Here is a 141,150-nt window from a genome sequence, read left to right as displayed (position 1 = left end):
TTCAATCTTTTTTAATTCATCATTGGGTAAAGTTAATTAAGTTAATTAACTAATATCATAATTCACTTCTACTTACTAAATAACACATTTTTACTTTTATCTTAGCACTCAGCTCACACTGCTCCAATTATCTTCATCAGCGGTCCTGCTGCTTGAAGATCAAGATGAAATTCTTAATTAAAAAAAAAAAATTAAAGTAAAGCTAGAATCAGGATTATATTAAAGCTATTTTTTAAACCTTTTTTCCTTTATTAGATAGGTCATCTGAAGAGAGACAGGAGGGGTGGAGAGAAGGATGGAGGAGTGGTGGATGTCTTTCATCAAAGGGCAGAGGTCGGATTCAAACCCACAGCCGCTGCAATGAGGACAATAGCCTCTGTTCGTGGGGACATAACTGCTAGGCTATCCGCCGCAACTGCAATAATGATTTTAAGTTTCCTCTCATGTTTGCTATCACAAACTTAATCCTTCTACAGTTCACCTCAGTCTTTCTCCAGAGCACAGCCAGCAGTAATCCCCTAGTTTGCACATATTTATCCTCTGTTGCTGGTTTTTTTTTTTTTTTTTTTATGCTGCTTTTGCTTTTTATTGTCCTGTATGTCATCCTGAATCTCACTAGCACTCAGAGAAAGTGACAAAATTGCATGTATGAGGTATGGAACTGTGCATCTGTGAATATCAGGACATTGCTGTGAATAATCATGCATGTGTGAGCAAGAAAATGTTCAGGAGCCTTAGAGCCAATTAAGGTTCTCAAATAGGAATGTAAATATTTGTTTGTTTTGTTTCGAGTGCATCCAAATTCTTTTTCAACAACAAACCACAGAAGACTTTGTATTGTCCTCAAAGCAGTCAGGCTAAAAGCAAGTCATTCTCAGTGACATAATGAAATGAAAGCGAGTAAAATCAGCAGACAAATTATATTTAAGCCAAACAAAATATTTCTAGGAATCATAATCATATGAGCCGTTTAAAATGTAATCGAATGTGAACATTCATCCTTATCAACCACATGCAAAAAGAGGTCACATTTTGGTGATTTCTCAGCAGTAGTGAGTGACCTGTATAATTGGATGAGGTCACTATGAAACTGGAACTGACCACTGTGTGATACTTCAGTTTGTTTCCCTGAAACTACTTCTGTTTTCTGTTTCGCTCAACGTTTCTCCTCACTGAGAGGAGACATATATGGCTTATCGGACCATGTTTCAGGGGGAGGACCTCTGGCCAAACTGACCGTGAGAGCAAGGTGCATTTTTTGACTGTTGAGAAAGTGCACAGGATAAAAACTTCTGAAACCCTTCTTAATGAACGATGAATGATAATTAAAGGAAAATGTTTAAAGGTCGACCTGGTCCTTCTCAAGTCAGTACTGGTCAAGTTTGAAATACCACCTCATGTGACTAGATATCCATAATGACCAAAACTAAGAAAATATCCCGATGATGTCATATTGATGTCATTGGGGTTGTTGCAGTATTGGCTGGTTCCTGTTTGTAACACAACGAGCCACAAGCTGCTCAATTATTGCAAAAATCCTAATCAAGATTATTTTGATTGATATTGAGGTCACGAAAATTATTATTAGTGATTTATGATTATTCATGGCTTTCAAAACATCTGCATCACAAGAATTTATCAAACTTAAACACTCGTAACACTTGAACATCCTGAACACAAGCAATAAGTGAAAATAAAGAAGTAAAATGTACATGTAAAAATAATGATATCTATTATTGATTTTTTTAAACAAACTGTGTTTTTGAGGTATAGCAGTGATATAGCAACTCTTCTGGCCCCACAATGAAAACAAACACTTTAAAACATTTACCACAAGACAAAACCAATGGACAACACAAGAGCAACATGCGGCACAGTCAATCATTTAATCTGAATGATCTTGTTTTCATGATCGTGGGAAGCGAGTATCATAATTGAAATGTTTTAATTGCCCAGTCACATGGATTTTTAATGAAGAGAGATTTTATGGAAGCAGGGAATATTTAGAATGATGCTATTAAATTGCTTTATAGGATATGTGGAAGCCAGCACTTCCCTATAGCTTGACCTCTACACGGGACTAAAAGTCTGCATATTATCTCAAGCTGTTCATTAATACACCTCATTTTTGGAAGACTTGATGAATGCCGCTTTAAAACCCAAATGACAGACTATCACGTGGTCATCTTTTTACAGCTCTAAATCAAAATCACCGAGAACATCTCCCTAAGGAATCTTCCACGTTTGGAGAGGCTTAAATTGTTACAGCTGATAATGAACTTTAATGTGGGCTAAACCAGTCCTTTAATGTTGTCTTTAAAGTGGTATTTAGAATAACATTACCCTCCAGTCAAATTACTACACTTGACGGATAGGGTGCTACTATAATAAGATTAAAACACACACACACACACACACACACGCACGTGACCTGAGGATAGGTACAAGCAGAAGGTTTGAGAGACAAACTCAACAACATGAATGTGCGTGGGCATATGGCCTCTGGGGAGTGATTCAGAGGTCATTACCATACAGAGAAGACAAAGACGTCTTTCTATCAAACAGGTGTTGAGCTCAGTGGGGATGTGTCTTTACTCTGACATACCTCCAAGATTCAGTCATGTGTTTACACTCCAACCATTTCTATCAGAACACGAGTTCAGTGCAACACTGAGCAGCACTGAGCTTGTTTGCTGAGTAAGATCTCCTTCCAATGCCAGATATTACAAAGTATATTAAACTCAAGTACTAATTAAAGGTTCTTTACTTTGTTTGGGGTATTTTCATCTGAAGATTGTAGGTTTAACTTTTTTCTCTGCTACATTTACCTCTCACACTTCTGGTTTATTTCTGGAGATGCAGATTCATTTACAATATGTTACATGTTCTAATGACCAAGTAGCCTATTAAAAAACAAGGTATTCTGGATAAAGCAACTACAATCCCACTTACTTTTGATGGTTATTAAATTGAGCATGCCACATAACAGCTTTTACTTTTAGTATTTTAAATGTGTTTTATAGCAAAAGGCCTACTTTTATATCCATGTTGTTGCTATTCAAACTTCTATTACCATTGCCCTTTTGTGTTGCCTGTTTTTGCCTGTTCACTTGATTGTGTGTGTGTGTGTGTGTGTGTACTTTGTTTTTCAACTAAAAACTGATTCTACCAATTAACAAAGTATGATGATGATATGTGCCTTATCCTCGTATTTAAATGTGTAGGATTCTATCTTTTATGTAGGTATAACCCTTCCAGATGTTGTTTTGTAAATCCCTGTGCATTAAATAATACAGGCCTATTACTGAAGTTTTCTTTTTGTTTCTATCACGTGACGCTGCTATTTTGGTTCAGGTAAAAATATCTAAGCCCACTCCCTCCACCAGTAAATGAATAATGGGCTTTATCTGAGTTTTATCTGAATAAATACTTCAGTTCTCTTTTAATTTGATGCATGTAGCACTATCTGACACCTTATCTTTTGTTTTCGCAAGACACCCATCATGCTTCATGCATTTCTGAAGACAACGCCTCTCCCTGCCTGCGGGGTGAAGGAGCGCAGTGCTGCGTCTCCTCCGCCTCCCACATCCAGGAGAGCTGGAAGTGCGCCAGGATGGGATTGACTTCCCGCTCCTGTCAGGGAGGAACTGGTTTGCCAGGATACCCAAATATGGACCGACCGATATCAAATAGGACCGCATGACTCAGCACCAGACTAGCCTATATATCCTTACGGATGGGACTGTGGCGAAAATGAAAGACAAAGTGGATATTGAAGTTTTAGGTGTCCTGTTCAGGTCTGAAGAGGCTCATTTCGCTTTTGGTGGAGCTGCGAGACACATCCAGACGGATCTGTTCGCCTCCTACTTCACCATAATGAGTGAGAATCTGCCCCGGAGGTATTTTATGTACTTACCTGGGTTACGTTTTCCCTGGGCCGAATAGGCTGTGTCTTGTTTACAGTCGTAGTTCCTGGCAAAAACGTCATCAACTGTCTGACAACTCGGAAGCGGGGACCACACAGACAACCAATCAGAAGGCGGGCAGGAGCGCTCATACACTCCGAACATTTAAATACAGCGCAGAATTCCGGCCGCCTGTCACTTTACAGGAAACGAGAGAGGAACCCATTTCAAAGCAAAAAGAAACACGGGTGAAATGAAAACATCTGAATTAGTCACTGGACTCCGCTTTGAATCCAACTAAAGGTACAAATCGACGACTTGGTACAGTACAGTTCCACTATTTTGGAAGTTTTGCTCTGTTTTTGATAGACTAGATCTTCAGTATAATAATAGACTACAGCGGGACTTTGTGCCGGAGCTTGAATCATTTGGGACGCTGACGCCTCGGTGTCCAAGCAGCATCTTTACAGCGCACTTTTAACATTTGACTGTGTGATTTGAAATATGTCCACAATAATGGAACAGCCTTTTTATGACGACTCGTTTCTCTCTGCTTATGGCCATCCAGGCGCAGCACTGCCAGACTACAAGCTGCTAAAGCAGAATATGAACTTGAACTTCCCTGATTCATATCGGAACTCAAACTTCAAGTCGCAGCACCTGCGCGCCGAAAGTGACTTCTATTCAACGGGGACTGCGGACGTCGGCTCCCTGAAGCTCGCATCTCCTGAACTGGAGCGCCTCATCATCCAAAACAGCAACGGGGTCATCACTACAACACCGACACCTGCCCATTACCTCTTCAACCGCGGGATCACAGAGGAGCAGGAGGGCTTTGCTGACGGTTTTGTGAAGGCTCTGGACGATCTGCACAAAATGAACCAGATGGCACCTCCAAACGTGGCCATTGGTACCGCTGGCGTTTCCTGCTCAGGTCCAGTCTCGGTGTTCGGCTCTTCCATGCAACCAGAACCTCTAGAATACACCAACCTAAGCAGTTGCGCAACGAACCCCAGCCTGTCCTCTGGAGCAAGCTATCCCTCTACAACTATCAGCTACCTGCCTCACCATCAGTACCACCAGCACCCCCAGGCCGTAGCGCACGGATCTCACCATTTCCAGCACGCCCTGGCAGGTGCAGGCATCCACTCACAGCGGTTCGGCGGGTTGAAAGAGGAGCCCCAGACAGTCCCTGACATGCACAGCAGCGACAGTGGGTCTCCGCCGATGTCTCCCATTAACATGGAGAACCAGGAGCGGATCAAAGCGGAGCGCAAGCGTCTGAGAAATCGACTCGCTGCCTCCAAATGTCGGAAGCGCAAGCTGGAGCGCATCGCCCGCTTGGAGGACAAGGTTAAGGGTTTGAAAACGGACAACGCCGGGCTGTCGAGCACAGCTTCTGTACTGAGAGACCAGGTGGCGCAACTCAAACAGAAAGTCATGACACATGTGAGCAGCGGCTGCCAGCTTATGTTAGCGCCCAAAGTAAAGTCTTATTGAAGAAACAGCACTTTTAAAACACTGGACATGAACTGCACTGACACAACGAACAATGTCTTTTGAAAGAACTGGATCATTATGGTTTCTTTGTTTAAAGGAACTGAAGCCTACACGGAAATCACAAAAGACTTTAACACTTTGGGCATTTTTGAATACGTTTTAAAAAGGTCCTTTAGGCTTTGCCTGTTTACATTTTACTTTAATTGATATTTGTGATGTATTCTTGTGTAAGTTATTTGCGTTTGTCAGGTTGAGCCTGTATTTTTTTTTACCTGTACAGTATATATTTAAGTAAATGAAATTATGAAACAAAGCTATACCTTGTTGCTTCTTATTGAGGTTTGTGTCTATTTAAAAATGTCATCTCTTAGGGATTTTTTTTTTACAGCATTTACGGTTAACATAACCACACTGTTGTCAACAGCTAAGTTTATAGTGGTAACATAGTTTGACGTTGGTGACGTCCCAGCGTGGGATTGTTTCATTATTGACGTACATACGTCTGTCCTTATATGGTCAATTTTGCTGGTAAACGTCACATCACGAGAAGGTTTCCGGGAACTCCCTCCTACACTGCCCGTACAAAATGCTGCGCTCTCCCCTTCACACCGCACTGAGTGTGTGCGTGTGTGTGTGTGATTTGTCAATGAGTGGTTTATCCGAATCAGGGGAGTTTCCCCGTTCAGCTTTCAATTTCCCAAAACAAGTCGTGAGAACACTTGCTCAGAAGAAAAGGGGTGAGAAACGGAAGTTCCAGATAACACTCAGAATAGACTCGAGATGGGCGAGAGGCAGCTTGAAATAACAATGGGGGTCAACAGCTAAAGGAGACAAATGTTAGATAAGCTGACACATTATATCGAAGAAACACACAAAAAAAACGAAATCACTGATTTATAGACACAGAATGAGGATTATGACTCAAGACTGCATTGCTCGTCTTATTTTGTGAGTAAAATAAGACGAGCACTCTTAACTTTTCTCCAAAACAGAGATAAGTATCTCTAGCTGGAAGGTAATAGGCTACAGGTCTGTGGGGGAAAAAATCCAACAATCCAATATTTCCCAATAAGCGTCACCACCATTTGGCAATGCCAGGTTGTTATGCTGAGTCAACCACCGCAATAAATCCAACATTAACTAAGACTTCAGAGCCATGTCATGCATTCAGATCTGCATTTTGGCACACAGCCCAGGACTGATACACAACGTTTTAAAAACTGTGTCTGTTGGCCTAATACTTCAGAGTTGTAAAGTCACTGAACTGGTAGGCAACCAAAACGGTTTCAAGTGGTTTCATGGCACCACCATGAGGTCAGATATGGAATTACTTTCTAAATGTTTATCAGTCCAGATACCTTTGTCAAACAAACCCACAGTCACCATTTTCCCGATGTTTTAATAAAGTTGGTAGCAAATGATTGACAGCAAAGGGAAAAACAATCAATACTTTTATGAAAAAAGAAACAAAACGTTCAGTGCTTGAGACTATGAGGTGGCCTCACCAATTGTACATTGGACGTACAAAGACAAGATCCCCAATTGAAGGATTTATCGAACAACTTGTGAATTTCTTGAGTTTAACACATTGGACGCCATGATACTGCTTCACAGGGACTACCCTTATCTGAAGGCAAGTGCTATGGTTAGGGAGACCACTAGAAGATCTTCCCGTTTACTGCTTGGAGAAGAAGTCTTTGCTCTTCTCAACGTCAGGGATAATGGTGTCGCTCCCTGGTTTCCATCCAGCAGGGCAGACTGTGCAAAGAGAGGAAAAGGTACAAAGTTTGTTAAGTGAAAGACTTTGAACTTTACATACTCTAAGGACAAAGTACAAGTACATGTGTCAATACCCAGGAGGCTAAACTAATAATGCATCATCTGCCCCGAACTAAGTATGTTTTCCAAAAAAGGTTCAAGCTACAAATAAGCTATTTTTGTTTGTTTTTTAATTAGAATACAGTACATTAACCCAATACCTGAGGCACATGAGCTTTCAAAACACCATTTTCACAGCTCTAGGTGTCCATCACTCATCAAAAGGACGAGCAAAACTCCATATTTACTAACTGTTCAAACTGATCATATATGAAACAGGATATAAATGACAACCGTCAAGGGAAAAAAATAAAAAACACACACAACTGCAAAATAGGTAAACAACAGCTAGTGATGACATTTCTAGCAGGTGCTGAAGGCTACATGATTAATGCATTAAGTTTAATATTCATCATTTTGAGATTCTGGTCAATATAGCTTTAAAGCAGATAGAAAAGCTTTAATAAAGGGGATAGAGATTTCCACTGAGTATTTTCATATGATACTGGAGAGGGAAACTTTGGGTATTAATAAGAGATGTCACTCACCCTCTCCGTATTTATCAGTGTGCTGGAAGGCCTGGACCAGGCGAAGAGTCTCATCCACAGAGCGACCCACAGGCAAGTCATTGATGGTGATCTGTCTCAAGATGCCCTTGTCGTCTATTACAAACAGACCCCTGCGGAAACATTCATTCAGATTAGAGGAGGTCATTGTCTCCATTGTGTTTGATACGATTGTTTTATACTACTCATACAACTATTGTTTCAAAAGAAAGCTTGCTTTAGAATAACACACGTCTGCCTGACCTGTATGCAATGCCATCATCCTCCTTCAGCACGCCGTAGTCTGCAGAAATTGTCTTGGTTAGGTCAGCCACTAGGGGGATTTTCATATTACCCAGACCTCCCTGCTTCCTTGGTGTGTTGATCCTGCAGAATATAAATAACAATGTAGATAGAGAATCAGATATCAATTGTGTTCTAATAAATTGGGTTGTGGCCTGCTTTCTGTTGGACAGGCAGGTGCCATACACCGGCCATGAGCTTGTGCTAGCTTACTAAATTATCGGCTTTTCCATTACAACAAATGCAAAATTCTCAGGTAGCTTGCAGAGTAGGTTGAACCATTAAACGTACACCCCTGCAGTGGGCATTTGAATGTTGTGTTTACAAGCTGCAACGGACCCTACTAGTGACTCTTCATTTAAGGTCTTAATAAAAACAGGAAATTTATCAAATTAAAAAGCTCCTCAGGGCTGGGCGGTAAATTGACTAACAATAAACTTTACTTGTAGAAAATCTTGATTTTAAAGAATGAAAATCTAGATTTTCTTTTTAACTTGCTGCGCCGCTTCCCTTGTAGTCCTTCCTCCCGTAGTTCACATCCTCCCCCTTCGTTCACCTCCGACAGAGTTCCTCAAACACTGCTGAAGTGGCTCTCACTCATCTGTACCCTGAAACTACTAAGTGCTCTTTGAAAGACAAGTTTAAACTTGACCCCTAAACTTCAACCCCTAAAGAGAAATTCTGCTTACTTTATTAATCCTTGAAGGAAAATTCAGTTTGCTTTAGGTAAATTTTATTGATAAAATAAAAGCAAAGATTTTAGAAGAAAAATAAATTGAATGTACTGTGAAAAATGTATATTTAATTTATACATACATATATACATATATATATGTATATCCACAACTTCCCAGTTTGGGATCAATAAAGTAATTCTATTCTAAAGGCCATATCGCCTAGCCCTAATGCACCGTATTACCAACAAGACATGAGAATGAGGTCCAGCTCATCTAACACTAATATGTCTCAAATGTAATACTGTCTTCAAAACCTTGAATAAAGAAATAGCGCTCAGTATATTTGGACTTATCAATACTTTGCAGAAGCGCTGGACATGAGATAAACTGATAGAGCAGGGTGTGTTTCCTCTCACCAACTGTACTTAATAACTGCCAACAAAGACCGTTCTGATCCGAGTCTCTCGTAATCCACCTGCCAAGTGAATACTAACCTCAAAAGTAACCTGTAACAATATGTTCTTTAGAAAAAGAAAAGTTGTTGGGAGTTATGCTTACTCCATGTCAGCATGATGGATTTTATTCCCTCAGTTTTTAAAGGGGACATATTATGAAAAATGCACTTTTAGTGTTTTTGAACAGACCTAAATGGTAACCCGAGTGAAATAAATCCATCCAGTCCTTCGTTTGTGGTCTGCATACACCACAGAGAAAAATGCTCTGTTTCAAATGTGCTCTCCTTGTGATGTCACAGTGGGATTCTGGTAAAAAAAAAAAATCCCCTCCACTCCCCTGGTATCTCCACCCATGGACTCCACCCCCAGACTAGAACAAAACTTTTGTGCAGGTCCTCCATTTGTATTGTCACTACAGAGGAGTGATGTGTACTGAGAAAACTCGGGGGGGGGGTCATTGCATTTAAAGAGACACACACACCAAAACGGAGCGTTCTGAGAGAGCTGGTTTATACAGGGTCACAAACCTCCTCTGGTGCTTGATTCATGTTATATTCTGACCAAAACACAGCACAGATGTTTCATTTAGACCACAGGGGGACTGTTTGAAAAGGTGGAAAAGGGGGATAATATGTCCTCTTTAAGTTTTCAATGCATACAATCACAACATTCAGGGTACAACTCAAGTCAGGATGGGGGAAGGAATTCTCACCATGCCAAGTGACTGAAGTGGGAGTCCACAGAGCAGCCGATCACCTCACAGCCAATACTGCGGAACTCCTCTGCCCTGTCGCTGTAAGCCACAATCTCAGTTGGACACACGAATGTGAAGTCCAGGGGGTAGAAGAAGAAGACCACATATTTCCCTAAAGGGGAACAGGGGGAGGCTAATGAACCAATACTAGTCTACATAGAATGTAAATACAAAGGTAAAATCAGGAAACCTTACAATGGAAAAATTAACTATGAAAAATAAAATCTTCATAATGTTCGGTGCTCTGGACTGGAAAACTAGTTTATTACAAAGCCCATGATTCATTAGACTGTGTTACCTTTGTAGCTTGACAGCTTGATGTCCTTGAACTGTCCATCCACTACAGCTGTGGCTGTGAAGTCTGGGGCAGGCTTGCCGATTTTAGCGTTTCCAGAGGACATGGTGGCGGTGACAAAGTACTGCGGGAGAGACAGGACATATAGGTACCAGAGGAAATTCCTGACGCTCACACGCCGTCATAGATAAGTTCAGATGGGTGGAGCCTATGGTTGCATCTAAGTACTCTGGAAACATGTGTCAAAGATTTAACATGCATGAAAAACTGAAAATGTGCTTTAGGATTTAAGCCTAGGTTTTTCATCGCTTTGGTAATTGGAGTATTGCTTCAAAGCTTGTTCAGTTAGGCAAACCACAGAGAGTCACATGCAAGTCATGTTGAGCCAGCAGAGAACAATAGCCTATTAGAAAGCTTACATAACCAGGATCATCTCATACTAATAAAAGGTGCTTGTTTGATATAAACCTGTTTTAAACAAGGGATGTACATGTGATTTATCCTATCGGAGTTGAATCTTAGGTTATAAGATTTACATAATTGTATTCATTTACACACTAAACCTAGTTTGATTCAACTAATCCTGCAGAGCAGCCGTGATCTGTTTCTACTTTGAATAATGACGGTGATGGCACGATAAGATGGTATATAGACAGTCTCAGTTACATATCTAAATCAGAGACTCGTCTTTCCGTCTTCTTTTATGTTAGAGAAGCAGCAGACATTGCTTGGTCAAAGTTCAGCTGTATTGCACAAGGCTTTACATTTAAAGTGGTTTGTAAAACGCAATGAAACGAGCAAAGGTTAAACAAAGTAGAAAGGGGGGGGGGGGGGGGGGGGGGCAGAGTCTTCTCTGCTGCAGCAAAGGGGACAAAGAAAGATCCACAGACAGGCCCAACTAGTAAGGAGGGGAGCCACTGACCCCCGCACTTGCTGGCTAGCTGGATGTTAGCTTATCGTTAATGCAAAAGCCGGATATTTAGATTTGTGTAAGTTAAATAGTTTCACCTGCTGTCCGAGCCATGCAAACATAATGTAACTTTGGAAGTGATTAGTCATTCTAAAATAAACGCATTACTCACCTGTCTTTACGTAAAGCCGAGGAGAACTTGGCAGGGATGAAGTCTGCTGCTGGCAGGAGAAGAGAGCACTCAAAGGAGGGACGGCTGTATGCAAGGAGGAGGCGGGGCCAGGAGTGACACCCGGAAGTGAAATAACTGCCTTCAAAGTAAACCTCATTCAAATTTACAGGTTTTCTCAGTCGCTTTGGTACCTTTCTCGAATCATCCTCGACATTTGCAAAACTGGAAGTGCATTTCTCAAAACAATTCGTACAAATAGCAAAACACCGTGGATTAACTGCAAAAGCCAGTCTCTTGCTCAAAATCCTTGGTTCATCTCTCAAAAGTAAATATCTGTGTCAATGAACATGTCAGTGCCATCAGAATGACAAGTCCTTGTGTCATTGTGTACGGATAAGACAGTCAAATTGCTTAGTCATGTTGTCAATATAACAGTGTACTCTGGAGGGGTGTTCTGATATAAACTATGGTTAAAGTCCTGATGACAATTATTGTAAATTGTAGGTTACACCTTAGTGTATGTGGGAGATTGATTGCAAGAGACTGGACAAGATTCACATTTACGCTTTTACTGTTTGTACTGTAATTTGTTGACAGACCATGTCATTGCGATACAGAAAGGAAAAGACAGCACTGCATAGCACAAAGAAAAAAACAAAAGTAGAAATGTGAACGTAGGACAATCTCCTTAGGGAAAACTGTACATGCAGTGCTGTAGGAATTACAGTGCAGTCTTCCTACACCTCCTGACGTTCCTGTCTGTTGGGCCACAAATTCTCATCCACATCACAACAGATATGTTCTCTTGTGATGCAGCGTGGAAAGAATCTTTTAGAGTGTCTTATCCAGCCTCTGCAGGCATCTGCTGTGATGTCATCACACGCTGCATCCATGGCAGCCAGAAGGGTCATCTGTGTATGTGGCTGGCGATCATATACTTTCCATCTCCATGCTGAGAAATATTCCTCAATGGGGTTAAGGAATGGGGAGTAGGGGGAGAGGAAGTCCATCAGCATCCTGTTGTGGGTCGCAAACCATTGCCTGATAATGTTGGAGCGATGGAGATTCACCTTGGAGCAATTTACCAATTCAGGACAGATTTAGAAAAAAAGTCTAATGGAAATGTATAGAAATATGTTTGACATTTTATGACAACTTGTTCAACCATTTTGCATGTAAAGACTTATGCGATGAACTAATGCCTCAATGTTGGGTTGGGTGAGACTATTCAACAGAGACCCATTATAATACATTTTGATCAACATGACATAAGCAATTGATAATGTAGGAAACAGCAGAGAATTGTACATAATCACTTGCATGGATGTACCAAAGCATTTGCAACTTGTTCAAAGAAATCAGAAACTGCTTTTTTGATGTGCACAAGTGACACAATGATGTGAAGATTGAACAAGTAGTTTTGAGAATTTCAATTCTGATCTGAGAAATGTCCCAAAGCGACTGAGAAAAACTGTACGAAAAATTAACTGCTCTCAACGATATAAAAACAATATGGCATTGCAATCTTTCAGAAGATATATATGAAAAACTAACAGGTGCAACTCAAAACAGTAAGGACAAATACAAGACATTGTATAATATTAATAATAAAATATAATAAAGAACTTAAAGAACTAAGCCTTTTCTTATATTGTGTGTTCTTCTACAATACTGAAAAGTTTCTTAGCAACTTAATTTTAGGTGCAAGGGTGAGATACAGCAGCCAATAATTTGGGATGAGCTCCCGTCACTTCTGCGGAAACAGAAACTTTTTGTAATGAAGGTTAGGTTAGGTTCAACCCACACCCAAGGCCAGGTTGAAAACTACAGAACAGTTTCACTTCTGAACTTCTTCTTCTAGAGTGTCCGAAGTGCAATGTATCCACAGGGGTGCCTCAAGAGTCGGTGCTCGGTCCCCTTCTCTTCTCCAGACACACCACCTCATTTGGTGCCACTCATGGAAACTTTTTTAGGCACAATACTTTTATTTTCTTTCTTTCTTTCTTTCTTTCTTTCTTTCTTTCTTTCTTTCTTTCTTTCTTTCTTTCTTTCATTCAGCTCTGGATCTTTCTTTCTTTCTTTCTTTCTTTCTTTCAACTCTGGATCTTTGTTTGTTTCTTTCTTTCTTTCTTTCTTTCTTTCTTTCTTTCAGCTCTGGATGTTACCACTAGGCTTTTATTTTGGTGAAAAACAAACCGGTAGCGTGCAGAGAATTACTTCCGCTGCTCTCGTCAGTGTGGGAGAAACAGCTGTAAAGAGACTGTTCGTTCTGTTTATTTGAGTGAATTTACTTTTATTTAGACCCCAAAGTCGTTGTTGGGTCTCTGATCCGGAAACTGGGGTTTGTAGTGTGACATTTCTTTGGCTAAAATGTAATTCAATTTGATATAGCATGTAGCTAACGTTAGCTCCCAAACAAAGGGTGGATCATTCCGGTAGCTTTTACAGCCTCAATGTTTAAGATGTTTTATCCACTTAAACTCTTAAAGTGCCGCTATGTGTATTATCATGTAATGCTCCAAGGTGCACATTGTTAAACAATACGTAACAAACATTTAGACTTGTCTTGGGCTCTTCCTGTTTTATGACATAACATAATAAATAAGTTATTTTCTACAGCACTTCAGATGATTAAAGTGCAGTTATTTATTCACAGTTTACAATCAAGATGTTTCACTTTATAGGTTTGCTGTCTGTTTTGACAACTTGTTTGTATTATTAGTGCCTGACTGTTCTTTATTTCTGTCATATTTGCATCACGGACAATGATATATGATCTCTAACACTGGCTGTTTAAGGATTAATATATTTGATTTATTTCATAGTCTTGAGAAGATCGACTGGATCTGCAAGAAGTCAAACTTCTAATTGCTCAGGAACAACCCACATTTCCAGCCATGGATTCTCAAGGTAAGAGACAACATGTTGATTACAGGATTAATGGAAGGACTTTAACACTGACTGTCATGTGTGGAATCAAACAGCAAGATCTGAGTCAGAATATCTATTTCATTTGTTAGCTTAATAGATAACAGACACACCAAGTGGACCCCTTTATATTGCAATGAAATCTCCCATTTCTACTTCCCAGCAGCAAACCCTCAGCCAGTCATGTGTGAGGTCTGCGGGACGTACTTTGAGACACGACGAGGGCTCTCCAGTCATGCCCGTCTCCATCTCAGACAACTTGGTGTTACAATGTCCGAAAGCAGTGGGGCTCCAATTGATCTCCTCTACCAGCTCGTCCAGGACAGAGATGGCTCCCTACCCGATTTCAAGTCGGAGGCCTCTGTATCCGAGCCAACCCCTCCCAAAAAAACGTCACATCAGGAATCCAGGGCACCGTCAGTGCCAGAGGACAGGAGTGCCTCCGTCAAAGCAGGAAGTAGAGTCATAACAGCGTCACAAAAGATGACTCATCAGGGATCTTCAGCCAGACTGAAAGAGTCATCTACCTCTCTCCCCCCCGCATCCCCCTCTGGTCTTGGACTGTTTGAGTCTGAAAGACATGAAGGCAGCAGCTCATCCTCCTTAGACCACCAAACCAAAACAAAGCCCATGTGGGCGCCACTGGAAACTGATGCTCCAATCACCTTGGGTATGTATGAACGGAGCTTTGACCCTAACAAACCTTATTTTATGATATGAACTCTCATGTCAGGTAGTTAGTAATGGATTTTTTGTATTTTTTTGTCCTAATAAGTGACTCCTTTTTCTCAGACACCAACGATGAGGTCCATGTTTGCCAGCTCTGTGGTTGTTGGTATGAGACCCGCAAAGGGCTGTCCAGTCATGCTCGGGCACATCTGCGCCAAATTGGAATCCCTGACAGCGAGATCAAGGGCAGCCCAATTGATCTTCTATACCAGATCATGGAGGAGGAGGACCTTAAGCCCATCAATATCAAGCAACATAAGGAGCATCCCCAAAACAGCCCTCCTAGATCCTCCAATAAACGTCCCTCTAATCTGTCCTCCCCAGCTGCGTCTCCCCCCAGCAAACGGCCTAAAGTGTCAGAGGATTGCACCTGTATTCTGTGTGGAGAGGCGTTTGAGAACCGTAAAGGCCTGGCCTGCCATGCTCGCTCTCACCTGAAGCAGATCGGAGTGGTTGACCTGTTGGGGAAAAGCTCCGCCATTGAGACTGTGCAGGAACTGGTCAGCAGCGGCATGCTGGAAGCCTTAAAACCACCCAAAACAAACTCTACTACTAGCTCGGCTTCAGTTCCAGCACTGTCTCCAGCGGCAGGCGGATCACAGACCTCGTTTCCCTCCTCTTCCGCCACTCCAAACCCTGCCAAGAACAGTTCTCATTCTCTTGTTCACAGGGCCCCAAAAGCTAAGAAAGGCTTTCGACTAGCAGTGGACCCCCTTCATAGGAAGCCCAAACCTGAGCCTGTGGAGATCGAGGTTTCCCTTCAAGCGCAAGGATCCAGCAATGGCAGCAACTCTCCCATGCAGGAATCACCTGCTGCTGTTGACTCTTCAAAGCCTCTCAATGCAGGTAAAGCAGAGAAAACTATTCAATTTAATTCATTGTTGTTGAATGCTAGTGGTTAGGGTCAATTTTTTGATTCCTACCATTTGGGAAAAACATTTTTTGCATGTAGTCTTTCTGTGTTTTTGTATTTGAGCCATTGATTATGTGTCTTCTTTATTTCACCTGAACCGTTCACAGTGGCCTCTACAGACGAACAGTCCCCTCCTACAGTCCTCTGTGATTACTGTGGCCAGCTGTTTGAGACTCGCAAAGCCCTGTCATGCCACGCCCGCGCCCACCTGCGCCAGCTCGGCCTCAGCTGGTCGATCAAAACCTCCCCAATCGATCTTCTCAAAGAGTTTATGATACATGGTGAAGAAGGCAGGAAAGTGTCTACGTCAGGCAGGTCATCAGGCAAAGCCACGTGGACCCCTCAGGGCTCCAAAAGGTCCCTGGACAGCCTCCAGTCAGGGGAAGCAGCCACCAAGCCCTGCATCGCACCGCTTGATTTTTCCATGAAAGACAAATCTCCATCCTCCAAGAGTGGCTCCTCACACAGTGGTGAGACATTAAATGGCTATTAATAGTAGTATAAATCTAGTGCTTTTTTAAAGCTGTGTTTACACCTGTGTTGCCATTAAGAAAAGTTTTATTCTGATTTGTAGAAATTATTAAATGATTAATAATTCCTTCCCAAACTGTCACTGGTGATATAGAAACTTATGGTTTAAAAATCTTTCACTCCTCTTTTTGTGTCAGACACTTCCTGTGAGCTCTGTGGGTTCGATTTTGAAAACCGCAAGGCCCTGGCCAGTCATGCAAGAGCCCACCTGCGACAGTTGGGAATCGTAGAATGGAAGACAGATGGAGCAAGTTCGCCAATCGAGCTGCTCAATGAGTTGATCCGAAGGGACCCAGCCAAGGTAGCAGCAATAACCCAGCGCTATAGAAGAAGAGACCTTCACAACAGGAAGGTAAGCTGTCCTCTAAAATATTCAACTAATAATTCCCATTTAGAATCAGATAACTGAGCAATATATTCTGCATTAAATTCTAACTTGCTGTTCAACTATTTCTTGAAGTCTGGGAGAGCTGTTGCCTCACCCTCGCTGTCGACAGACTCTGACTCAGTGCCGGGCAGCAGTCCGAAGGCAACGGCGCACCACCATCAGCACAGGAAGGGAAGAGAATACTCAGGCTTATCAAGACCCTCACAAGGCCACACACGGACTTTTGGAGCCCACAGTGACCCGAATGTGCGCCCTAGAAGCGGTAAGATATAGAAGTACCTGGATACAGACTAGGCCCGGGATGTTAAGAAAAATAACTACAAATTTGAGAACCTACACAGATAACCAAAAAAGTCATGCACCTTTGTTCCTGCTCGATACAGGTCCTCAATAATTTCCATGATGCATTCGTGGAAATGTTTAATTTCCCCCATGTATATTAAGGCTGTTTCTGAACATTGTTAAAAATGGTAGATTATTTGAATAATACAACTGCAACACACAAGGCCAGTTGTTCATTTTGAGCCAATAGTTTTTTATATGGCAGTACATTAACATGGGATTTAAGTATTTACCTTTAATATGCATCTGTAATACATATGTACAGTAATTGATTCTGCATGTTATTCTAATACCTTTTTGTGTGGTTTCAGGGGTCCATCCACTTAAACACACGGTACCTGCACAGGGAGAAAATCAGGACACCAATTCCCAGCAGCCTTCACGGTCAGGTAGCATCCCTGCTATGCTGCCAAAGCCCCCTCTAACACAGCTGGTCAAACTTGTGGGTAAAATGTACTCCCTCAAGTGCAGGTCAGTCTAGAATGTTGAAAATATGAAGAATTACATTTCCAGTGTCCATTCTGTGAATAACAGGGTTTTCAGCAGAGAAATAGACCAGTAGGGTGATATTAAAGAAAAAATGATCAGATTAAATAAATGTTGAATCTTTGTCTATAGCTCAGACAGTCACACGATGCCTCCTGCTGATTCATAACATTCTGAATGTTATTAATTGTTGTTCCCAATTTAAAGAAGTTAAGATAACACTCTGCTCTTCTTGCTGCCGTGCAGGTTCTGTGAAAAAGTGTTCCATGGACCTCTGTCCGTTCAAGAGCAGTGGATCACACACCTGCAGGAGCACATCCTGTCTCTGGGCTACAAAGGCAAAGCATCTCCTCCTGCACCAGTGGCAGCTCCAGCACTCGTCCATCCAGTCGCTGTCTAACAATGGAACCTGTCTGTCATTCAGATGAAGAAGAACTATTTTCTTTGTGTCAATGTTAGTGTTTATATGGTCAGAAAAGTGAAAACTAGATGTTCCCCCTTTTGTCCTGGAGAGGGCATACATGAGCCGTACAATAAAAGCAGCAGGTTGTAATCCACTCAGGTCAAATCTACCAGCAACAATAGATCACAATACTGGTCACTTGTATTTTGAAATGGTTCATCCCTCAATTTGATGCCCAGTGTTTCCTCCTCCTGCTCATAAATTGTTATGTTTGTAAAGATGTGAATTGTGTTTGACTGGATTTAATGTTGCACTCTAAGAGAAAAGTACTGATTGATGATTTTCTCTTTTGATTTTGTCCTACAGAGCAAGACGGGTATGTTCACCATATCACACACTTAATCTCCTTTACCTTAAATGCCTTTCAATGGAGTTTTATGAGTTTATTTTTTCAAGTGTTTGACAATTAGTCAGGAAACATCAAGATGCAGAATTAGTCTCCAACTGTGGACAACTTGGTATAATGAAGTGAATATCAGAAATGTATTCATGATTTCAGTTCTTGCTCTTATCTTCAGGCATACCTGCTGATAATGTGATATTTTCTTGTGCACATTTTACATTTCTATTTTTAACGCTTATTTAAAAAAAAATCTGTCTTGTATCTAGTCTATGAAATGTTTTTTGTTATTGTTTTTTTTAAACCAATGGCATTTAAATACAAATCAGTGGATGTAACAATGTACAACTTGCAATTTGCCGAGGGGCCCTGAGCTCACTATAATGCATAATAAAGTTAGTCCACATTTCCAACAGATGTGATTTTTTTTCTTGGAACAACACATTGTACAGTTTTCTATTTAACTTGTGAAATCAGATGCATCAAGACTGGGCTTTTCCTTTACTAGAGGCTACTCTATCGAATGTTTAGGGCCAGAGACCTGTTAAAAAAGATCAAATGTTTTAAACTAGTTGATCAAAAACATCTTGAACTTTTAAGAATCAGATATGTAATCTGTTCTTATCAGAAAATACTTAAGCCAAACTTGTATTTTCAATACCAATCCTTCAAGTTCTCGTCTTGTGTCAATAGTGTGGCTTTAAATTAGATTTCCTTCACTTTCCAGGGCTAAAGCCATCACTGTGTCAACAAAGGGTCATTAATCTCTCTGCCTGTATCGACACAGCAGAAGGTCCTCTATTCCGCTCCATGAGACACAGTGTGAATCGTTTAGCCAAATGGTAAATATTTCAAATGGTTTCCTCTGGACACACTGTTGAAGAACAATCTGCATCTTGTGTGTAAAACAAGACACCATTTTTGGGAAGTATATGTAGAAAATATTATTCAAATATCTAATGAATTTGGCTGCTCAAGTGTCACTCCTACTTCCATCTCTTTACGGGTGGAAATAAAAAAAAAGAGGTTAAAGAAAGAGGAAAATCTTTGTGCATTTGTGACTGGTGTGTAATGAACTGGTACTGAATGCACCATCTATAATGCAGTGAACTAGTGAAAACACCTTACAGGAGAGGCTGAGAGAGGATGATATATTATAGCTTTCCATGCAGCATAACCATCAATCATCTCTGTTCTACTCTGTCTCCACAGTGCAGTCCACGGTCTCCACTTCCCTCTCTGTCTGCCATGTATAACTGATATGTCTCCTGCAGTCTCATTCTTTGTAATTCACTACCAAAGGGACATGGCAGTGATTCAAATTACTCTTGACCACAGATATAGAAATGTGTTTTCTGCTCCTCTGATTTGCCAACCTTAAGGCATCTTCAGAGGGAATACGTTAACATCATAGTTGTTAATGTCAATGTTAGACTGATCAGTCCATTAACATGCTTTGTAGTTCCTGCTAATAACACACATACCTTTTACCATTTTTACTGACATATGGTTTTGCAAATCTAATAAAGAGTTTGGTCTAGACCTACTTGTTCTGTGGGTCTGTAGTGTCTGGAGATAACATTTCTTATGAACTGTCACTGTAATAATAATGATAATAATAATAATAATAATAATAATAATAATAATAATAATAATAATAATAATACATTTTATTTAACGGCGCCTTTCAAAACTCTCAAGGTCACCTTACAGAGCAGAGATAAAAACAACAAAGTAACAACATAACGATAAAATTAACATTAAAAACACAAAAACCACAAATGTACAGGATGTAAAGGAGTAATGAGAGCAGATGGGGAATCAGACTGAATATGGCAGTTTAAAAAGATTTGTTTTGAGATGAGATTTGAAAATGGAGAATCCATATCACGGATTTGTGGTGGGAGGGAGTTCCAGAGGTGGGGGGCAGAGCGGCTGAAGGCCCTGGACCCCATGGTGGACAGGCGGGCGGGTGCTGCAGTGAGTTGAATAGAAGAAGAAGACCTGAGTGCGGGTAGGTGTGTTGATGTGCAGGAGTTCAGAGAGGTAAAGTGGAGCGAGGTTGTGGATGGCCTTGAAGGTGAGGAGCAGAATTTTTAAGGTGATGCGCTGTTTAACCAGGAGCCAATGAATGTGCTGTAGGACAGGGTTGATGTGATTAACAGAGGGCGTTCTGGTGATGATGCGAGCGGCAGAGTTTGTGGATGGACTTGAGAGGGAGACCAAAGAGAAGGGATTTGCAGTAGTCAATGCGGGATGTAACCAGGGTGTTGACGAGGATGGCAGTACTTCTGGGAGTGAGGGACGGGCGATTAATGTTACGTAGATGGAAATAAGCAGACCGGGTGACATTATTGATGTGAGCTTGGAATGATAGTGTGCTGTCTAGGATGACACCCAGACTCTTAACCTGAGGGGAGAGAGAAACTGAAGAGGGGTCAATAGCCAGAGAAAAACTGTCGAGTTTGCAGTAAGTTGGTTGATAGATTTCTTTATCGCTGAAATAATTCAGTTTACAGGCTGGAAAAAGTGGTTTGGTCTCTGTAGTTAATTGCCCATTTCATAACAACTGACCTTGGAATAATAATAATTTTTCTCTGATTATATATTCCTTTAGATTAATTATAAAGATGAAATTTGGAAAATGGACATTTGATAGTTATGTAGTAGGCTGGGAGATGCTCTTAGCCCAAACCATAATGTTTGGCTTAACTTTAAAGATAGTTTTGGTGCTTTAACCAAACAGTGTCTGTTTCACCAACTGTGACAAAATGATCACAGGCACCAGAACTCACAAGTTAATTTTTATACATTTTTACTGTTTTATCAGGAGAAGGGAATAATGGATTCAAAATGTAGTGTATTAGTAAGGAGACACTGCGCATGTTTTATTAATACTCATCTTTGTTATTGCATTAATTGCTGCAGCAGAAGACTTGATAATGTTTCACTTGTCAGATGTCATGACAACTCAAAACGTCCTCTGTTAGAAAGTTTTATAAAACGACCTTATTTTAGTCCAAATACCAGAGAGTTTAGGAACCTCTAATGTTTCTTTCCTTGAACAGGAGGTTATAGTTAACGAGTGTTTTGGGGATGGGGTGGGGATCAATAAGGAATAAAGCTTTCTTTCCCTCCTCAACTGTGTCTATGACTCAGTGTCTGGAAGTAAATTCTTCCAACATCGGCAGTGTGATTTATAGTATGTTTTCCAGGCTTGGCAGAAGATGCAGTTTTATCACACAACTTGTGGCTTCACATTCATGCCTTAGAGCAGTGGTGTCCAAACCTTTTTTTCTTGCGGGCCAAAATTGTCGTGTTAGAATCGCTCGCGGGCCACAGGTTTTGTTTTTTAAAATATAGTTGAAAAAAATAGTAAGGCTTTGTAGATCAGAATCAAAAGGCTCGCTAAAGAAACCCTTTAATAAAAGGAAATTAAATATTTTGATTTCTTCATTCTACTTCATTCGTTTTTTTTCTCAGAATCAAACCTGTAACGTGGTTAATTTTTTTGGAAAAGCTTTCTGCATTCAGCTCAGGTCATTAAATGGTTAAACAACAGTCCGCTTGTTTGCAAAAACTTTGCATACGTTTTTTTTCATAGTTTACAAAAAAATGTGGAAAATAGTAAAAACGGGACAGATTCAGTGCAGCTCTGGCTGAGTAATTGTTTCTCCTTTTTAGCTGCTTTTCCGTTTTCTAGTTTAATCTTGATTTAGTTTTGGATTACTTTTAATAACCTTCAAGTGGAGCCTATAAGTTCAAACACAGGTGACTTGTTGATGTTCGTGGAAACATCAATGCATGCAAAAGAAAGAAAGCCATCAGGGCCATCGATTACAGGGTGTGATTCAGCATTTTTTCTGTGCTGTACTTTTCAGTCAGTTATGATCAGGTCAGCAGACTCAACTTGGCTGCTGAGGTTGCCAGTTTTGCATTGTGTCGTTTGGCAGTGTACAGACTCCACTGACACTGGATATCAGAGGTAAAGCTGGTGGCTGTGCTGCTACTGGTCATATTATGCCAGTGTTCTTCAGACTGCTCCAATGACCCTGTATGACTCCTCTGTCGGGGTCACAACAGATCCTGGATCAGTCACACAGAATCCAAAAACCAATTTGCCACAAATATTTGTATGCCTCCCAACACTTTACACTGGACCAATCACTGCTATGTAGGCCTATTTTTTTTATTCCAGCCCAGACTCCTGTTTGCAGCTAAATAAGAAGTTAACAAGGAAAAGTTTGCAAAGGAAATTAACTAAACATAACACAAACACAGCCAATGATTTAACAGATGCAACTCCACCCCCAACCTTCACTGTGGAGTTGAACAATTTGAATGATAAAAACAATTTGTATTGCAAAACTGCCTCTGATTACATACCACAGAGCACCATTATCCTACATCACATATAAAACTATCAAACTGTTGAGTATTCATTTGTTCAAGCACAAGAAAACACAGAGAGAACCTCATAACCTCTCTGATTGTGCAGAGTACTGCAACCAAATGATATATGTAAGAACACACATGGACCCAATCAGTCAAACACACACACACACACACACACACACACACACACACACACACACACACACGCACAGATGCAGTTTACCACAAGAGAAAGGAGATTTTCTAACTCTTTTTACCGGACTCACTCACACTAGGCCTATATGACTCAATGTTGCAGAAGGGTAAGCCCATGATAACTACAACAATGACTGAGTTCAGATCTTGTTGAGTAAAACTGTCTGGATCTTGTCTGATTGGTACTCACACAGTGCAGCACGATGGCTGAGTATTGGTTTAAAGTGTTCATCACTCAGTGATCTCTCGGCACTCAGGTCCTGACCTAATAAACTGCCTCCAATGGATTGACTTGATACTGTTGTTCTAACTATAATGGGGCAGTCACAGGTGTTTTCAAACAAGGAGAGGAGTCTGTTTCCACAGGTTGGTGGCTATAACTCCTGTCGGATGCTAGTTTTCAGAACTTTTTCTCTAAAACGGCTGCAGGCCAAAATCATATTTGGAGAAAACCATGAGCGAACGACAACAATGAAGACTCTAGAAAACAAAAAATGAAGTACTTAATCACTCAGGATGACAAAACAACTGAGAGCATTAATAGTTCTCTGGGAGATTGTACATTGTTAATTTGAAAAAGTAGAGACTAAGTGCTAACGTATGAGGACAATCTCTTTGTAATTCGGTCAATATGGGACTAGGAGCCTCCCCTCAAAGTTTTACTGGAAACCATTTCAGTTAATCCCCTCTGAACTTTAGCCCTGATCAAAAATACACCGTGTCCTCAAAAGCAATGTGTCAGAAAAAACTCAGGAGGTGAGTATACACTGGAAATGTCAGGCCCATTTCATTTCCTGTAAATTATGAATGCATTGCCAAATGAGAACAAATCAAGTCGAAGTTGAAAAGATTGGATTATATTTAAACTATTGAGCAAAGAAAAAGAATGATAGAGGATCAATTAAATCGATGGAACCAATTGTTCAATAATATGTGAATAATTTAACAATAAAATAAAGCTTACTGTGTGAGATTAAAAAAAGAAGTATGTGTGTATTTTACAGATTTGAAGACATGAAGGAAGATAGGATATTATTCATTTTCTTGTAACATAATACTCCTCATAACACGACTAGATATTTCAAGAATTATTTGGCTTAGCCATATAAGGCTATTTTCATAACTGAGCCATTTTAATTGCATATTTCCCTTAGTGAGTGGTTTTCTTTCTCTGTAGGTTTGACTGTGGTCCATTCAGGAACAAAAATCATTCCATCTGTTTTCATTTAATAGTAAATCGTGTAACTTGCAAATAATTTCCCAAAGGGATAAAAAGAAAAAAAACACACCAGCAAGGTCCAGCAGGTGATAACACATAGTAACATGGTTACCAACCACATGTTTTACTGAGAGCCCCTGAGCTCTGCTTGGTTCCTCTGGATCGTTGGGGGACAGAATGCTATGTATATAGCAGGCTGTTGTAATAATACAAATGATAGTACATAAGAAAATGATTTACATAGCTGACATTGTTGTTTCTCAGAATCATGTTTAAGGTCTTGGTTGCTTTAAAAACATCTGCAATGGCTGCTCTACCGTGATAGCATGTGATTGTGCTTCTGCTTGAAGTATTGATCATGAACTTTGTAACAGCACATAAATATTCAAGTGATTTGTTTTACCTGCTGAACATTTCCTCTCTGCTCTCTGACAAAACTGATTGGGTTGATGTTGTCTTATTAATGCAAGCAAACACTCTGTGGCTGTGTAGACTACTGACACACACAGGGACTATCATAGCACCTTTTTTTTTTTAAAGAAATAGGTGCTCACATTATTTATAGCATGGAGCAGTCAAAGTATATATGTGGAGTTTATACATTTCATTCAGTGACTCCTCTACAGTTCTGTGATACTCTACAGGCAAACTCCAAATATGGAACAGGGTGGGGGGACCACAATTTTCTAAAAGCATGCTTCATGATTTTAACGTCTGTGGTGTTTATATTGATGCCTCATACGGTAGTGAGCACAGGCTAATGTAACTGCTTCTGAACAAATAGTTTGGCAATACTGAACAGTGGTTGACTCAAATTGTTTCATAACAGATTATTTTCCCTTCTCTATTCTTAGAAGGAGAGCTTGAAAAAAGCAATGTCGAAGTTTAAAAAAAAAAAAAAAACATGTTCGTGTGGAACTCTAAGTATACATCGTTGTTGGCGCCCCCTGTGGAAATAAACAGTGTTGTTGATCTTCATCAAGTTGTGTCTTCTAACCGAATGTCAAAGTGGTCAAAAATATGACTCTGTAATTACTGTAAATCCTTGCTGTGAAAAATGTAAACAAAAGCTGTAGCAGCATGTTGTCAATAACTTTTTGTGACATAAGCATTAAAAGCTGCTATGCAGAAATATTAATTTTGTTACCAATGGTCTGGTTTGCTTTAGTTGGTCATATAGAGATATCAGTATTCATTAGGTTTCATAACCAGCTAAATATTCCTCACAGTAGCTCTTGACAACCTTATGTTAGATCTATAAATATAAATGAATTTGACATTTGATCGATTTGTTAAATATAGCTTTATTTATCTTACTTACCAATGTACGAGCAAACAAAATAACCTGGGAACTATTGGTGATTATTTTTAAAGAAGAAACCAATACACATGGTCATGATTATTCATACCGAAGATAACTCACTGCCACCAACTTAAAGATAAATGGTTCTTTGTTTCCCCTGTGGTTGCAGAGAGACACTAATGACCTTTCCGTGATGAATCTGGTTCACACCCTGACGTCAGGTCTATATTGGCAGGCCTGTTGGTTGAGAGTAACAAACAACATACCTCAGTCGTGTCTGCTAAGAATTGCATCAATCTGATTGGATTCAAGACTTTGTATTATTCCTGTTAAAGTAAGAAGAAAACTGAGTGTATTTGTAAACAAACATGATGGCTAACTAGTCCATTAGTCTTATCTCCTGCCAGTGTCACCGCTGTCACACACACACTCCTCTGCCTCTATCTCTGCGTGATTCATCTTTAGTTGCTGCTTATCAAATCTCACTGTTTATAGACAGTGGTGGAAGTCAGCCAATAGATTCCTTTTGTGACTTGATGACACCAGTACAATAATCCGGTGTCCTCTCCACCCAGAGACACAGAGCTCAGTCAACACATCAGCGAAGAAAGGCTTTGATATCAAATCCTCAAGCTGGAAAGTTCAACCACCCTATTTCTGGCCTACAGGTACAATGTTATTGGTTTGTCCTGAACCTTTCTGGGAAGTTTCCCATAAATTTTACACAACAAACATTTTGGGACATTCTGCACCTCCCCATCTGCAGAGACTAGAAATATTGATGTGTAATGACTTGTGTAAAGACTGTCCCAGTCTTATTCCTACGAGAACCCACCAGAACGAGAGGTAAACATAATCTAAGGTTGCAAAACTGCAGATCTCATGAGGGTTATTTAGAAACAGAATAGCTGCCAATATGTTGGAAAGTGCCAAAATGAATGTTCAGTGCTGTTCTAATATCCCTGAAACATTGTGATCTTAAGAATCCAACCCAAAGGACCCATTGACCGTTAAGTTCATTGTTTCATCACCCCTATGCCTTTCCCCTTTCTTTTTCTCTGAACTCTGTTATTCATTGGTTGAAGATTTTTAGAAGCCAAGAGAGCCAATATCTACAGGTCAAAGTCCTCAGTATAACTGAGAAACATACTTAAGTGCTACCTCTGGGATAAAAAAAAACTGTTCTTTTGATGGTATTGATCTCAAATCCATCAGGACGACTGAACAAGGGGAGGAAAAAACTTGACACATCATCCCTGTTGGACCTGTGTGCGTATGTCCAGTTTTTTTAAGGGTTGTGCTTCTACATCTGCAAGACAAGAAAACAAGACTTCATTCATTTCCTACAATGCCTATAACTTCAGTAGGTCATAATACAGTATATACAGTATATTTGATAGGTAGATGTCATTGATTTTGACACACCATCAAACAGTACAAGGGAGGTCTGATTAAAAAAACATTTGTTCAGGCTATTATTTTTTATTGAATGACTGTTTAACCATGGAAATCACATCACGATCAACTCCAATATGAATGTTTGTAGTAGAAACATTACACTGAATCAGTTTCTAATCATTTGTGGAAGAGGTATTCGAGCTTCTCCCAATAAGACCTTGCTTAGAGTAGATACATTGAATTAAGGGATTAACACTGTATGGCTTTGAATCATATGACTAAACCCTGGAAACTCTTCAACTGCTGAGCTAATCCAAAGTAGTCCAAATATGTAATTTAACAAATCTTTCATATAGGTGCAGTTTCAAAATTCAGAATGTATTCATTATTTGGGAACAGATTTGGCAATGTTTCACTTTTATGGTGAAGATGGCTTGTGACAGGATCTTCACTTCTTGTTCTGTCTTGGAGAATGACAACACAAGTGCATGCATTGTGACACTTACAGTTTCAAACGCTGCAACATTTTCTGGGTTTTGCATGGCCCAGAAACCTTTTTATCCACTTTAAAGCCCATCAACTGCAATCTTGAATATTAGTTTCATAAAGATACCATGTTTATAATAAATCCAGCAAGGCACAAGAATATGGGCTACAAAATTGGGTAATATACATTTCCAAGGTGAACAAGAGAGTAACAAGACGGATTCATTCATAAGACAAAGAAGCGTGTCTGTCAGGGAAGTAAGTCACCTGAGACAAAAGTGTCTGCTAAATAAAATTGTAACATTGTAAGTACTGTTGTGGTGCACAGCTGCATAATACGTCTTAGCTTCATAGAGTGCAGTAGTCTACCAAAATTAAAGAAAATATTCTTCCATTTCAGTGAATGAAAATTATATTCTGAGTTTCTTGGGAACTATGTACTTAAAACTTGTGTTTTCTACCTTTATTTAAATGAAACTACTGGAAAATTACATTCAGTCTCCAACTGATTGTTCATCTAGCAGGAACTCAGACTGTTTTGTTTAACCTCTGTCAAAAGGAGTACAAGTCTGCTCTTGACCTACTGGCTTGAACATCAGAGAGAATTGCAGACTGAAAGCTGGAACACAGAACCCATTAATCACCAGGAACATTGGACTCTATGTCTTTTAAAAATAAAGTTACTGCAATTACTGAACTAGCTAGAAGTCATTGGAAGGACTCTAAGGGAGTAATTACAGTCATAGTTATAACATGCATTCAGTATTTTAAATATTCTGTTTGTCTCTGATTTCCCAGGCTGCTCCATGAATCAGAAGGGAATTTGACAAGGATGATGATGTTTACTGGTGTCGAATCAACAGTATCTAATTATTACAATCATATACAGTTTAACGTTACAGTTATCTCTTTAATCTCACTCTTTCTCATTATCATATTTTGGCAAAAAAAGAAGTGGCTCACTATCTGATAAAACATCTGGTACACATGTGGTCTTTATAATTCTTGTTGTTTTGGGCTTTCAAAACCAAATTATTTTAATGTTGGGGTGGTTATACTCCTTTATTTTAAATTATATACATAAATATGTGTTTATCATTTTCATATATCTTTGTATATATATATTTTTTTAAATATTTTCCATACAATGTTTTTCATGTGTTGGCTCTTGAACTGTTTTATAGCCACTTTTACAAAAATATTATTAATTATTATTATTTTTTCGTTTAGTAAACATTGCAGATTCAATCATATAAGGATAATTTATAATAATAATAATAATGCACAAGTCAAATGCAACTAGGAATTAATTTTGTATAGTTCAATATTCATATTCATATTCTATTGTAATATAATATATACATACAATGCCACTCTACTCTACTCTTCTCTAATGTACTCTGCTCTGCGTTTGCTCTACTTTACTTTACTATACTATAATCTACTAAACTATGGCATAAAGAGTGGTTATACTTCATCAGGATTGAAGTAGTTAAACTTTGATAGCAGTCTCAGTGAAGGGTTAATTTGTGCTGTATTGCTGTCTTTGCGTCTAGTTGTGAGCAAGGTCGTCTCAGACCGAGATTATATAAATACTGAGGCCAAGTGAAACACAAATTAAAGAACACAAGGTTAGGCTCATACAATTGTATATATGTTAAAGGGGGAAATGGAGGACCACATCTGCTGGATAAACACATTTACAGTGAAATGTAAGACTGTTCTCACTGTGTTTGACCTGTTACTTATAATAACTGGTATTTATACCTCACACCTGCTCACAGTATGTGTGAAATGGGAAGAATCTCAGATCTTGTGGTGTTCTTGTTGGAACATTAAATTATTATATTTCCCAGATGTTTTTTGGTCTTGAAACACACTCTTCGCTTTGAACAGCCTATACTTGAATTATACTCATTCAGACCACTTGCATTTTTGGTCATTTGTTGATAATAATAGGAGTATTGTGTTTTTTGTGTGTGTTTTTCTTGGGGGGGGGGGGGGGGGGGGGGGGGGGTCAGATTTGAACATTTGCCCGTTTGAAGGACCATAGCCTTCATACATGAGGCACACGCACTAACCACTGTGCCACAAGCGCCCCAATAGGAGTATTGTTTGAAACTGATTAGAATTAAGATGTTGTTATTTAAAAATGTTGTTATTCATAAATTAAGTCAAATTAAGATTCTGAGTGGAGAGATTAGTGTGTCTTATTGTCACATATAATGATTTAAAAGTAGATTTAATTTCTGTTCTATTTACCTTCCTCCAAGTACTCAGGACCCCCACTGGGCCCTGGACGTAGGCATTCATTGCCTGCACCTCCAAACATCAATGACTATTTGTTGTGGTGTCTTTGTGCGTCATTCTCTCATGTCAGCCCTGTAAAGTGAGTCCTATATTTCACGCCAGTCTGACACCTTTAGATGTTTCATAAAGAACACAAAACTACAAAATAGTTCTGTTGTTATGATGAAGAGATCTATTTATTGGTTAAATACTAATTCGGTATTATTCCTTGCATGGCATAATGTTCTGCATCAAACCTTTGACCAAACTGAATTAAAAAGATGACTCCCTACAGGAGTTGAACATGTGCTGTTTCTAGAGACACCTCATTTCAGCTGTGTTCCTCCAGTCACACTTCAAACCATGTATGTCTTTGATAGATTTACTCGACGTCCATATCCAGATGCCATCATGTCTGTTTGAGTCTGGACTGCAGATATGCTTTGGGAAAAAGGCTCAGAATTGAGCCTTTGATACTTTTATGTCTCATCATGTTCCTGAAATAAATGTAGCACACTGACTGATTCTGTTTCTGTCACCCAGTTGTCTTTGTTCCATGCTCGATGGGAGACTGAGGGCGCACTCACACTAGGCAATCCCTACTGTGCCCTAATCGTGCTTAAGCACGGTACAGGACAACTTTGCTAGTGTGAGTGCTCCCTGACTGAGAAAACAAACAGCATCCATAAGGCACAGGCAAACGTAAATAAGAATCACCATGATTATAATTAAAATCCCTTATAAGACTAAAAATTGGAATTAGACAAACTTTTTATTTTTAAGGATTTGTTCAAATATAAGTCATCTATTTGTCATTAAGCACAACATTTTTAATAAAGCTCATTAGGAAAGCAGTTACCTCGTAGAAACAGCATAGCCATTGTTCTGTGAGCAAAGAAAAGAAGGTCAGATTGGGGGGAGACACAATATCATATTTATCAGCAGTATTATTCAAATCAGTGAGCTGACATGTTTCATTCACTGTGTCACCAAAGTACAGTTTGTACTTATGGGAGAACTGTGCTGAGCTAGGTGACTGTCATAAACACAGCAGAAATGTTAATGTTATGAGTCCTACACTGTAGCGTCACTTCATCTGTCATGACTGTACACTCATCCCCGCATAAACGTTGAGGCTGAATTCAAGCACAGGGGGTGGAATAGTAGGCAAGTGTCCAGCTTCTTTTGCAAACCTTCTCCTTATCCGGTAAACTTCCGTGCCAATATTAATCTGTTCAGAAGCTAGATTAACAATTTAGGATAGATTCAACCTTTTGATGTCAGTCCTCAAGACACCATTATTACTAGATGGCTGTGAGACTATTGATTAAATGGTGGGAGGGAAATGGAGTATGAAGATGGATGGTTTCAGAATTCTATTTACAGCTGCTGCTATTGTTGTTTCTATTATACACTTCTAAGTATAAATTACGAGATAATAAAGTCATAATTATGAGATATCTCATAATTTTACCTTAAAATTTTTACTTTTTATGGGCAAAAAAAGAATGTCAACAAAGCCAAGTTGTCATTTTTATTTTTTTAACTGGCGGAAATGGGCTCCCATAATAGAAAGCATTTTAAAGTCAATAAAGATTTAAAAATGTTAACATTGATAAATCATTTTTGTCTTTGTTCCTTCAGTCTTCAAGGTTTATTTAAATTAAATCAATTCCCACCAGCCTATCTACGGAGAGGTCACTCTTTCTATCCATAAACCATTAGGTGACACTAAAATCAAACTAATCTGTGCCAAAGAGGTTAATTAAAGAGGATGCAGTGAATGCTTAATGGTCCGACCATGACCTGACCACAGCACTGCTTCTTAATTTATTGAGGGGGGGTTGAGATTAAATATCAAATTCTAATTAATACAGGAATCATGTAGGGTAAATCTCACTTGTTTCACTGAATGGTAAAGGAAGTTAAACTTATCGTACAAATGAGGACTAGGTTAATGGCATTGGGTTAGTTTAATGTGCGCGACTGAACAAACAAATCAACATCACCTTTCTAAGTATAAAGGGGGACCTATATTTTGCCAGAAAACTTGTTAAAAAAATGCAAAGAAAAAGTTTGTATTTTATGTGTACCTTCTGGGCCACTGTAAAAACAAACTAAATGGAGTCCCCCTTATACAAAACGACTCATTCTAACAAAAACATAAAACAACTATATAACATTTTCAGGTGAAAAACATTAACGAAAAAATTCTTACGACAATCATAATTTATATCTGCCTCGAACTCTGCCGCAGATCCCCAGTCTTACATATAGGACCTTTGAATCTCTCTCTGCCGCAGACCCACTTTAATTACCAATCCCCATCTTTTTTCACCCTGACAGGACTTCACATTAATCTCTTCACAGAGGCAGGCAGTTCAATTTTATGACCACATGCATCAGCAAAGCCCGTGACCCGTTGGTATGATGGTGGGCGCTTTCATGGATAACATCCCCATGCCTGGGGAGGGAGGCAGGGTTGGTTTGGAGCCCATTATAAAATTGTTGTCCCCCAAAAGCATTTCCTGGGCAGCTGCTGTACGGTTTTCTAACCATAAAATTGAATTGAAATAAATCTTTAGAAAATCACACATGAAGCAAGCCTTTAACAAATTTCTTCACAAATGTACATTGTCGTCCATGACTCTTCTTCCTTGCAGCATCAGGCAAATATACAGTAGCTGTTTTGAAAGAAATCTCTGTGTAGCTTGTTCCATCTGTTCCAAGTTACAGTCATGTGCCAACTGAGGATTTTCCATGACATGATACAGTACATATACAGTATATAGTATTGAGCTGTACTGTAATATATATATATCTATATCAATCAATCAAGTGTTATCTTGAGACACTTTACAAAAAGCAGGTAAAAGACTTTACACTTTGTTATTTAATTTTACAAAAGAGCAGATCAAAAGACTATACTTATTGTTATGTTACAAAAAGCAGGTAATAGATCTTACTCATTTCTATATAACATTGATCCAGTGTTAATCATGAGCATAGCACTTCACAACATTTTAGCAAAAGTTACAGGCAAGAAAAATCTTCCTTTAAAGAGGCAGAAATCTTGGGCAAATCCAGTAATATGATGTGAATGCACAGAGTTAGAGTGAGAGAGAGAGAGAGAGAGAGAGAGAGAGAGATAATAGCTCAAGGTGCCAGTTCCCCTGGTAGTCTAAGCCTAACTAGGAGCTGGTCTATACCTAACCACCCCTAACAATAAGATTTATCAAAAAAGGAATGTTTTAAATCTATTCTTAAAAGTACAGAGTGTGTCTCGCTCTCGGACCCTGACTGGTAGATGATTCCAGAGGAGAGGGGCCTGCTGAAGGCTCTAGCTCTCATAGTACTTTTAGAGACTGTAGGTGAATTTCTTACCATCTGCAAACTGTTATAATGCTGGATTACTCAATGACACTGATTTGAAGGTTAACTGCAAAAGTAAAATCATTTTCAGTTCACTGTGTTCTTTCTCTCATCCTGAAGAAAACAGTGCATGAACATTTCCCTAAATTATAATTCACAGAGCTCAGTTGTTCTCAGTAAGTCCCTCATAAAGTTATGTAAGGTCAAATGGATTTTTAAAGGATTGAAATTAAACATTTTATGACATCCAGAAACTTTGAAATCAAAGCTTGTGTCTTACAAATTACTATGGAGCTGCTGAAAAAAGATGATTACTAACCTTTTTGAAAATAGTAATGAAAAGTGAATGGCACAGTTTTTGCATTTGAAGAGACAAATATCTCACTCGTATGATATCACACTATTCAGTGCTCAAACATCATTAATATGTGTGCTTGGATTGTCATAGAGGCTCAAGAAAGTCATTCATACTTCAACGACTGACTAAATTCTTCAAGGATATGCAGCAGACCTAAAAATATAAGAGAGTTACGATAAAACAGACCATGTTCTGCAGGCCATTTCATTTGACCTTGCATGCCGCATTGAGAGCTGACTAATTGTGGCAGTCCAAAAATTAACACTAATTTTAGGAATTTGGCTATAAACGCCTGAAAAAAGTTCAACTGCGATCCAGACAATGTTGGCCTAGCTCAGTGCGATTGAAATGTCAATTCAACGGGCAAGGGCATAAGCCTGCTTGCATGATTAGACTAAACATTGTTTCCTAGTTATTGGCAGTATGTAATGAAGCTCTGTTCCTTTCCCATCATGTCAAATCAAAGGGTTTATCTGCTGCTGCTGTGATAATGGAAGCTGAATAGATGAAGATGCAATTGCCACTTGTTAGTAGTTCAAGCTTTTAAAAAAGCCTGCACTATTTACCCTTAAAAGTTGAGTTAAAAGTCTTTAAGGATTGCATCTCAGGGAACACTACACTGGTATGTTCTGCACCTTACTTTATTATCCAAGGAACATTCATTGACTTGAGTAGTTTTAAGTTTCCTCCCCACCTCTGAATCTGGCAAAGCAGCTGTGATAAAGCTTTAGTTTTGCATAGCCAAGAATGTTGGACAACAAGCATATTCTGACTCTGAGCACTCCCACACATCTGTGGAGAGTGGGAAACTTACAGTAGGCAAACAGTAACTTAATATTAAAAATGACCCTTGGATTTCAGCCAGGCAGTCAGTCAGCATTTTTTAAACAATTTGCACAGCAAGGAGTGTGTGTGTTTCATCAGATAAAAGCAGCTGAACTTGTGTCAGTCTTTGACAGCGTGTTTGTCTCCTTGGCTGAAATGTCTCAAACATTCCACTGTTTCGTTTTGAGCTGTTAGTTTCTGAGCGAGCAGAAGGATAGCGTGTGGCTTTCCACTCATGATAGCCATCATCTCCACAAAATGTCAATATGGAATGTACAAGCACTTGACCCCTTGTTATTGTTGATATACTGAGCACATTTACATTTTGCTACAGTGCCTGGCTGAAATTAACACATTGCAATTGTCAGAATTATCGTCACCAGTGAGAACATTTTTTTTTAAACAACATTCACTGGCAAATCCAACTCCTTCGTCTTCAAAGCTTCTCAGATGATAATAAATACTCCATCTCTCTGACAGACAGGCATGTGCTCTGTGAAATGTTTTGGCAAAATGGTGGATTAGAGAAACCGTTAAACATTTGTGGTGGTGGGGGGATTAGTCTTGTAGCCAAGTTAGAATATTTGAGTGCAAATAGAACAAGAAAAGTCATTCTTGTCTTAGATATTACTTTAAACTTATCATGGGAGCTGTATGCTTTAATTATTAATATTTTTGTATTGTTCTTGTATTTATCATACCTTAAATATTCATTGTTATTTATTTTACCTACTGCACAGCACTTTATTTGACTTAGCAATGCAATTTTCAGTGCTGTTTCAGCCTCTGGCTCAGTGTGGTTAGAGTAGCTTTGTTTTTCACTTGAGCTGTGGAATTTTTGTATCTGACGATGTCTTCTGTGTATCTGTTGTGTTTTGATGCCTGCTGTAGATCTTATTTCATTCACGATAACGAAGTCGGAATTGACGTTTAAATTGAAGTTTAAATCCTCCATTTCAGAGTACTTCAAAGATCATCGGACATGCAGTCAGTGTTTTTTTTCCCCCCTCTGTGGTCAGTGGAAGGGGAAAGGGTGTAGAAGGAGTCTCAAACCGATAAACCTCAGACTTAGTACTGGAAAGAGCCAGTGGGCTGTGGAGGCCAAATGGCACCATCCGTAGGAGCAATTGATGAGAAAATTGGGGCAGCAGGGTCTCTTTTCAGAGCTGGAGGGAAAATACACATGGAGCTGAATGCTTGACTGTGCATTTAGAATCTAGGCATCAGGACAGGAACATGGAGATCGATGGTTGGCTCCTATGTCACACTGAATGATGATACTTCAGATGTGTCGATGAGATACTCCTGTGAGCTTTGGAAAAAAAAAATCTGTTAAGCTTTTTCTTCTTTCGTTTACAGTTGCTGTATTTTGCCATTGTAAAATGTCCATAGAAAGACACAAGCAAAGTGTTTTTGGAAACTGGCTTCTTTGAGTTATTCCTTTGTTATAACAGCTTGGCTCTTGGTGATGATGAGTCAGTTGGTCAGTCAGTCATTTTTGCTATTTAGCATCTACTGCATGGATGAGCTGGAAATGTGCTGACATTCATGGTTCACAGAGAGAGTGAATCTCAATGACTTCTGTAATCCCTTGAGTTGTTTTTAGAGACGTAAATGAGTGAAGAAGACATGGGAAACCACAGCACAAAGAGTCTTGAGTAAAAACATTTTGACGACTGTCGGACAGAGAGCAATGGAATCTAATTCAAGCACACAGTGAAGGACATTTTTCTCCACTACCAATCCAATGAAAATTGCCTTGATATATTGTTACAAACATTCCTCTTCCTCAAGACGTTCTGCTATAACTTTGATGAATCGTTAACTGTTCATTCAGTACCATTCCAAGATATGCCATTCCCAGCTGACACTGCCATAGCTTTAACCATAGCCATAGCATAACACACATTCTGTTGTGTTTCACCCTTATCTGATACTCCCGTTTGTCTCTTTCTGTCTGTGTCTGTGTGAATTGTTCTCTCTGTGTGTGTGTGTGTGTGTGTGTGTGTGTGTGTGTGTGTGTGTGTGTGTGTGTGTGTGTGTTTGTGTGGTTGCGTGCGTGCTTATATGTATATGTGCATAGTGTGGGCGTGGCTTCCTGTTGGCGGTCTCCTGGCTGTCTCTTGCTGACAATAATCAACTCACCTGCTCTTGTCTGCACACCTGCCTTCCATCACTCATTGCATATCAATATATCTACTCAAGTGTTCCATCTTCTCTGTCCAGATTGTAGGTGGATGCAACAATTGAGGTAGACTAAGGCCTAGTCCACTCGGTTTCAAAAAAGAATCCTGTTCACACACGCTAAAGTCTTTAAAAAATCTTCCCTGAAAACATAAAACACACTATAACGGCTGTCTTGAGCAAGTCAAAAACGATGTCTTTGACATGCTAAAATGTTCTTGCCATTCCTCTGCAATGACCATTTCAGTTGACAAAGTAGTTCATTCAGGTGCCTCGTCAACATAGTGGGAGCGCTAGATTTGTTACATCTGCTATTGCACAAATCTCATGGCAGTAAAAGTGACATTACAAGCCCAAACTTAGTTTTCCCAGTCTACACATAAAGACCTTAAATGGAGTTTCTGAAAATCTTCAACCAGGAAGGGGTTTTCAGTGACCTGCGTTTTCAGTGACCTGCGTTTTCAGTGACCTGCGTTTTCAGTGACCTGCGTTTTCAGTGACCTGAAATGCAGTTTGTGTGTTTTACAAAAGGACATAACGCACAGAAAAACCTGTGTTTTCAAAAATACCCACCAACATGTGGACTAGGCCTTAATCTAAGAACTTGTAGGGTTCTGGCTTCTTGAACTTTGATTTCCTTCTATGATTTTCCTGCTCTTAATCCTTGTTCTCCAGTGCTTCTGGACATTTGGAAGAGTAGTTTCAAGGGAATATTTAACAGCACATTAACTTTCAGCAATGTCCACAGCTCGGCCCTATCAGGTCACAGCTAACCATTCACATCCATCCACGCACTGATGGCAGAGGCTGTTTTTTATAGTGTCTATCAGTAGTAACTAATCCCATTCATACAAACTCATATGCCGAGACCAAAGCAGCGGGAGTAACTTGGTATTAAGTCTCTTGCCCAAGGACACATCGGACATGTGGTCAGTGTCACAACTCAAACAAATGTGTTTGATTTAGCTGAGTGCTGCATGGTCGCAAGAGTAGAAAAAACACTAGCATGATAGCATTAGGTTGGCCAACTCTGCTAATATGACATCATCAGCACACCCTCGTTTGTATCATAAGCTGTGTCCATATTCAGAGGTGGTACCCTTCAAAGAACCAATTTGTTTGGCACATTTGAAGGAGACTTCTATGGAATTGCAATTGTTCACTTATGTTAAACAAGGATTAACATTGTAGCATAATATTTGCTAAGTATCACCAAAATAACATTTTCTCTGTGGTCTTGTGAGCAATTAGCTCAAAGCATTGTTGTAACTGTGAGCATGCATGAAACCTATTTAGTTGAAGTAAAGATCATAATAATTGTCCAAACAAGACTAAAAATGTGTTTAATTTATTTGTATGCTCAATTTCTGCAGCAGTCTAATGTTTTTGTATTTTTCAACCTCAATTACTTTCTATTCAACAGGCAATGTTGACCTAAAAGTTGTCTAAATGTTTTTGGGTTTTTTTTTACAAATTTTTGGCAGTCACGTTTTTTAATAAATACTAGAGAAAAAAAGAGAGACTCAAAGAGAAAAAGAGAAACTTTAATTCACAGGTTATTTACAACCAGAGGCACAATTCCTCCATACACCCTGTTTCCAAAACACTGAAGTGCATGAATGTCTCCAGCTGGTCTGCCACGACTTTGTAAAATCAGACATTACCACCTGTCCACAGAATGCAAATTTTGTTCCCCTAATGTTTCCCCTGACAGAGTGTTAATCAAGAAAATGGAATGTTTTTTTAATGCTAATGCAGAAACCATGTAGGACCAAGTACATCTGGATCTTTCATTATGGTGAATAATACTCACAATATAACTTCTTCTCATGTTTCTACATGCATCTTCTAAGCACTGAGGTCATTTATTCAGAGATCTGAAATAGAAAACCTCTGTAATGGGACACTGACAAACAGCAAATCCACCATGTACTGAATCTGATAACTGATAGCTCGGGGGTTATTTTCAGCTCTGAGTTGCGCACTAAACAGCCCCAAAAAAAACCACATGTAGACTATGAAACTAAATCTGTTCACATCGATCCAAGCTCTATAACACTTCAGTTCCAACCATCACCTTTCTGAGCAGTTTCATGACCGTGTCCGCGATTAAAAACTATTTGGTGAGAAGTAGGCTTGAGAAGAGGCAGCCTTATCGGTTGAACACTTTGTGCCGCCTCAAGATTGTAAAATACTATTTGAGATCATTTCTTGTAGGTGACACGCAGAACGTGAGTAAGACGTTAAAGTGTGCTTTTAGCTTTCATATAAACAGAGAAGCGACAGAAAGTGCAGCAAAGGGATGAGACTGGAGCTTGACTCAGAAGGCGCACCGCAGCAGCAGAGACGCCCACACAGGCTGAAGGAGTGACAGACAGCTATAAAACAGAGACTCGGTATTTGGGTGTCCTTTAAAACCTGTAAGCCACCATGAAACAACCAGATGGATTCATCCCTGGAAACTGCTCTATTAAGGAGATCAATGCCTTGGACTTAATCAAAGGAAAACGAGATTTTTGATTTTTTTCTTTTTCATCTGTCGATGGATGGAATTCTTTCCTGAACCCTGTCTGTGGAGAATCTCTGCATACCTGTTTGACAAGGAAAACTATCTTCTGGGTCTTTTTATGGACTGAAAGTTATATCTGAACTATATAAGGCCTATAGGTGAGTCATTTTAAGTTACAGAAACATTAAGTCGATTTATCCTCTTTATGATAGCTGATAAGACTGAATGGGTTGCATAATGTGAAAACATTTCATACAGTGATTTAAAATTCTGTAGACTTCTGCAAATTAATCCAATGACATTTCTATCACAATAAAACAGCTCAGGGACAAATTAAAGCAACCTATAACAGAAATGTTGAATAAATCAAGATAACTCATTCGATTTTTTCTTTTAACTCGATATGTAGCCTTACATCACATTTGTCTTTGAAACATTGTCAGCAGGTCTTTTATGATGATGCACTGAAGGGTCAGTTTAGACTTGTAAAGCAGGTATTTGGGTTATAAATAATAAATGTCTATAATTATGAAAACAACTTAACAATATAAAAAACATGTAATTCCTTTGTTGATCAATATTGTTTTATTCTTTTTCTTGACATCTTGAAACAGCAGCATATTATTTATTCATTCTAGCATATTATTGATCTATTTCATTCACTGGCTAATTTTGCTTTCTTTATGTACTTTTTAATTGATTCACGTTTAGCCTTTGTTCGTTGAATTAATTGGATTTTTTTTATTTTGTTTAACCTGTATGAACTTTTCTTTTTCTTTTGATGAAACATTAACTCAATTACTCCACAAAAACGTATAAAAGCTCTACTGTATACAAATAAATCTCTATACAATCTTCTCTTGCAGCCTGCTATAATTATGGACCTCATGACCTCCAGGGTTCAGTAATGTTAGCTTTGAGCCACTTCAACTGCTCAGGCTCCCCGCTCCTCCCTTATATCTCTAATGACAGTGGAGGGAAGGTGGAGGCCAAGGTGGCTGTTGAAGGGCTGTTACACCATGGAAACCTCACCCTGTTGCAACCCACCACCAGTGGTGTTATTGTTGTCATATTGTCCATGACACTGGGTATCATCTCCAACATTGTGGCTCTCTTCATCCTGGTAAATGCGTACTCCCTACAGCGCAGGCGCACCAAAGCCACATTCCTACTTTTTGCCACATCACTGGTGGTCACAGATTTTATCGGCCATCTGATCCCTGGTGCCCTGGTTCTCAGACTTTACCTCTCTGGAGGTGTGCACCCCGAGGACTTCAACTCTTCTGACAGGATGTGTCAGTTCCTGGGTGGCTGCATGGTGTTCTTTGGCCTGTGCCCGCTCTTCATGGGCTGTGCAATGGCTGCTGAGCGCTGCCTAGGGGTCACTAAGCCACTGCTGCACTCATCCCTGGTCACCAAAACCCGCACAAAGATCTGTCTGTCTGTCATCTGGCTGGCAGCTCTGTGTGTGGCCCTGCTCCCCTGCTTACAGCTGGGCTCTTATACCTATCAGGACCCAGGGACCTGGTGTTTCATTAAAGTGCTCAGTGACACTGCAGAGTTAGATGTGGCCTTTGTGGCTCTGTTCTCTGGACTAGGCTTGACCTCACTAACCGTGTCATTAGTGTGTAACACCATCAGTGGACTGACGCTGGTGCTCTATCGGCTTAGGAGGCAACCCGGCTCCCACCACACAGCGAAGTCCCACGACATAGAGATGGTGGTGCAGCTGGTTGGCATTATGGTCACTTCATGTATCTGCTGGAGCCCTCTGCTGGTGAGTATAATAAAGTACAATGAGAGGGACGCATTCTGTAAATTCATATCAAATAGCTGACCTTTATGTCACACCTGCACTCAGAGGGTACTTGTTTTCAGGCAAAAAATGATGTGTAAAGTATCCTATCACGGTCAGGGTTTTTTCATAAAGCCTCGATTTAAAAAAAAAAAATCTCACTCAGATAGGTGTTGTGACTTATTTTCTGTGGTTAGAACCCTAAACTGGACTACAGCTTCCTCGAAGTCTTGTTGCAGCTGTTAGGTCATGACTACCTACACCTGTCAAAATGCATTAGAATAAGTTTAGTGAATGTGTTGAGGGGAAGTCAGGCGTTTCGAAGGTGAAACAACAACTCCCCAGCTGCTACTCCAGCCTCTATATCATAGAGAGATAGAGATGTGTGCTGACTCAAACCAGTCACCAATTAAACTTAATCAATGGCGCCTTTGAATAGATCATGGTCTCTGAAGTTAGAGCCCTGAAAATTTCAAATCTCTTATTGGAAATATGTTTTAAATATATTGAAGCTCAACCTCAACCGTACTGAACTGCAGTAAAACAAAACAAAACAAAAAATCAGATTCTTAAGACCTTTATAACTAAACTTTTTGGGGTTATGCTTTTGATTAGCCAAAAAGTGACAAAAAGACCAAATGCAAGATGATGAGAACTTAAAGACAACACGGTGTGATGCAAAGCAGAAGGCATGCCCCTAAGTTAAATCATGCATTTGTTGAGAGTAACTAGAGATAGCACAAGTTTTATTGTACTTTTTGGACATCTGATAGTATAGGGAGCATAGCTTACTTTCTTTTTAATAGAGAAGGATGAAGGTCACAAAAATAGACATGGCTGCAGTTGGTAACAGAAGTGTTACAGTAGTAAGGTCACTTGTGATTAAACTTGGGCTTCCTGCTCCAAAACAGGTTATGTTTGAGTTGGACAAGTTGCAGATTTCTCTGAAATTTTATTAAGACCGGCCAAAACCACAAAAATTCATCACATCTTTATCAAATGTCCTCTGCAGACACAAAAAAAATCTGGCTCGAAAACATGACACGCACACCAACCACTCTGCTGATCTCAAGCACTTTTTATACCCTGCTACATGTTTTCTTGGGCCAATCAGAGAGGGGCTCTGTAATAAGTGCCACCCGAACTCAGATGTCAATCAAAAGTAAATGGTAAATGGACTTTATATTGCTTTTCTTGTCTTCTAACTACTACACAGCAGGTCACACCCATTCACACACTGATGGCAGAGGCTGCTATGTAAAGTCTCCACCAGTATTAATTCATCCTTTCATACGCCGCCACGGCAACTTGGGTTTAGGTGTCATGCCCAAGGACACATCGACATGTGGCTGCAGGAGCTGGGGATCGATCCCCTGACTTATAGTTGAGAGACAAATGACTCTTCCACTGAGACACCCTTCCTTTGGAATAAACATGACTTAAGAATGATTGAACAGGAAATTATTATTATTTAACAAAAAGCTTAAGTAAGTATTTAAAAATACATACTGTATTGTATTGTGTATGGGCATTCTTTTTTTCCCTTTAAACACAAAAATAAGTTTAGCTAATGTTAAAGTAATTTAACTGACCCTTAAAGAGCACATTGATTTGATTTCTTAGCAAGAGAAGAATGTGCACCTTGCTCTCAGCCTAAATATGAACATGTATCAAAGAAAATGTATTATTTGGCATGGGAGGCAGTAGCCTCCATGACACTGTAACAAAGTCTTCTCTTAAGTTCATTGAAGAAACCAATGTGAACCAAAGCTTAGAAAGACACTTCACTCAAATCCAGAGTTGATGTACATGACTAACACCTTGGGGATTTTTGAGTTTAGATAAAGATCTCAACCAACATCATGAAACACCAAATTAGGGAATTCCTTTTGGAAAAAAGATTATCATCTCTTAGTTCTACAGAGTTTCATTATAGGCGCCACATTAAAGCTTTTCTTGTTTCCCAACAGTTCAATAAGGCCTTGCTTTGTGTCTTTTTAATTTCCCTCCCATAGATAATAATTGAAGGCAATGACCTCATCAACCTATAAGTGATTGAAACATTAAATCCTCATACTTTACGTGTTTGTAAGATAGAAAATGAATCTTACTTACCACTTTGAATGATCTTTTAATATAAACTCTAGTTAATAAATTCTGCATCAGTCCATGTGACACTACCACGGTTGTGATAAAAGGTAATCGAAGGTAAATCATACAAAACAAAAAACATTAATTTAATGTAAAGAACAAATTATTCTTAAGTCAGATCCTTTCATTCCCCAATGGTCAGGATGTGATACATGAGCCTTAACTTAAACACTCACATTGTCAGCTATTTTTTTTTGCCAGCTGTCATTTCTGCTTTTTGGAACACAACAGTGTGCTTTTAGCGTATATCTGTTTAATTTCCTCATATTTATATTAACAGGGGACATTTAAATTAAAAGATGACTACGTTGCAAACACACACCCCTTTTGGATTGACCTGCTCATGGCTAAAGGGAAAATACAGTCTGATTTATTGAGCCAAATAAGGACAAGAGGACCTATAAATGTTGATCATCCTTTAGATTAGGTGTCTGGTCTGCTCACAAAGCAAGCCAGTGTGCACCAACACAGGCTCAGAGGTGCTGTTTGTCAACAGGCAATGCAGGCACCTTCAAACCACAGCAGTGGATTAAAATGTGCAATTTTTACAATGACAGTAGGAAATCTCCCTAAGGGGGCGCCATCTGACAGTATTCAATGTTGTTGCGCTGATAAGTGTTCCAATAATCCTGTGAAAACATCAGTTGGTCCCTTAAAGTTGCCTTCGGTGTCAGATTGTCTTAATGGCGATGAATGTTTGGAGTAGCCCCCCGTGAGTTTTGCTTGGGGCCCCAACAGACTCTGTAATCGCCCCTGCACAGGCTTAGTGTTATTCTTCATAGAATCCCACAGAGATTACAAAAAGTAATTGATGGCAGATTCTGCTGCATGTTTCTTTGAATGGAGATGGATGAAAACATACAATATGTTTTTTTGAAAATGAAATCTTGTGAACCCCTCATTTTAAAGCCAATGTAACAATGTAGTAAGGGTTATTTTAAGAAAGCAAAACATAAACAATTACCAACACCAAGTCTTTTTTCTGAAACACATTTCTAGGATAAGTGGGATCACTTTACTAAAACACTTGATCCATCGCACATTCGATCACCCTTTAGCTACATGCTGTATCTTGACCATAGTGTTTATGCTGATTATTAAAACCATACTTTTATAGTCAATAGTTTATAATCAACAGTTTTAATAATAACTGTTATTGATGAATCAAATGAAACATTATTTTCCTTTGAGCAAATTCCAAAAATCATATTTAATGTGATTATTTAAAAACAGTTTATTGTGTGTGTCCCAAAGATTGTCCTTAAAAGAAGCCAATCAAGAACATCCACTTGTTGTGTCCCCTGCCTGCAGATCTTCGGCCTGATGTGTGTGATCCGCTCCTACACAGGATCCATAGGTGAGGACCTTACAGGCTATAAGACTCTGATGGTGATGGGCGTGCGGCTGGCCACATGGAACCAGATCCTCGACCCCTGGGTCTACATTCTGCTGCGTCGCACCGTCCTCCGCAAGATCTACCTCATTACTAAGTGCCAGTCCGGCCTCAGAGCTAATATGATAAGCCGATGGGAGCCGTCTTTTCACAGCTCAGAGAAGAATGAAGTCAACCGAGTCTGAGCAGACAGAGAAACAGATGAAGACATTTGTTTATGTACTCCGTCACCAGGTCATTAAGAATACAGAGACCTTTTTGAAGGAGAGATTCACATGGTGACAAGTGGAAGGAACTAACTTTGTGGCAGTTATGGTGAATAAATGAACAAGTTTTACACATTTCTTGGTCCATTTAAGACTGGTCTAAAAATGGGAAGCTAGCAAATGCTATGTTTTGCACAAAATGTCATCATCTTTTTACAGGTAAAGTGAACATTCCTCGTTATTATTTTGTTCTTGGACACTTTTTGCCTCAGTTTATGAACGCAGTACTAGCTAGGCTCCGTCCAGACACAGATACGTTTCTATAAGTGATATTTAAATGGTAAATGGACTTGAGCTTGCATAGCGCTTTTCTAGTTTCCTGAGTCCTCAAAGCGCTTTTGCACTGCATGTTAACCTTCCCATTCACATCCATTGACACACATTCACACACTGCTGGCAGAGGCTGCTATGTACAGTGTCCATCAGTATTAACTAATCCCATTTATACACATTCATACTCTGCCAATGAAGCAGTGGGAGCAACTTAGGGTTAAGTGTCTTGCCCAAGGACACATTGAACATGTAGCTGCAGGAGCTGGGGATCGAACTCCACCGACTCGACCACTGAGCCACAGGCGCCCTGAGAATTATTTGGTTGTATTTCTCAACCTAATTTTAACCAGCTTAGAAAATGAGAAAGAATTTCACTCACATTGAGCAAAATGTAGAAGAGTGAAGCTTTATAAGTATAACCAGCAGAGGAATTGAACTTTGCATTAGTAACTCCGCTGAATGTATTCCATAAAGAAAAGTAAACTGCGGTGTTTATATGTGTTTTCTTTTGCTTGTGTTTACAGTGCTTAAGACAAAATAATATATTTGAAGTCAATACTTGAATTTTATCAAACGTTTAATGGAGCTCTGTAAATAAATCTGAATTGAATGTCAATAAAAAAAATTGAGATGTGTCCTTAGTCTGGATTTTTGCATTTATATTTTTTTGTCTTCTCCATGACCTTAAACACAAACAGACATGTATTGAAAGATGGCTATTTGTTCTGTTAATATGTTGCACTCTGTATAGATGTGCAGTTTGCAAACAGATATTTATGTTACACGTCATAAGTTGTTTTAAGTTATTTATTCCATTCATCAGTTTTGGAATCAAATTACAACAGCATGCATCAGTGTATATCTATGAGCTTTCATGAGAATTTACAGCAAGACGTTTGTTTTGGGTTGTGTGTCTAAATATTAAGATCCTTGCGTCAATCATCTTCTGCTTATCTGGGCCAAGTTATAGTGGCAGCACGCTAAAAAAAGTTGACTACAATATTCCTCTAACAGAGACAAAAAAGTCAGCACTCTAAATGTCCTTCAAGTAACTTTTATCTGGGCAAGAGCAGCGTACAAAACAACAACGGACGCGTTTCAGCACTAGAGCGGTCGTGCACCTGGAACTTTATTCAATGTCAAGTGTGCTCCTTTTTGCTGTTTTTAAAATATTCCTCTAACCAGCAACGTTTTTAAGCAATTCCAAGACGAGGCCAGTATATATACCCTCCAGCTATAGCTCGGGGTCTAGATTGTGGAGGGCAAGTTGCTCTACTCAGGATTAATGGTAAAAGTATGTTGAGTCTTAGCAGTAACATGATAATAGACTGATCAGTCTCATCTGTAATGATGTTAAAACAGGGGGGACTGACTATCTTGACAACATTTTTTTTCAATAAGGCTTAATGTTGCTGTTAATTCTTTGTTCCTCAGGCAAAGTGTTGGCATGGGAAGTCTGGTTCTGATGTGAGCAAACCAAACAATAAGTGCAGTTCATTGTAGAAACACTATTTTTTCCTCCCAGCTTCCTTTTTGTCTGTTTCCCTCCCTGTAACGTCTCTGTCTACCCACATTCACATGATCTCCAGCCACAGCTTTTTTTTTGCTTTTAATTCCAGTGTCTTGCCCAAGAAGTAACTAATTGGATGCAGCCTGTGATACATATCACTATATGTTTTCTTTTTTATCAAGTTCTAAAGTAGCACTGCGCTGGTTTGTAGTTACCACCAAAATATACTACCTTAATCAAAAAGTGTAATAACTAAATGTGATTAAAGAAAAATAATCAATTACAGATCTAGACACTTTTTGGCTTCATATTGTTGATAAAGTTCTGATGGACTCAGTGCCTGTAGCTGCAATAAGGACAAACAGTTGGAGAGGATCTTTCGTTTTAGGCGAATAACATCTTTTTGAGAATAGATATAGACAGGATGGGGGTTTGTGTTCTGTGTTGAAAGAAAAAGACAAGGACAAGGGCAGTGGATTTGGAATAGGAGAGGAGCATCAAAAATCTTTAAGACGCATTTCACATTTTTGGCCTGCCGTCAAGCCAAAAATGATAAAAAAAATACTTCCTGGGAAAATTCTTGTATTCTTGTACCAAGTTTAGTCAAATGGGAATTTGGGTCAGGATCTTAATTACCTTTTTTGGCAAGCAGGAAAAACGAGTCAAGGTTGGAGCAGATTTTTCAGGGGGTTTTGAGTTAGACAAGGGCATCCCACAGGGGAGTGCAATAAGCCCAGTTGTGTTTAATATTCCAATGAATGGTATAAATGGAAATGTATGGATGTATCAAATCAGCATTGCAGACAAAAGGGACATATGGATGTGGGAAAGAAATGACAACAAAAGGAAAACAATAAAGTGGCAGGCAGTGGTAGAGTTGGTCATCCCTCGAAGGTCAGGGGTTTAATCCCCAGCTTCTGCAGCCACATGTCCGATGTGTCTCTGGGCAAGACACTAAACCCAAAGTTGCTCCTGCTGCTTCGTTGGTGTGTGAATGTGTATGAATGGATTAGTTAATGCAGTATGACACTTGACATATGTAATATATATATAATAGCAGCCTATGCCATCAGTGTGTGAATGGGTGTGAATTGTTCGACAGAGAGTCACATAGAGAAATTATCATATGAATGGGGATTCAAGCTGTCAACAAGCATGCTTGACGCAGCTAGAATAGCCTATAAATTGAAAAGCCATATAAAACACCGGAAACAAAATGTTAAATAGTCATAAATCTATGTTAGTAGTAGCTGGATGTAACTCGGACACTCTTATACAGTAGGTGACAGTAGGCACCTTTAAATTGTTTGCAATTCGGCTATAATTTCAGAGAAGAAGGAGAAGATTTTTAGAAAATACTCTATTTCCATAATAAAATTGAACAGGCAGACTAAAGCCAAACAAACACATTCACATTAACAATCAGCCAAGACAGTTACTGGACCTCAACTCTCCCTGGTCAGACACACAGCACAGGATTTCCTCTTATCCCCACAGCTCCAGGTGCTTTTCCATTTTCCTATTTGGTTTTGTGGAAGCAGAACTATCAGCCTTGCTTTAATGTTGCATCTCCTCAAGGCCACCACATCAACTTTAGGCCCAGTCTGTATTTTATCCCTTCGAGTCATGTCAATCGCCAATTTAGCTTCTCCAATTAAAAAGTTTAAAAGTTGGCACTTAAATTGTGTTGCTATGTTGTAGCCTACCCATAGACTGTAAATATTGGTTGTGACCATAGACTGTAAATATTGGTTGTGACTCCACTGATAAAAGAAGAAGATGTTGTTCCACTCTGGTCCGCATGGTGGCGATAATTCCTCTTACAGTTGTTTACACACTGCCATTAAACTAAAGAAGAAGAAGAGCCATCGCTGAAAGAGACCAAACGACTACCAAATTACTGCGAAACGATCAACTCTTATAACATTTCTCGTTGACGAAGGTGAGCCTAAGATGCACAGACCAACTAAAAATAGAAAAAATGAAGCTGACAAAATGGTATTGAAATCCGGGTCATTGATAATGTGTGTTAGCTCGGTCAGTGCTAGGTGCTAAACATAAAGGTTAGCTGAACAAGTATTCTGTTTGTGTCAGTCTGTGGTGTTAACTAGTTACCAGGGGCAACAGTGAATTAAATTACAATTTACGCTCTAATATATTGGACAGTCCTATTAGATTATGTGTGTAAAGTTTTGGTCTGCCAGCAATACACCAGGTGTACACTGACCAGACATTTGTTTGTTGTTGTTGTTGTTGTTGTTGCTTATTTTCCAGCTTGAATCCGGGAGTCGTGACAGGATGGCGGCCGCTGCTGAGTCAATGTGGGATGAGCACCAGGCGTATGAGGAGCTGCTGTACTGGGACAGTCTGATACAACAGGGACATCGGCTCCTACCGCACGACTTTGACAGGTACAGGACACACACACACACACACACACACACACACACACATGGGTAACCTAAAAGTGCTAAATAACATTAAAAATGAAATGTCACAGATAACTGCTTTAAGAAGTATGATATGAATGTTGATTCTATGTAGATCTAATGAACTTGCTTAAGTAAACATTTAATACAACTACAAGTTGTGCACCTGTGTGTCCGATCACACTTCAAGCTATTTACTGACATTGTTTCCTCATGTCCTTGCTTGTGTTGTACTTACTCTCTTATGTACGTTGAATAAAAGTGAATTGTAGATTTTTAAAAATCTGACAGACGATGATTGACGGGTTCCAAGATTGCTGTTCAATAAATACTACATTTAATTTGTGTTAACAAACCTTATTGACACAGCCTGTACAATTTCTATTTTTGCAGAATCATCGAAGTGTCAGTAGTGATAACTGTTATGTTAATTAGGTTTCCCTTTCCTAACTCACACCTGTTTTACCTGCTTTTGACTGGTGCGTCAAAGCTTTTCTTCAAAAGCTTTTCTTTGCTTCATTTTTGTAATTTGCTCCTTCCAGATATGAGGACCTGCGTTACTGGTATGACTGCCTGTGCTATGAGGAAGAGCTGAGACAATACCACGACTACATTGCTGCTATTGAGGAGATTGAAGATACCCAGCATTATCAGGTTATTCTTTTTCTGGCTGAACTGTCCCCTGAAGACTTTTAGATGCATATTCTCTCTTTTTTCCCAATTCAGACATTAAAGTCTCTTATTTTTATCTCATGTCACCCACATGGTGACTATACGTCTGGTGTTTTCACTGTACAAGTGTACAAGTTTTTCCCTTTAAAAAGACAAGGTCATTTAAGTATACTTACATGAAACTGTATCTGGTGCATGTGGATGTCTCATTTTCCAAAGTTTCTTAAAACCATGAGCTACCTAAACATGTTTACTAAAATAATACTTCCCCATTCTATTTTTAGGGGCTGTCTTGTATAAGATCGCTATTTATTCTGTGTTCATGGAAATGACTGTCGACTTAAAACTAGTAACCGAGAACTTCCTTAAACCAACACAAATTATAATCTAGTAGTAGTCATAAATTATGAATTTACTAATGTGGTTACAATATAGGATGGAGATATATTTACCTTTCAGCTGCACTATTGCTTTTCTCTGACATGAACCCTACTTTGTTGCTGTAATAATTTAGGAAGCTGCTGCACCAAAGGTGCATATGGGGCCATATGATCGCCATGTGATGGCCAAACACTCTGAAGTGTATCCCTCACCTGAGGAGCTGGAAGCAGTGCAGACAATCATCTCCCATGTAGAGAGTGCACTCAAGACTGTGTCTGACCAGATGGATACTCCGAAAGAAGTCAAAGAAAGCACAGTGACGGCGAGGTAAGCAAGGCATCAAAATGATCTGTGACTGTCCTAGTGGTCAAGAAGTAACTACATTTGTTTTTAGAACCTCTATTGTTCTAAACTGCATGTATATATATGGTGGCTCTTTTACTCTTGTCATAGTGCAACTGGTGATTCACAAGATTGTGTCCTGCGTGGGGTTATGAGGGTCGGTCTTGTGGCTAAAGGACTGCTGCTGAAGGGAGACACTGACTTGGAGCTGGTGCTGCTTTGTTCTGACAAGCCTACAGTCACTCTTCTTGAACAAGTGGCTGAAAAGTTATCTGAACAGTTAGAGGTAGGTCTGAGTTCCTGCAGCTGAGTAACTGTATCTCCATAAAACAATTTACAGAATTGATAGTTAAGTTATTTATTTTTTTCACAACAATTAAGGTCCCTCTTTGTCCTCCTAAAGTGTTATTTCCTCTCTTAAATAGACAATTTCAGCGGGGACATATACAATAAGCCAGTGTCCAGGAGATGCAACCATTGTTCTGTCAAGCAACAAGGAGTCAGTCCTGACTCTCACTATCCACCTGACATCACCTCTTGTTAGGAAGGAACAGGACGGTACCGTGGAAGAAAAAGAAGGTAGGTTTTTTGGACCAGTCTCCAGCTAGCCATGAGCTTCCACAGGCCTGATCTGTGTTTTCTCAGAATACAGTCGCTGTACTGCTTCACTGATCTGTAACGCCACACTGAAAAATAAAACGTCACAAACGCTGTCCATCTTCATCTCATCATACCTCAGTGAGACTTGTACAGTGACTGTCTCTGACTGATGCCAATGAAAACCCAATGAACATTGGCTTTTCACTCGCACATGTGTCCTGTCGTCGTCTTGTGACAAAGGTGGCGTTTGCCAGCAAGATCATGTCTTCTGTAACGAAGATACATTCTGCACATATTGTTGATAACAGTGCCAGTCATAAAAAAAAACAACTCTGTTTATTCTTGTTTAATTGTTTTCATGTTTTGAGTGAAGGCTTTTCAAGAATAACAAGTTAAAGCGCGCATTGCATGTACTTGATGCTGAACATGTCAATTTGGCACCAGCTGCAGCAAAACTGATCAGTAATGAGGGCATTTCTGGGGCCTAACGTATGTGAACTAAAATTGCAACAGAAAGGAAGAAAATAAGGAACATTTTAATCTGCTTTTCATTTATTCTTTTTTATTAATAGATAAACCAGTAGGTCTGATGAGATGAGAGATTAATTGAGCTTTTGTGTTAAGTTGTTTTATTGCGAGTATAAAGTTTTAATGTAACTATTTGAAGCCCTGGGGAAGTTTAAAGAAGCCCCACATACTGATGCATACCAGCCACAGTGCAGTTTCAGTTTGTTACTACACTGTACACTGGGCTGGGCTGCAGAGTTGCATTGATATAATAATTTAGTCTTAGTTCTTTAAGTTAATTATTTTAACCGAATAAGTTTTTCTCATGAGTTGTGTTTGACAAAAGAGCTATTGTTTGAAAACAGTACGAGGTAATCACTGTGCTCAAGCTTCTGGTCCCAAACTATCCATGTGGAGCTAGCCTATGACACTTGGCTCCAAACTTTGATCATTTAAAAACTGGACCTATTTTGAAATTGTAGGTTATGTATATTAAGATGTGTATCAGGCAAAACGCTGCTCTTTCATTGTGTCCAATACATATCCAATTAACATTGAAGAAGTATGGACTTTAAAAGGGGTGGGATTGAGTCAAAAATCAGGTAAATAAAAAATAATCTTCCGTGCTGTTAGGATTATTGTTGAATCAACTTGCAATAACTGAAGCTTTAAGAACAATGTACTTCCATGCAAACAACTGATTTTATATAAAAGTGTAAACAGTTTTGATATGCCACTCAAAAGCTTTATTGTCATAAATAAGGATGTATTTTCTCAATAATTATCTTTCCAGTTAAATTTCAATCTTATAATACTTCTGTTTTTGTCTTCTTCCTCGGTTTCAAACTTCCTTTGCGTGATCTGCTTTAAGCTTTTTCCCGTCACTCATGAGACAATTTATTCTGCTGCAATGTTGACAGCAGACGGCAGGAAGTCAAAGTGAGGCGAGTTTTATACGCGGTGTAGAAAACAAATGAAAACTTGCACACAGCTGGTATGACTTACTTTGTGCTTAAAGCTTACCAGGCCACTTTGGTACCATGGACTACATCAGTTTTGCTGCAGTGTGGGGCACACGTGTAAAACACTCTTAATACTTGTGATTTACAACTGATTGCCTCTGAGTTTGTCAAGTTTTGTAGGAACGGTGGACCTTTGACCAACTGGACACACTGTCTCAGGAGGGGGGGAAAGCAGTGAACCAAAGCCAAGCAGCAGAGGGAAGGGGGAATTAAATATAGATTACCCAGTACATACATTAACAACAAGCTGAGCATTGTTGTAAATACTACTGTGACTTCTTGACTTCACCACTGCTTCTAAATATCAAGTAAGAGTTATCTGGGTTCTATGACAGGTGACTGTTATTCTTGTTGGGACTGAATACTTACACAGTGGGTACTTAGGACCCCCTGTCCTTGCTGCTGCTGGTTTTGGGAAAAGCTGCTTCTCCCTGAGCTGCAAGACAGAGCCCAACCCCCTTGGTCAAACCGTACCTTTTCTTCTTACTCCACCTCGTCAATAGAAACGCGAACAGTCAACGATCCGCCGGACGTTCTGGACAGGCAGAAATGCCTAACTGCCTTGGCGGCTCTCCGCCACGCCAAGTGGTTCCAGGTTTGCATTCACGTCCTTTTAAGTACATAAGGTTGAACTTTTCAACTTGTCTTTTCTTATTTTCTTTCCTGACGTACACTTTCTCACTGTGCTTTTAGGTTTTACTGTTGTAGACCCTAAATGTTTTTAGATTTAAAATGTTAACTCTGAAGAGTGGTCTGCGGAGCCATACCAATGACAGACTTGAATAAGTCATTGGTACTGACACCGGCATACCATTTGATTTATTAACCTGTCTTTTCTCAGATTGAATGCTCCAAATATCAACACTACTAACACTAGTACTGTTGTGAAAGGTTTTTTTTTTTTTTTTTTTGAAGAGAACACTAGTCTAAAGTGTTGTTGATCGATTCCATGTGTTCTAGGCCTCAATCTGAACTGGCTTCTGTCTGTGTCTCCAGGCTAAAGTCAACAACCTGACTTCTGCTGTTGTTGTGATCCGGATCATGAGAGACTTGTGTAACCGTGTTCCCACCTGGACGCCACTCTCAGGATGGGTGAGGAAACTGTTTGTTGAAAACTTGTATAACAGCATCTAGAGCAGCCAAATATTTGGCTATTTAAAACTATTTTCATAATTTCCACGTGTTCTTTCATCCCCACAAAGCCTCTTGAACTGCTGGTAGAGAAGGCTATTGGTACATCCGAGAGACCAATGGGGGCAGGAGAGTCCTTGCGTAGGGTTTTGGAGTGTATTGCATCTGGAATCCTCTTAGAAGGTGAATTACTACTCATTAATATGTTTATTGAGTAACCAACATGGATGCCTCTACACTTGCATTGTCATGAATTTAACAATTCTACTGTATCTGTGTAAAGACGGCCCTGGAATTAAAGATCCATGTGAGAAGGACACCGTCGATGCAGCTGCATGTCTGACGGTGCAGCAGAAAGAAGACATCACACAAAGCGCACAGGTTAGATCAGGCTGCTGAGTCATATAAGCACTGTCATTCTTTGAACGTTGAAAAAGTATCTAACGTAAATGATTCTCTTTAGTTTGCCTTGAGGCTGTGTGCATTTGGACAGATGCACAAGGTGTTGGGAATGGACTATAAACCTGTAAAGCCACGGAGGTCAGCAGCCTTCAGCAGCAAAGATTTCACAGGTACCCAAAGATCTGTTTCTTTTCCCATTTTTGTGCAGGTGACTGCTGTTAATCTGTTCTTAAGCTTTTTGTTGTTGTCGTTTATGGCAGGTCAGATACCACCAGCTGGACAGTTTCCAGAGAAGAGACCTTATTCAGAGGTGGAAAAAGGAGATGATGAGCCTCAACTAAACAGCAAACAGAGGAAGTCTCTCAAGTTCCAGAAGCGCTTTCAAAGAAAATCATGTAAGAAATGAATATCAGAGGCCCAGGTCAGAAAAATGTAACTAACAATGAAAAGCAGTTAACACAAAGTACATGATCACTGATAAACATGATGTCAGGTTCATTTTATTTTATTTGTGTTTCGCAATCAAGTTGCCAGATGACCACCATACAATCATCAGTTTATAATGCATTTCTTGAATGTTTCCAAGTGTATATTGATTTATACATTAATACAGTATATAGTATAAATAATGTATAGTTTTGCAGCAACCATGAACAAAAGCTAAGTATCTGTTGCAGGAGTTCCTAATCACTGTCCTCAGAACAACCATTTCAAATATGCTCTTAATTTCACCCCACCCTCCATATCTGCTGAACACACTACTTTGAAAGGCAGCCAGTTTGGCAGGATCAAGTGAGACTCCAGCCCTGGGGTCTAATGTGAAATGTATTTATTTTTGTAGAATCCCTCGGGGTTTTAAAAAAAATGGTACTCTGATTCTTTTCCATACCAGATGTTTTAAAATGACACAAGAGAGCAGCTGTGGTGGAGGGACAGAGTGACAGACAGAGAGTGGGTACAGTTTAAAAAAACAGTACAACCCTGCAAAAAGCTGCAGGATTTATTGTTTGCAGCTGAAGCTGCACTTCATCCTCTGTCACAATGTCGTCTCTCATAGAGCCACAAGACAGACAGACTGTTCTCATTTACAGGTCAGAAATATTGAAATATCATTTTATCAACTCGTTTTGAAGTCTAATAAATATTCACAAGTGCAGTTAAATTGTCTGTTGTAGACAGAGCGCAGAGGAGAGGTTACCAGGTCTCTTCTATAGAGTCAGTGGTCCTGTTATTGAAGTCCCAACCTGCAGACGTTTGTCTGGAGGGCTTCTCACCACTGCACATTGATTGAAAGACATAAAAGTCCAAAACTCCACACAATGATAAGAACATTTAAAAACATGTGGCAGATTCTCTGCATGTACGGCTCCTAATTTAACTGGATTGTGTGTTACGATTAAGGAGATAATGTTTACTATTCTATATATTATTGTTTTAAATAGCCGAAGATAACGATCAGTGATTCTTTTATGTACCAGCAGTGTGAGCATAGTGGTCATTTAAACAAAGTTGCCAATTTTTGGATGAAACTCGGGTATTGTGACTGGAGGTCGACTGATTAATAATGTTCATGAGACCGATGGAATATAGAACTTGGAATATTACAAACTCCAACACAAGACTTTGTTTAAATGCTCAACCAGAGACTCTTCTCCTGCTCCAGTTTTCTCTTGTGTCTGTCAAGAAATATATGTTTTAAAATCAACAATAAACAATTAAAAAATGCACGTAAGATGAATAATTAATCATGATTAATAATCATGTTCTCAATATTGACCAAAATAATCGTAGTTATCATTTTGACCTAAATCCTGCAGCCCCAGATACCATGCTGCTACTGCTCCAGTCACATAATGCTCCAGCAGTGCCAGAACATTGACCTTAAATCCACCATTGTGCCTTTTACATTCGATTTATCAATACAAACCTTCTGGATTTTGTTTGGATATTATTAATATTTTATTTTCATATGTGGTTGCTAATGTTTTTTTGCCATTTTCTCTGTATGTTTCTTTTCTCCACAGTCACTGATGACTTTAGTATGAACGCTGTGATGCGTCTGAACCAGTACAGGCCTGGCCTGGAGTACCGACTTACATCTCAGACCGGTCCAGTCCACGAGCCAGTTTTCACAATGGCTGTGGACTTAAATGGGAAGACCTACGAGTCGACAGGGCCTTCTAAACGAGCAGCCAAGCTTAATGTAGCCACCAAGGCAAGGCTCTTTTTATATCTATAAGTGGCCTTTGAGAAGTATATATTAGTATCATAGAAGCTAGTTTCCTGAGTAACCTGCATGTTTTATGAACTTTCTTATTCGTGACATTAGAATCATGTGGCAGTTATTGCTGTCTCACATTCTTGTCTGTTAATGTTCTCTGAAATGTGTCATTCACAGGTCCTGCAGGATCTCGGTCTTCCTACAGGCTCAGAATCTAAACCAGAGCTCAGCACCAACTTTGAAGCAACCCAGGAATCCGTTAAAGACTCTTCCGCGGCCTCTACTACATCAGAAGACGTATGTACCTCTGCTCTACTCTATGGAATTATTTATTTAAAGAGGACATATTCTACCCCTTTTCTATCTTTTCAAACAGTCTCATGTGGTCTAAATGAAACATCTGTGCTGTGCTTTGGTCAAAATATAACATGAATCAACCACCAGAGGAGGTTTGTGACTCTGTATAAACCAGCTCTCAGAATGCTCTGTTTTGGTGTGTGTCTCTTTAAATGCAATGAGCCCCACTGTAGTTTTCCCGGTAGACATCACTCATCTATAGCGAGAATAAAAATGGCAGACCTGCGCAACAGTTTTGTTCTAGGCTGGGGGTGGAGTCCATGGGTTAGAGATACCAGGGGAAGGATTTTTTTTTCCAGAATCCCACTTATGATGTCACAATTTGAGCATTTTTCTCTGTGTTGTAAGACTTATGCAGACCACAAACAAAGGACTGGATGGTTTATTTCACATTGTGTGGGTCAGTAGACACTCAGGTTACCTAAATATATGTTCAAAAACACTGTAAGAGTGGATTTTTCATAATATGTCCCCTTTAAATCTTGTTTGAAACTCTCCTAAGCAGTCCTAAGATTTGCTTTCTTCAGTTAGAAAATAAGTATATAATGTTCTTGAAGAAAGGATTGATAGACATGAACCTTAAACACCCAATGTGTTTGTGCTTGTGCTGTGAACAGAGTGGCCAAGGTCCTATATTGACCAAAAATGGCAAAAACCCTGTGATGGAGCTGAATGAGAAGCGCCGCAGCCTGAAGTACGAGCTGTCTGCTGAGACGGGAGGATCTCATGAGAAGTGTTTTGTCATGGAGGTTAGTCAGCAGTATTGTATGCAAGTTACAAGAACAAGACTTAAAGCGTAATTTAATATAAAGTTTTTCCGCTTTGCCTTTAAAGAGGAATGAACTCAATAAATAAACAGCAATGCATGCCAGCTTACACAATGGTGAAAAAACATTTGTTACCTTTTTGTCTGCCTGTCAGGTGGAGGTTGATGGACAGAAGTTCAAAGGGAGAGGCTCTAATAAGAAGGAGGCAAAGGCCTTTGCTGCCCTCGCTGCTTTGGAGAAGCTTTTCCCAGAAGACAACAGAGGGTTAACCCCCATCAGAAATCCCCCAAAGAAGAAGGTCACCTACACTGACATGGTATCTCATTTAGTATAAGAACTGTCTTTTTAGGAAATACTGATAACCTTAAAGGAAGAATATGCGACTTTTTGATCCAGCAGATGTCGCCCTTGAGCACCAGCATGAAGCCAAAACAACTTGCGCTGCATTGTTGTGTTAGCATGCTAATGCTAGCATTCTTTATTTTACTCGTATCTTCACACTGCATGTAAATTTACACGAAATGACCGTAATCTAAAAAAGCTTACGTGACATTCAAATAGGCAGTGAGTACAGTATGTTATTCTTCTTTTCTCTAGTCCCTCAATTAAACAACTTTTATACGTGAGGGGAGGAGTCAGCCGGCTGTCCGGGCGATGTAAACACGCTGTAGATACGGCTCGGAAAGCTCAGAAAACATCACAGACAGTGGGACTCAGGTGTCACATTCATTGTAGACAGTCATGACTCACAGAGTTATTTTCAGAGGATATACTTGAGTTCTGCTACATTTACCTGTAAGTGTGAAAAATCACATATTCTTCCTTTTTAAAGGAATAAATTATTTAGGTTTTATTTCCATAAAAACGTCATATGGCCTGTTTTTGCATTTGTGCAGTTTATGCTGAAAATCACTCTTTATATGTTGTGAATTGGGTCTATAGTTGCAGACTCCAAGTCCAGTTGGTTTGACTAGTGTGAGTGTTCCATACCGTGCTCAAGCATGTTCATCCTTCTTGGCCATGGCGCAGTATAGTTTCTTATGCACGAGCACGGGAACATAACGCGAACATGGCATGAAGTTGATTTCCATTGTTAGACTGTGTGTGTTTTCTCTCATGTTACTCAGTGCATGAGTTGACTTCATGAGTCAATCACGCCACCTTAAATGTCAAAATGATAACTGACCATTGTGTTTGTTTTTAAAAGTCTCTCTTGCTTGACACTTTCATGACTCCACTAAAGGCTAAGTCAATGTGTTTAACCATTCAGTAAACCACTTTGACTGAAAAATGTATTGTATAAAACCTAAGATCATAAGTGTCTACTTATTTGCCATATGCAAGCCTACAAAATCTGTTATTTCACCCAATAGCCTTTGCTGTTATTCTTAAACATTCTCCAATTTCAATTTTCTTTTCAACAGCATATTCCAGGGTTCGGCACTATTCGTGGTATTCCTTCAGACTCTGGGTCTCGTGGCTGGGGTCCCAACAGAGGTAGAGGCAGGGGTCGAGGCAAACTGTTTCCTCCAGGACCCAGCTATAACAAGAGTAAGGAATTTCACAAGCTCACAAGGTGTTAGGTCAACTTGCATAGGCAAAACAGGGTCCTTCAAAAGCACTTCATACACCTGTGGAGAATATGAATATTAAAGATTCATGTCTTTCCCTTTTTCAAAACAAGCAAACTACAGTTATGAGAGCAGCACTGGCACAGGCTATCGTAAGTTAACTCTTAGATTGTTTGTGGTTTTGTGTGCTTGTATATTTATATTGGAGTGTATGTGTAGAAATTAGCTTTTCTTGATGGCCTTTGTTCATTTTAGTTTGTACCTAGGTTGTCTTTTTATCTGTTTTTTTCCTCAAAGAGTTTCCCTATATTATATTCATATAATATTACAGTAGTGATAATCCTCTTGTCTCATCTGTCATTTAGATAAACTGTATGGTAATAATGGAGCCGGCACAGCAGCCAAAGGGGGTGGCTCCACTGGATCAGGCTATGGTACCTTTTACCCTGAGAACAACATGTACTCCTCCCCACCTGACTCCGGCTCAGACCCAAACGTCACAAAGGGAGAAAGCTACCAATCGATGCCTCCTCCTGCTGATCAGGAGAGCCCTTATAGCTACGGATATGGAGATGAGAAGAAGAAAATGCTGACCCAAGGTCAGAATGAGGGCCAGGGAGCAGACTACTCTATGTACAGCACAGCTTACCCTAGCTCTGTGACAGGTGGACAGGTGTATAATAACTACGGTGAGTAAAAACAAAGCCAGTTTTAATCAGACAAAATGGGCAAAATGCACAAGATAAACCAAATAAAGCTGTCTGTTTTCTCCCGTTCCACAGGCTGGGGAAACCAGTCATCCTGGGGGAATCAGCAGGAGCAAGGCATGTACCAGGGCTCTGGAGGACAAAACCAGGGATCATATTCAGGATACAGCAACATGAATTATTAATCATCACACTGACTATCCTTTCTCGCCCAATTCAGCCATCTTTTTGACTCTGACTGTCCACTCTTGATTGTGATCCTGGAGTACCACTTGTAAAATGAATAAGAAAAAGGTTGTGTTGTCTGAAACTGGAATGTGCTGGGTTTTTTATTCGTTGTCTCCTCTCTTATTAATTTAAACAGAAGAAGGTGAGAAGTTCAGGCTCATCTTTTGGTTTAAACTACCTACTTTTTTTTGTCTGCAGTATCCACCAAACTGTCCATGTAAACATGGGTGTTCAAAAAAGAAATGATATATCAATATGTCTTGTTCCTGCAGTTTTCTCTTTGTAATCTAGTGTACTGGTTCTGTTTTATTATGGTGTGACTTTGTTTTAAAGCTGCTTTTAGATTTGAGCCTGAGATTTATTTCTGTCACATAAAAGGTCTCATCCTTCTTGTAAAATAAAGACCATTACTTCTGTTTCAGGCCAATTTGTTTGCTAAATCAAAGACGGGAACTAAGGGGCTTGCTAGAAGATGTTCTTTATTATTAATCCCTGAAGAAATTCAGTTTTTCAGACATGCTACACACATGGGCTGTTATACACAAGCATGTATGCAGAGACAGGATCCTATAAATGGAGAAATGGAGAACTACAGAGTAAGGGGCTGCACATAAAAAAAGCTCTTGAGCAGTTTGTAACAATGCTGTCTTGTTCAATGGCACATCAGCCTCATTCCATATTTTTGTTCATACTGGGACTAGAACTGGTAACCATTTGTTTCCCAACCCAAGTCCCTACAGACTGAGCAACTTCAGCTTAGAGATGTAACAAGTGCTTAACTTTTTAGATACTGTCATTAGAGAAGCACTGATACTGAGTATGACTATTCATGTCATCAACTACCATTTGTTGGATCATTGAATTTGTCCTCAAAGCTGGGAATGAAACAAGTCAATTTGAGTTTCCTTTAAGATATTCATCTCAGCTGTGTCAGGTGGAAGGTTCAGCAACAGTCACAAGTGCTGTGAGAGGCTCCTGCAGTGCCTGCAGACACTATCAGCGTGTTTAGCATGTACATAAAGCATGCATGGTCTCCATGTACAGCTTTGTGGCTCACAGACTTCAGATAGTCCTCATGACCCATGTGAGAAAACTAGGTCACTCTAGCTTCAAGTCTCAGCGCACAAGCAAATCAATTAAAAACTTAAAAGGAATACGCAGCAGTAAAAAGTGGCACCCTGCTTTGTAATTCTAAATATTTAATATGAATTTATCTGCTAAACAGTCCTTAAACTTGGAAACTGCAATGAATAGACCTACGGTATGTGAAAAACTGGATGTATTTAATTGATCAAGTGTTGCACTAAATTGTATTTTAAAATAGAAAGTAAAGTCTAAATCAAAGCAAATGAAGGCTAACATGTCCTAACTTATTGTCAGTATTTGATGAGTTCATAGAAAGGATAATACCTTTACCATGATGCAACTTTCTGAGATATTTATTATGCTTTCTCACTTACAACCAAGAAGGTCTTTCAAACTTGTTTGTAAAAGGCTCTCGGGATTCTTTGTAACGTAACTAAGAATGGCATCATTAGGTCTAAACTTTTTAAACAAGTGCCCCCAAGATAGTCTTACCTCCTGTTTGAAAAAAGCACATCACCTTTAAATCAAGCCTGTTTAGTGTATTTGTGAAATCAAATTAAGAAGTGGGCAGTTTATCTTTTGTCAGCTGACATAAAGGATTGTGAGAAAAGGGAGCAAACCTTATTCAAAATGCAATGAATAATAATAATAATAATTAAAAAAAAAGGCATTGTGAGGGATACAACAATATGACCATGCCTTGATGAATGAACTCAAAAGGCAGCATTTCTTCTTCCCAGATGATCCCAAAAGTAGAACTACGAAGATAATAAACATAAAGATGGAAAACTGTGATTAACACTGAAGTGGAAAAAAGTCCAGTCTGGACACCAGCTATAATAACCATTCAGATCACATGTGACCCAGATGACCCTTTAGTCTCAAGACTGAGTCAGGGCGTGAGCAATGTTCATGCCCCTGCAGCATGTCCTGGGGCTGGTTCTCCTGCCTCCGCCTTCTCTGGGAGTGCTGATAAAAAGGCGCAGAGGAAGAGCAGTAAGGACCGAGTGTGTCCCGTCAGGTCATCCTGAGCACACCTCACCATTTATCTGCTGTGAGTGTTTTATGTCATTGAGCTCTGACATCTTTATCTCTGCAAACTACTCTTATCTCTGAACCTATACTCTTGACAACTTGTTTACTTGTGAGGAAGACTTGTGTCTTTTATGGGAGAAGTTTGAGGCTTTGGATACATTACTTTAATATTTGTCTGTTCTGAGGCTGATTGCAGTCATTTGATCTGTGTGTTTCATTAATAACACATTTTCTTATTCAAAAGAAGCAGAGACTTCGATATTTTCTATAATAGACATGAAACTGCACCCTTAACCCTTCTCAGCCTTATCTATAGGCTTGCTCTGATTAGCCTCTATTCACTCCAGCTGGGAGAGCTTTGGGTTGTAGCCAATCACAAGTCAGCTTTACGTATAAAAACAAGTGATCATGTTGTTGTTTGGTAAGGCAGGAGGAAGGCGAGGAGGAGGAAGCAGAGGCAAGTTGTTTCATGTTCCTCTTCTGGTTTCGTTGCGTCTGCGTGTGCTGACGGTTACGGTTAAATGTCTCCTTCTCCATTCTGGTGGTGTTTTATATCTGCTGCTGACGGTTGATATGATTATTTTGCTCCTGTGTTGATAGATGGCACTTATTCTGGTATCTATCTTACTTGCTGCCATTCCTGTGGCCTACTGCTACCCTACTGCCTTCCAACAGCTGAAGGATAATGGCAGTGAGTATTGAGGGCTTTTGTAAACTTTTTCTGTTTAATTTTTGGCTCTTTTAACCTCCTAATAATGTTTTGTTTTATTTTTACAGCAAACAGAACCTCCATCAAGTTCCTGGCTGTAGGAGACTGGGGTGGAGTACCTTATCCCCCCTATATCACCGTTGTGCAGAAGGCTACTGCTCGAGAAATGAGCAATGTGGCAGAGCAGATGGGAGCTGACTTCGTTCTGGCCCTTGGTGATAACTTTTACTTCAAAGGGGTTGACAGTGTGGATTCCCCTCGGTTTAAGGTCAGTTCAGTACACCTGATGCATTCAGAATTGACAGTGTTTATGCAAAACCACTGAGGTAAGAACTTTTGTTTCCCCTTCTGATTCTTACTAGGACACGTTTGAGTCTGTGTACACTGCAAAGTCTCTGAAAGTCCCTTGGTATGTTCTTGCTGGTAATCATGACCATGCAGGAAACGTTAAAGCCCAGATTGACTACAGCAAAAAATCTGACCGCTGGTAAAGGATAACTCTTGTTTCCTAAAACGCTAATTAATTCTCATTAGAATTAAATAGAAATTATAACTTGTACCTCTTTTATCCTTTTTAGGAATTTCCCATCTTACTATTATGAGCTAAACTTCCACATCCCCAACACGGGGAAAACTTTAACAATCATCATGCTCGACACCATAATGCTGTGTGGAAATTCTGATGACTTCTTGGATCAGAAGCCAAGGGGCCCCCTTCACGCAATTGATGCTAACCGTCAACTGGTGTGGCTGCAGGAGAGGCTGGCTCGGAACAAAGCAGACTTTCTGCTGGTGGCAGGTCACTATCCTGTGTGGTCAGTGTCTGAACACGGCCCCACAGAGTGTCTCCTGCAAAGGCTTCATCCTCTGCTCATCAAATACAAAGCCACTGCATACCTCTGTGGTCATGACCACAATCTGCAGGTGGGTTCATACAACAGTGAGCAGATTTCTTGTAATACATCTGCAATAATCAATAATCCTAACCCCTTTTTGTCTTGGTCTGTTACAGTACATTGAAGAGTCGGGTGTGGGCTATGTAGTGAGCGGTGCTGGAAACTTCCTGGATCCTGATGTCCGTCACTGGAGCCATGTTCCCAAAGGGTCTGTGAAGTTCTTCACTGGCCAAGCGTCAACACTTGGAGGCTTTGTTCATGCAGAAGTTGCAAAGAACCACATGATCCTGACCTTCTACCAGGCTAAAGGCACTTCTCTCTATCGCACTGTCCTCCCCCAAAGGAACTTCAAGTAGAAATACATTTTTTATGCATTTTTTTTTTTTTTAAACTTTGGAATTAATGTTTCACAGCTATTGATGTGTACTTTTAAAAAAAAAAAAAGAGATCAAGTTTTACATGTAAGCTTAATGTATGAGAAAAATAAATGGTTTGTAAAGAATGTGGGTTGTCATCTTGTGACTTGTGGTAAGCCTGAGACGTGTGTTTTGTTAAATGCACTGAGTCATCTGCAACCTGAAACCAAATGAGAGCAAAGACTTAATGCTGAAAGGAGGGCAATAACTCCAGGCTTGTGATTTCAGGTCAAACTATAGCAGAGTATTGAACAATGCACTTACACTTGCGTGTTTTAATTATATAAGGCAATTGCAGCATTGGTTGCAAGTCATGAATACCAAAACAATGCTCACTAGTACTCTAGTTGAATGAAAAAAATCATACGGTTTAAGCAAAAACAAGACTGGAAATGCCTTTTTTATTTTTGCTCAATGGCAATTGGCCCCAAAAAAGATAAAAAATTAGATGGGTTGAGTGTGTTCATATGGACCTAGGGCCAATAAACTATATATTGTTTGTTGTAGTTATACTGAGCATCATGGGCCAAACCATGCAAACAGGGGCTGCATTGTTCCTTTGTTGCTCATTATTAGTTATTCCATGGATTTGTACTTGTGCAAATCTGGCTATAAGAAATCTTAAGGAATTTAACAAAACTATTAAACAGAGGGATCTGGTGGAAGTAATTTAATAAATGGTTTTGCGAGGAAAGTAATAAGAATTGTTGAATTCAAACATTTCCAAACTACAATAACATTATAAAAAAAGGCTTACATTTTGTCTGAGTAGTTGTCATCTTTTGTGTGCAGGGGTTAGGAGTGTAGTGGTTTGCATCAGTTAAATTAAATAGAATACATTCTAAAAATGTGTATTTTGTCACCTTGACCTGAAGTAAATGTTATATACATTGCTCCGAAATCTATGTGCAGGGTTTATACACTGACATTGTTGGCAGCTGTAGGAGGAGGATCAAGACATCCATAGTCACTGCTCTTTGCCCATCACAGAGAACCACCTGGCCAGCCAACAGAGGATTAGGCTGAATGACAGCAGATTGGCAGTGACTGCAAACAGGATAAACTCAGCCAACCAATGACAATTAACCTGGCGGTTAACAGGGGGCGGGGGAACAGAGACCCAGAACAGACTGGTTTCTAATTTTACTCCATCCTCATGCTGACAGGCTGAAATATTTAGCCATAGTGTTTTTAATGTAAGCAGGTTTTTTGGTCTCAACTTTTCATTCTGTATCCAGAAAAAGAAAGATGCACAAGTTTTGCAAAAGGCCACTGTGCATTGGTTAATAATTTTGCAATACAGGCCAGGACAATCTATACGTTATTTGGGGTATTTTATAATACACGTGGGAAATGTTCATCCTTTTTGTTGTACTATACGTTTAACCATTGTCTGATACAATAGTGTGAGTTATTCTTAGTGTGTGTTTTCCTGATCCAATTCAGCTGAATTACAATCTGTTGGTGTCATGCTTTGTCAGACTGAGAGTTGGACCAACAGAACTGAATCGGTGCCAGTAAGAAATCGGTCGAGGATAAGCTGACACCTGAAGGTAAAGGGCAGGTAAGGATCACTTAACCCGACTGACGTAACTCACTGCGGACCAAATAAAGCCTCTCAGAGTTGCACATCAGGACACAGACTGATGACGAGACACTTTGTACATTTAGAACACATGCATGTCTGTGATGATTACTCACCTGCAGAGGTCCTCAGTGTTTTTGCATGGGCTTCCCACCCTCTTATGAGCAGGTATTCATTCACAAGAATTCTAAAACTACTTTATCTGAACCCACATTTTAGAAACACTGGCCAAAATGACTAACACAAGCACACAGACAAACTGTATTAGCAAAGAGAGTAACTGGGTCACAAGTTGAAACTAACCCTGACAAATGTGTCTCTGAGCAGTTTTACAGGGGTAAGACCCAGTTAATATGTTGCATCCTGTCTGAAGTTTTCAAGCCTGACATTTTGATTCAGACAATGGCAGCTCAGTAATTCTGCACTCAATAAGTCCACTTTCAAATCCAGATATTCATTTTTAATGCTTGAAATGTCTCCCCCAAAAGATGTGCAGAAGAGAAAGGCTATTTAGACTCCTTGATTATGTTAGCAAGTATAGCATATGCAGCTAAATCATGGGCTTTGTTTGACCGTATTCACCATCACAGACACATAATAGGATCTATCACAGCTCCCTTAAAAGGAAGTTAAAATTCAGCAAACCTTTATATTGCTTTTATAAGTTTTTTTTCCATACAACTGGAGGGAAATAAGAGAGCAGGGGAGAGAGAGGAACAGATGGCCAGCAAAAATGTCTTGACTGGTCACTAACCCAGACTATTTAAATGTTCAGAGAAGTCATTTAAGATGTCACCTGGCTAACTGAGTAATCCTACTCAACTATATTTCTCTCTCTGGTAGCTTTGCTGTACAGTAGTTCATCTTCCTCCAGAGTGAATTAATTTCAAGTAAGCCATGCTCTCAAAATAGCCTGGTGTTCCCAACACTGTCCGTTGGCCGTATTCATGATCCACTAGAAGGTCTGAGAGCTTACCTCTTCAGCTGACTTGCTTTGAGTCTTTATTGGCTCCACCTTAAATCCTAACCCCTGAATTGAAGAGCACATGTGCCACCACGGCTACTCCCACGGTGTCAAAGGGGAGTAAGGGGCACAAAAACCTACTGCCTAGGGTAATAGGGATTAGTACCTTCTAGCTTCTCTCCAGTCAGAACTGGATATTTATATTTGCCATTTAACGATTTTCTTAAATAAATCTAATCTGATTTTTTTTTCTAAGGAGGGATAAAATCTTACATTTTTCAAAGTGTAAGCCTTTTTAATATGTGTTAATGGTTCAAAAACCTCTGGAAAACATGATTAAATGTTTGAATTGAAATGAAGTCTCCTGTGAAGACCTTTCAGTTTTTGTTGAGTTTGGGGACCCCTTTGGACAAAAGTAACATCTCATCTGTTTTGTCTGTTTTGTCCTGTGCCTGCATATGTAGAGTTGTTTCCCAAACAAATCTCAGTCTGCCTTTTTTTGTTTACCGCCAAATGTATCACTCACGGTGAATCTTTGCTGATGAAAATGTAAAATACTTTTTTAACTGCTTGTTGTATCTCAAACACCTAAATATATATTAAATATTACTGTATAGAAAATGTAAATGGTCTATGTTGTCACAGATTTAAGGCAGTTGCCTAGCATCTTGAATAAACATCTTATGTCATTATAAGGCATATTTAGGACAGATACTATATTCCCTCATTCTGCTTTGTCCCTGGAGGTATGTGACATTGCATTTTTCCAACTACGTCTGATCAGGAAGAAGACCATGGGCGAGAGAAATACTGAGATTTCTCAAGTGAAATAAGGTAGACTTGTTACTTTGGCAGAGAATGGTTCATTCCTGAACACTAAGATGTCTCTTTAAGATGTCTCTTTTGGCCTGAGGAGAAAATAGGTTTGCATGTGTATAATGTACCAGAGATTAAAAGATGCCACTGAAGGGGCTGGATCAAAAGTATTGAAATTATTTTATACAATTATTGAAACAATTTACCATTTAGCGATATTATTATTAATCTCATGGAAGTCAAAGCTGGTCAAGCAGTTGTTGCATTTGTTTTTCTTTGTTGCAAACTTCACCATCTGTTAATTGGATATGTTAAGTTGGATGTCACTCTCTAATCACATAGCTGTTTTTCCCTTTTGTTGGCCAATCACAACATGTAAAACAGTAAATTTAAAATGATGACTTCTTCCCACGCTGCCAATGCTGTTAGGCCGAAAACAAGTTTTCTTGCACAACTGATGCTGCTCTGCACTTACATCTGACACACTGTTGCATTGATTGAACTCTCTGCTTCTTCTTTACTTTTCTCTCAACACTCTTCAAACTCGATGGCTTTCTTTGCACACCTTGCCGTGTATCGAAATAATCCTGTTACACAAACAGAATAATAATGAAAGTTTCTTTAGTCTGTCCACTCAGATTGAGCGGCTGCTCTCTGATTGTCTAATTCCTCGGCTCAAAAGTAATAAAAGGATGGTGTATTAAAGGCTAAGCTGCCCATCTAATCTTCTCTCCCTAATCTCCTCTGCTTGCTAACAGACACTCTGGGTTTTACGGATGGGATGAGCAATGTTAACTGGATGAGTTGCCCAAAATAATTCAATATTAAAAATACAATGTTAATACCTTGACGCTTGTCTAGAGACATGAGATAATGCGAAATAAACATGCCCAAATGTGTGTGTGCATGTGAGAGAGGGAGGGGTGTTCATGGGCATTCGTGTGCTTTTAATATCCCAGGATTTCTGCATCTCAGCCAATCCTGCTTAAAATGGATCTGTCTTTTTGAGTTGTGTAACAATGTGTGTTTCATCTGATTCCAACAAGCAAAATAGAGAGCCACATGCCTCCTGTAGTGACATCATAAAAGCACTATTAATTCAAAACTTTAAACAAATAATACTTGAGAAATTCACATACCAATATTAAGGCAGCACATTTGTCAAACGTGTGCTACTTTGATTGATTCACCACAGATGCCCAGATAAAAATATTTTTTACTTGGATTTATTGTCATTATAATAATAAATTTTCAAATATAAAGAAGTGGAGATGTCCTGTCTATGTCTTTCATTGTATACTGAATAAGGTCAGGCAGTCACGTGAATGCGCTCACCTGCACTAACTGAATTAACTTCACCCTATTAGTTGTTGCGTTAGGCCAATCCTCCTAAGGACCAGAAATATATTTAGCATCTGAATAAGATTGAGACACAGGTGTCAGCTAACATTGCCTTAGCGGACACCAGCATTGAAGTTCATTTGATTGCGCTCTCTTTATCATTTCCCTTCAGGTATTCATATTACAGGATATTCTGAGAATGCACTTTATGTTACTTTTAGAATAAGTCTTTAAAACAATGACTCAACCTGTCCTTCACACCTGAGATATTTAAACAATTACAATAATGGCCAAGAAAGAATTCATTTAAAGTTTTTAATCATTGTATACTGAATAAGGTCACAGGCTCAGACTCTGCACTGAATTCCATCTAAAGTTTTTCATACCAGGTAAAGATTCAATATAAAAATCAATGTATGATGATGGACATATGGGCAGTAACAGGGACAAAGTCATGATGCTAACTTGGCACAAATCTGCTGGGAAAACAAACAAGTGAAGACCAGCCAACTGAGAGTCCCTGACTCTTGACTTAAGAAAGTTATTGTTTCAGTCTTTGTCAAAAGCAGACAATATTTGCTCCAACAGAAGTAAATCCTTGCAATCCAGATACGCCTTGATCACTGCTTGGGAATGAATCCAGTCAGACACAAAGTAAGTCTTTGATTTAGCTGGATTTGTGACACACACAAGAATTTTTGAATACTTGGAACATTGTCTTCTTATAAGGGATGAACGTACTGCAGAGGTGATGAGGAGCTTAAGAGGCTCAACTAAAGACGAAGGAAGTGTGACCCAGAGATGTGCAACACGAACACTGTCTTCGATCCTTTATGCTCTCTCAAGCATCAGTCTCTCTCGGGATTTGCTGATTTAAAGATGGGCTGTTGCTGCTGAGAGCAGTGGGAAAAAACGAGGGTATGTATGGCATGACATTCATCAGAGGGCTGGATAGTGGGCTCTCATTCGGGGGACTCATTGGGATGATGACATCATCCTGGTCCCACACATGGAAGGCATTTGGGTGGGAGTGGGTGAGGGCCGATGGCATGTGCAGTGGGCTGAGTCCTTCCATTTCTCCCTCTTTTTTCATGTCCTCTTCAACTGGGCCCAGCAAGCAGTCTGAGGGCAGACAAGAGAGTATGGGATAGAAAGCATGTATTTCTCTTAATGAGGCCCATAACAATGCAAACTGTCTTTTAAAATGTCCTCAACTGTTTTTTTAATAATAAAGCAAGGCTGCTATTTCAGAAAATCCCACTAATCAACTCTTCTTAATGATTGGTGCTCATTTGTCCATCTCCAGAGAAACTACAAATTTGAAAATGTTTTTCTGTTTTGTCACCTTGTCAGAATCATTAAATGATATTCCATGCAGTGACATAATATTTTCTCTTCTTTAGCGTTTGATCCCAAAATCAATAAGCAGATTTAACACAGTTTTCAGATTTTGTTGGTATGACACAAAAACCCCAAATCAAACAAATGTGGTCAAAGAATACACTACATTACCCAAATCACTGTAATGCAGGTTTTCAACTACAATAACTTTTCTATGTGCATTATTAAAACATGTTTAAATAAAACAGAGTTTTACTCAATCTGTTTGGAAGTAATCCTTGTGTTAAATGTTTTTCAGTGCATAGAGTACTTGCAAAATTAATCTTATTTTGTCAAAATTCAGTCAATGCAGTGTTCCTGAGAGTGAACTGTGAAGAGATGTGGAGGATGCATTATACACCACCGCTCAATAAGTCTTTTTGTTGCCCTCTCTAATTTAATTGTGTATCAACAAACCTGCACAATATTGTCAAACTTATATGATAGATGCACAAGGCTAAACAGCACACAAGTACATGACTGTTAAAGGGTTGCCAGGTTACCAAGGATTATGATGTAAAGCCATTGCTTAGACAGTTTACAGCTACCTCTATTAGACTTGAGTACCTGTAATATCCAGCATGAGGTCTTTGATGAGGTGACCCACTATAGCATAAGCCACAGTAACCACCACAAGAGCCGCCATCACAAGGTAGAGAACAGATTTGGGTAGCTGGATAATGTCCCTAGCAGGAGGCCTGTACTCCTTGTAGAGTGGCTCCACATTATGAACCAAGTACTGGAAGGAAAGTCGTCCTTCATCCGTGATGTTAAAGTTCTCCATATTTCCACAGTCGGAGCCTCCGCTTCCCCCGATGAGTAGTAATTATTCCATGTTATTCAAAGTAAAAACATTCCTAATTTAATTGATCCAAATGCTGAGGTGTCGCTCCTTGTTTTGCAGAGAGGTGGAGTCACAGAGTACTATTTGAATTAAAAAAATACATGTATTTTGTATTAATAAACTTACTTTAAATTAAACATATGGTAGGTTGTAATACAAATGTATTGAAGCAGCATTTTGAATTTACACTTTTTATCATTCAAAAGGTGTAGTTACTTTTCTAACATGATAATAGGACAATGAATCATTTCACCCACCTTTATGCACCAAGTTTTTGCAAATTCCAGAGTATGTACATTTGGATATAAGCAGTTCTCTTTGCCTAACATGCGTCTAACGAGTGGTTGAATTCCTTTAGGATCATGTTGTCATCATCTGTTCCTCTTCCACCAGACATCAGGACAACCTTTCAGTCAGACTCTGTGCCGGGCTCTGCTGTTTTATCTGCTGAAATAATCCAGGCTGCGGGCGGGGACAAACAGAAGCAGAAGGGAGGAAGGGAGGGATTACAACCTCCAATCACAGCAACAACCAATCAATCCCTCATCATCATCCCATCTCACACGGATTACTTAATCCACAGCAAACAATCTGAGTAAATTCTATAACCCCCCCCCCAATCCCAACACTCTCTCTCTCTTACCCACACAAACACACACACACACACACACACACACACACACACACACACACACACACACACACGAAATTACCATTCATTAAAAACATTTTCAAAATTTCCTGACATTTCTTGAGAAATATTATATCTCCTAGCCCTTCTGCATAAATCACTTCATCTTCCTTTAAACGTTTTCCTTCATATTTAATTGGACACATGATGCTTTGCAGTTTTAGCCTTTATTCTTATTCTAATTGGTTTATTATTGATTTGTTTGTTTTAGCTGAAAAGAAGCAAAGTGCAGAAGTACTTAAAATTAAAAAAAATGTTTACTACCATTTTTCCCTGGAAATATAACTCCTCTAATTCAAAAATGTAGTTCAATTGAAAATAGAAAATAAGAATTGATTATTATCTCCAAAAGGAATTCGCAATACTTTGATAGGAAAAGGAGTAAATTAGTGCAAACTAGTGGTCCTACTTCTAGCTCACATTCACCAGGTGAGACTATCAATCCTTTCAACAATATACTCATACATGTTATATAAGGTCTCTGCGGGTCTGAGACGACAAATAAATAACGTGTTAACCTTTAATATTTACAGTCTTAATGTTAATATTACGACAACAGTTTGTTTTTATCAACTATAGAAGAGTGTTAGCACCAGGTTAGCACATAAGCTAACACATTGACGACAACAATGTAATTTATTAAAGCTATCTTAACATTTTCTGTAGGTATTTTTTAAATGTGATGCTACATAGTTTCTTTTAACTACACAACTATATTCATTGTGTTTGAACATATGGAGCTAAGTGTAATTTAACCTTTTACAAACAATGTTAACCATGGCTGTAGCTTTTAGCCATCAACTCAGATTGTTGGGGTTTTTATGCATTGTAGCAGTTCATTAAATTTGTAAATATTCACTCCTCAGATGACTGAAATCTGTGTGTTTTAATCAGTTTTGTGTTTTTGAAGGTTAATTCATATTTCTGTGTGCCTGAGGAGACTGTTCCGGATGGATTATTTCTTTGACCTGACCTCTGAGTCCAGTCCGAGGGACGACCATGGAGATCCACACATTGTAAACTCTCATCATATCATTTACTCCCAGAACATTGAAAATAAAGTATATAATATGGTAGTCTCAATACTCCTGACGAGAAACACGAAGAAGATAGTGTGAAATGTTTTCTAGTAACCAGATGTCGCAGCATTCATGTGAAAACCATAAATGGATGTCAATACCATAATTAGAAAATATACTTGACAATAAAATGTTTAACAACTAACAATTAACAACTAGGGACTTTTTCCGATTTCATTTCTAGTGCCTGTCTTTGATGGTAGGCCTGTCGTAACCTAGCAACCAAACTAAGCAATGTAGGCTACAGCAAGAAGGGCATCTTAAGAGTGCTGCACACCCTCCACTAAAATGAATACACTTAATCAACTGCATTTCAAATAGATATAGGGTTAGGTGTCTGAAAACGGAATAAAAACACATAGACTTTTGTAACTTCCATTGGCATCTTAGATATTAAATATGGGAAATGTAGTATCATCATTCAAGAAATCGTTTTTGCAACAGTTCACCCTTACTGTTATTCATTGCAGTCTTGGTGACAATGAAAAACTTCATGAATGTTATTTTCATTGTGCTTTCCAAACAGATAGAAGATTCTTGTGATCTGCAGAGAGAGACGTCCTCAATTGTGGGCATCGCTGAGATTCAAGAGCAGAATACCAGGTATCCTCATAAACCAATCAACACACTGTAGATGTAATTATTAATGTTTCTGACCGTACTGTCCATTTAGGCTGAAACAATATTCAGTAAGTCAATATATTTTGTAGCTCAAGCATAGGTGAGATCAGCAGAAGAGCTCAGGAACTGGTGCTAAAGATAAATGACAGCCGCACCAGTGACCAGAAAGTGATGGACAGCTTTCAGGAGAAATTAGTAGAAAAGGTATAAGAACTTCTTCACACGTCTGGTCCACTTCTCTTTCAAAATTAGTTATGTATTCCTTTCATGTTTTAAATGAATGAACTCATTTCCTGAGTCCTGATTTTCTGTGTATTTTGTGCTGTCCCTGTAATAATAAACATTTATACTTTGTCCATTCACAATTTAACCCCTAGGTGACAGAGATGAAGGAGCACATGTACACAGTCTATGAAGAGAACAGTAATGTGATGCAGGTAAAGCTGCAGGAGTTGTCAGAGGTGCTGGAGAGCTGCACTAAACTCAAAAAGGAGCTGATTGAAGCCAGCCAGGGACTGGCAAGACTCAGAGAGGGACTAGCCATTAGTAAATAATTGTGTCTTATCTCTGTATCATTCTGAATCAGTTTAAGTGTTTGCTAATTGTTATTTATAAACTGCATTTAGAGAAGACGACTTTGTGATAACTCATTTTGTTTTTCTCTTCTTGTTTTTTCAAGAATGTACATAGTTGACAGTGTCATATTTTGAGGACAATAGTTCAAGTTACAGCTAATTAATTAATAAAAACAGCAGCAAGATTATTAGATAATATCACACATTGTTTGTGCATTTTTTAAATCTTAATTTTCAATGTACCACATTCCTTCAGACCTGCAGGAAGGATAATACGATAACATTGTAAAATTGTAACCATTAAATCTGACACAGAATGTCAACTTCATATTCATTTATTTACACATTTAATTATACTAAAAATATTGTCTCATTATGCAGCTTGTACATGCACCTGACTAATATGTACCTGACCTTTATTTCAGACATCTAAACTGTACAAATATCCTCACAGATGGACCCATTGCTTCTACCAAACAAGAGGCAGTAATAGAGGGGTCCCATCAGTTGGAGAAAAAAAAGTATAGAGGTATATATGATTTATCCCACTTGACAAAGAGTTTCTCAGAGGGCAGATTTACAGGTAGCATGACACAAAATCGATATAAAGTCCATCTGAAGAATCCGTTGAGAGGATCTTTACTTTTCAACAGTAAAAGACTGCAGTCCTGTGATGGCTCTGCCCAGGATCAGGGCATGGATATCATGTGTTCCTGAAAAATAATGAAAGAAATGTTTAAACCAATTGTGTTCCAATCAAGAGTCATTTGATTTGTCAGAAAATAAAATCTGCATTTTTCTAAAACAAAGGTGGTATTTTTCAATCCTAAAATAGTTCAACTTCCTTTTGCAGTTTTTATTTTTTACTGGCAACATAAAACCTAAAAGTTCATTTAGATTAACTCAAACCACAGACTTTGCATAATTAAAAATCAAAGGTGAGTTCCTTTGTCATAATTGTCAACATGTAAAAATGTGTGCACTGCTGACCTCCTGTGGTGAGTGCATGTAGTTGCAGCTAAAGTTTCAAATCATTGCTCCAACACAGCTCTCTGTTTGGTACTTCTTTTTTTAAATAAGACATATTAAGACAAGGTGTATCCACTGGTGTGTGCCTACCCTCGTATGTGTTGACGGCCTCCAGGTTCATGACGTGACGGATAATGTGGTACTCATCTGCGATGCCGTTTCCTCCCAGCATGTCCCTCGCTTGTCTGGCAATATCCAGAGCTTTGCCACAGCTATTCCTCTTTAGCATGGAGATCATCTCTGGTGCTGCTCTATAAGGAGAAGATTTCACACATTACAGAGCAAATCTTTAAACCTATTTGTAAAAGAATGGATGTGTGGTCAACAGAGGCCAAAGGTTAAAGGCCTTTAAAAACATAATAAAGACTCACTTCTTCTCATCTATAAGTCTTCCCAGGGCCAGACTTGACTGAAGCCCAAGGGTGATTTCTGTCAGCATGTCGGCCATTTTCTTCTGCATGAGCTGGTTCCTGGCCAGTGGCACCCCAAACTGGATTCTGATCACAAGATAGAAAGAAATGAAATACAATCCACATAAGAAGTGCTGAAGGTGGCATAACACAAGGACAAAATCTGTACTGTGTAGCAATGCTTTTTCTTACTTTTTTGAAAAATGCCTGAAAGGTCTGTAAAGCTGTGTGACCTTGACATTAGTTACAATAGTTGTTCCCTAATGTTTTTTTCTGGGTTGGCAAATGAAGATATTTTCGAGTTTCCATTGCAATTACTATTTTGGCTTCTCAGGATCATGAAAACAAGATAATTGAGATGAAGTGATTATTGTGCTGCATGCCGAGTTGTGCTCGTTTTGTCCATAGGTTTTTTCATGTTGTTCTAATTTTCAAGTGCTTGTTGTTCTAATTTGGGCATAATAGTACATCCCCACTGCCTGTTATGTTAATATCAATCAAAACGAATCAGTCACTTTGGGAATCACAGGAACTGTAATGTAATGTACCTGTCCAGAGTGTACTGTCGGGCAGCATGGAAGCAGAATTCAGCAGCTCCCAGAGCTCCCCATGCAATACCATAGCGGGCATTGTTCAGACAGCCAAAGGGACCCTGTTCACAGTGGTCGACAGGAAAAAGAAAAAGTAATACAACACAATGAGTAACAACAATGTAGTAATATTAAAGTGAGTTATATACGGTTTTGTTGGATTTGAACCTTATGTCATGTAAGAGGCCTCAAACTGCACTTACAGCTAAACCAGAGACGTTGGGCAGTAGGTTCTCCTGGGGAACTTCCACTTCATCCATCACGATCATTCCGGTAGCTGACGCTCTCAGCGAGAACTTGCCCTCGATCTTGGGGGTGGAAAGACCCTTCATTCCACGCTCCAAGATGAAACCCCGCACTCTGCCATCATCACACTTTGCCCACACCACTGCAATGTCTGCAACGGGGGAATTTGTGATCCTGTCAGAGGAAAGGGGCAGGTGTTAATGATTTCCATCTTTAAATGAATAGTTGGACATCCAAGTGGTTCCCTGGTCATTTTAGAATTAACCCAAAGATTGTACTGTTTGCTTTTAAATGGGTTAGCACCACTCTACATTTCTAACCTCTTGCAAGTCTATATACCCCTTGAGCTCTTTCATGTCTGTTGATTAGCTTCTTGTCCCTTGAAAACCGAGGGTTCTTGTGCCTTCTCGGGAGTGGCCCCAACATTTTGGAACAAGCAGACCACCGAAGTAAGAATGTCCCCCACCTGTAGACTGTAACCTTACAAATCTGTAAATCGTGCCTCAAAACTAATTTTTTATTCTTTGGATATTGACCTAGTCTGAGAGTCTTTGTCGTTCTCTTTTTATTCTTTTAGGTACTGTATCTTTAGTTGTTTCACATGCGTTTGAACTGACCTAAATGCCAGTCTTTTTCTACCCTACCTCCCAAGAAGGTAGCATGCTTTGTCAACTCCTCTGAAGTTAACAACAAAATCTATCTGGGTTTTTTTGTACATACAGTAACACTGTAGTAACACTTCTTTTCATAATTCCCAAAATACCAGATGCCCATCTGCAGACTCTTTGATTTGAGTCCATGGTTGGATACAGCAGACAGAGGCATAGATATTTTACCCCACCTTATCATCAAAAACTATTTAAAACACTGGGACGGAATACATTTTCCCTCAGTTTAATCTTATCATCCCTCCCAGCCACCCTGGTGGGATCTTTTATTTTGTACTTGTTGTGCATGGTGTGTGTAGCATCCTGTACTCAGCTCACAGCTGGACCAATCACCATAATGAGAAATCTATTCTATCAACTGCTACTGACTATCATACTGACCAGAGATCAACACGTAGTCTGAAAGTGCAACTCTAAAAAGAGTTAAGAAGACAACGAGATGGCAATGTCTCCAACCAGCAGCTGCAGAAAAACAATCTGTTTGATTATCTCTGCTAGGCTTTAATCCTAAGAGAGCTTGAGCATCGCGAGAGAAAGGCCAGAGGAAGAGGAGTGAAATCACGCCATGGATGACACCTCAGACTTCTTATGTTCAACTTCTTGCAAATTGTAACATGGATATTTGTCCCATTTCATTGATCTGATGTTTTAAGCCTTAAGAATTTAGGGAACAGCCCTTTAACTCTTATTGACTCTATCTATCCTAGACTATATTATCTATCCTTTACATTTTTATTCTAGTATTAGAAGCCTTTCACAGTGTTACGTACAAGTTCAACAGTATACAGGAAATGTAATATCACTTAAAATTGAATTGGGGGGTTAGTTACCAGATTAGTTTTTTATATTTAAGATAGTGAACTCTATTTACTACTAGCGAAATCAGGTAACCAATATTTTTCTTAACATTTATGCCTGTATGCTAAAGGATCTTTCATGGTGTTCAAGGCTTACAATCCTGTTGATTATCTTTACACAGTCTCTGATCCATTTCAGTGTGACACCAAGGGAAATGAAAAATCTCAGTCTATGTTATCTTCACAGTTGACATGACTGCATGAGTGCAGGGAGGGTCAATCATGTGAAATTCTGTGTATTTTTGTGTTGTTTTTGAGGATGGAGGGAGGTAAGGAGGGTGCAGCTTACCAAGTTTTGGCTCCACTGATGCTGAAGGTGCCACTGGACGGGTTGTATTTGGCCTTGGTCTCCATACCGCTGGGGTCACTGCCGTGGTTCGGCTCTGTTAAGCCAAAACAGCCCAGGATTTCTCCACGAGCTGCATGAAAAATGAAAAAAATAAATTAAAGACAATCTTGAGACTGCCCTTTGTCATTTTAAGAAGTCATAAACCACTGCAGAAAATGCCGTTCTCACCTAGTCGGGGCAGGTACTTCTCCTTTTGGGCATTTGTGCCATAAGCATTGATCGGGTGCATGACCAATGAAGACTGGACACTCATGACGGACCGATATCCACTGTCCACTCTCTCAACCTCTCTTGCAATTAAACCATATGCCACGTAACTGGTGCCAGCACAGCCGTACCCTGCACGGTAAATAAAAGTGTCACATTCTACATGTAATTGTTATCCAACATGACCCAACATTGGTGATGTTTTGAAGAGGCTTAAAAAGGAAATAAATACACTCAAAACACTTGGACGTCACATAAAATTCAAAGTCATTGTTCTCTAAACAAAGGCCTATGGTTCTCCATCCTAATATTATAATTGTTCATCTGTCTTAAATTGTAAAACTGTAAGAGAGATTACGATGTATAATGTACTTTAGTTTTGTTCCTGCTTACCTTTAATAGTTGGGCCTAAGACGCCCAGCTCTCCCATCTCTGAAACAATCTCACGATGGAAGTCTGTAGACAAATGTGAGCATGTTGGGAAAAGGAAAACTGATTGTAAAACGCAAAAGTATACACCTTTTACACACAAATCATTTTCTTACAGTATGAGCTGAGGAAATGAGTTTAATAGCCATAACCTAAACCTGGATTATCATCCATGTTTTGGTGACAATTCCCCCCCATTAACTCCACTTAAAGATCCTATGAGTTTAATAGAATAGATCTAAATAGTCTAACTCAGACATTATTCCATATGCTCTGATAATGGGTGTTTGCTTACGCTCATTTCTGTTAGCCATGAGAATGCGGGGCATGAGTTTCTCCTGGCAGTAGTCACGGAAGGAATCTCGGATCATGATCTCCTCCTCTGTCAGCTGACCCTCCAGACTCAGAGCGTCCCGCCAGTCAAATGACACCTTCGCTGAGGGTGAAAAGGTGTATACACACACACAGTGGTTATGTCACTGTTACATGTGGTATACAGAACATGTGAAGGTATCCAAACAGACAAGGTTGAACTCGTTAAAGTTTCACTTACGTGCCTTTGCTGGCTTTTTGGTTTCTTCAGCATCTAAAGTAAGGGGGGAAAGTATATGACATATTCAACGGATTACTCATCTGCATACAAAAGATAAACAACTTGTTCATCTGCAAACCATTTCTTTGTTAACACAAATGAAGACATATTGTTCTACTTCAATAGAGTTCTTTATCTCCCAAATGGCTATCATTCTAAACTTCATCTTACTATTTTTTTGGTGAATCTAGAGCAGGGATGGGCAACTTTGGTCACGGCAAGGGCCACATTCATTTAATTCTGACTGCCAGAGGGCCAAATTGTAGAATACAAAAACGATTACAGTCAATTATGTCTGAAATTTAACTCAACATATGCCAGTGATCAAATATTATTATGGACATATTTCTGGTTTTCATGATTTCATGGCAGATTTTGTCACGTTTTGATATATAAAAATTGACCTGAGGGCCACATTGAGGGTTGACGAGGGCCGCATGTGGCCCCCGGGCCGCCAGTTGCCCACCCCTGATCTAGAGAGTTGATCAAAGAATTCAAAATGTACCTTGTGGAGCTGCAGCAGCTGTGCCCTGGGCTCTGGACGCAGTAACAGCAGCACATCTGTGGCTGCTGGATAGCAGACGAGTGACAGCACCTCTGAGAGCCATGTCTTCACTAAGCATAGAAGGAAGGAGAGACAACATTTTAGAAGTCGTTATATTTAAAATGTCTATAAACACAATGCCATTCTGATGTTCTGCACAACATCCAACACTGTTGTGTAACAACCACATTGTGTCACAACAATGTGAGGGGAGTTAGGCTACCTGTCCAATTTAAATTAGGCACGTTAAAAAAAATATATAAAGCACAGGGTAATTCCTTCTTTCCTTTGTTAAGTGCTTTTCCGCACCCTTATCCACACATGTTTACATTGTATTATTATCATAACCTCATTCAAGGAAGAAAAAAAGAAGTAGGCTATGGGAATTTTTTTTTTGCACAAACTTAAGAAGCAAGTTTTAAACTTTTTCCCCCTCTGATCAATGCACTGAAAAGAAGATTAAACTGAGGGCTTGTTTTCATAAACTTTCAAGAGAATTGTTCAATTGCCCTGTATCAAATGGACCATGCAACAGTTCCAACATTAAAACATTTTTTTTATACAATTGTGATCCAGAGATCCACCTGAACATTACCTGTGTTTCTTCGCTTGGCTGACCTTCGTATCCGAGGGTTTTTCCAAAGTACTTCGGGTGAGAAAGGTTGCTTAAATAATTTTTCACCCGGCGTAACGTCACAGAGATACATAACATATCACATGGGAGCTCCTGTCCTCCATGAAGGATGTGGCAAAACACACAGGAATCCATAGCAAGAGGCATGTATGGGCAATGTATGGGAGTTACGCAACTATCGGAGGACTGCCTTTGGCGAAAGAAATAATACATTTATTAAACCTGCTCGGGGAGCTTGTCTAGTTGGATTGTATCAGGCCGTTTTCTGTACCATGCAATGCACACTTTTTTTTTTTTTTTAGTTTTAGTCGGTGAGGGATCGAAATCGTCAACAGATTTCCACACTCAAAATGGCGTTTCAAGACTACTTGATCAATGTAAAGTGAGGAGGGTGTCGGCCCACGCCCTTTTAGCTCATTGGCTGGTAAATGAAGCAGCCGTGTAGAGGGAGGGAGAAGTCTACTCTGCATGTGAGTGTGTACCAAACTTTACAAAGTGTGGCTTAGCTGAACATGAAGTTCACTTCACCCCTGAAGACAAAACAAATATATTTGGCTAAGCTGTAAACATAACACCAATGATTTTATCATATGAATGTGTCCAAGCTCATTAAAAACGCTTTATATTCTTATTTTAATTTAATTTGTCCTTTGACCTAACTTGTTATACCACTTTTTAATGATGATTTAATGATTAACACAATGCTGGTCTCTAGATGTTCATCTTAAAGATGTGTGTGTTTTATGATTAGAAGAAATGTCATTGGATCTGTTTTTAATGTGTGTGTGTGTGTGTGTGTGTGTGTGTGTGTCACCCAAAGTCATACTGTGCATGTCTTCTATGAATACTTAAAAGGAGCCTTGTAACAAAAGGCTTTTCTATTGTTTTCGCTGAGTCAGAGTATCCTATACTGCACAATCCTTAAGTGTCTCCTATGTCATGAGTTTTCCAGGAAATTGTTTTTTTTTCATCAGTGTTAGAAACTGTGTTTTAGTAGTATTAAGGACGTGCTCATATCCATACATAAAATGTAAAAAATATAATTTACAATTATTCAAATTATATTTAGGCCTATGTATGATAAGAAAGACTATTGCGATATAATATTTTGGACCTGCAGTCACATATTGTTATTACTTGTAATCATTGATTGTGTTTTGGTCAATGACTCCTATACTTCTGAGTAGGTTTATCCAGCAACACAAATTACACTTATCAAGAGATTAGTTTGAAAAGATAGAAAAGATCATAAACAACAATTTTCACTTCAGCTGTGTAATACACTCGAGGTCTACTTCATTTTAGACTATATGATCTAATATCATTCAACAACTTCCCTGAGAGTGTATCATTTCTTAGTGGTGGTTTTGCACTGGGGTTCCTTAAAATTGTTTTTTTTTTTATTGCACCTCAAATAAAGTATAAGACAAAGTATTATGGAACCCCTCTCAATATAATTCAGTCCAGATAAGAAACAGAAGGCCTGATGGCCAGAGGGCGTGTCATGCTATCCAGATTTTTTAATCAGCGTGGATTTCCAAAAATATATTTCTCTTTTGTTTTGCTTTCTAACATTCATTTTTGCAGTATGTTCCAATGATCACATACAAGTCCAGCACAGTCTTCATATATAATTTACAACACTTAATATTACTAATACAACTTACTCCAACTGATATCAGAACTTCTACTAATACTTATAATAATGTGCTATTAATAATGATAATAATAATATCATACATAGTCTAGTAGTTTATGTCTACATTTGACAAATAGGCCTATAATTAGTAGCCTACTAAGAGGCTGTAGGCTAAGTTTTCCCATTGGTTACCCATTGATTAGTAAGGGAACAGAATAAAGCGATCTAATTCCTCATTATCTTTATTGACAGACTCAGAGTCCATTAGAAAACAGATACAAACAATTAAGATAAAAACCAGATGTAAAAGCAAATAAGGTAATGACAAAAAACAAGCAAACAAATAATATTATAAAAGACAGCTGTAGGAGTGTCTTCACAGGGATGAATGGTATCGAATAGAAAAATGAAAACTGTAGGTTATATCATGAGGTAAAGAACAATGTTTTCACTATTAAAGTTAGAAAAGGGATTTTAAAAAACCCTATTTACTCAAAATTTTATTATTTGAGTAAATATCACGAGCCTCTATTTGTAGGGTGTGCTTTCACTTCAAAACTTAAGGTAAAAGAAACATTGAGCCCGTACTTTCTAAATATAACCAACATGAAATTCATTTCAAACACATTACAAAGTTCACATTCCGTAGAAGTAACGGCGAGCCAAACGTTTTTGTCCAGCCACACTCTGATTGGCTGTCGTAGCTGTCAGTCACCCGGCGTCCTTCAGTCATTGGTCAGTTCTCTGGTAGACTGGAATGTGCTGTGCTACACTTTGGCTTGTATCCATATGGCTCCTCTCTCTCCCTCTCTCTCTCCCTCACTCTCTCTCTACTGTGGAGCCGTCGCAGTCCGTCAGTGTTATTGATGTTTTTTCCTCGACATTTCCATGGTAACTGTCCTGTCTAAAGTCTGATTAGCAAGCAAAGAGCCGAGCAGAGTGTGAGAATGGAGCTGGAGGAGAAAACCCCGGACCCTAAATACGGTAAGAACAAGGTTTATGTTGACTAATTTATCTTCTTTCTTTCATTTTCTGTAACGGGTCGAAGACATGGAAACAATGACTGCGAGGGATGGATGGGTGTGGACCTCATGGGTCTAATGCAGATCTGGAGTCAGATTCATCCTCTATGGACGCGTTTTTCTCAGTTATCATGCTAAAATGCCAGAAGAGAAGTGTTTACATTTTACAATTGACAATGAACGAGTGTATCATGTTGTGAATGGTGGCAGTATTTGGCTTATTTGGCTTATTTGTGTTATTCTCACAGACTATTAAAACCAAACCTAGCTTCAAATGACACAGATTAATCCATTTTTTTTCCATAAAGTAAAAATGTTGCAGATAAAATAGACATTCAGAAGACTTCTGATCTACTAGATTTATATGCAGACAGGGTATTCTGTACAGAAGAAACATTTAATGAGTTTAGGCTGAAGTGCATCTACCTTGGAATTTCAAAAAATGCCATTCAAATATTAACGTATCAATATTGACCGGGGGGAGGGGGGGCTGGAGGGGGGAGGGGAGGAGGGTAAGACACGCCCATTCGCTCCTTCGTGTCGTTAGTTACACACAGCATCGTGATTCGCAAGTTTAGCTAGTTCATTAAGTCGTGGGCAATGACACCTTCACGATTAGTTTGAAGTAGAATGCTAGTACCATAGACTGTCAAACATCCCATCAGCCAATAGAACAATTGAATTGCAATAACCTCAAACCTGCAGAGGGCAGACCTTATGAATATTTCTAACAATATGTAGAATCGCAATACTTTGTCCTCAAATGTCAAGATATGGATCCGAATTGATCAACAACAATATTTAATACCCATACAGATAGATTAACAGGTGAGAAAAGTGGTCTGGAGGCTACAGAGGAGAATGTCTATCTGGTTTATTTAGTTTCCCAAATGGGCTCAATAAACATGTGTTGTTTTGTATCTTGTCATAGGTAATTTCATCCACAAATACTCACACAAACATACAAAGACCATAACTTCAGATGCTTTTGTTATCACTGACTGACATATTATGGAATATTCATGATCATAGTCAAAGGAGTGACTCATTGCTGATTATTATATGTGTCACACGTGATTTTTCTCCTGCAACACCAACTTATCAGGCCACAGCAGACTGGTCTGGTCTTCCCGTGTCTGGGCTGGGTTGGTGCTCATATGTTGAGTCATGAAGTTTCCAAAGCGTGTGTTACGTTCGCTTTAATACTTTAAGTCAGTAATGTTACATTAGAGGTTAACCATAGGTTTCTTCAATCAAACCACATTCCTCATGGAATGTCTTTCACAATGTAAGATGTTCCCAGTTGCCAACACCCTCTGTGCGATACACATCCTCTTCAAGTCACTCTGTGGAGCTCCCGCTGTGGAGTATTTCCTTGACGCTTTCCTGTCACCATAAAAACAGCTCCATTCCCTCAGCTCTCCTCCCCCATGAAGGTCAAAAGGTCAAAAACCACAACCCCTTTAAAGCCAACATTAAGGCAATAGAAAGACTCAGCTTACCAGTATTTTTAAATAACTTTTTTATATGCCGAGTTTGACCTGTGAGCAATCCTAGTTTGTCTACCATAGTTACTTCTACACTGTCTTGTGTCTAGGCTGATGTGCAGGCAGGCAGGCAGGCTGCAGCCTGCACAGCCTGGCTTGTGTTCAGCCTCACTTGCTCTACCCACTCAGCAGACAAAGTCGTGAGGCTTCCTGTCAATATCAAGCTGACAAACACTCAGAAGCATTACCACACACACAAAATGAGGACAGCACACTAGAGCAATACATTTCAGAATGAGCTCTTGTCATATGGACTTTGACTGGCATTTTGGGAAAATTAGATAGCACTGCTGTCTGATCCAAGCAGTGGTGGAAAAGTGAGAGACCGATCTTAGCCAGTAGTTATCAGTTTTATAAGTGTCAGCAAACAGAGACTTTGATACATTTCCTCCTTTCTTTGAAATATTATGGTTGTTAGCTTTGTTATTTGCTGTCAAACAGATTTGAAGAGAATTGGCTAACTAAATAAGTAACAGCTGCTATAGGGCAGGACTTAATGGGATTCAATCAAGTCACATATGAAGCATCTATTTTTATATGCCCTATATAGAAAGAAAAAAACATGTGAGGGATAGAAACAAGGAAGACAGAATGTACTCAGTTTATGTGCATGTTTGCATGTACAATGCATGTGTACACTCAAACATGCACACACACACACACACACACAGCCACATTACCCACTAAACCATTAAGGTAGCCATGAAAGGGTTCATCTGATAACCCCTCTGGGCCCATTAGTGAATCATATCATGACATCATTACTTCCTGCTATAACCTCAGAAGTTACCGTATTACTCCACTTGAGGATTTTTTTTTTTCAAACAAGGACCAATATTCTATACTGTCTAGAACAGCTTAAAGTTCCTTTGACAGATTTATTTCTCACCAATGTTTTGACCTGAGTGCAGAATGAGATGATCTGGTTGGTACCCTTTGGGTTTCACCGTCATGATTTCAGGAGCAACCTGAGGTACCCAGGCAACCCAAGCAAGAAAATATTCACATCTTTTCTTTTTTTATTAATAACCATTTCAAAAGGTTATACTTGAATAAGATCAAAATCAGGGACCTGGCCCATCGGTGCCCTGGAAATTCAGCGTTCGACCTTACCCAATATCTGAAATTTACAAATTAGAAATTTGTTATTGTACTTCAGCCCAACTTTACTCAAATTGACTGGAATTGACAACCAAATTTCCTATTAGCAGTTTTGACAGAGGATCTCAAACATTCTCTCATAATTCTTTTGACCAACACATTTAGCTACCCATTATCGTCATATTCCATAATTTACTGAAAAATAAATATATCCCTGTTCCGACACAAACAGAGCTTTACCTCACTATATTGGTGATCAACTCTAAACCATCAGAGAAAAAAGCTTAGTCACCTTGGATAAAGGAGTCTGACAGAAAAATATTGGCCAATATTAACATATCCAGTATCGATATCTGCTAATATTATTGCAGATGTGCGCCAATATTACAACATTTATTTACCAGTTAAATAACAATTCATGTTTTCCCACCTGTGGCTCCTTTCCCACATGTCATTCCCTACTCTCTCGCCCTGATTTCCAGCTCTATCCAGTGTCCTATCGCTCCATTAAATACACAAAAAGCCCAAAAATAAATCTTGAAAAAAAAATAGCATTTCAATTGAGTATCCTTGTATTATACTAGCAGTTCTCAGATTGTGTTATATGGATTACAAGCATTTTCACCCTCCAGAGTGTCAAGCGGTGATGCTCGTCCACTCACAGTTACTTTCCTTGTCTACGTTATACTGTATATCTTTTCCACAAATGTTTAATAACTGCATTTGAGGGATCAACGCAATAAATGTGTATATCTAAATCTATCTATTTCTATAGATCTAAGAAAGAAATCGGCCAATTCATTGGTATCAGAGTTTTTCTCTCCCTCAATATTGATATCTGTATAGGCCCAAAAAATCCCATATCAGCCGGGCACTAAACCAGACCACTAAATGAAAAATGTATTTGAAATGTTTATTTTCACTCATATTGACTTGGAAGGTTTTCCCCCTAATGTACTGCCCTCACGTCCTGTCCTCACGTACTGCCCTCACACACCCACACCACACCTAAAGCTCAGAGGTAGAGCAGCTCTTAATCACATGATTGGCAGTTAGTACCTCAGCTCCTCCAGTCAGCATATTCAATAGTTCTTGGAAAATGTATTTAACCACACATTTCTAAAGAATTAAAGCAGTCATATGCGTGTTACTATAGATCCTGGTTGGATCCTGGATCCAGGTTGCCCCCCCCCAAACCATGTTTGTTTTGCTGACTACATAAACAAACGAGACAATTAACAAGACAGTTGGAAGTCTTTACACCAATCTGCTAGAAAGCTTTTCAGCACAATCAGAGATTGTTTTATGGCACAAAGCGGGCAAAGAGCTGTGTCTTTCTTTAGCTCCAATAGAGATGTGTCTCTCACAGTCGCAGATGGCCCCACAAATTAATAGCTGATGGAAAACAGACTTTCAGTGTGTCAACTCTGGGGGGGGGGGGGACACTATATTTTTTTCATATTGTTTACTGCAAAGCTTTTCAATGTACAGTTACTACTGTCATTAAATTTGCAATGTAGTCAGGTTTTTATTTGAAGTTGCTCAACTGTGGGCCAAGAGAAAGAGGAAGGACAAACGATCAGTTGTGTTTGGGGAAGCCGGGTGAAATGAAACTTTACAGAAGTGTCAGGTATTCAAAGGTGTAGTAGTAAGTTAACGTTGAGTTCCATGTTTGAGTTTGACTTTTATTTTAACATCCAAGGACTAAAACTGGAGTATTTCTCTCCAGTTTCTGGAAGTCATGAAGTCACTTATAATTAATGAGTATAGGACACACTGGTATTCAGTTTCTGTTCTATCTGAGTTGATCCTGGTTAGCTCACACCTCTGTTTCCTTCTTACATGCCAAGCTTATATAGGCAAATCTAAGAATATTGTCTGTTGTTGGTACTTTGTATGTAATGAGAGAGTGGTAGACTTCTGTTTGCTTGTTAAACTATCAGTGAGAAAACAAAGAAAGTAAAAACGTCCATTTCCTAAAATGTCTTACTCGTCTCCTTGTTATCAAAATAAGTTAAAATCCACTGTCGGTTCAGCCCAAGCTCAAATTGAGGGTCTGGGATTCTTAAGAAGAACAAGGTTGAGTTTGCAAAGGCATGGCTCTGTGTATGTAACAGGCATGTGTGTGGTTAGTATTGTATTTCATGTGGTGGCATGCAGGCAGTCTGTCACATGGCAGCTATGTGGGCAGATATATCCTGCAGTCTCATATCTGATGCACACCCCCTTGATTACGTCAGAGATACACACATGCATCTTAATCAAACCATTGTCATAACAAAGCATGTAACTATCTATTGAAAACATGGTTTATTGTTTTGTACAGTGTTGATGCAGTGAAGTTAGAATATGAAGGCGCTTCAAAGGAGGGTTTGGTTAAAGTTCTACCACAAGTAGAAACAGGAAGCTGAGATCCATGGAATCCATTGTACTGGATGGGAGCATTACTGCACAGCAGTTGTGTTTTAAAGTGTTCTATTCTTTTTCAAGAGCTGTTTTTATGAGAAATGTTGTTTTTTTTTTGCCATGTGAATCTTGCCAGGTCAGAGTGCAGATGATCTGTAGGGAGGAACAACAGCGGGGATGAAAACATTAAATCATGATGACTTAGAGGGTGTTAAGATGGAGGCTAAGATAACTGTTTATATGGCGGAGTCAGATCCTCATTTGAACCTTTTTATTTAGCAACAGCAGGTTCACAGGCACCACAAAGTCTGTCGCTTTCTGCTGCTCCTCTCTCAATTCCCCCATCAGTAGAGTTTCTGCTGCAATTCCCCTGACAAGAGCTGAGCTAAGAGAGAGATAGAGGGAACAGGGGGTGAAGGCAGAGCTTTGAGTACACTAAAATAAGGAAGTCAAGAGTTTGAGATGGGTTGACACCGACTTCTTACAGGAAGGAAAGAAACAGCTGCCACACACAGCACACTGAAGTCTATAAAACCATCCATGTGGAAAACTGAGAGAGAAATAACGACAGAATGACAAAATACGAAAGACAAGGTACTGTAACAGTCTGTCTGGGCTGGATTTATGATTTTTTTTTTTTACTGAGTCATATGTTGTTGGCTTGTCAAACTATCAGTGAGAAAACGTCCATTTCCTAAAATGTCTTACTCGTCTTGTTGGCTGTGTTTAGATATTTGTATGATCCTACCACTGCATTTACTTAGTTGAATCATTCGTTAAGTTAAATTGGCAGATTTTAGACAGATATTCCAAACAACAAAAACACTATACTGTAATATACAAGGTGTTGTGACACGCAGTGAGTGTTAGTATTTCCTGTTCATTTGTGTGTGTATCTGCAGTGTTTGTTGTAGCAGATATTGTACATGTAAACACTAGACTGTGAAACAAAAGCAGCTGGGTTTGCCTCTAGCTCTCTGTTTGTGTATTTAAAGAACATGTATATCACCAAGTGAGCTGTCATAAAGGCTGCGTCAGAGACACTTATGTGACATGTTGTGTAACAGCAGTAGGCCGTGTAATTTTTAGAGATGATGTTGTAAAAGGAGACGGTTCACTGTATTTAAGTCAAGCTGATTTCCTGTGTTAAGTATCAAGGTGTAACGGAGAGACATCTCAAAAGTCAAACCCAATTTGACCAGCGCAGCATGAGCTCATGATGATCTCACTGTAGGCAGAGCAGGCGTGGTCGATGTGTTTCTCTGCTGCCTTTTCTGAGGTGTTTCCATGGTTGCTGGCCATGTCCACAGGGAGCCCACAGTCGGCGGGGAGCCATTTTGTGGGTTGCCAGGGTTGTCAGAAGAATCCTTTTGTTCTGGGGGATGTCTTTTCTTTTGTCTGTGTCAATAGTGACATTTAGAGTACGCACATCCTTCACATTTAAAAGAGTATTTCTAGAATTCCTTAGATGAAGTTGAATGATGATTTAAGAGAAAATATATTGGCCAACAAAAAAAAAAAAAACATTTAATATCAACAAAGACAGTCAACAGCCTGGACTGGATATTCATTATTTTAATTTAATAATCATTTTGTGAAACTATGATGATAAATGCTTTTTTTTTTTTTACACCAATGAGAAGATAAAAAATGCATCAAAGCTCTTGCCAACCTAATTTATTTAATGTCTGATGCATTACGATAGAAGTTATGTTATGAGGATAATTGTAACATTAATATTTTGTGATGATAAATTCCATAATATAATTAAGGCTTTTAAATATTGAATCTCTCAGAAGGTTTTCATTCCCAGAAAATGAATTGGCATTAACAGCTATCAGTGGTTCAAAGAGTAAATAAAGTTCAGTCACTAGTTTTTGATGAATTATTCTTAAAATATGCAATATATTCTAGTCATAAGTCTCAAAGGTTGTTGACTAGTAGGAAACATTAACACGTGTGTCTTTTTATCCCCAGGGGAGTCGAGGAAGTTTGACCCAACCTTCAAAGGACCGATTTACAACAGGTGAGATGTGTTTCAGTTGCTAATTTTAGATGATTTTCTTTCTGTTGAACAGGACACAAATAACCATGTTTCCCTCCTCTCCTCTCCTCTCCTCTCCTCTCCTCTCCTCTCCTCTCCTCTCCTCTCCTCTCCTCTCCTCTCTTCTCCTCTCCTCTCCTCAGGAGCTGCACAGATATCCTCTGTTGTATTCTTTTCATCTTAGCCTTGTTTGGGTACTTTGCAGTCGGTATTGTCGGTAAGATTGATTCTTCACTTCTTGTTTCATTAAACACCAGATTTTAGATGAACCCTACTGTTTTATTGTGTAAATTATTAATGCGTTTATATTTAAGACCATCACTATTAAAATATATCACATGACATCAGGGGCGGATCTAGAAGGGTGGCAAATGCTACCCCATGCCTTGCCACCCCAACATTTGTGGCTGATATAAAAAAAATTGTAAGAGTGAAACTCCGATTTACAAGTGCAAGTGAAAGCAGCACAAATGACACTTATCGCACCTTGCTGTTTGCGTCTCTGTGCCGCCCCTACTCTCCTTTAACTGCTGCACAGAGTGCATAAAAGTATCAACGCAGAGGTTTAATATCCAGATCATTCACATTGGAAGGATGTAACTCCCCATATTGAGGACCCTTAAAAAGCACTACTGCAAACAGTTCTAATCAATGAAAAAGTGGAGTGTGTGGTAAGATGATGTAAACTATTTGTCATCAATAGTGTGCATATATAATGAGCATAGGCTACATATTTTTATTTCAGTAAGTTACACCTAGCCTATATGTTTGAGATTTTACCCTTCAAAGAAGTAATGTTGTGTATTTGTATATGTGTATGTTTACATCTGGGACTGTCCTGTAGTTCAGTAGCTTTGTTAACTAAAAAAGTAGACGGACATAATTGTTAATAAATGCCTTACATCCATTTAAAGTGAACTGACTCAGAGGAGTGTAGGGATTCTGATGTCTTTACCCACACAAACAAGAAACTTAAATACCGGCTGATCAGCGTTTATTTCTGCCACCCTTTAAAATCTCTGTGCCACCTCTTTGCCACCCCATGGATTTTTCTCTAGACCCGCCCCTGCATGGCACAAAAGGCATAATCAGATCATTTTAGTTTGTCTAATTACATACCGTAATTGTAATGTTGCTATTTACTTTATTTCTATAGTGATCCCTGATTAATAGTAAAGTAAAGTTGTTAGCTAAATAAAGAATAGATTAGGAATGAACTATTTTGCTTTGAGACAATACTCTGAATCTGTACATACTAAACTTTGCATAAAAATACTGAATCTGTCGACTTATGAACAGATTTCGGTATCAGAAATGTTATTTTTTCCATTTGTAATCTAAGTAGTATCATTCACAAGAATTTCAGCAGGGAATTGGCTGAGTGGGGGGAAACAGCCAACATGGAAAGCAATGAGACGGAACACAATCCCCCATTATGTAACCAATAGGCGGCCATTTCTCTGTAACAGACATCTGCCTGCAAGTGCAGCTCACAGTCTCTTAATAATTGTCGCTTCCAAACACCAAATCCATTCCTACTTTTCAAGTTGGATGTATACAAAGGCATCACCAGCAGTCCTCTATTGCTAACGTTTGCCAAAGAGGACCTCTAGCCAACTGCCGGAGGCCCATTACATTTTGCAGACCCTCCCAAAGGCCATATCAGTGTAAGACTGTAGCTGATGGGTAGATGGATGAACCTTATGCAAATACTCCAGTTGAGGCAGTCGGGGGCCTATTTATACTTGGAGTTTTTGTTCCCAATCTTTGGAGTGATCAATTAAATGTAGGCGATGTCTGATGCTAACTTGATTCTGATCCACCAAAATGAACCTAGACATAATGTTTTCAAACGCTTTTGAAATAACTGGAGTTGTCTTTTATTTGTACATGTTCCGCATTCTGAAAAACGTCATAGTAATATTGCAACCTGATGTTTTTGATCTTGTGTGTTACAGGGTTGTTGTACTTTTAGAGTTCAAAAGTTAGAAGTGAAGTCATCATAGGTGTTTTTATTTTATTTTTTAAAGTCCATCACAACACTGATAATGTTTTTTTATTTATTTATTTAAAATAGGGAAAGTGAACATTAATGAACGTAAAAATGTAAATATGCCAGATTATAACCATAGGCTAAATGTCCACTATCTGTTCTCTTATAATTGATCATTGTTGTAATTGGGTTTTAGTAGTTTTTTGTGTATTCTTAACTGGCTGACCTCCTTCTCATAGTTTTCCCATTGGACCTTTTTGCTTGCTGCCCCAGATAACAACCTCCCCTCATTACCATGATGACAGAATCGTCCTGCATTTATTTTCTTGATGAATTATGGGCGGCTGTGGCTCAGTTGGTAGAGTCAGTAGTCTCTGAACCAGAAGGTTGGGGTTTTGATCCCCAGCTCCTGCATCCACATGTCTGATGTGTCCTTTGGCAAGACACATATCCCCTAGCCTTGTCTGTGACGTATGAACGTGTATGAATGGCATTATTTACTTCGGATGGTCACTTTAATAGAAACCTCTGCCATCAGCGAATGAACGGGTGTGAATGTGCTGGTGTGACCTGCAGTGTAAGAGCGCTAGTCAGAAGAAGAGGAAAGCGCTACAAGCTCAAGTCCATTTACCATTTATCATTCAATCCACTTATAATGAGTTTTATCTAAATGTTGTGTTTTACCATCAAAGAGACCCCATCATTCATAGAGGTGTCAGAATACAATACATTTATTTGATTAAGTATTCATAAGAAGATACACAAGAGCAGCATGTGACTGTGTAGCACTTGTCATTTTTTGTTGATCTGATGTCCACGTTTTAAATGATTCTGATTATTCTCCATGCAGCCTGGTCTCAGGGTGACCCCAGGAAAGTCATCTACCCCACAGACAGCAGGGGGCAATTCTGTGGACAAGCTGGAACACGTCTGGAGTGAGTCAGCTGACAATATAAACATGATGTCTTTAGTGTGTTTGCTTAGAAACCTTTGACATGCAGACTAGTCAGTGTATTATTTACACTACTGCATAACACTGATCTATTTCCCCTCACATGAGACTGTAAGATATGTATTTGTGTTCCACTGCCAAATAATATTTTTTGTTGTATTGCTCTTAAAACAACAGGAAGAAGCCCCTTCTTTTATACTTCAACATCCTGAAATGTGCCAGTCCTCTGGTGCTGCTGGAGTTCCAGTGTCCTACCACACAGGTCAGAAACAATATCAGTTCTTCATTTATTTTCATCACAATATTTTCCTCATTCATTACACACAAAATTGTCACCGTTAATTGTATCTGTTCGTTTCCAGTTATGTGTAGAAAGCTGTCCTGACCGGCATCTAACTCTGGTAAAGGCCAAGTTAGGGGGCAAAGAAGACCGCGAGTACTACCAACAGTACTGCAAAGATGGAGTGGACTTTGCCAAATTGGTAAGTACACGACGAGTGAAATTATTCATGTTTTAAATATGCTAAAAGTAATTCTGTGAAATGCAGATTAAATTCATTGCTGTTCATACATGATTCAGAGTCCTCCTGAGCTCCTGAGGGATGGCTTGTGTCCCGCCATGCTGATGCCAAGTAAACCCTGTAAGTGAGAAACTTGCGCTTCTTCCCAGAAAACACATTACATGTTCAATCACATTACAAGCTTCTTTGTCCAAAGGGCTGATGTTTCTGTGTGAAACGGATAACCATAACTGATGAACTATATAAACGGATCATGTCCTCCCTGCACAGTCACGCGTCGCTGCCTTCCTGCTCTGGGAACATTGAAAGGCGGGGTGGTGGTGGTGGGCAACGAGACCACCATTGATGATGGACAGGGAGTCAATGTCAATGCCACAGATGTGCTGGAGGCATCCAAGTGAGTCCACTTCTATTGCAACACATACATACAAATTGTATAAATACTGTAAGAGCAAAGAGCATCCGTCTCTGTGTTGAGCACAGCAAGAGTTAGAAACAGAGTCTGAAATGATCATACAATTCTTGTGATATATGTGAGATTAGTTTGATAAATCAGCGGCTGTAAAATATACAGTGTTCAGTAACTTCTTGCTGAAAATAGTGCTGAAACAACAAGTCATTTAATGTATCTGTGAAAGTGGCAATCAATACCATTTAATAGTCAATCTAGCACTGTAAATGTAACCCCTTTGGGTTATGCCTTTCTCTTATTGGGCCCATATATAAAACACTCTGTTAGCATATGCCTGCTTTGGTTCTGCTCAAGGCTTCTGGAGGTTGTACGTCTCTTTGCATGCTATTAACGTAGATGATGCAGCAAACTTACTCAATTCTGTCTGCTTAGAGACTCCTAACATGGCAGATGCTGTCCACTGCGCTATGTTTGGAAAGTGATGTTCTTTTTGTTTTTGTTACAGGAAATCAAATGTGTTTCTTGAAGCTCGCGAGGTGGCCATGAGAATCTTTGAGGATTACACTCACTCTTGGTACTGGATAGTGCTGTAAGTCTTTCCACTCCTTAGTGACAGTAAAGGAACAAAACAGTGTTACACATGACAAAATGTTTTAGGTCAAAAGAAAACAGTACATAGTCACATAATCAAAATCAAACACATTAAGCTGAACAACTGTAGTTTTATGATACTAATGTTTTCAGTAGATAAATTAATGACTGCCAAGTTTTTAAAACAAACCTCTGCTAACTGATCATTTTGAAAGCTGTCAGGAACAAAAACTTCTAAAGACTCTGTTGTTAACTATCGCTGTGTTCAATCATTTAATGTATCCACCCTCTCCAGCGGTCTGGTGATCGCCATGGTCGTGAGCTTGATTTTCATCGTCCTGCTGAGATACTTAGCTGGCATCATGGTCTGGGTCATGATTGTTCTGGTTATTCTTGTCATCGGATACGGTAGGTCTTCAGCCTCAGGAAGTGATGAAGTTCAAATCTGATTAATTAAAAGGGAAGATCTTCTAAATATCTGAACTGTTCTTTTAGGGATTTTCCATTGTTACATGGAATTTTCGAGTCTGAAGGGAGAACCGGGTTCTGACGTTACTATCCGTGACCTGGGCCTGCAGACAGACTTCTCTGTGTATCTGCAGATCAGACAGACATGGCTGGCCTTCAGTACGTTCAAACAAACTTGAATTCTTTGATGCATGTCTGTGTTACATTTTATGAATCCTGTAATCAAACACCTTCACCTTTTCACAGTGATCATCTTGGCTATTGTGGAGGTCATCATCATCCTGTTACTCATCTTCCTCAGGAAGAGAATCCTTATTGCCATCGCCCTCATCAAAGAGGCCAGCAGGTCAGTCTCTCTTTTATATCCTTAACTGACATTCTGCAGGATCGATCTGTCTAAGAAGATTGATCTGCTGACATATTTTAAAGCTATAATGATCAGTATTTTACAATGAAACTGTTCTTGATTTATTATAATAATAATTTATCCTTTATTAATCCCGCGAGGGGAAATTCAATTTTACACTCTGTCTAATGAACATGAACACACACATGCACAAACATGATCCTATGGACATGCATGACTGGAGGGGTCCAGGAGTGAGGGGGCTGCCCACAGCGAACGCTCCAGAGCAGTTTTTGGGGTTCGGTGCCTTTGGTGCACCTCTGCAGTGCTCAGTAAGTGGACTGGCACCTCTCCAGCTACCAGACCAACTTCAGGACTTGGTCCGTGCCGGGACTTGAACCAGCGACCCTCCGATTCCCAACCCAAGTCCCTCTTTAAGCTACCTTGTTGTGTTTTGGGTTACACGAGGACAGTTTGTGTTTAATCTCACAGCTTGTTGGCAGCCATTCCAGAAGCTGTTTTCAGCTAAAATCTTTGATAACCCATTGAAGTCTATTTGTATCACCAAACAGCAGACGGGCACAGTAGACTGCCTGCTTTTGAACACTATTGAGCATTTTTCAGTGAAGAGCCAAATATCCCCCACAGGAATGAATGGAAACCCAAAATAGCAAACATTATGCGGAATATTGGATTTGATGTACTATCTTGCCAGAAGAAGAAGAAACTAATTTTTCTGGTGGTTGTGTAAATATGCAGCAGTTTATTTAGCACATCCATGTATCAACTTTACTACAATTTGATTGTTGTCTCTTTCAGAGCTATTGGGTATGTGATGTCATCACTCTTCTACCCCATGCTGACTTTTGTCCTCTTGGCTGTGGTGATAGCTTACTGGGCGATCACTGCTGTGTATCCTTTCAAAACACATAAATACGACACTTAATCGTTATTATATTCTACAGCCCTTTTTTTTAACTCTAAAAATGATACCTCTAATTCATTACTACTTAGTGTTTTTATTATTGAACCTCTTCATAGTGTTAGTTTCAGTAGAAAATAATTAAAGGCAGTAAGCATGCTAAGGCATTACAATAAAAAAAAAGTGAAGCCCTTAATTTGATGACAACTTGTCAGTTTGAAAGATGTAAGTATCTGAAAAGGTTTACAGTTAACATACTGTATACTACTTCTCAAGGCTGAACTATTTTAGAACATGACCTCATCCTTCTCCTTCTAGTGATGTACTATTCGATGCGGTTAAGTTACTTGTTTGGGAAATATTTCAATGGACGACGAAATAAAGACACTGATGACTCTAAACTGAGCTTCAGATATTTCCTCCCTTTGTTAACAAATCTCCTTGACAGTTCCAACCAGGTTCTTGTCCACCTCTAACGAGCAGGTGTACAAAGTCTTCAACAATTCTGAGTGTGAGTACTCAAGGGAGATCTGCAACCCCAAGGTATGCTTTTGAATATCACGGACACATTAAACTATCTGACTAAAAATGCTTATTTATCCAACCAATCAGCAAACATATCTACTTAACTATGTATTATTATTTGGCACCTCCTTGGAAGAAACATTGTGATTATGTCACTTTGAACCTGGACAGTAAAAGGTTCCATCATTGTTTATTTTATGAAAAACATAATCCTGCTTTCTGCTATTTCCTTCAGACCTTCAACACCTCCAACGTGTCGGCTCAGTGTCCTGATGCTGAGTGCCTGTTTGCCTTCTATGGTGGGGAGACCCTCTACCACAAATACCTCATCCTGTTCCAGTTCTACAACATTTTCCTCTTCTTCTGGTGTGCCAACTTTGTGACTGCCCTGGGCCAGGTCACTCTCTCTGGAGCCTTCGCCTCATATTACTGGGCCTTCAAGAAGCCCGAAGACATTCCCGCCTACCCTATCTTCTCCTCACTGGGGCGAGCCCTCCGGTAATAGATTCAAGCTGTATTCATGTGTCCAATCTGTCCACTTATCTGAAATGGTGTAATTTTAAAGCTTGTGGAAATTAAAGTGATCTGTATGTTAGAAACAGTAGCCTAATTCTGCAAAAGGAAAGAGAGTTTTCATACTAACAGTTGTGTTCTGTCTCCTCCTCCGGTCCAGATATCACACAGGCTCCCTGGCTTTTGGCTCTCTGATCCTGTCTCTGGTCCAGGTCATCAGGGTCCTTCTGGAGTACCTGGATCAGAAGTTGAAAGGTCAGGAGATTTCTCTTCAGTAAAAGGAGACTGATAAACAAATCTACTTTAGTGTTAACTTTACATTTTTATAATATGGATACTTTGCATCCCTTATACTACTCCCCTCCATGTTCATCATACATACGACTTGTGTAATTTAGGAAACAGTTAGATTATTATATGTTTGTTAATCACTACATTTGTAAATCCATGAACGCATCTTACTCTCACCCTCCAGGTGCTCAGAATAAATGTGCGCAATTCATACTAAAATGCATGAAGTGCTGCTTCTGGTGTCTGGAGAAATGTATTAAATTCCTGAACAGGAATGCATACATCATGGTGAGTTCTTTAAAAGGATACAATGTTGCAGGCATGTTGAATTTTTCAGGTTTTAAGATTTTAAATGATATTTTCATTTCCCAGATTGCCATCTACGGAAAAAGTTTCTGCCCTTCAGCTCGAGATGCTTTTTTCCTTCTCATGAGGAACATTATTAGGTCTGGTTTCATTATCTGTTTTCACATGATGATAACTGAACAAATAAAGCTAAATGTAAGCTACTAGTCGTTTAGCTTGATAGATTCTCATACTCACTACTCTGTCCATTTTATTGCAGGGTTGCTGTTTTAGATAAAGTGACTGACTTCCTGCTGTTCCTTGGGAAGCTCCTTATTGTTGGAATTGTTGGTATGAAAGCTTTTATTTTTAGACCAAAGGTATCTGTTATCTACGAGACAGAGAGGTCTGTCTGTATCTTTGGTTTAATTATTCCTTTTCTGCAGGGATCTTCTCTTTCTTCTTCTTCTCTGGAAGAATCAGAGCAGTAGAGGAGGCTGCTCCATCTCTAAACTATTACTGGGTGCCGATTCTGGTGAGAGACAGTTGTGAAAACGTGATCTGATCCAAATTCCACCTGAGAGCTTTGAGACCTCAGCAGAGGCCTTGATAACTTTGTTAATGCTTTCTGATTTTCTGCACACAGACAGTTGTTGTTGGCTCATACCTCATCGCCCATGGCTTCTTCAGCGTGTACGCCATGTGTGTGGACACACTGTTCCTCTGCTTCTGTGAGTACCTTTATATTCATCCAGACTACTTGCAAAGTTCCTCTCTTTTCCTGTTTTAAGCACTTATACAACTTCTGCTTTGAGATGCTTGCTTCTTCTCCCTTACATGTTTCTGATTCTTCTTCTCTTTGTCTCTTTTCTCCCTTTAATTTCACTTTACTTTATTTCCACATAATCCCTTTTTTCCCTGGTTTCATTTCCCCCTTATTTCCCATTAACCCAATCAAAAACACAAATTGCACATCCTCACACATGCAAAAGGTGAGGACTTAGAAAGAAACGACGGCTCGCCTGAAAGGCCTTACTTTATGTCCCCCGACCTGCACGAGATCCTCTCCAAAACAAAAGGGCTGGAGGAAGATGGAGTTGATCAAGCAGATTCTGCAAAAGAAGCAGATGAGGTAAAAGTGGAAGAGGAGACCCCTCTCCAGCAGGAGCCCGATGGAGAGATCCAGCTGAAACAGCAGTCTGTACTTAAGCAGGACAATGAAGAGGAGCAACCTCTGCAGACCAAGGCGGATGCTGAAGATCTGAAAGAGGAAAATAATGGGGAACAGAAAGTGATTCAGATAGAGGAGGTTGAAAAGAAAGAGGAGGTGGAGGTGAAAAAAGAAGCTGAAAAACAGGAGTTGATACAGGAAGAAAAGACAGAGAAGGCATCATCTCCATCTGTGGAGGCTGAGAAGGAGGTGACTGAAGAAAAGAAAGAGGAAATAAAAGAAGAAAATCCTCCCCCCGTATCACAGGAATAGGAATAGATGTTTGATGTCAGGGCAAAAAACAAATCAAGCTTGTTAAACCTCATAAAGCATAAAGAATGAAAATTGTACCTACAACTATGTGATATGGACCTGTTAAATGTACAGCATATAAAAAAAGCTGAAAATGTCTCAATGCCTGCTTAAGAGTGGTGTGATGTTGTGCTGGAGAAGGTCTCGGTTGTGTTGTGAAGGATAAAGCAGGTCAAAAGCCCAGTGCATCTCTGTAGCTTGAAAAAACATGCTTTCTTATGTCAGTTTAAGAACAGTGTTGGTTTTATATTGTGAAGACCTGTGGAACGTTGTGAGTGCTGAACTTGTGCCTGATTACTGTCACTAATATTTGTTGTTTGAATCCTGTTAATGAATGCACTACAGAACCACTCAGCACCGTGTTTACAGTCAGAACAAACTCTATCAACGATGGTGAATCTCCTTCACTGTTTACAATAATACCAGCTGACGCCAAAATGTTACAGACATATTTGATATACTGTATGAATATTGGATTTTTTTTTTTCCTATGGAACTTGTATATATACAGTAGTGTATGTCTTACGTATTTCTTGGCTCAGGGCTAGTAAAGACCCAAGCCAAGATGAAATCCCATGTATTGTATTGCCACCTACTTGCCTTGGTATTTCGGACTGGTGCAAGTCCTGTGTTTGTGTTGTCATGACGCAGGAATCATGACCTCTCTGCAGACTCCTCCACCCCCCGCCCTCCACACTTGTACATTGATCCTACTTGCCTTGTTCTGGCCCTGTCCTCTTTGTCTCTCTCTCTCTCTCTCTTGCTCTCTCTCTCTCTCTCTCGCTCTCTCTCTCTCTCTCTCTCTCTCGCTCTCTCTCTCTCTCTAAGTGCTGCATGTTGTTTACATGGCCTTCTGAATGCTCTGAACTAACATCTTAAATCGCTGGATGCTTTTGTACTTTTTTTCTTGTTTGTCACTTTGTGAAATATGTAAGTTGATTTTCCACTGAAATTACCGACGACATTCCGTATTTATTGGATGTAAATGTCAATTAAAAATGGTTGCATTTAATTGTAGTAGTTCTGTTATGGCTATACACATGTTTTACGGTGTCTTGGCGTTTGGAAGCAGGTGAGTCTGGCAAAGTTAACCAGGCCTTAGATTTTTTTCTTAAAGGGGTACTCCAACAAGGTTTGAATTTGGGACTTCAGTTTTTTGATGTAAAGCTTGGGTTATAAATTAGTGGCCCTGTTGTAGAATAAGCATTTCAATTAGTAAACAATACGAGATGCATTATGGGAAGTGTTGTATGGGGACTAATATAGGGACTAAAGTAATCACAATTTTTGAATAATTTAACCAAATCATAGTTTACAAATTACAGATGTATTGTTAACCTGAAAAGGTACAAACCAGAGTATTTCAAGACAAAACTTAAATTCAGAGAAGACAGAAACAATTAATAATTATTAATAACAAAAATAAGCACTGCTACTACTAATTAAAAGTATATTTTTTTACCTCAAATTAAAGTATAACTGGACTCTATCCAAAAGTTTTCTTATGGATGACCTAAAACACCAAGCATGGAAGGAGCAGGAAATGAAAAACTTCTTGGGTGCTTGGTTTGAAGATGCTCTTTAACTGTCTTATTTAATGGAGGTGCTATTATAAATTGCTGGAGCCCTCCTTTGAATCTTAATCAGCTGGAAAACTGGTAAAAGATGTACTAACCATTAGCACAAGAAAAAAAAACTACTCTGAAGTACTAGCATGCTGGAAAATGTTTCTCAATCACTTTTGTCCATGTCATAGTGGATGATCTGGAGCGCAACGATGGATCAGCAGAGAGGCCGTATTTCATGTCCCAGAACCTGCTCAGCCTCCTGAAGAAGTCCAATGAGGAGCCCAAATCTTTAGATTAAGTGGAAGCGGTGTGTGTGTGTGTGTGTGTGTGTGTGTGTGTGTGTGTGTCTGTGTGTCTGTGTGTCTGTGTGTCTGTGTGTCTCTGTGTGTGGGTTTATGTTTTCAAGTGAAATCTGAACAAATGGAAGATAATATTATTTTCTTGATATATTGTGTTGTGTAATGGGCTTCACTGATGTTTTAAGATGACTATTGATCTTTTTGTATTTTGCTACAAAGCCTTAAAACTATTGCTTCCATGTAATTGCCAAACACAGATGATTTAAGAAGGAATAGGTTGTTTAATAGATAACAACTGTTGGTAATGTTATGTACAGCTTGTTTGAAAATGAATGTTTTTTTCCTCTGTTCATTTACCGGTAGGTATTTTTTCTTATTTGTTTGTGTATTTTGAAATGCTGTTTACATAGAAGCTTTAAAGGGTCCAATATCTTTCAATGAGCTCTTCACTTCAGGGGCAGATGTAGCCTGTTTGAGTAAAGCTTTTATTTATCAATTTATACCAAGACATTGCACTGTTCACCAAAGGTCACCAAAGTTATGTTCATAGACTGTAATAAAGGTTTAGTATTATACTAAAAGCCGTAAGAGATTAAAAAAATTACCTGTGTTTAAAAAAACGGGAAATTGTGTTTTTAGATAACTAGTGTTATTTCCAAAAATGTGTTTAAATGTTAAGTTTTAAATTCCTTTTGTTTTGTTGTAATATAATAAAAGTGTATGTTGCCAGTGTTCAAATTGGAAAATGCATCTGTGTTTATGTGGGTGTAATAACAACCAAAATTTAGCCCATTCAGCATTATTTCTGAAGATTAAGCATAATCCACAAAAAGGAAAAACAGACATCCAAATATAATCTGGAAATATATGCAACAGCTCTTTTGTCATTCTATTTGGATATCTGATCAGATTTGTTCTTGTCATTATGAATTCTAGGTATCTGTAATGATATTTTCAATAGTCATTCATTAGTATTTTTTGTATCTGGAAAGTTTTTGGGTAGCCTATCTAATGTTTTAGGTTTATGGTTTGGTATTAGTTGTATTGTCTTCCAGAAATGGGAATTTGACATGGTAAGAATATTCACAGATTAATTTGTGGATATAATTTAAACTTAAACTAAATTTAAGCTTACTTCACATGAAAGACAAAAGGGGCATCATTTTTAATTGGAGGAATTTGGGTTGGCTATTTGACTAGCATTCTTTTAACAACATTTCTATGAGAAAGATTCATTTGTTGAGTTCACGACATGACAATTTGACACTTGAGAATACATTTAAAATATTAAAGGGTGTATGACCATGTGTGTTTTTGTTATCGTGGCAAGTTGACACGTGAGGGTTAATCATAAGCTTCACTGAGTGTACACGTTGCTAGGCAACGCAAGACGAATAGAGGCCTCCGCTTGTTGCTCAGACAGTCCGACAACGAACCAGCAGCACCAACATGCCGCTTAGTGGGACGGTGAAATATCCGCTGCATGACCGAATAACAGAGATGCAGCGTAAAATTCAACTGTTGGGTAAGTTTGCTTCAAAGTAGTCTCCGTGGTGATTTCAGGTAATGCTAAACACGTTTGGTTTGCTAATTGCCGTACTGAGCTGAACAAAACTAGTCTCTTCAAATCCATAAATAAATTAAACAGAAGTAGCTGCTGGCTTTGTCGCTGAAAGGTTAATAAACAATAAAACGCTTTTCTCCGTGTATTGTTGCTGTAAGTATTTATTTTGTCCACTAGAGGGCGACAGAACGGCTTACTATGAGAGCTCTCAGTCAACCATCGAGAGTAACAGAGAGTCCATCCACCAGCTGAGACAGGACAACCAGCTGCTGTACACAAAACTGGCACAGGCAAATGCTGTAGGTCTCCACGGCATAGAGCCTTTCCCAGAGTCAGTGGAATAAATCATCATAAATCATACCTGACCTGCTTTACAATTACAATATTCTTCACTATTTTGTGTCTTTCCCCTCAGGGTGATGAAAATGTGATCAAAGTGGCTTTTCAGAACAGAGGCTTGGAGAAGGAGATCTTCCGCAACAAGTCAGGGAAGGTGAGAGCAAGGACTATTAATTCTGTTCATTAAGGTTGCCAGGTGTTTTGCTCATGGTGGATTTATGTTCTCTGTACATAATCTGCTAAATGATTTGTAGAATTGTAAAACAACAAAGATAAAAGTTTTGATCTGCTCTTTTTTGTAGTGTGTCTTGAATGTCTTGAGATAACATTCGTAACAAATGTACCCTTTACAAATACAAATCTAGCCTATTGATTGATTGAGACCATTTCAACTGTATAGGTTGAACTCACTCCTTACACACAGATTTTATTTGTAACAATGTAAAATTAACATTAAAATGACCATCCCTCTGTTTCCTGCTCACTGTCTGTTTCACTTTTCTTACACGTCATCTTCTGGGTCAATACCCTATTCTCAGGCAGCTCTTACAACACTAGACCACAGTGTGCTGTCCAAGATGAAACGTCTCAATGCCCTAAAATACACCACTCAGACTAAGCAGCGCCTCCTTGAAGAGTTGAATACAGAATACCAAAGGATGAAACCAGAAGACAGCAGTGGAGCACAGCTTGCTGATGCTCAAAGTCGGAAGAAAGTTGAAGATTCCATGGTAAAAACATATCATGCCCATCTGAAAACATGGAAGATACTGTTTGCTTTTTCTGACCCCGATGTGGTGTGTGTGCGTGTGTGTGTGTGTGTGCATGTGTGTGTTTGTGTGTGTGTGTGTGTTTGTGTGCATGCATGTGTGTGTGTGTGTGTGTGTGTGTGTGTGTGTGTGTGTGTGTGTGTGTGTGTGTGTGTGTGTGTGTGTGTGTGTGTGGGTGGGTGGGGGGGTTTGGTGTCTTTAGAACCTGCGGTCACTGAAGAATAGCCTGGAGAAGACCCAGTTTAAGTTCAAGGAGGCGGAGAGCATCATGGCTAGCTATAAAAAAGTCAAAAGTCACCTGCAGGTGAGTTCAACTCAAACCTTTAAAGTCTGAAAAACGTTTGTTTTCATTTTTCACTTGCCAGACTTATTGCGGAAATATTTTTTTCACTGCCTCCAGAAATGATTTGTGTCTACAACAACTTTTGTGCAGAGCTTTTCATTGTAAGTTTTATTGTACAGTTTATGAAGCTTCCTAACTGTTGGCATACAGCATTGCTAGAAGTAGGTAATTGTTCATTTGCCATCAGCAGGCTCTCGTGAGAGATCTACACCTTCAATGTTTTGTCCACCATTTGTGACAGGCACTATCACACACTGTGTGCTCGTGATATGTAAATGTCGATTGATGTACTTCCAATGCCCTCACTTAACTTTAATTATAATTTTAACGTTCTTTGTCCTTTTTTGTGCCATATTTATATTTTATCAGGTCAACTTACAAATCAGATACTCCCAGATACTCCCATTTGTTCAATGATGTTATTTCAGTATGTGCAATGTACCAGTAGGTTAATTAATTAATCAATCTTTTCAAAGTGCCTTCATTTCCTGATCACAAACAAATGATAAATTATATTAAGTCAGGAACATTTCATGCAGTAGTCATAAGGTAACAGTTCTCTGAGGATTTTTCATATTGTTAATTTAAAGTTTGTCTCAGCCATTCTCTACTTCAATATTTCCTGTCCACTCATCTTCAATAACTTTACTTTTCCCCTTTAGGATGAGGCTCTCACTTTCCAGGGCCAGCTGGACAGTCTAGAAGCAGAAATCCTGAAGCACAGGGAGGAACTCAACAACATGCAGTCCATGAACACTGATGCTCAGCTCTCTAAAGAAGCTGCTAAGGTGATCTGCAAACCCTTCTACTATGAGTTCACAACAATGTTTCCCTAAAGCGATGTTCTATCTAAGTAAATGTCAATATTGGAGTACTATCATACTATCATTTGAATTGCCACGCGCCTCCCTTCTTTTCATCTCCCCTTCCCATTCCTCTTCCTGGAAGATGGAGTTACAACAGCAGGAGGAATCGCTCCACAAAGAGCGCAAGGAGAGAGAACGTATTATAGCCAGCTACAGGAAAAAGGTTGAGGAGCACAAGGCCCAAGCTGAAAAATTGGATAGAAGGGTGAGATATACACACAGTCAAATGCCATATGTGCATATCCAGTAAATGATTGAGTGAAAGAATATAAACTTGCCAACCTTTAGGCTCAGAGAGCAACTATACAGCCGGATGAGCTGAGCAGTGAGGCCCAGCGCAGCAGCCCCAGGATGCCAGGTGAGGAGGAGAAAGTCCTCTCCACTTTCGAGGAGGCCTTTAGACGCATTAAGGAGGCCACAGGAGTCACAGATATCCAGGTAAACGTATGAGATTAATTTGTTGTTGAGGAAAGTGTTTATGAGATTACTACACATATGTTTGTATTTTTCACGTGCGCAGGAGATAGTGGAGCGCTTTATCTCACAGAAGGAGACTCACCAACGCCTGGAGAAGCTGAAGGAAGATAATGAGAAAGTGCTGCAGCAGCTGCAGGAGCAGAAGGAGCTCCTGAACCAACAGTTTCAGGATATGAAATATTCTGGAGAGGCTAAACTCTCCAGGTGAGACACTTACACAGTAGTGGACTGAAGGCATAGCGTTGCACATGCTATGTAAAGTTTTCTCTGAAGCCTCTACTCCTACGTCTACTCCTCTTTCTCTGTCGTTTTCCCAGTGACCAACAGATGCTGGAGGAGTGCGAGCAGCAGCTGCAGGCTCAGCAGCGTAGGTGTGATGCCTGTGAAGAGCGCCTGGATTGGCTTGTTAAAACCCTCAGTACTGTCAGAGCTGGGGTGGAGCACCTTGCTGACAAACTTCAACAAATCACACTGGTAATAATGTTAGTCATCATGGATGGAGCACTTCCAAATCTGTGTTGAACTATTGAACACTTCATTTATTTACTGACATTAACACTTGCGTCTATGCTTTGAACTCCTTTTATTTCTTATATTATTTAATTTATTTCAATATGTCAGGTAAGCTTTTGTGTACTCAGTTATCCCCCATGTCTGTCCAGACTGAGGACGCAGTGGCTGAGGTGTCTCCTGACTCAGATGAGTTTGTGGTGGAGCTGATGACTCAGTGTGAGCTGAAGCTGCAGTTACTGCAGGAGGAGCTTCAGGGGAAGGATCAGGCTGCTAGCATGAAGGAGATGGAGGAAGAGGAGGTGAGTCACGGCTACACTACACTCATCCAGCATTACATTGGTTTGAAATCCAGGTGATGGTGCTAATAAGGATATTTTAAATGATTTTGTTTTAACAGAGATATTGATTACAATATTGTTCTGTGCAATTTTAGTGAAAGACATGATAAATGGTTTCAAAACAAGTTGAAAATGATGCAGTCATCTAACACAGGCATGTTCAAAGACATGAAGATCAGTGTTTTTTTTCTTTGCTTTTAAATTAAAATTGAATAAAATAGTGATGCGTAGCCGCATATCATCATCTGCAATCTAGCCCCATTAAAAGGGAAATAAAGCACATGAGCAGCAAAACATTAAGATAAGTGTCTTAAGATAAGATCAGGTGTCCAACTCAGTCTGCCAATAATACTCTAGCTGCTGACACGTTAGCCTAAACTTGATGAACAGGAAATTGAAGTTTGCAAATAGTTTGTATGTGGGGCACAGATGGCCTAGCGGTTAGGTCGCGCCCCATTTATTGGGCTATATACCTCCAAGCAGGCGGCCCTGGTTCAAGTCCGGCCTGTGGCCCCTTTCCAGCATGTCACTCCCCACTCTCTCCCATTTCCTACTCTATTCACTGTCCTATCAAATAAAGCCAAAAATGTTTTTTTTTTAAAACTAATACAACAAATCAGTATTTACATCCTCTTGTTTAAGCCTACACTGCAAAGTAGGACTATAAAGACTGCATGAGTGAGCATGTTTGTTCTTTATCACTTTACCAGGCCAGGAATCAACTTGTCTTTCAGAGAACACGTCAGAGTGGACCATAGAAAACACGTAACAGCCATTCACTAATGGCACGGATGATCAGCTCTAAATTTAGATGGATTAGTCTTTTTTTAACTGATGTAACTCCGACCTGATTATTACTATATCAACTCAGCTTTGTTTGCTCAACTTGAACACATATAAGAAACCATAACAGAAACCACCAAGTCTCTGGAAATGACCATTTAGGATGGTGGGAATTGAACAACAATGACAGCGAGATTGTTATAATAGAAACTATCAAATCAACCTCTAACATTGTTTCCAAAGAATCAGTTACAAAAAAAAAACATGCAATAAAAAAAACTGTAATCTCTCATAAATGTGAATTTCATGAACATTGATCAAATAAATAGCATCAATAGAGAGAAATAAAAGGAGTAATTACGGGAATGAAACATTGAAAGAAACTATACTACAAAGGTTTTGCCAGATTCCAGGATAATATTTTATTCTGTAAAAAGAGGCTAATTAATGTTTTTACAAGTTGTTGACTTTTTTTTTCAATGTGTGTCTGTTTATTGCTTTGAGTAGTTCTACATCAGGATTGCAGGAAAACTGCCAGCTTATAACACCCGTGTCAAGCTGCCTGAAGACCAAAGTCTGGACCTCTTTGAGGATGGTGAGTTGGGAACCACTCACACACACACACACACACAGACTTGAAGACTATCATGGGCCTTCAGGCTATATCTGTCTCATTCTTCTCCGTTTTTGTCTCAGAGGATGAGAGTGAAGAGGATGAATCTGAAGTCATCTCACAGGAAGCGCTAAAGCGTCAGTCCCAGCTTATCATTGACTCCAACTCCAAGAAGAAGCCCTGGAAGAAGAAGAAGGGCAAGTTCTGATCCAACACCACAGCCTCAAGACCCAAGATGAAAAGAGATGTTTTCAACCAAAAAAAAAATTGGGAGGGAAAATAATTTACTTTCAGATTTTCAGTTTGCTATTTTTGCCTTTGAAAGTGTAATAGAGTTGTTTAAAAGTGAATTAATGGGTCACAGAAACTATATTTGTAGACATGATGAAAGATGAGAACAATCAGAAGATTTATGAATAGAGATGTGCCTGTAAAACTGGTTTCTTGTTGTATGAGGTTCTTTTTGTTTTGTTTTGACAACAGTCATGTTCTCTGTCTGGTGTCATTGGTGCACCAACACTCACTGCTCCAACTTTTTGTTACAACTCAGAATTTCTGCTTCTCTGAAAAAAAGAATAAAAACATTTAAAATACAAATTTTTCCACATGTCACATATTCTATTTTTTCTTCTTCCTTTTTAAAATCATAAGTGGTTGTTAGTGGGCAGGTAAATAAATGTAAACATGTACAACTCTACCATTACCTGTGATGAATGCTGTCTTAATTAATGGGTGCATGACATTGATGCTTAACATGCACATACTTTGTGTATGTGTGTGTACAATGTTGAATGTGATACAGAGTTGTGTGTGAAAACCTCTCCTGCTTGTAGGAATGCATTCAGCCAACACCTGTTCCATTTCTGCTTAATCATCTAAAGCTCTTCAAAAAGGCTGCTACTGGAAGACCAACAACTGTTAATACAGAAATGTTTATATAACCTCAATGATTGTCTCTTTTTGATTGTCTTAAGAACCACAACTCCTGGCTGCAACTAAATGATTGAGGTCACAGCTGATGTTTCATGTTCGTTTCTGACTCTACGACTGCATGCCTTTTCCTCATACTTTTTTGTTATCTTAATAATCTTGATTCCACTCCGAAAACGTGTTCTTTTGGCCCACATTCAATGAATAATATGCATTTTAAACAGTATTTGTTTCCCACTCATTTTAGCTCATGACATCCAACGTCGTAAGTTATTGCCTTTGGGTGTGTTATGATCATTTCATGAGTGATTTTACTCAAACAGATTGTCTAACTTGAGGAGTTTTTGTTTAGTCTCATATGTGTGTTGCATTCATGTGTAAATTATATATATGAAAATAAAAATATGAGGATTTTTTTGGGAAGCCCATCGCCGGTTTCCACTCTTCATTTAGGAATCGCTGAATACAGAACATTATCAGGTTATAATTTAGTTGAAAAGGGAGTAAACCTGTGGTCTAACAACCTTTGGTTTGACAATTGCATTAATTCACGATGGAGTCCAGAAGCCCCCACCGTGAAGACAAATCACCTGAGAATGAAATATTAATTTTTCATAAACAACGTAGGGTTATATGTGGAAGACTTTTTTTTAACTGTGAAAGACTGAACAAAAAAAGATAGGCCTACTTAATGTAACTTGGCAAGTATACAAGTATTTAATAATATACGAATGTAGTCTTCTAAACACACTCTAAAAAACATGTCACACCTTGTTGTTAGAGATGTCAAATTGAAGATCGCGGATAGAATGAAAGGTAGAGTAAGATGACCACAACAAAGACTGTTCTCTAGCTGGGTTATATTCAAATTATGACGCAGGCTTAGTTATGACCTACATATTCAATTATTGATGGCCTACTTGTCAGTCATCATCATTAAAACATGCACTAACATATGAAATACAACCCAAAATCATGACTCATGTTCACCAATGTTCGTTAATAAATCAGCCAAATATATCGGCAAATACATCCGAGCCTGTGTATGGTGTATAGCCGCCTACTACATAAAAAGCATTTTTTTCTATTGGTGTTTTTTCAAGCCAATCAGAGAGAGGAGGCGGACCTTGGCACTCTGCTGCAGAGTTTGAATGGCTGCCAGCAGCGTGAGTGAGAGTTTCCTCAACATCTCCTGCCACCTGGTCTCCCACACATCATGTTTCAGCGGTCTGTGTGAGTCGTGTGAGTCTTTGTTATAAGTGATTTATTTTCAGAATATTTCCCTCTTTCCCATCCACAGGTAAGAAGCATGTTTTTCATTAAGAGGATTTCAGCACACTCTTAAATGTGTTTAGCCATTTGTTGTTAAAATGCAATATCAACCACTGTGAAGTGGACCCTATTCAACCAATGCTTGAATATGGGCCACTTCACATTTCCCTGCCCTTACTTTAAGCATATGTCAATCATTCTAATGTTATTGACAGTGTTTGTATCACTGTAGGAGCAAGGTGCAAATGGGGACAGGGAGAGGTTGTGCCACAGTGTAATGAGGAGGTCAGTGAATTGGAATGATTGGATGTGAAATACAATCAAAATGGGACACGATTATGTACCATTGAGGGTCTACAGACAAACAGGGAGGAGGCCACACAAACACACACACACACACACTCTCACACACAGTCACACACATACACTCACGCAGAGAATCATCCCACACAAACACACAGAACAATCAGTCCTCGGTGATAAATGCCAGAGTCTCTCCGCTCCAAGTTTCACAATGTCTCTACTTGAATTTTCTATCTGGACAAATACAGCTCTGAATATGGACGTCATCAGGATTGAGGAGACACAGATTCAACGGACACAAGGTTACAGCTAAGTTACTATATTTAAAGGGTTAGATGGGTTTTGGTTTTTGAATGCTAAGATATACTGAGTTTTCTCAGGGATGATGTAGAAGAAATGTGTTTTCTCTAGGTATGGATTTTAGAGAATTGTTCTAGCTGTTGATTATGTGAGAGTACTTTTTATTGAAGAAATATTTGATGGTAATATTGAACATTGACCAGGTTCATGTTCTCTGTGATGGTTTTCATGATCTGGCCATCTAAGATGATGCTGAAGTCATACATTTGAATGGATAATGATATAATGTACAGAGCGTTTGAGCTGCTTGTATTTTTATTTCTGTTTAGCCAAACTGGGAATAACAGTCATTGATATGCACAGATTGATGCAATTTTGTGGATTTAAGTGAAGATTCCTTCATGAGTTTGGACAGGTTGACTTAAATAAGAAATGTTTTTTTTTTTACTAAATATAAATCATATTATTGAGCTGTGCTGCTCATAATGATTTAAGTTAAACGCAAACATTAACCCTATTTCTGTCCTGCATGGTAAATCTAACCATGATTTTTCTTAGCTCAATGCGGCCACTAACGGAAAATAATGTTTTTATTTTTTTAATGCAATTCAAAAGAGCTGGAAGTTTAAAAATGTGACCTGCTACATCTAGCAGTTCACCTGGACTTTTCTTTAATAAGTGGAATAAAAATAAATTCCAAATGAAGTCATACAGCAAACAACCATGTCTGATGTTTTCACACTTTCCTCCATGGCACAGATGAGGCATCAGGTGTGGAGGAGATCTGACGAGGTGTGTGGGCCTGTATCGTGACACAGAGTGGGAGATGAGGACCGTACTTTCCGTGTGCGGAGGTGGTGATGGAGAGGAGTGCCGCAGCCTCCGCAGCAAGGTGGGCAGAATGAAGAAGCTACTTTGGCTGCGGCCCAGTCAGTGCGTGGACGTCCACACAGACACGGAGCCTGGCGTGTGGCTGACGAGCTTCCAGCTTTTGGACACTGACGGACAGTGTGAGGTGAGTTGAAACAAAACTACACTAAGTGTCTTGGCTCCTTTTTGTAGGTGATCCGCCTGCTGTGTTACAGCGTACTGTAACAGCTTCTCCCGGTGACCTCATTCCTATTGTCATCTTGATGCTTATCTGACATTCATCTGATAGTTTTAACAAAGGTCACTAGTCATGGAGTAGTTTCTTATAATGTCATGCATGGAAGCGAGGTCAAGAAGTCAAAACATCAAGACATGTGACTCTTCTGTCATCTACCAGGTTATGATAAAAATATTTAGTTTAAACGTAACACAAGAGATGCCAAATGCACTCAGAACAAACGGTGGTTCATCCCTTTAATATAGATTTTTATTTTCATTTATTTAGGTTTTCCCCCTTCAGAAAAATTAATATTATGAGATAACCTTTAGCATCAAATATTTGTATGTAAGTTTATTTAGCTTTAACATCTCCAAGGCTGCATGAGATAGCATGTTAAATTGTATGAGGTTATAGTGTAGCCAAAAGGCTGACTTTACACTTCTGTCTGTATCAGCATTAGTAATGAGTTCATATCGCCCACTGAGGGCTGCAAGTGATAATTATTTCACTGTTTGCTAATCTGATATTTCTTTTCAAGACTAACAATTTGCTCTCCCAAGTGTAACAGCCAAATACGAAATCTGCAAAAAGGCTTGTGACTCTTCAAGTTCAGTATTTAGCTAGAACAACAAAACAACCCCAAAGAAACCAACTATTACATTACTCCTTATATATGGAGTTATAAGTTAAGAGACTAATTGTTCAATCACTGACATGGCTTATTTGTGTGTCACACGGCTGGGTAGTGGTGTGTTTTTGTAGAAACGCGTGGGTTTTTTTTTTATGAACTTTCAAACTGATATTTATTGTCCTCTGATATTTACGTCATTTAGTGATTTATCTGGGGTAACTGGGCTACTAGTGTTATCATACACATATCTGTTAGAGAGCAGCTGTCATACATTCAGTCATTATTTACATCAGGTTTGTACCTGGGAACTTCCACAATTGTTATCTCAGCTGAACATCTTTGTATTTTGTAGGTCATCAAGATCAGCAGATGTTTTGTTACACTTCATACAAACATGCCCAGACTCTCCAGGAAGTTTATAAAATAAAAAAACCTGTACCTGTGATTTCCTGCTGATAAAAAAGACTTTTGAATTGTGTTTTTGAAGGAACAGCTTGAGCCAGGGCGTTGTAGAGTCATCCATGCTTGTTGGTTGTGTGCCACCTCATCAACCATTCATGTGTCTAATGAGCACTAATTGAGGTCCGTCCTGGCACTCTTTCTCTGCTCTTTTGTTTAGCCTCTGTACAAAGACAGAGTGGCTGGGATGGATGAGTGTAGATCTTAGGTAACAAGAGAGAAAGAAACTCATTAGAGAAACAACAAGCTCATTATTTTCTTTGAGCTAAAAGAGCAGCGGACAGCCTGACAAAAAATGTTCTATGTGCTCTCAGCATGTCGGCGTTGCCACAATGTGTTTCTGTTCGTCAGCATTTTTCTGAATGTACTTCTGTGCAATGTTTTCACCAGTACTGAAGGACCTTAATTTGCATATTTTCTTTATTTCATTCTTCCATGAACTCACACGCTGAAGTCAATAATAGGAGCTTCATGTGGTATGTCTACCACACCCCTGACACCATAGGCAAGATCATCAGCTGGAGACAGACGAGAAAAACTAGATTCCAGACCTGATTCTTCAGTGGCAGAGGCTCTGAAATGCACTGTTCACAGCATTTTGATTGTCACACTTCTGGTAGACGGGTCATTTCCTTTTGCATCTTACATTTAAGGTGTTCCTGTAAAAAGAAAAAAAAAAGGTGTGGTTTCTTTTGTAGAAAATAGGCATTTCCTGATCAGAATGACGAGAAGGAGGAGCACATTTAAAGTTAGAGAGCTTTTCCTCGATCCAGGCAGAGAGCTTCAGGAAACTTGCAAAACTGATCTGTAATGTTTAGAGTTTGGCCACCAGAGGTCAGAGTGTCATCTCTGTCTTTGATTCTTACATGGAAAGAAGTTAAAGTTCAAATTTCTTAAATTATGTTGTAGGACAAAAAAAACCTCTTACTCCGGTCAGTAAATATATTTGACTCATGTGTTAAATGCTTGGCTTACACCCTTAATCAACCTGAATTATTTCCAGCACTCACCACTTAGGAGGTGGACTGCCATGAGTAAATAACCTCTTAATGTAGCAGACTTTATAAAGCTGATACTAATTCAATATCTTTTATTATGTTATAAGCTATAAAACTATGAAAATAACTTTAGATTAAACTCTTCTCAATACAAACTTAAAAATAATTGGTGCAACATTCACAAACAGCCTGTATCTATTAAGCTTACCCTAGAAAATCTTGGCAAGTCACTTTTTCAAAGACAGTGAATTCTATCAAAAACCCTTAAACTAAATATAATTTCTTCACTGTAAATGCATTAAAATTGACTGCTTTTAGTTTGCCCCCTAACTTTGTATTTAGCTTTTCATGCAGCCCAACGCTAAAGGGATCAGGATTTCAGTATGCGTATCATTTAAAGTTTTCAGTCATAGTCTCATATTTAAATCTGAATCATATCTGAATATTAATTCGCGAACTCTTTATATTCATTGGTTCATAGCGTAAGCCCCGCCCTTACCAGTCCCTTAACTCCGCCCATTCCCTCAGACATTCATTCTCCTCTCCAACTAGTTAACCTGCTGTCACTCTCAGTCTGTCGCTAACCTCGATGACAGTTGACACTTTTCTTTTTTTTGCTTTTAGTTTTCGAAAATGAAAATGTCAGATATTATTCAGCCTAAAAACTTTGTTAGGGCGAAGCTGAAAGCGTGACAGTTTTCCTGCGACGCTGTCCAAATACGTGAAGAGACAGGAATCTTATTTTCAACATCTCCGCTAGAAGAGCAAACATGGGAAAATGGCACTTGTCGATGGTAGGTTAAAATACATATTCTCTGCTTTGTTTTGAGTGCAGATAACGAGATGCAATGTATTAAAACATGAGGTTGTATTGATAGTTTTTGTAAATGTTTGTTGTTGCTGGTTTACAGGTGAACCTCATTAACTCTGACTCATGTCTCCAGGACAAACATGGACTAACATAATGGGTTGACTCATTGAACACTGTCATTCTGTCCCGCACTTAGCACCCTGGTTATTGTCCGAGTGTCCGTCATGTGATATCAGGTGTAATAACTAAAAGATTCTGTTGTTGTTAATAATATGGTGATTACATAAAGCCCGTATGGTAGAACTGCTGTAATGTTGTCTATACCTGTGCAGTCACAGAGGCTCATTGTAGGGCAGTGCATCGTTGTTGAAGATGAGGTTTGATCTGCCTTATTTTAATCTAGGTTCATGTCATTTACACTGTACATACATCATTGATCTATACTACAGTGTATTAGATTTAAAAAGCTAAGATTTGCTTTGATTATCAGAACTGGCATGATTCAAAAAAAGTTTGCATACACACAGCCACTAAACTGTGATGTGGCATGACAGTGAAAAGAGTATTGTTAAGTTCATCACCCAAAATATGACCACTGTCTTAACTGTTACTGTTCTTTTGCAACTACACGTGTTTAGTAAAATGCATTTAATGTGTTATTGTTCCTCCACAAAAGGTTATAGTGAGAGGAAACAAACAGAGGGATATACTCAACGTGTAAAAGATATGGGTGCAAGTAGCCTATGGAAAAAAAGCTGTAAAACTGTGTCATGGCTGGATAACTGGGTGCTGTATTTGTGGACATCAACATGCTTCTCTACCCGCTCATCGGGTTAGGGTTAGTCATCAGGTGTCTGTCGCGTAATAGCGCAAGGCTGGGTCACAAGCAGAAATCTTAGGAATGAAGTTGAGTGTCAAAATAATTTGGTTAAAAGAGATCATAACTTTTTTTCAACATTAACTTAGTAAAAGTTCTTGGTAGTGCAGAGATTTTTTTATACTTCTCTAAGTTCAGCAAGTTGTCTCAGTTTCTATTTTCCAAAGGAACAGTATGTATTATCTACCATGTGAAGTAGAAAGCAGCAGAGTGTATTATAAACGTATTTGTGTACGCAGATCTTGAACTTGCATTCTCACCTGCAGGACCCAGTGCAAGAGTGGGGAGAGGAGGAGGAGAACGGGGCTGTGTTTGGCGTCACGCTGCGCAGAGAGCCGGTCTTGCAGAGCTCGGACACAGTAGACAGCCCAACAGCCTTCAGCTTTGTCCAGTACCACACGGTAAAAGTGCGCAGGTTGAAGGCCGGCCCCCTGGACCGTCTCGTCACCCACCTGCTGACCCCTGAGCCGGACGAGCCCAACTTCAGCCACATCTTCCTCTCCACCTACAGGGCCTTCACATCCACCGACACCCTCATCGAGATGCTGTTTCAGAGGTAAGGAACTTCCCATACCAAGACTCTGCAGACTTTAGTTGTACTGAGACACGTGTTCATGACACGGTGGCAAGCAAGCCGACAAATGAGATAACTGAGGCAGTTTCACTTCTATCTACTCTGTTAAGCATTTCAGATTTTCCAGATATAATCACTGTCAATATACACTATCATGTGAACTGTTAAGCTTTAGAGCTGCAGAATTACAATTTGATAGAGCTAGACCAAACAGTCCAGGGTGTACCCCGCTACTCACCCAATGACCCCCCCCACCCCACCCCACCCCACCGCGACCCAGAACAGGAAAAGCAGTAAAAGAGAATGGATGGATGGATGGATGGATTGAGCCAGACTAGTTCTTCACCTCTGTTTTTCAGTATTTATGCTAATGCTAAACTTCTTAGCTGCTCACTGTGGCATTAGATTTAGTGGAGATATTTGAGCGGTGTTAATTCTTAATTTTCTTGTGAAAATCCACAAATCTCAATATTTTCTTTATAGTACTTCATAGTTTCTCAAAAGGCTTAAAGGAGTTGTTAACCCCTTGTGTTGGATAGTTCTGTTAGAAGTGTTTTCTTTAATGGAATTTCTGCTGAGCAAAAACCTGAAATCTTTTAGCTTATTGACACTGATTTGATATTCTTTTGTGTGCTACTTTCAAAAGGTTGTCACTATCCAATTACAGTATACGTCACCAGCATTTACAACATGCCTGAAGCATGCATCTATTGCTAGAGAAGACGGCTAATGACCACATTTTTAGGTCACCTTTAGGTATTCTGAAAGCAGAGCTCTTGACGCTGCACAGGTTACTATGGCAGGTATTATCGTCATGAAATAAACAAAGCAGCGAGCAGCTTTGTTCCATTACAGATGGGTCATGACGACACCCTCCACACCCAGCAGAGGTGATTCTCCACTGAACAAAATCACAGTAAACTATGCTCTGAGATTTACTGTTCTCATTTAACCTAAACATTCACTCACAGAAAAGCCGCTCTGGTTTTTGAACTTCCAAAAACATTTGTGGGGAAAAGTGAAGATTTCCCGACAGTTTTCTTTGAGCCTCGTTTATGATGACTGAGAAGCTCAGACCCGGTTCATAGGACCTGTCCAGTCCTTTGTCTCCCTCAGGTCCATGAAGCTTACCCTTTCTAATGGTTTCCTCCTTGAAACCTTCACCATTAGTTCTGTTCACCTGATATTTTTTGTCAAACAGTCACCCTCATAACTGTGATGCTGGTGGCAACATGGTTCGCGTGAGGGGTCAGTCCAAGTACAGACTTGGAAGTGTGTTTTCCCTCCTTTGCCCTACAGGATCATGTTCAGGATGTAGCATTTTGTTGCTGTCATTAACCTGTAAACCAGCTGTACTGTGTCTTCGTAGAGGCTGTATAATTTACATTTTCTTTTAATAAGAAATGTGTTTCACATTCTTTAATTTCTGAATTTGACTATTCTCCTAATTTCTGACTCATTGTGTCAATATGAAGCAGAGAGAATGACCCCAATATGAAGGCCAGGGTCTGAAAAATATGACTATTGATAAAAAGCTTGACTTAAATTACATTTACACTAAAACGATGCCTTAACGGGCGATATTGTTCTGTCTACAGTTGTTGGGAGGTGTCTCTGTAGGGACTCTGAGTGTTGCTGGACATTTCCACAGGATGAACAGTGACAGAGGAATACACCCTGGTACATTTTTACAGGATGTTTTCTTGTCACTTGTTGTACCTCAATGTGGTGATTGTTACTTAAATGTAACTGTCAAGTAAAACATCTTTTAGAATTGACAATTTATTGCCCATTTCAAACATATACAAAATGTAACATTGTACAGTTGTGAGACTTGCCTCGCTGCTTTAAGAAAGATAATTAATGAAGAAATACTTATATCATGACAATAAAAGGCTGAATAAAGATACTTCACTGTTTACAGTCACTTGATCTCATCATAGGGCAGAACAAATACCAATTATCAATACTTTGGCACATTTTTTCCTATGTGCTGTTCAGTGCTCTTTTAGTTTACAATATTTTAACTAATTACTGTTGAGAATTGTATAAACGTATAAGTGCAGCTTTTCACCCTGTCAATTTCAATCATTGCCAAGTTTACAATAATTTATTTATTAAGATTTATTTTTGGGCTTTTTGTGCCTTTATCTGAGAGATAGGACAGTGGATAGAGATTGAAATCAGGGAGAGAGAATGGGGATTGACATTATTTTTACAGTCTATGGGATTGACATAGAAGCCACAGGTCGGATTCGAACCTGAGCCACCCGCGTTTAGGACTATATCCTCCATATATGGGACGCGCGCACTAACGACTGCGCCACCAGCGCCCCAAGTTTACAATAATTTTGATGTAAAACACTTACAAATCACATTTTCATACTGACAACAATAACAATACATAATATATTTAACTTAAATCAAGATATAACATAACAACATCAAGGCAATTGAATAACAAGAAATAAAATAGATATAGATTATAAAAATAAAAACCCAACCAATGGAATCTAAAGTCTCAAAACACTCCCCATATGAGGGGTTTGAATCTGGTCTTTTACTGTTGACGGCTCACCAACACATCAAAGATTTTTGTTAGAAGTAAAATTATTTTTTGTTTAATTTTTCACAGAGATGAGTCAATCACCAACCTGGATAAGACTGTGTGCACACGCAGGTGAGTTTTTATTTTTTATACACCTTTTATGACCAACGTTGTGTAGATTTGTCTTCAGTCCAAACTGAGATTTGATAATTGACTTTAATTTTTAAACATTACATAGTTCCATACTTTATGAGATTTTTTATTATCTGTATGTTAAAAGATTTGCCAATGTTGTCCTACCTTGATCTGAACAAGTGAAGCAATAACCCTAAATTGAAAGCTTTTTGATTTGCCTCACCCTCCCTTCAGTACCTTACCTCCAGTGATCAGGCTGTGGCTGGAGGAGTACAGTGCAGACTTTCATGAGCCCCCTCAGTACCAGGCTCTCCGGCTGTTGTGTGCCCAACTGCGGCGGCGTCTCTGTTTCAGACGATTGGCACACACCGCTGAGACCCTCCTCAAGAGGCTCCAGGAACAAGGTATGAGGCAACGGGAGATGTAACCTGAAGGCTTTATTTCAACCTGCATTAATTCATGAAGATCAGGCCACTTTTAATCTTTGGGTGGCATCCAAACTTTAGATAACATCACATTTTGGGAAGTGTTGTTGATGATTTGGTGTGTTTGACAGATTGCAGCCAGTCTGCGTCAGTGCACCACAATGAGTCATCGAAACAGCAGCACAGTAATCTGGAGGACGGAATTGAGACGTGCATGAAGGAAGAAAACAAATACAACTTTATGTTCTTCACTGAGAGAGAAGTGGCAGAGCAGCTGACCAGATTGGACGCTGTAGGTTTCATTATTCCTTATCTCAAAGCTCATCTTTGTGTAACTGTGGGTCACTTGTTTATAATGCATCTCCCTGGCATCATCTCCTTCAGGAATTGCTCGTCAGAGTTGTTCCTTTCCACTGCCTGGGCTGCATCTGGTCCCAGCGTGACAAGAAGGAAAATAGGAACATTGCACCCACCGTCCGCGCCACCATCTCTCAGTTCAACGCTGTGACCAACCGTGTCATCACCTCACTCCTCTGCCCGTCCACTCCCAGTCCTTCCACTTCCTCACCCATCTCATCACCAGGCTCTTCCTCTACCTTCCTGTACCCCTCCGCTTCCCCGAGCTCACCTCGCCGTGCTCACACCAACCCCACCCTCAGAGCACACATCATCGAGTGGTGGATTGCTATCGCTCAGGTCAGGGTCCAACACAGTTTGAATCCCATGAAAGGTTTACAATGAGGTAATATTAATGCCCAAACATATCCTTAATATGTTTCTCTTCTTTCTTTTGTGCAGGAGTGTAGACGGCTAAAGAATTTCTCCTCCTTGAGGGCGATCCTTTCAGCCCTGCAGTCCAATGCTGTGTATCGCCTCAAGAAAACCTGGGCTGCTGTCTGCAGGTCAGAAAATAATTAGAATATACAAGACTTATTTAAAGGGGACATATTATGAAAAATCCCCTTTTACAGTGTTGTTGAACATATATTTGGGTAACCTGAGTGTCTACTGACCCACAAAATGTGAAATAAACCCATCCAGTCCTTTTGTTTGTGGTCGGCATAAGTCTTACAACACAGAGAAAAGTGCTCCGTTTCAAATTTGCTCAACTTGTGATGTCACATGTTGGATTCTGGTAAAAAAAAATCCCCTCTCCTCTGCTGGTATCTCCACCCATGGACTCCACCCTCCCTCTAGAACAAGACTTTATCTTTCTTTAAGCATGGAACCCCGATTAAGGTGAATATTCAAAAAGAATGCTGTCTTGACGAGCTGAATTTGTTTGCTTTTAGGGAGAGCATGGACACCTTTGACCACTTGTGCGATGCTTTCCTCGATGAAAACTGTGTGCTAACCAGCAAAGACATCCTGGTGGAGGTAACTACTTTTTACAGAAACACACACACATCCTGTTTGCTCTGTCTTATAAATGAGGGAAAGATCTGTGGGGATGTATTCGTGCTAGCTCTATTCTGGGGCATGGTTGGAAGTGTGAAGGTGGAGGTGAAATGCTGTGGCCTGTTCACTTCCTTACAATAGAATCGCTGAAGAAATGATAAAATGCATATCACAATGAGACGACAATAGGTTACTTTCTAGTATGCCCAGGCTTTGAATTGTTGATGCTCTTTCTTTAGTAATTTGATTGATTTTCTACTTTTTTCCCTTGACTTTCCTTAGACAATATTTATTGTTAAATTCATGATTTTAGAAAGACAATCTTGTTGGAAAGTTTTTGTCGATCAGTTCAGCAAAAATAATCTTCAGATTAAGCCATAGTCAAAACAATCGGTTTATAGGATGAAGTCAAGTGCTGTAAATGCATGTCACACTTTAAATATAGTTCTAAGAAACAGCCAATAAAGTAATCCTTTTTCTCTGTTGTTTCCAGGCAGCCTATAGTGGTGTGCCAGTATTTGTTTTCCCTTTAAATAGTCATGTCATGTCTTTTTGAGCCCATGAATCTGAATGAATGTTCAGCGTCTAGTTCTCCTTCAATTCTTTGTCCTTTGTTCCCAGAAGAAAACAACTGATATGAATGTGTCTGACATTACTCATAATGAGCAGCCCAGTTTCTATTACATAATAAAAAAAAGGGCATTGTTATTCTTTCACAGAAATAAAAGTTGAAATTGAAGTGAAGAGTTAAGAACTGAAGAAGAATTGAATATATTGAATACAGGCTAATGATCTCCATGTAAACCTTGAATTTCCCCACTGTGGATCAATAAAGGATTATCGTAAACACCTGAGGGCATTACCAACACAAAAGGCTGATGGCTTGTGGCTGTCTTTGTCACACAAGCTGCACTGTGGAGGCAGCCTCCCACACCCAATAGCACTCTGTCAGATGGTGCCAAACCTTAAAAAGAAAAGTTATGCAATAAGTGTGCTTTGCCAGCACATTACACCAAATGTCATTTATCAACACTCTAAGGAGCTCTTATTTTATTTATGCTGACTGGAGTGCTGTATGTTCTCTGTAGGATGAGAGTCACCCAGATGACAGTAGCACCCCAGGCTCCAAGTCAAGTGTCTGCTCAGTGTCCAGACAGATGGTAAGAAAACGGTCATCATTTGTTAATAACCTTAAATAACATTGGCTTTCATTTTTTACTGGCTGGTCTAGCTGACATATTCACTTTATTTTACCACAGGTTCTTTTTCTCTGCCTAGATCATCAGTTCTACTTCCCTAAAGTCACATGTTGTCCAGCTGTTTTAAGCTGCTATTATTGACACCACACTTCTAGTTCCCTTTTTCTTTTTTTAATCTGTTCATTCATTTGACGGAAAAGATAATACAAGTCAAATGACCTGTAGATTTTCCCTTCGCTTATGGATGGATAATAAAGCTGACGACAGTGAACAGTTCTCACAGTTTACTCAGTCCAGGTGGGGCTGTGTGTACAATGTTTTATACCCCCCACATCACTCTGTTTAATTATTGATAGTGATGTGTTTATAGAGCACTATCATTACATTTACTGAATTCAGTATTCTATTGTTTAAGTTTCCTACTCCTTTATTACTTTAAGCCTTTTATGCAAATGTTAACTTATTTTTGTTGTGGGGGAAACTTGTAGGAGGCCACCACTGTATTTGAATTTTCATCTTCTCTTTTTTTCATTTCTTTAAAAGACCTTAGATTTATGTGGATTAACTATTTCTTGTGTTGCCTGATTTGTGTGCTCAGAACGTAGACAGTGGAGTTGTGCCGTACCTTGGCACTTACCTGACTGTCCTCACCATGCTGGATACAGCACTGCCTGACACTGTGGAGGTGAGCGCACACACAGTGTGGTCATTTCTTTATATATGTAGTCTATATTCATAATTGAAACTTAATGCTTCCTTGTTTTTGGCAGGGTGGACTCATCAACTTTGAGAAACGCAGACGGGTAGGTGTCGCCTCCTAGTGGTGTCTTGATATTAGTTTGAATAGCCAGTGATATCTTTTTTTTAAATTCAAACTTTGAGATAAAAACTCATTGAGATAAAAAAAAATCTCTTTTCAAAGAGTTTCCAGGTAGCAGCACAGTAAACATAATTTCTGACTAACAATGAGCAGCCATACAAGATATATGAATATAAATAAAGAATACAATATTTTGTATGATTTTTTTTTTTATGGGTTTTATTTTGATCTATGTAGGGGTGTCTTTAAATCTTTGTTCAGGTTAATATAAACATATGGGCGGGGGGCCAGTGGGTGTTGTAAGATGTATAAAAGATCACCATAGTCCAATGTATTCAGAAGAGAAAATCATATTTTCATGATTTCTGAAGAGATTTTCCCCTTTTTTTTTGTCTTGTAGGAGTTTGAGATTCTTTTCCAAATTCGGCAGTTTCAGGCTTCCTGTTCCCACTACAAGCTCCCAGTCAACACTTGTATCACCAACTGGCTTCGAGCACACACACTGCTCACAGATCAAGAGAGGTGAGACAAACACACACTGACACCACTGTGTTAAGATTTAAAGGCCATATAGTGGATTGGAGCTTTGTTTACTAATTTATCTTTTTTATTTTTTTGTCTCCTGAAGCTATGAGCTGTCTCAAGACCTGGAGTCTCCAGTCGACCCCTGTCCCAGCTCTCCCAGCTCCTGGAGCAGCCGACTACGGAACAAGAAACTCACCTCGTAAGTCAGAAGAACCACCTCCATCCTCTGAAATTTTACTCGGCTCCCTTGCCAAGAAATCTTTGATATTTTAATAGTTGAATAAAAAGCTTTTTAATCTGTATCTCTATGATGATCTGAAAATACCCATTTATTCATAATTCAAACAAAAAGCATTCTTTGAAAGATTCCAGATTCTGTACCCTAAAGATAATGCTCTCATGACTTTTAAAACTTTGATTTCAGCTTCTGTGATCTGAAACGTAATGCCTCTGAACTGCATTTGTGTGTGCAGGTTGCGAACATCAAATGACTGCACTCTCAGGAAGACCCACGCTGACCAGATCAGTGTGTCATCTTCAGGCTCCAGCAGTTCAGAGTTTGACGATCTCTCCGTCCCCCAGCCCTCCCCTCTCAGACTCAAACTAAAGGTATGAGCCCCCAACGGTCTCCAGTCTCATGTGGTGACAGTCTGAGTGTATGGAACCAGCAAGGACAAAGTTTAAAAACCAAAATATTGTTTTAACTTGCTTACTTCTCCTTGCTCCTCCCCTCCCTTAGTCCTTCTCAGGCTCTCTTCACAACGTTGCAGAGGATTTCTCCTGCACCTCCATGTCGTCCTCCTCCTCTCCCAGTCTGTCCAGCTCGTCTTGTAGCTCATCACATCCAGACCTCAGCTCTTCTTCTCTTGTCCTGAACGAGTCATCAGCATCAAGCTCTCCTCCAGCTGCTCTGCCTGTCTACAACAAGCAGGTTGCTGACTCATGTATCATCAGGGTCAGTGTGGACTGCGTCATCAATGGAAACGTCTACAAGAGCATACTGGTAAGGACAATGGGAGGTTTAGATGTAACTGACCCTAAAGAATATTTTAATAAAATTCATTAATTCAAATTTAAATTGATGACTGATGATCAATTTCTTTTGTATTGACTTTTGGGTGTAGTTTCCATACAAGGCATTAACATGTTCCTACCACACCAACACACATTTTATATTTTCTTGATGTGCCTTGTGCTAATTTATATTCTTGTGTAAAATAAATAAACAATTATCCTTAGTGGGGTTTTTTTGCTGAAAAATTGCTTATTCTCAAATGGATTGAGTTAAATAACATTTAGTTTTTACTTAAATCATTTGTGATTCATCTTAATGTAGACCAAGAAGTATGTACAATATTTTTTTAAAGAAAAAATATATACTTTATTAAAAAAATGTAAAATGAGAGAACAGAGAAGTCCCATTTCTTAAGTCTTCCAGAGATTGAGAGTTAGATTGTCCTGTTTGTATCTTAACATCTGGCCGTCTGATCCTTCTCTAGCTGACCAGTCAGGACCACACGCCTCAGGCGATTCAGAGGGCTCTTGAAAAACACAACATGGAGGATGTCAGCTGCCGGGATTTTAGCCTCTGTCAGATGCTCAACAATGGAAAAGGTAAATATTATACCTGACAATATGACAGCTCTGTGTGATGCTTCAGGACTGCAGGTCTAACCTGCCAGTTGTAATCATATTCAAGACACCAGGATCATTAAAGGTTAAAGCAGAATGTGAACTGATAAACAAAGCTGTGGAGCAGCATCAGACCTTTATGGAAATGTTCTACAACATAGAACCGCAGGAGTCAGTTGTCTGTTTTACCTTAACTACAAGAAATGCACCTCAAAAATGTTTTAAAAAATGGCTTAGTTCAAACCTTTTTTTTGTTACATATAAGAAGTTAAGCCTTTAAAATGCCAAATACTTTTTTTATGAAAAGACAAAATGAGTTCTCTAAGTGAATTAAAACTATAATGCAATTGAGCTTCCTTTTTTACTTGTTACTTTGATTATGATTTAATTCTTTCAACACAAAGATTAATGCAGACATTTCCAAAAGTGAATGTCAGTCTCTTTCAGAGAAATATTAATATCTTGACATTAAAAGAAAGCAGTTCCAATAGGCTAAGAGAAGTCAAACTTCTCCCTTTAATCACTGATTTTCTCTTTCTGCCCCAGAGCTCCTGATCCCTGACAATGCCAACGTTTATTATGCAATGAGCACCTCTGCAAACTATGACTTTGTGTTACGACCACGCTGGAGGAAACACTTTGGCTCCTCTTCCAGTCCTGGGGCTCAGCACAGGAGTCGATATATCAAGTGAAAAGCATCCGACCTGGCTTTTAGTCAGGATTTATATCAAGAAGATGGAGGAGCTGCTCAACTGCGACAGCGGCCAAAAAACTTATCTGTGGCCTTTTGCAACTACTCATCACCATGAGAATATCACTGTGCTGCAAGTATGAGCTGCCCGCCACTGCACCATGCCTGAAAATGTGGAATTAAGGTGCTCTCTGCAAGATGTTTATCTTCACCAGGAACAACCCTTAGACATTTTATACCAGGAGTTAGTCTGGCATGAATAAGGAGAGGTGCAATGAGAGGAAAGTTGCCAAGGATGCAGAAAAAGAGACGTCAAGAAAAAGCAGAGAAACACTACAGGACTTTGGATATGATATATTCTCACTCTTTAATGTGTTATTAAATAACACCATCTTTTGGATATGTGAACCAAAATCAACTAAAGACCCATTTCCTTCCATACACTTCTGTATTTTGGACAAATTGAGATCACATTATGGATAATTTCTCACCATAAACTGAACGGCACTTTATGTTTTCTCTGCTGCTAAACAATGAAGATGAGACTTAGCTGAACAAAATCAGTCCAGCTAACAGACTGGCTGCGGTTCATGTTCTGGGAATGGTTACATCAGGAATGACTAACGTCTCTAACCACACACAGCCAGTGACTAAGGAGGGAGACGTACTGTTTGTTGATGACTAAGCATTTTCCAGTGGACCGGAGTTGGATGTGACATTAGTCAGGATTTGAGTCGTGCTGGGCATGAGAAGAATGATGCAGTGTTTGAAACACTGTTAATCCTGACATGAGATCGTATTTTTCTGGCAAGTTTGTTATATAGATTCTGTCGTCTGCTAGTTTAAGATGTAAATGTTTGAATTTAACTTAAATTGTATTAATTTAAATAACTATTGCGTTTCAGTATTCAATTTTTAACGCTAAAGTAGCATGTTAATATTATATTTTTTTGTTTGTTTTGTTTGGGTTTATGTTGGATCCTTTCTTTAGTCTTTAATGCTGAATACTTTTCTTTGGTGTCTAATAAGCTCACAGTGAAGGAAGAGTTTTTACTTTCTGTTGTTATGAAATTAAGGATATATTGTATGTGAGCAAACAGTGCACTTGATACAAATGTTAATACTCAGTGGTCTTGCCCCCTCTAATTCATTTTGACAACTGAGGAGTGGAGAGCTGTCCTTCTGATAGCTCTTTTGTTTTGCTGGTTTGAGTTTGTTATCGAGGTCAACTAAAGACCGACAGCCCTTTTTACAGTGCTTTGTAGCTTTTTAGATGACATTGTCAAAGAGATTAATCTGAAAAGTGTTTTTTTTATTTTTAATTTGGTCAAATGGAATTGTTCCAGTATGTGAATTTTATTTTTTTACATAAGATCAGCTCAGCATTACAAATCCCTTCCCAAAAAGCTTTTAATGCAGCAGAATTAAATGTGAAAACTGGTTACAACATGGAATACAATTCTATTTGTTTTCAGTGTTTGGACGATGCCCACAGGGACAATCATATCCCTGTTAGAAAATGTTTTTAAATGACTTTAACAAATGAGCCTTACACGTTGATCAAGAAGCCATCCAGTTCTGTGCAGGGTTGTTCATCTGAGAGCAAACCTCAGGTTAGAGGACGGTAACAAAGGGCTAGCAGCTACAAAATAAAGTATGAAGGACTTTTTAGCATGACTTCTGTTATGTCTGTCAGCTGTATTACACTACATTAAGTCATTCACTATGCTTTGAAATGTAGTAGTAAGGTTCTCAACATTACACGCTTTGCCTGTAAGAAATGTATTTCAACAGAATTTGTATTTTTTAAAGTTAAATCTAAGCACTTAATATTTATAATTACTATTAAATATCCACAAATAAAGCCAATTTAACATCTATCATGAGCCTTTGTTTTCATTGTTGTATAGTTCATCAATTATTTTCTCCAGAAAATTGATTTGATTGTAAAAACAGAAATCTAGGCTTACGTTTCTGACTGCTTTGTGATACAAGCTGTTTCTTTGTAGGTTGGTAAGAGACTGAAAATGCTGAAACTGGATAAAAGTTATGGTTGAAACTGACCACAAGGTGGAGCTAAACACAAATACTTCGAGTGTTTTTAACTGCGTTGCTTTCCATGATGTACAAAGTATGAAACTGGTAAGTCTTTCATTTCTTCCTAATCAAATCATTTTGTTTATTTCACTTGATAGTTAAAGCAGACTTGGCATTTGTCTTTTGTTCTTCAACAACTTGTTATTTTATTCCTCTCTTATTCATCGTGTTGTTTTCATTGTTATAAAATCATCATTCTTGTTTATTATACTATACATTTTACTGTGATATAAAAATGATAAAAACTGAACATGTATGATTTGCCTTGGCTTTCAGAAATAAAAATATTATATAAAAGAAAAGACATTCATGGAGTGACCTACATAATGTGAATTAAGTTCAAATAAAAGTAAAAACATGACTTGAGCAGCAGAAATACAAATACCGAGGGTGAGGAGAATTGGGTCAGTGGGGTCGTTGTCTGACCTCTGCCCCTTGATACAACACTACATAATGTGTGAGGTTAAAGTTCACAGGGACAGATGGGAGTGAGTGAGTGTGTGTTTGTGTGTGTGGTGTTGAAAGGTTATGACCTGTCTGGCCACTTCTGCTACATGTTGCTCTTATTTCTGTATTTTGAAAACTCACTTTCCACTCCCACTCATTAACGCCTACCTACCTGCATGTGCATTATATTGTTTAAGTAATGGTTTGTATTGATGACTTTATCTGCATCAAATGGCAAACAGGGCCATCTCTTATATGTTTGTGTGTGTTATCTCTACATTGGTTTATACTGATATATCTTATCTGATGGTTTGTATTACATCAAGGAATCCCTGTGTGTGCGTGTGTGTGCATGTGTGCATGTGTGCGTGTGCGTGTGTGAGAGATCCAATAGCTAAAAAAAAAAAAAGCTTTGATTTTTCTCCATGTCGTTACTACTCTAGCCACTGTCCTATCAAAAATAAAAGCCCAGAAATACATCTTAAAAGTAAAACAAACTTAAAGTGCGTTGAGGGCAGATCAAACTGTTCACTCTACCTACAGACTGACCAGCATCAGGTTACTGGTATGATGTGAAAATAGAACACAGATAAGTGTGTTGACCCCAGGAAGACTCACTCGTTTTACATGATTTGTGTGACATGGAGCGTTTGTTGTATTTAACAGAAGAAACGGAATCATTCATATTTTTTAGTAGCTCAGAATGAAATTCAAAAACTAGTTTCTTTGGAAAACATTTACTGCAGTGTGCCCTGTTTATTCAACTAATAATAACCAGGGACATTTCACTTGCATTAAATATATGTTACTGATGTTTTCTGTTCTCGGTTTAAATGAACCAAATGGGTCTGAGCCCCAAACCTAGAGGAACCCCACACTGAGCATTGAGGGAGGAAAACTGTGCCACAGATTCCAAACCGTTTCTCTAAACAGGACAAGAGGATTGCATCATTGACTGTGTCAAAAGCTGCTCTGAGCTCAAAGGGTACTAAAGCTGAGGGTCTGCCAATGACAGCAGCTAAAATAGGTCACCTATGATCTTGAGAAGTGCAACTTCTGTACATTTGTGAGCAGTAAAAGCTGATTGGCATGATTAAAACATCCAGTCATGATTTACTGAGGCTAATTGTTGATATGCACCAATCCTCTACAAGAGATTGGCTAAAAAAAAATAAGATAAGGGATACGTCTAAAACTATTGAAGCCATTAAAATCAAGACTTGGTTTTATCAGATCAGTTAAAAGTACAATTTTGAATGACATTTTTAATAAGTCCAAATGTCTAATTAAAGGATACATTTAAAAAGCCAGAATTCAGAAACCATTGATCTTTGAATGAGGACATTTTGAACTTAAATATAATAACAAAAAAACCAAGGGTTTGATGTCACAAAAGACAGAAAAGTTATCTACTGACAATGTGTACATCTCAAGTCAGATATTTGATTTATTCAAGAAGCACAGCTTTTGAATCCATGTTTAAATATATTCAAATACTTTTACAAACTTTTTGAATGATGCAACGGCTTCTTTATAACCTTGCCCCTAGTTACAACCCCACAATGTCACACACATGCCCTGACACACTTACACATTAAGCCTAAATCCCTCCATACAGACAGCTGTGTCTTAAGTCACGTGTACCCCCACCCCACCCCCCTTCTTGTGTCAGTACTGTACACGAGTTGCATGTCTTCAGTTCACTCGACTGAGATTAATAACCAACGACTTAGTGTGCATTTTCTTGCATGTGATGCATAGGCTGCTGTGTGCGTGTTCCTGCAGTAAAATGTTAACGTGTGTGTGTGTGTGTGTGTGTGTGTGAGAGAGTTGCATGCCTTCTCAGTCACATAGTTATATGGTACAGTAGGTCAGTGGGAGAAGATTTGCTTGCATGCTCATTGTGACATCTTGCTCAATCTTTTCATGATGCAATTTCATACGTGTGTCCCGTTGGGTTTGTACAGCTCAAGGTCTGTGGTGTAACAGTAGACAGATGGGAGAAATGGCTGAGATAAATCTAAGGGGGTTAATCCACTTAATAACCACCAGAAAGGATTGCAGGTTACCTCACACAGCTCCAGCGTGTTGTTTGTCCGTCTGGCTGCAGGAGCTCCAATAATGTCTGCTAAGGCTTACCTAGAAATGCAGACTGTGCATTGTTCCTGATGAAGCAGCGCTGTATCAGCTGTGAGTAATGTATCAGCAGAGGAGCATTTACCTGATAAATATCCGTGTGTTGACAGATTTAAAGACTGTTAAAAAAAAATTCTATCTCAATACAAGACTCATGCCCATTCTCAGTGCTGTGATTATTTGACCCCTCCATACCGGTTCTGAGATGACCCCTTCCTAAAATAATGTAATGGATCAAACCTAAGACTTGTTCAGTCTAAAATTAAGAGTGAGCTAATTCAAGGCCTAGTACTCAGTGTTAGCCCAATACAAGAGCATGGTTTCCGTTTTTATAGGTCCTTCGGTATATTTCTCTGAGCAGAGTGATGTGAGCATTATAGAGTAAGTTTAAGTAACATAATAAAGTAATCCAATTTCTCAAAAGACGTCCAATTGACTTGGAAAACCCAGACTGATAAGGCTTCATATGTCTTCACTAGATCAAGCTCTGTGGATTTTGTCCTTTAACTTTTACAGTGGTGTTAGTTAAGGATCTATACACAGACAGTGTGAACAGCATGATGAGTATACACAAAATATTTAATAGTCCCTAAGTGTCCCTTAATGCTCATGGATTGAAGCTTTATATAGAATATAGAAGAAAGTACAATGCCATGCAGTCTAACTCTCCCTCTTGATTTACTATATTGATTTCCGTTGATAATAATGAAACATTTTGAGCAGATTGAATAAGAAAAAAGTTGAGGAGGGACATTCTCCTCCAGCAGCTACATGGGAAAGTTGTGTGTCTGGACCATAGACTGCATAAAGAATGGACAACACAAGAGCGCCATAGAGTTGAAGCCAAAGGAGTTAGAGCTCCCAGTGCTGACAGGCTGCAGTAAAGGTCAAAACCCCCGCCCCCTCTATAGCAGCCAGCACATTATGTCAGAGTCCGTCACAGGGGTATTTTGGCCTCAATTTTGTCAAATAGAAGAAGATGGAGACAAGTGGTCGATAATTATATACAGGTCTATATGGTCTGACAATAACAGAATCCATGCATGTTGTATATCTTAAATTGAAAAAAGTTAGATGGCTTTTTAAGAAACAGAAATTTAAGAAATGTTTTTTTTTTTTCTCCCAATAGGTAGGATCATAGGATAGATAATATAATCATAAGTAAGATATTTATGATGGTGGAGGCATTCTGGTTGGCTTCGCATCGCACAAAGACTTGGCACAAGGGAAACAGAAGCCTTGCTCTGCCTAAAGAAAACGTGTTAAGCAGCACCTCTAATGCTCAGGGGTTGACATGTTATATCTTGTTTTATACAACAGAACAACAACAACAACAAATGCACAAGAGACATGGCGGTCTTTGATTTGTTTTGTGCTGCGCTGAAGCCTAAATTGCTTTGAGTGGTCCGAAAACAAGGAAAGTGCACGGCCCTTTTTACCATTTACATCCAGTCTTGTTGTCAATGTGAGGATGACAGGCAAGCGGCAGAGAGTTCAAGCAAAAGTGCTATTAATGTTGTGCTTACAGTAGCTAAGCAGCTGCTGAGAGTAGCTTCATATGTAGCTTACAAACATGGGAGTGTTATCAAACTTCTAACATAAGAAATGCTATCTTGGTCAGAAAGCATTAATGTGTTTTTTCCAGTATTTTTATGAACTACATTTGTATCGTTTAAATTTGTCTTTTCACTCATTTATATAACAAGTGTTTAAACCCTGACAAATAGGCAGCGATGTCAACAGTTTGAAAATGAATGAATGTTGAGTAGACAGACAAATTTCACAATCACATAGATTTTCAATGTCAGCTTAAGGGGTAACAGTCTCTCTAAATAGACATAAGCACACACATGTAAGCCAGCAAGCTATTTCCTTTAGCATACAGGAACAAGATATGGTAATGGCACCCAAGGGTGGTTTAGCATTGCATAACATGGAGCTGATTCATCTGCGTGCACACGCATGGACACACAGTTATTCCTGGTGGCCTACTTTCATTTCAGAAGTGCACAGCTTCTTATGACCTATTTAACATTGTGATGTAAATGCTACAGTGATGTGTGTTTGTTCTGCGGGCCTCTTTGTGTGTGTGTGTGTGTGTGTGTGTGTGTGTGTGTGTGTGTGTGTGTGTGTGTTTGTCATTTAAGTGTGCAAATCTCACATTATTGTTGGTCATATATATGTAGCTGTTCAGCATACAACACACACACACACACACACACACACACACACACACACACACTTTCTCTCTCTCTCTCTCTCTCCCTCTCATACACAGACATGCGCTGACCTATTTTACAGCGCACTGTGGCAGAGATTGAATGGGTCATGGCAGACAGCATAACACTCCTGAACTGCAGCCAACAAGCATGTTCAGCAGAGGAATCATTTTTATTCTTTCACTCTGTTTCCTCTTCCAGGCTTCCTGTTCACAATCTTAGCCCCATTTTCTCATATTCCGAATAAACACATAAATATCTTATACTATTTTAACTTATTTCAAAACTGCCCTGAGCTACTACTTGATTAAGTCAACTTAACGTCATCTGGTAGAAATGTATAACTGCAATAATCAGGATTTTAAAAGAGTGTAAATAAAGATTGTAAAAAGCTTGATTAAACCTTTGAACTATGATTCAATCGAAGGTGCAGGAGGTGATTGACAACATCTCTATTGCCCTCAAAGCGTTTGTTTGGCTCTACATGTTTCCAAAAGGATTCTTATTTTTCTGTCCATTAATGTAATCAACATCCCTCACTGTAAAGCAATTGAAGGTGTTTTTTATTTTACTGTAAAAAAATGTAATATAATGCATTTCAGTAATAATCTCATCCTATATGTTACATAAAGACCTTTTAGATGAATGAACAATGTACATTGTAACAGTTAGTTTGCACCAGATGTGTTTACTAGTGTCCATCTTTTTTGCTTTAACCACATTTTTACTTGGTGTTAAGCGTGAGTCTCAAATCCCCACACAATAAAAAACAGCACTCAATGTTTTGAAATCAATATGGCAACAAGCGGTGAGTGGTCTATATTGAGTGCAAGGAGCAGCGAGATATCGGAATCATAGGCCACTGTGTCTTGTTTATAAACAATTGCTGCTGAAATGAAATCCAAGAGGCTAAAATAAGAACGGATAAGGCTCGGAGGGAGGTAATGAGGGTCAGATGGGATAATCACAATCGGTTGCAAGCACTAACAATATACACAAAAATGTAAAAGGCAAAACAATTCCATCAAGAAGTTGGTGCAGCCGCCGGGGAGACTTCAGTGCATGAAAATGTTCAATGCATTTTGTCGTTGAAAACCTTAATAAGAGGAACATGATTCAGTCCTTTATAATTCTGGACCAGTTGATCATAAGCCTGAGTATTGCATTAGAATATACTTCTGATTTACGAGTGCAGATGGGGATGTTAGCGGTAACCCACAAATAAGACTTAAGTCTAAATGGATGGAAAAGGAAAAAACAAATTCATGAAAGGTATAAAGGTGCGTGTCATAAATTCATCTTTGCAACTCCAATCTGGCTCTGCACAAAACACGAGAGGGACTTTGGAGAGCTCTGCCACCCCAGAAATAATTGACATGTCACTGTTGTACAAGTTGTTTTAATATTTCATCCAAGGATATCTGTCAGTTCGGTTTCCGACTTGTGACCCAGAAAACTATGACCTACCTAGACCGGACTGTGCACACAAGGCAGCTTTTTCAGATTAGAAACCATGACCAATAACCTTTCCAGCTCGAGGTAAGCCACAATCAGCTCACATGCCAGTATGTTCTCCCAGAGTCAACAGTTTCTTGAGCCACAGGGTCAGCTTGGACCTGTCACAATCCAGAGTCCTACAGGGGGTTGTATAGTGCTTTTCTAGTCTTCTGACGACTCAAAGCGCTTTTACACCGCATGTGTCCAGACTTTTTTGATTGGGTTGGCCCAATTACCCAGAGTGTCAACATACTGCACAAGAAGACTCTGAGATAAAATATGATTTGAATCGAATAAAGACACTTTTTTCAAAGGCCTATAGAACATTAAAAAATGTTTGACCAAAACTCTTTATGGTCCAGGTGGAGGTCATTTAAATACAGTTTCCATAAAGGTATGATTGATTAGAGGAGCAATCCAATAGAAATGGATAAAATATAGTACAAATACAACATACAACAAAAATAATAAAATTCAAATAAGAATCAGAAACAAAGTAATAATGTAATCAAATGTCTTTTTTTGGTTGATCACTCTAAACTTTAAGGTCAATGAAGAATTGAATAAAGGTTTATATAAGGTTACTCTGCACTCCAGTCACACTGCAAACTGTTTAATGATTGATTTCCTGCATTCCACAATTATTTATGTTCCAAGATGACGCACTTCTCTGTTGCCCTTAATCACATCTCTGAAAGCTGTTTATAATATTAGAATAGCATCTGGTTATTCCTGATCACTTTTGACATTATTATGATAGCGCTTTCAAGTTTGTCAAGCAAACACAGAACAATTGATCTCTATGACGATCACATTTTTTTTTTTTTTTTGTCTGTTTGCTTTTTGCACACGTAGTTATTATGTAAGCCGGGTCACGTTAGCTTCATTGCACAATGCTACACCATTGAGCTCTTAAGGGCTTTTTTTCTCCTCTCACTCTGTGAATTTAAGTCCCCTTCAGCAGAGATTTGTGCAGTGAGTGATGCTATCCAGCGTTATATAAGATGTACATCCTCTGCTTGAGGACAACTGTCAAAAATGACTCAAACTCTAAAACAGAAATGTGTGAACACATTCACTAATACGTAACATCACAAAGTCTAACTCAAATCCTCAGCTCGATGCTCGTTACCCCATCCCTGCCTCTCCCTGTGCTGCTGACCTACATACTGCAGCATCACAGTTACATAACCTGCTGAGGCTGTTGATCACTGCAGGCCGCGCAGGGCCAACACCCCCCCCCCCCCTCTCTCTCTCTCTCTCACACAGATACAGCTCTGTCACACACACACACAAACACACACACACACACACATTATTCGCTATGAACTTACTAGTTTTCATTAACCTTCTCACACTGTAGTCAAGTGAAATAACGAGTAAGCCATCCACTATTGTGCAAACATTTAAATGATGTGTGTGGACAAAGGTTGAAGCTGAAATTCTAATTAGGTCAAACTAAAATGTCCTGTTATCTGACGGAAAACTGGAAGTAGATAATGTCACGAGTCTGTCTTCCTCAAATGTGTATTAGAAACGCCGCACCCAAACTCCACAAGGCCCGGCTACTAAATAAACTTAATTATAGAAGAAGGTTGAATCTTTGATTAAAAAGTCACTAAAGATCTATGGTAACACATAGAGCATGTGATGACAGGGAGATGTGGTGGAGGTGTATGAAAACGTTAATATATAGGCCGACTGGCATATAGACAAGCCCATTTGCTTGAAGGATTTTAAGTCCCCTTGTTTTTTTTCCTCATAAATGTGTGCTTGATGTATTTGCTAACCTCATACATTCATCACATAAACATGTATGTGTGAGAGAAAGAGACAGAGAGGGAGAGAGCTACTGACCTGCTCCCTCAGGCAGCAACAAGAGAGAGCTTCTTTCTGAGTAGTTTGTTCAAGTTTACACTGTGGAGGCATGTGATGTAACCCTCTCTCCCTCCCTCCCTTCTCCCTCCTGGCCTTTCACTCTGCATAACCCCACTCTCTCTCTCTCTCTCTCTCTCTCTCGCTCTGTGTTTTTCCTCACCCCCTCCTCCGTCCTCTCCTCACTGACCTACTTTTTCTCTCCTGGCCCGTTTTCACAAGCCTCCACACAATACAAAGCATCTTTAACAGCTCAAACATGAAATGAAAAAAGGGGGATAAGTGGGAACTGGAGATACTTAGAGGGGAGGGAGGGGGGAATATTGTGTAAGAGAGAGAATGAAGAAAGGACAGTGTGATAAAAAGCACTGCGGTTCTCGGGAGTGTCACCTTGTTATTGCTGGTGGTGGGTGGCATTGAGGTAAAGAATATCACATTTCTGTCAAACAGAGTTTTAGCTGCTACCACACATCGCTCCTATGTCTCTTGGTTGCAGGAACATGCTACAAGTGTTTTTGAGTACACTAGACACGATGTCCATACCTTTTATTTGACGTGTCACACTCTCTTAATAAAATCTGTCAATAAATCTGTTTGTATTTTCAGACCAAAACCAGTGACCAGAGTTCATGAAGACGCCTATATGTCTCCTTCAAAATGTATTAAATACTGCGTAGCTGCATCTCAATGATATAATGGCTCTTATGTAACCCTCACCATGGCATACTCAGCCCCATGCCAACTTGTTGTTCCCATCGGCTCTTGCTCTATTAACGGGAGGGTCAGAAGGAGGCTGCCACAGTCACCGTTCACAGTCTGACGCAGTTCTCTCCCAAAGCAGTTGCGTAACTCTGTTTTTTGCTTGTTGCCCTCTGATACATTGTGTGATTATTTCCCCTTCTTTTCTCCAAGTTCAGCACATCCTCTGCAGTTAAGTCTCATGGTGTTGAGCAATCCCGGATTACATCGGGAGCAGAAAGCAGAGTGTGTTCCGTTGCTGATGTTTGAACAGCTCTGTGATGTAACTACTGTCATTGGAGCCAGTTTGCTTCTGCATTTAGCTGACACTAACTAAACTATCTTAGTGATGATCTTAAATACAACCTGGAACAGCTCTTTAATATCCCAAATAAAGTGCTCTTGTGCTTTTAAAAATATTATTGTTTTTTTCTTTCATTTGGCCACATGATATTTAAGAAAACTACAAGTACAACACTATAAAGTTATTGCAAAGGTGATAATAAACAGCTGCTTATTTACATTATCAGCCGATCTGTATTACGTTTGTATTTGTTCTGGCTTCTTGTCAAATTTAAGTCATTGACATTTTCTGTCGTTTAAGCTTTCTTTAAGTCACAGCCAACTCCTCTAAAGAGATATGATGCAGTTAAACAGTCGACACCTCGATATACGTGTGAGTTGTTTGGTGATGGTCAGATAGAGTGGGTTAATCAGTTATTACTGCTGGAAAATTCAACGGCTCAGAGCAGAGGAGAAATGCAAACTCGGCAATAACACTGTTATCGCTACAACTACTCCGTTTTAAATTACACATTATAGTAATTCATTGTTATGGATAATAAATTTTTATAACACTGTTATCACTACAACTACCCCTTTTTACAGTACACATTAAAGTAATACATTGATATGATTAAGACTTTAACTAGAGCGGCTTTATTTTGCATTTTAAATGTTCTTCTTATCCTTTAATTGTCTATATTATTCTAAGCTCTATTCATTTACAATTGTGGCTTTCTCTGTCATACTTATAAGCAGATAGAGAAATATTTGGCTATTTATCATAATTAATAAAATGACTGTGATAACTCTCATATCTAGTCAGTCAGTTTCATGTTTAGTTCATTCACTTTGTAAGGGTTGCTTTTGAGTTTGCATTGGAGTCGTTTTTATTGTGAGAGGATATCATTTACTTTTTTTAAATCCTGTAAAAGGTCTTTTAGAGTTCTTTTGAATTAACTAATGTCTTAACATGTATTTCTTAATTATTTCATTTGCTTATGATTGTATGACCTGGCTGATTTATGTTTGTTTTATTATCACTGTCCTTGTAAAGTACTTTGTGACTTCATTTTGAAAAGTGTTCATTAAATAAATGTTATTATTATATTGTGAATATATGATTTCAGTATTCATATTAAGTGAAGATGATGGATTCTCTCCTGAACTGCTGTACAGAACAGTTTGTGCTGATCTGTTTCCCCCCTCAGTAATCTCTGCCGGTAGGCTGCATTTTGTAATGACGTCATGAGCCATTGAAGTTTTTCTGGCTGTGATGGTCCACATTGTGTTGCTGTCTGTGAGCTGTGAATCATCTGTTAAGTCTTCTGCTAGAAATAGGCTGGTCTGGATGTGTTTGTGTGCCTTTCATTTTCACTGAGCATTTAAAAAATACAACTCAAAAAGTTCACGAGACATACGTGAATTCAACAACCTTTTTATTTTTTCCCCCATTTTGATTCTCAAAAAATCAAAGATGAGGTTTTTTTGTAACCATTTGCATATCCACATGAAGTAGAAAATACATTATCACTTCTGGACAAGCCTTACTCATGATTTTTTTTCCATTTTCAAAAAGCCTTTCGACAAACAACAGAGGTTATACGGTAACACAGAGTACAAATGGTGGGGTCAGGGGACAATGGGAAAATGCACAGCACAACCAGGAAGAGCATAGCACAAAATGACACAACAAGATAACAAAAATAAACATAATAATAGCCAAAATGATAACCAAATATAATAGAAAATAACAATATTAATAAAATTATAATAAAATAATGACAGCAGTATACAAGAGATAAAGAGACAATTTTACATTTATACAAAGTGGCCAGAGGCAGGCACCAGGAAGTGAAACAGTTAAACTTGAATGACTATGATCTACTGTAGCTAAAACAACTCAGTGCAGACGTGAGTGGAATCGTTAAGACATTGGCCAAACTGGGACGAGGGACAACACAAAAAAAGAGGCACCTTATGTAGAGAGCAGCGTTGCTGGTATGCAACTAGAGGGCCATTTCATTTATTAGACAGACAATTGTTGTCTGGAAATGAAGATGTTGAGATTTTATAGGCAAACTAGGCTTGCCTTGTGCTTGTCATGTTTTGCCAACAGCAATGTGTGACTGCAAAGCCTTGACTGATATGCATTTCACTGGCCTTGACCGTTTGACAGCTTTGAGTGTCAAATAGCTCAGATCACCTGAACGAGGCTTTGATCAGATTCATAAACCTGAAAAGAGTATCTTCCTTTTTTTATTTTTTATTTTATTTTTTACTGGCTCTCAGTTTTAGTCGAAAGAAAATTTGAGGCATTTCTAAACAAAGAGGGACTGTACAATGTATCTTAACAGGAACAAACATGTCACTTTTAAGTCCACCACTTCCAAATCCAACTGTTCTTTTTTTTTTTTTTTTTTCATTTTTTGCCACATTTTCTTCTTAAAATATATATTCCATATATGCAAATTTATGTCACAGTAATATACAATCTAAGTGCTTCAGAAGTGAAGGGAGCTTGTGTGCAGATGTTTAAGAAGGTGTCATATGAAAGTTACCGAGAGGAAGAATGTAACTCTTTGCAAAAAACAGGGGAGATGCTAAAGGAAGGATGCGAATTCTTTGGTTAAAGGAATGTTCGCATAATGCCACGGTAAGTGCCGGCCAGCTACTGAGGCTGATCACAATAATGGAGAATTGAATAATGTTACAAATGTCTTCAAGGGACGTATCCCAGGCTCCAGCTCTGCAGAGTTACATTCTGTCCCCTCTGTGGTTTATCGACATATTATTTTGATTGAAGGGATTGGTGGAAGGTATGAAAGAGAATAGGAAAAGGGAACAGATGACACAGTGAAGTGTGATGGTGATCTCACATCCAAACTGCACCTCACAAAAGGTATTCTAGTCCGTGAAAGGTAGCGATGTGAATCAGAGTTGTAGTTGTCTATAAACTGTACACAACAATAAGGTGGCATAAAACTGCTCCTATTTGTCCTTAATCGCGCCTCTTATTGCGCCCACTCCTGCTACTGCTGGATCCCTTCTTCCCCACCTCCGTTTTTGCCTCCATCCTCTCATTCATCTGATGCTTGAGCTGCTCCGCAAAGTCAGTGTCATTTTCCGCCTCTTTGCTCTCCCCGTTGGCCTGGGTGCTGTGAGGGTTGCTGGGGAGAGCTAGGTAAGGATGCTGAGGCAGATTGGGAGAGGGGGACATGGAGGTGTTCACGTGTCCCTCCATAAACGCTCCCATTGTTCCGTTAGAAAGGGCTCTGTACTTGAGGCGGAGCTTGTGGGGCAGGGCAGTGGCTTTGACCTCTGCTGGGCACTCACTGACAGCTCCTGCTGCCTTCTGGTGATAGCTGCCAATGTCTGAGGAGGATGAGGAGGGTGACTCGTCATCAGTGGAGCCTTCCTTGTCAGAGCTACGAGGGTCTCCATCACTGGATGAGGTGTCTTTTGCAGAAGAGTTCTCCTGGTAAAAACCGTCGGCTCTAGAGCCTCCCTCATAGGTAAGCACTGGGGGCTCTTCATCCAGTGTGTTGAGGTAGCCGTTGTGCTGTGGGAAGGAAGACTTTCCCTCTTCAGTGTTGTGGATCAGATCGGGGGCAAAGGGGTTCTGGTGGTTCCCTGCATGCTGAAGACTACTTTCATGACCCTGGTAGCTGTATTGCACGTGATGGTTCTCACACTGCTGTTGAGCATTGGCGTTGTACCTTTGTTGAAGCTCCTCTGCGGACTCAGCGTGATCGTTTGTGTATTCATACTGAGGCGAGTCCATGGTCTTTGTCCTCTCCAACTTCTCAGCGACCTCTGTGATGGTCACTGAGCAGTCCGAGAACTTTGTGTTGGAGGCGTGCTGTACAGTTCTGCTCTGCTGGGTCTGCTGGTCCTCTAGCCTCTGGCTCTCCATTGGGTAACAGCCGCTGCTGGAGCGATACAGGATGACACTCCTCTGTGCAGAGGGGGCCTGAGGGGCTGGGCTGGAGGCCTCCATGTGGCAATGTTGCTGCTGTTGCTGGTAGTCCATGGCACTTTCAGCCAATTGCGTGTTCTGCTGGTGATCAGTGTGGTTTCCATGGTAAGTCTCACTAGACATCTCATTAGGCATCCCGTTTCTTTCCAGTCTGGCCATCTCCATACTTGAGGGCTCGGTCTTTATGCTGTAGCCCATAGGTTCTGGGCTACAGCCCCTGGAGGAGGCGTCAGACATGTCAGAGACAGAGCCCCGGGGAGAGTAACTGTGGAGCGTGTTGTGGCGCTCTCCGCGGCTTGACTGTTCTGTTTCAGAAGAGTCCGAATTCAGCATGACCTGGGAAGCACTGGAGTAGCCGCTGCTAGAGTGGTACGCATGGCTATT

General features: G+C 39.3%; 12 protein-coding genes across 31 annotated transcripts in view; 9 read left to right on the top strand and 3 right to left on the bottom strand.

Moving 5' to 3' along the window:
- The first annotated feature begins 3,744 nt into the window (after positions 1–3,744).
- LOC132984804 (transcription factor JunB-like) lies at positions 3,745–5,718 on the top strand. 3 transcript variants are annotated; one of them, XM_061051805.1, is made up of 2 exons: positions 3,745–4,226; positions 4,474–5,718. In XM_061051805.1, exon 2 carries the CDS (start codon positions 4,512–4,514, stop codon positions 5,403–5,405), a length of 894 nt encoding a protein of 297 aa, XP_060907788.1. In that variant the 5' UTR covers positions 3,745–4,226; positions 4,474–4,511; the 3' UTR covers positions 5,406–5,718. The 3 variants fall into 3 exon arrangements, with proteins under 3 accessions (XP_060907788.1, XP_060907770.1, XP_060907780.1); XM_061051797.1 differs by having other exon boundaries at positions 3,747–4,208; XM_061051787.1 differs by having other exon boundaries at positions 3,746–5,718.
- Positions 5,719–6,784: 1,066 nt separating this feature from the next.
- prdx2 (peroxiredoxin 2) lies at positions 6,785–11,466 on the bottom strand. Its single transcript, XM_061051819.1, has 6 exons — positions 11,335–11,466; positions 10,256–10,376; positions 9,916–10,069; positions 8,033–8,155; positions 7,772–7,902; positions 6,785–7,163 (listed from the first exon to the last, which is right to left on the bottom strand). Exons 2-6 carry the CDS (start codon positions 10,356–10,358, stop codon positions 7,081–7,083), a joined length of 594 nt encoding a protein of 197 aa, XP_060907802.1. The 5' UTR covers positions 10,359–10,376; positions 11,335–11,466; the 3' UTR covers positions 6,785–7,080.
- Positions 11,467–13,540: 2,074 nt separating this feature from the next.
- On the top strand, positions 13,541–18,867 carry LOC132984767 (protein Wiz-like). 8 transcript variants are annotated; one of them, XM_061051775.1, is made up of 9 exons: positions 13,541–13,675; positions 14,160–14,244; positions 14,429–14,932; positions 15,055–15,837; positions 16,012–16,374; positions 16,573–16,787; positions 16,896–17,085; positions 17,477–17,636; positions 17,898–18,867. In XM_061051775.1, exons 2-9 carry the CDS (start codon positions 14,232–14,234, stop codon positions 18,049–18,051), a joined length of 2,382 nt encoding a protein of 793 aa, XP_060907758.1. In that variant the 5' UTR covers positions 13,541–13,675; positions 14,160–14,231; the 3' UTR covers positions 18,052–18,867. The 8 variants fall into 8 exon arrangements, with proteins under 8 accessions (XP_060907758.1, XP_060907721.1, XP_060907749.1 ...); XM_061051738.1 differs by having other exon boundaries at positions 14,426–14,932; XM_061051766.1 differs by having other exon boundaries at positions 13,553–13,675; positions 14,133–14,244.
- Positions 18,868–38,662: 19,795 nt separating this feature from the next.
- Positions 38,663–45,500, top strand: LOC132984758 (prostaglandin E2 receptor EP1 subtype-like). Its single transcript, XM_061051701.1, has 3 exons — positions 38,663–39,145; positions 39,854–40,764; positions 44,245–45,500. Exons 2-3 carry the CDS (start codon positions 39,895–39,897, stop codon positions 44,509–44,511), a joined length of 1,137 nt encoding a protein of 378 aa, XP_060907684.1. The 5' UTR covers positions 38,663–39,145; positions 39,854–39,894; the 3' UTR covers positions 44,512–45,500.
- A 2,697-nt stretch (positions 45,501–48,197) lies between these two features.
- LOC132984746 (interleukin enhancer-binding factor 3-like) lies at positions 48,198–60,128 on the top strand. 2 transcript variants are annotated; one of them, XM_061051683.1, is made up of 20 exons: positions 48,198–48,317; positions 48,650–48,786; positions 49,347–49,458; positions 49,991–50,184; positions 50,311–50,485; positions 50,625–50,778; positions 52,832–52,923; positions 53,325–53,420; positions 53,531–53,642; positions 53,743–53,840; positions 53,923–54,031; positions 54,122–54,256; positions 55,886–56,076; positions 56,260–56,379; positions 57,057–57,188; positions 57,361–57,522; positions 58,631–58,757; positions 58,891–58,929; positions 59,143–59,466; positions 59,560–60,128. In XM_061051683.1, exons 2-20 carry the CDS (start codon positions 48,674–48,676, stop codon positions 59,667–59,669), a joined length of 2,595 nt encoding a protein of 864 aa, XP_060907666.1. In that variant the 5' UTR covers positions 48,198–48,317; positions 48,650–48,673; the 3' UTR covers positions 59,670–60,128. The 2 variants fall into 2 exon arrangements, with proteins under 2 accessions (XP_060907666.1, XP_060907672.1); XM_061051689.1 differs by lacking the exon at positions 58,891–58,929.
- A 2,147-nt stretch (positions 60,129–62,275) lies between these two features.
- Positions 62,276–63,822, top strand: acp5a (acid phosphatase 5a, tartrate resistant). The gene is made up of 5 exons (XM_061051668.1): positions 62,276–62,524; positions 62,611–62,810; positions 62,905–63,029; positions 63,121–63,466; positions 63,555–63,822. The coding sequence occupies exons 1-5, from the start codon at positions 62,434–62,436 to the stop codon at positions 63,792–63,794; spliced, it is 1,002 nt and encodes a 333-aa protein (XP_060907651.1). The 5' UTR covers positions 62,276–62,433; the 3' UTR covers positions 63,795–63,822.
- Positions 63,823–72,425: 8,603 nt separating this feature from the next.
- Positions 72,426–73,729, top strand: syce2 (synaptonemal complex central element protein 2). Its single transcript, XM_061026634.1, has 3 exons — positions 72,426–72,459; positions 73,249–73,379; positions 73,553–73,729. Exons 1-3 carry the CDS (start codon positions 72,426–72,428, stop codon positions 73,727–73,729), a joined length of 342 nt encoding a protein of 113 aa, XP_060882617.1.
- A 329-nt stretch (positions 73,730–74,058) lies between these two features.
- Positions 74,059–80,423, bottom strand: LOC132984736 (glutaryl-CoA dehydrogenase, mitochondrial-like). Its single transcript, XM_061051654.1, has 12 exons — positions 80,267–80,423; positions 79,633–79,742; positions 79,089–79,121; positions 78,831–78,971; positions 78,500–78,562; positions 78,068–78,238; positions 77,840–77,969; positions 75,983–76,199; positions 75,738–75,841; positions 75,151–75,276; positions 74,870–75,030; positions 74,059–74,463 (listed from the first exon to the last, which is right to left on the bottom strand). Exons 2-12 carry the CDS (start codon positions 79,733–79,735, stop codon positions 74,390–74,392), a joined length of 1,323 nt encoding a protein of 440 aa, XP_060907637.1. The 5' UTR covers positions 79,736–79,742; positions 80,267–80,423; the 3' UTR covers positions 74,059–74,389.
- A 2,346-nt stretch (positions 80,424–82,769) lies between these two features.
- slc44a2 (solute carrier family 44 member 2 (CTL2 blood group)) lies at positions 82,770–102,004 on the top strand. 3 transcript variants are annotated; one of them, XM_061051644.1, is made up of 22 exons: positions 82,770–82,928; positions 89,998–90,046; positions 90,208–90,281; positions 92,908–92,992; positions 93,187–93,271; positions 93,372–93,491; positions 93,590–93,650; positions 93,801–93,927; positions 94,448–94,531; positions 94,829–94,941; positions 95,029–95,160; positions 95,248–95,347; positions 96,167–96,259; positions 96,728–96,812; positions 97,030–97,292; positions 97,468–97,562; positions 97,783–97,886; positions 97,971–98,044; positions 98,164–98,234; positions 98,330–98,418; positions 98,530–98,614; positions 101,162–102,004. In XM_061051644.1, the coding sequence occupies exons 1-22, from the start codon at positions 82,892–82,894 to the stop codon at positions 101,269–101,271; spliced, it is 2,136 nt and encodes a 711-aa protein (XP_060907627.1). In that variant the 5' UTR covers positions 82,770–82,891; the 3' UTR covers positions 101,272–102,004. The 3 variants fall into 3 exon arrangements, with proteins under 3 accessions (XP_060907627.1, XP_060907610.1, XP_060907618.1); XM_061051627.1 differs by lacking the exon at positions 101,162–102,004 and adding an exon at positions 98,876–100,417; XM_061051635.1 differs by lacking the exons at positions 82,770–82,928; positions 101,162–102,004 and adding exons at positions 88,465–88,614; positions 98,876–100,417.
- A 635-nt stretch (positions 102,005–102,639) lies between these two features.
- odad3 (outer dynein arm docking complex subunit 3) lies at positions 102,640–108,575 on the top strand. 4 transcript variants are annotated; one of them, XM_061051606.1, is made up of 13 exons: positions 102,640–102,797; positions 103,014–103,135; positions 103,252–103,329; positions 103,715–103,906; positions 104,148–104,249; positions 104,972–105,076; positions 105,237–105,359; positions 105,443–105,592; positions 105,675–105,835; positions 105,949–106,105; positions 106,258–106,443; positions 107,773–107,860; positions 107,962–108,575. In XM_061051606.1, the coding sequence occupies exons 1-13, from the start codon at positions 102,722–102,724 to the stop codon at positions 108,084–108,086; spliced, it is 1,665 nt and encodes a 554-aa protein (XP_060907589.1). In that variant the 5' UTR covers positions 102,640–102,721; the 3' UTR covers positions 108,087–108,575. The 4 variants fall into 4 exon arrangements, with proteins under 4 accessions (XP_060907589.1, XP_060907578.1, XP_060907598.1 ...); XM_061051595.1 differs by having other exon boundaries at positions 104,951–105,076; positions 105,449–105,592; XM_061051615.1 differs by having other exon boundaries at positions 104,951–105,076; positions 106,294–106,443.
- A 1,390-nt stretch (positions 108,576–109,965) lies between these two features.
- On the top strand, positions 109,966–127,376 carry rgl3a (ral guanine nucleotide dissociation stimulator-like 3a). 5 transcript variants are annotated; one of them, XM_061051558.1, is made up of 20 exons: positions 110,028–110,108; positions 110,313–110,365; positions 110,632–110,685; positions 111,443–111,698; positions 115,816–116,105; positions 118,759–118,803; positions 119,041–119,210; positions 119,363–119,523; positions 119,616–119,927; positions 120,030–120,133; positions 120,524–120,608; positions 121,718–121,789; positions 122,427–122,513; positions 122,599–122,631; positions 123,049–123,170; positions 123,277–123,372; positions 123,647–123,782; positions 123,913–124,176; positions 124,673–124,787; positions 125,352–127,376. In XM_061051558.1, the coding sequence occupies exons 4-20, from the start codon at positions 111,510–111,512 to the stop codon at positions 125,495–125,497; spliced, it is 2,427 nt and encodes an 808-aa protein (XP_060907541.1). In that variant the 5' UTR covers positions 110,028–110,108; positions 110,313–110,365; positions 110,632–110,685; positions 111,443–111,509; the 3' UTR covers positions 125,498–127,376. The 5 variants fall into 5 exon arrangements, with proteins under 5 accessions (XP_060907536.1, XP_060907528.1, XP_060907549.1 ...); XM_061051553.1 differs by lacking the exon at positions 110,313–110,365 and having other exon boundaries at positions 109,966–110,050; XM_061051545.1 differs by lacking the exon at positions 110,313–110,365 and having other exon boundaries at positions 110,009–110,108.
- A 10,833-nt stretch (positions 127,377–138,209) lies between these two features.
- The window catches only part of nfil3-5 (nuclear factor, interleukin 3 regulated, member 5), an 8,943-nt gene continuing 6,002 nt past the window's right edge, over positions 138,210–141,150 (bottom strand). The window contains exon 2 of the mRNA XM_061051535.1: positions 138,210–141,150. This exon is cut by the window's right edge and continues 975 nt beyond it. Within this exon, the coding sequence (XP_060907518.1) occupies positions 139,789–141,150 (1,362 nt within the window). The 3' untranslated portion in view covers positions 138,210–139,788.

Source organism: Labrus mixtus, chromosome 2, assembly GCF_963584025.1.
Source record: "Labrus mixtus chromosome 2, fLabMix1.1, whole genome shotgun sequence".
NCBI classification, from domain to species: Eukaryota; Metazoa; Chordata; class Actinopteri; order Labriformes; family Labridae; genus Labrus; species Labrus mixtus.
The sequence above is the reverse complement of the archived record's forward strand: the minus strand, read 5'-3'. Positions and strand labels throughout refer to the sequence as shown.

Bases quoted from the DNA above. Each gene is read 5' to 3' on its own strand.
- LOC132984804 (XM_061051787.1), top strand. From the start codon at position 4,410: ATGTCCACAATAATGGAACAGCCTTTTTATGACGACTCGTTTCTCTCT.
- prdx2 (XM_061051819.1), bottom strand. From the start codon at position 10,358: ATGTCCTCTGGAAACGCTAAAATCGGCAAGCCTGCCCCAGACTTCACA. The intron at 10,070-10,255 runs GTAACACAGTCT...GTTCCCCTTTAG, and splicing joins CAAGCTGTCAAGCTACAAAG to GGAAATATGTGGTCTTCTTC. The intron at 8,156-9,915 runs GTGAGAATTCCT...TATATTCTGCAG, and splicing joins CACTTCAGTCACTTGGCATG to GATCAACACACCAAGGAAGC.
- LOC132984767 (XM_061051738.1), top strand. The intron at 15,838-16,011 runs GTAAAGCAGAGA...AACCGTTCACAG, and splicing joins TTCAAAGCCTCTCAATGCAG to TGGCCTCTACAGACGAACAG. The intron at 17,086-17,476 runs GTAAGATATAGA...GTGTGGTTTCAG, and splicing joins GAATGTGCGCCCTAGAAGCG to GGGTCCATCCACTTAAACAC.
- LOC132984758 (XM_061051701.1), top strand. From the start codon at position 39,895: ATGTTAGCTTTGAGCCACTTCAACTGCTCAGGCTCCCCGCTCCTCCCT. The intron at 40,765-44,244 runs GTGAGTATAATA...CCCTGCCTGCAG, and splicing joins TCTGCTGGAGCCCTCTGCTG to ATCTTCGGCCTGATGTGTGT.
- LOC132984746 (XM_061051683.1), top strand. From the start codon at position 48,674: ATGGCGGCCGCTGCTGAGTCAATGTGGGATGAGCACCAGGCGTATGAG. The intron at 53,841-53,922 runs GTTAGATCAGGC...GATTCTCTTTAG, and splicing joins ACATCACACAAAGCGCACAG to TTTGCCTTGAGGCTGTGTGC. The intron at 58,930-59,142 runs GTAAGTTAACTC...TCTGTCATTTAG, and splicing joins CAGCACTGGCACAGGCTATC to ATAAACTGTATGGTAATAAT.
- acp5a (XM_061051668.1), top strand. From the start codon at position 62,434: ATGGCACTTATTCTGGTATCTATCTTACTTGCTGCCATTCCTGTGGCC. The intron at 62,525-62,610 runs GTGAGTATTGAG...TTATTTTTACAG, and splicing joins ACAGCTGAAGGATAATGGCA to CAAACAGAACCTCCATCAAG. The intron at 63,030-63,120 runs GTAAAGGATAAC...TATCCTTTTTAG, and splicing joins AGCAAAAAATCTGACCGCTG to GAATTTCCCATCTTACTATT.
- syce2 (XM_061026634.1), top strand. From the start codon at position 72,426: ATGGATTATTTCTTTGACCTGACCTCTGAGTCCA. The intron at 72,460-73,248 runs GTCCGAGGGACG...ATATTCAGTAAG, and splicing joins TGACCTGACCTCTGAGTCCA to TCAATATATTTTGTAGCTCA. The intron at 73,380-73,552 runs GTATAAGAACTT...TTTAACCCCTAG, and splicing joins AGGAGAAATTAGTAGAAAAG to GTGACAGAGATGAAGGAGCA.
- LOC132984736 (XM_061051654.1), bottom strand. From the start codon at position 79,735: ATGGCTCTCAGAGGTGCTGTCACTCGTCTGCTATCCAGCAGCCACAGA. The intron at 77,970-78,067 runs GTGAGAACGGCA...TTTTTCATGCAG, and splicing joins GAAGTACCTGCCCCGACTAG to CTCGTGGAGAAATCCTGGGC. The intron at 75,031-75,150 runs GTGAGTCTTTAT...TTCTCCTTATAG, and splicing joins AGACTTATAGATGAGAAGAA to AGCAGCACCAGAGATGATCT.
- slc44a2 (XM_061051627.1), top strand. From the start codon at position 82,892: ATGGAGCTGGAGGAGAAAACCCCGGACCCTAAATACG. The intron at 90,047-90,207 runs GTGAGATGTGTT...TCCTCTCCTCAG, and splicing joins AAAGGACCGATTTACAACAG to GAGCTGCACAGATATCCTCT. The intron at 90,282-92,907 runs GTAAGATTGATT...TTCTCCATGCAG, and splicing joins CTTTGCAGTCGGTATTGTCG to CCTGGTCTCAGGGTGACCCC.
- odad3 (XM_061051587.1), top strand. From the start codon at position 102,722: ATGCCGCTTAGTGGGACGGTGAAATATCCGCTGCATGACCGAATAACA. The intron at 103,136-103,251 runs GTAGGTCTCCAC...CTTTCCCCTCAG, and splicing joins AACTGGCACAGGCAAATGCT to GGTGATGAAAATGTGATCAA. The intron at 107,861-107,961 runs GTGAGTTGGGAA...TTTTTGTCTCAG, and splicing joins TCTGGACCTCTTTGAGGATG to AGGATGAGAGTGAAGAGGAT.
- rgl3a (XM_061051553.1), top strand. From the start codon at position 111,510: ATGAGGACCGTACTTTCCGTGTGCGGAGGTGGTGATGGAGAGGAGTGC. The intron at 119,928-120,029 runs GTCAGGGTCCAA...TCTTTTGTGCAG, and splicing joins GGTGGATTGCTATCGCTCAG to GAGTGTAGACGGCTAAAGAA. The intron at 122,632-123,048 runs GTAGGTGTCGCC...TTTGTCTTGTAG, and splicing joins ACTTTGAGAAACGCAGACGG to GAGTTTGAGATTCTTTTCCA.